This window comes from Drosophila innubila (genome assembly GCF_004354385.1).
Source record: "Drosophila innubila isolate TH190305 chromosome 3L unlocalized genomic scaffold, UK_Dinn_1.0 0_D_3L, whole genome shotgun sequence".
NCBI lineage: Eukaryota > Metazoa > Arthropoda > Insecta > Diptera > Drosophilidae > Drosophila > Drosophila innubila.
The window spans coordinates 1,433,444-1,546,414 of record NW_022995376.1 but is presented as its reverse complement, the minus strand read 5'-3'; the positions used below and the strand labels follow the sequence as shown (position 1 = coordinate 1,546,414).

The 112,971-nt window shown below is 35.2% G+C and overlaps 16 protein-coding genes and 1 long non-coding RNA gene across 28 annotated transcripts; 8 read left to right on the top strand and 9 right to left on the bottom strand.

Moving 5' to 3' along the window:
* Positions 1-15,289: 15,289 nt before the first annotated feature.
* LOC117787856 (E3 ubiquitin-protein ligase MARCHF6) lies at positions 15,290-21,016 on the bottom strand. The gene is made up of 3 exons (XM_034626474.1): positions 18,884-21,016; positions 17,541-18,048; positions 15,290-16,608 (listed from the first exon to the last, which is right to left on the bottom strand). Exons 1-3 carry the CDS (start codon positions 20,447-20,449, stop codon positions 15,659-15,661), a joined length of 3,024 nt encoding a protein of 1,007 aa, XP_034482365.1. The 5' UTR covers positions 20,450-21,016; the 3' UTR covers positions 15,290-15,658.
* A 440-nt stretch (positions 21,017-21,456) lies between these two features.
* Positions 21,457-22,190, top strand: LOC117787912 (thioredoxin, mitochondrial). Its single transcript, XM_034626542.1, has 2 exons — positions 21,457-21,718; positions 21,784-22,190. The coding sequence occupies exons 1-2, from the start codon at positions 21,543-21,545 to the stop codon at positions 22,031-22,033; spliced, it is 426 nt and encodes a 141-aa protein (XP_034482433.1). The 5' UTR covers positions 21,457-21,542; the 3' UTR covers positions 22,034-22,190.
* Positions 22,140-22,893, bottom strand: LOC117787911 (39S ribosomal protein L23, mitochondrial). Its single transcript, XM_034626541.1, has 2 exons — positions 22,530-22,893; positions 22,140-22,367 (listed from the first exon to the last, which is right to left on the bottom strand). The coding sequence occupies exons 1-2, from the start codon at positions 22,821-22,823 to the stop codon at positions 22,209-22,211; spliced, it is 453 nt and encodes a 150-aa protein (XP_034482432.1). The 5' UTR covers positions 22,824-22,893; the 3' UTR covers positions 22,140-22,208.
* A 288-nt stretch (positions 22,894-23,181) lies between these two features.
* LOC117787709 (nucleolar MIF4G domain-containing protein 1 homolog) lies at positions 23,182-25,915 on the top strand. The gene is made up of 2 exons (XM_034626303.1): positions 23,182-24,070; positions 24,180-25,915. The coding sequence occupies exons 1-2, from the start codon at positions 23,182-23,184 to the stop codon at positions 25,865-25,867; spliced, it is 2,577 nt and encodes an 858-aa protein (XP_034482194.1). The 3' UTR covers positions 25,868-25,915.
* Positions 25,916-26,161: 246 nt separating this feature from the next.
* On the bottom strand, positions 26,162-27,196 carry LOC117787670 (uncharacterized protein C7orf50 homolog). Of its 2 annotated transcripts, none has more exons than XM_034626249.1 (2): positions 26,913-27,196; positions 26,162-26,859 (listed from the first exon to the last, which is right to left on the bottom strand). In XM_034626249.1, exons 1-2 carry the CDS (start codon positions 27,082-27,084, stop codon positions 26,279-26,281), a joined length of 753 nt encoding a protein of 250 aa, XP_034482140.1. In that variant the 5' UTR covers positions 27,085-27,196; the 3' UTR covers positions 26,162-26,278. The 2 variants fall into 2 exon arrangements, with proteins under 2 accessions (XP_034482140.1, XP_034482142.1); XM_034626251.1 differs by having other exon boundaries at positions 26,162-26,856; positions 26,913-27,193.
* Positions 27,197-27,272: 76 nt separating this feature from the next.
* On the top strand, positions 27,273-29,071 carry LOC117787669 (putative neutral sphingomyelinase). Its single transcript, XM_034626248.1, has 2 exons — positions 27,273-27,475; positions 27,656-29,071. The coding sequence occupies exons 1-2, from the start codon at positions 27,435-27,437 to the stop codon at positions 28,902-28,904; spliced, it is 1,290 nt and encodes a 429-aa protein (XP_034482139.1). The 5' UTR covers positions 27,273-27,434; the 3' UTR covers positions 28,905-29,071.
* A 375-nt stretch (positions 29,072-29,446) lies between these two features.
* On the top strand, positions 29,447-34,490 carry LOC117788153 (protein ecdysoneless). Its single transcript, XM_034626822.1, has 4 exons — positions 29,447-29,994; positions 31,202-32,020; positions 32,959-33,470; positions 33,887-34,490. The coding sequence occupies exons 1-4, from the start codon at positions 29,697-29,699 to the stop codon at positions 34,364-34,366; spliced, it is 2,109 nt and encodes a 702-aa protein (XP_034482713.1). The 5' UTR covers positions 29,447-29,696; the 3' UTR covers positions 34,367-34,490.
* Positions 34,491-34,725: 235 nt separating this feature from the next.
* Positions 34,726-35,615, bottom strand: LOC117787320 (translation initiation factor IF-2). Its single transcript, XM_034625812.1, has 2 exons — positions 35,113-35,615; positions 34,726-35,043 (listed from the first exon to the last, which is right to left on the bottom strand). Exons 1-2 carry the CDS (start codon positions 35,435-35,437, stop codon positions 34,871-34,873), a joined length of 498 nt encoding a protein of 165 aa, XP_034481703.1. The 5' UTR covers positions 35,438-35,615; the 3' UTR covers positions 34,726-34,870.
* Positions 35,616-36,060: 445 nt separating this feature from the next.
* LOC117788563 (xylosyltransferase oxt) lies at positions 36,061-42,660 on the top strand. Of its 2 annotated transcripts, none has more exons than XM_034627349.1 (4): positions 36,061-36,964; positions 37,878-38,071; positions 40,054-41,263; positions 41,963-42,660. In XM_034627349.1, exons 1-4 carry the CDS (start codon positions 36,241-36,243, stop codon positions 42,535-42,537), a joined length of 2,703 nt encoding a protein of 900 aa, XP_034483240.1. In that variant the 5' UTR covers positions 36,061-36,240; the 3' UTR covers positions 42,538-42,660. The 2 variants fall into 2 exon arrangements, with proteins under 2 accessions (XP_034483240.1, XP_034483239.1); XM_034627348.1 differs by having other exon boundaries at positions 41,954-42,660.
* Positions 42,661-43,353: 693 nt separating this feature from the next.
* On the bottom strand, positions 43,354-45,736 carry LOC117787398 (elongator complex protein 5). The gene is made up of 3 exons (XM_034625910.1): positions 45,587-45,736; positions 44,879-45,524; positions 43,354-43,959 (listed from the first exon to the last, which is right to left on the bottom strand). The coding sequence occupies exons 1-3, from the start codon at positions 45,633-45,635 to the stop codon at positions 43,866-43,868; spliced, it is 789 nt and encodes a 262-aa protein (XP_034481801.1). The 5' UTR covers positions 45,636-45,736; the 3' UTR covers positions 43,354-43,865.
* Positions 45,737-46,434: 698 nt separating this feature from the next.
* On the top strand, positions 46,435-54,133 carry LOC117787397 (cytochrome b reductase 1). Of its 3 annotated transcripts, none has more exons than XM_034625909.1 (4): positions 46,435-46,577; positions 52,688-52,900; positions 52,978-53,341; positions 53,668-54,133. In XM_034625909.1, the coding sequence occupies exons 2-4, from the start codon at positions 52,708-52,710 to the stop codon at positions 53,834-53,836; spliced, it is 726 nt and encodes a 241-aa protein (XP_034481800.1). In that variant the 5' UTR covers positions 46,435-46,577; positions 52,688-52,707; the 3' UTR covers positions 53,837-54,133. The 3 variants fall into 3 exon arrangements, with proteins under 3 accessions (XP_034481800.1, XP_034481799.1, XP_034481798.1); XM_034625908.1 differs by lacking the exon at positions 46,435-46,577 and adding an exon at positions 47,006-47,036; XM_034625907.1 differs by lacking the exon at positions 46,435-46,577 and adding an exon at positions 47,527-47,981.
* Positions 54,134-54,632: 499 nt separating this feature from the next.
* On the bottom strand, positions 54,633-57,357 carry LOC117787430 (adenylyl cyclase X E-like). The gene is made up of 6 exons (XM_034625955.1): positions 57,246-57,357; positions 56,735-56,824; positions 56,411-56,676; positions 55,743-56,140; positions 55,249-55,464; positions 54,633-55,181 (listed from the first exon to the last, which is right to left on the bottom strand). The coding sequence occupies exons 1-6, from the start codon at positions 57,261-57,263 to the stop codon at positions 54,727-54,729; spliced, it is 1,443 nt and encodes a 480-aa protein (XP_034481846.1). The 5' UTR covers positions 57,264-57,357; the 3' UTR covers positions 54,633-54,726.
* LOC117787431 lies at positions 56,540-57,443 on the top strand. Its single transcript, XR_004617687.1, has 3 exons — positions 56,540-56,678; positions 56,740-56,914; positions 57,200-57,443. It is a non-coding gene; the product is annotated as an uncharacterized LOC117787431 (long non-coding RNA).
* Positions 57,444-57,750: 307 nt separating this feature from the next.
* Positions 57,751-58,738, bottom strand: LOC117786698 (adenylyl cyclase X E-like). Its single transcript, XM_034625049.1, has 2 exons — positions 58,047-58,738; positions 57,751-57,984 (listed from the first exon to the last, which is right to left on the bottom strand). Exons 1-2 carry the CDS (start codon positions 58,736-58,738, stop codon positions 57,768-57,770), a joined length of 909 nt encoding a protein of 302 aa, XP_034480940.1. The 3' UTR covers positions 57,751-57,767.
* Positions 58,739-62,494: 3,756 nt separating this feature from the next.
* LOC117788064 (adenylyl cyclase X E) lies at positions 62,495-70,541 on the bottom strand. Of its 8 annotated transcripts, none has more exons than XM_034626724.1 (14): positions 70,354-70,538; positions 69,277-69,609; positions 68,907-69,204; positions 68,109-68,328; positions 67,733-68,044; positions 66,361-66,928; positions 66,122-66,297; positions 65,078-65,293; positions 64,770-65,016; positions 64,077-64,178; positions 63,751-64,019; positions 63,585-63,679; positions 63,367-63,521; positions 62,495-63,310 (listed from the first exon to the last, which is right to left on the bottom strand). In XM_034626724.1, the coding sequence occupies exons 2-14, from the start codon at positions 69,382-69,384 to the stop codon at positions 62,576-62,578; spliced, it is 3,501 nt and encodes a 1,166-aa protein (XP_034482615.1). In that variant the 5' UTR covers positions 69,385-69,609; positions 70,354-70,538; the 3' UTR covers positions 62,495-62,575. The 8 variants fall into 8 exon arrangements, with proteins under 8 accessions (XP_034482615.1, XP_034482614.1, XP_034482618.1 ...); XM_034626723.1 differs by having other exon boundaries at positions 69,277-69,478; XM_034626727.1 differs by having other exon boundaries at positions 69,277-69,478; positions 70,451-70,469.
* A 336-nt stretch (positions 70,542-70,877) lies between these two features.
* LOC117788581 (regulation of nuclear pre-mRNA domain-containing protein 1A) lies at positions 70,878-73,537 on the top strand. Its single transcript, XM_034627369.1, has 4 exons — positions 70,878-71,438; positions 71,501-72,195; positions 72,259-72,402; positions 73,112-73,537. The coding sequence occupies exons 1-4, from the start codon at positions 71,288-71,290 to the stop codon at positions 73,262-73,264; spliced, it is 1,143 nt and encodes a 380-aa protein (XP_034483260.1). The 5' UTR covers positions 70,878-71,287; the 3' UTR covers positions 73,265-73,537.
* Positions 73,538-74,046: 509 nt separating this feature from the next.
* LOC117787964 (intraflagellar transport protein 172 homolog) lies at positions 74,047-86,248 on the bottom strand. The gene is made up of 8 exons (XM_034626608.1): positions 86,210-86,248; positions 85,003-85,348; positions 83,660-83,946; positions 81,682-82,725; positions 79,274-79,954; positions 77,724-78,590; positions 76,027-76,905; positions 74,047-75,294 (listed from the first exon to the last, which is right to left on the bottom strand). Exons 1-8 carry the CDS (start codon positions 86,246-86,248, stop codon positions 74,191-74,193), a joined length of 5,247 nt encoding a protein of 1,748 aa, XP_034482499.1. The 3' UTR covers positions 74,047-74,190.
* Positions 86,249-112,971: the final 26,723 nt, after the last annotated feature.

The window sequence follows — 112,971 nt, the reverse complement described above, 5'->3', positions numbered from 1 at the left end:
TTTTTGGTATTGAGCAAGTTTTTAATTAGCAAACTGCCAGCGTGGGCATTTCGTAGACTGTCTAAGCAGCCACGCCTTTTGCTAAACTCCTCTATTTGTCTGGCTTCAATTCCTTGAGCTTTTTTTTTTTGTTTGCCATGTGCCACGCCCCCTGTTGCCGCCACCCGCCTTCGACAGTTGTTGCTAGAGCCGCAAGCTACGGTTGCTAAGCACTTTCAAATGATTAAACACGCCCACGTGGCGCCGTCGTCTGATATCAATTGAATGCGTAAATGTATTAAATAAATACAGTCTGTCTAGTAATTGTTCTGATAAAGCACGTAAAACTACAAAAAATAATTGAATAAAAAACTATTGTGTCATTTTAGTAAATCATGTCAAAACTAAGAAATTTGACTTTAAAGTTGCCAATATACAGTTTTACTTCAAACTTCAAACTTGCATAACTTTGTCAAAACTTATCCGATTTTCATGTGGTATACCATTTTGACCAGCATTTGGCCTCTTTATTCATTCTGCATTTAAAAATTATTAGCTTTAAAAAATTTTATAATTTTGAATTTTTCCGAAAAAAAATCATGTACTCCCCCCTTTGACTTTTTGGGAAAAATATTTTTTTCAAAATTTTAAATTTCGAGCTATCACTTTTTGTCAACTCCTGGTGCCCAAATTAGTATAAAACGATACTTCAAATTTGATTCTGAGAGGTTTAATTTTTCTGTAAAAAATCAGCCCAAAACTGACAAAAAATTTGACTTGTAAAGTTTACAGTCCACAGATATCCCATACATCAAACTCGTATAAGTTCGTCAAAATTTTACCAATTTTCTTGCGGATTATCATTTTGATCATGGTTTTGTCTCTAAATTTATTCTGCATTCAAAAATAATTCACTTTGGAACATTTTGGATTTTCGATTTTTTTTCGTAAAACTCACATACTCCCTTTATTATTTTTTATGGAGAAAAAATATAATACATATATATTTTGTCAAAGCAATTACTTGATATACTGTATTTGTGCGAAAGTGTGTGTTAAAAGTCAACTTTAACTTTGAAACTTGTAAGCGCGAAATGAAGTCGAGTAAATTATTGTATTTGATTGGTTTAATGAGGCAATTGGCTCATGTGGCTGCCACACACACATACACATGGGTGTGTTAACAATAACAACAATAAATTTAAATAAGCTCAGTGTTTGCAGCTGACGTTGAAGCAAATACAAATCCTGACGACGACTTCAAAGCAGAAGAAACATTTGGCAGCAGCTGTGCTCTGGCATTTAATTATGGCCTACGAAGGAACACAACCCACACACACATACTCACACCCCCCCACACACACACACACACACACACACACACACCACATACAAAGGAAGTGGGCGTTATTGCCATAGGGCAGATCAAGCGGGTCGTCTTTCTTTGAGCAGCTGTTGACATTTGACTGGGACTCGGGAATCGGGATACAGAATACAGGACTCGACATGACAATTTGCTGCTCTGCTAATTAAGCCACAACAACAACAGCACTAACAAAAACTACAACCCCCTAAAATTCAACAAATTGCAGAACTCCTGAAAAAAAAAACAAGCAAAAAGACTACCCAAATTGACCACAAAATTAAGTTAAAGAGTTGTTGCAAATACTTTGGCAGGGAAAACCTAAAGGCACCAAAATAACCTTACCCAAAGCCCAACCAAAATTCAATTAATAATATAAAAAACTAAAACAGACATTTAAAGTTATTTTCGGCACAACGAAGTCTTAATACTCTTGTAGACCACTGTAATATTTTGGAAAAGCTCCCATCAAATTTCAATTTTTATTTAAACAATAAATGTAAACATTTTTTAAAACAAATTTTGGACTACGTAAATTTTTATTAGCTGTTACATTTCTTTTTTTGAATTGTATTATAAAGTTTAAAATACGTAAGCCAAAAAACTTTATATATTAAAATTTAAAATATAATTACCGCATGATTTTCTAAATAATTAATATGTTTAAAACAAAATTTAAAATAAGTGGAAGTCACAAAATTATAATACCCTTTAAGGGGATCTTAAAATGGCGAACCAAAGTTTGAATCTAATTTTATTTCTAATCTGACTTTTATGATTCGAATACAAACCGCAAATGTCACAACTTTTCAACTCCTAATCTTTAAAACCACAAAGGAACCTCTGCGAATGCCAAAGGAAATAAAGCGCATTTAATTGGTCAGGTAATCAGGCTGAAAGGACATTACACATACGACATGTTGTCGCATTTAACTTGCAATTAAACTTAATGCCAAAAGAACTTAACTTTTAATCTTGGTCAACAGTTCTATCCTACAAATAGTTACATTTTTCAACTTGCAACACACGACACGTGGCAGTTTTCAGTGTCCAGTGTCGAGTGATAAATCACGGTTAGATTTATGATGCTAGCAACTGGTGAAATTAAGCTCAAGAGAAGTGAAAAACATGGATGAATATTGCAGTTCAAAGTGAACAACTTCAAGTTTCCCTGTGACCAACTGGGACTAATCTATTTAAGAGCAGTTGACAAATTGTAAATAAAAAAAAACTTTAATTAATATTTTGGGAATTAATTTTGTAATAAATAATTATATAAATAATATAAAAAGTTAAAACTAAAACAGTGTAAAATTAAATAAATGCTGTTTTCTTAAATATTTGCGGAGTTCATTATCGGTTTTTAATGAATTTTTTGAGCTAAAAAATTTACTTCTAAAATTTTATGATTTATTTTTGGTCAAAAATGTTAATAAATAAAAACATGACAAAATATGAAAAAAGAATATGTTAAATATCGATCAAATCATTCTATATTTTACAGTGAATTTATATGCCTACTTCTAGCACTCATATAATTTTCCAACCAATTATAATACCCTTTCCAAGACATCTAAACGTTTACAGGGTAACAGAATGTTGGATTAAGCTGGAGAGCACATTGTTCAAGTTGATTACTAGCTCGCAGTTAGTTGTCGTTGTAGTCGCTACCAGAAATCACTACAAACTCGATTCAATTACATTCTATATAGATTGCGATATATAACCCCTAACAACTTGTTTGTTCCAATGACAAAAAAAAAGGAGATGAAACAACAACAAATTGTCGAATAACATTACAAATTCGTCATGCATTGAATTTATTTTTGTTTCGCTTTTCCTCCAATTTTTCCTTTTCTCATTTTGTATGCCACAAATTTGAAAATACATACATATTTGAATATGTATTTCGCTTTTCGTATTGCTTACGCCTTCTGTTTGTTGTCTCCGAGCTAACAATATGCATATAGAGTTGTTGTTGTTGTTGTTGTTGTTATTATTGTTGTTATTTTCCCATTATGCTGTCCACAGTGGCTTTATTAAAAAGTTTACAATGCGCAACCGTAACGAATTTGTTGGACAGCACAACAGTTTTCCCTGTGCTTTCCCCTGCTTTTCCCACTGACATATGATGTGTGCTACACTGCTCAAAAGAAACTATGGTTAAATATTTAATTAAATAAATAACTGAAACTATAAATTACAATTGAAAATTAATTTTATTTATTTCTTATTTCCTAGAAATTTATTTTATTTTGAAATTAAATTGTATTTTAATGTGAGACTCAAAATTAATTTTACTCAATTTAATACTTAATTAAATAAATAAATAAATCTATTAATTACAATTGAAAATTAATTTTATTTATTTCTTATTTCCTAGAAATTTATTTTATTTTAAAACTAAATTGTATTTTAATATGAGACTTAAAATAAATTGTTCTCAATTTTCAAAAAAAAAAAAAAAACAATAAAATTTAAGATGTATAGAATATGTATTGAAATGTTGGTATTCTTTAAAAAGTAATATAAATAAATAATAATAATTAAATAAATTAGTCAATTGAACATATATATATTCATTTCATTCATTTTAATTTATTTATTTATTTCATATTTCCTAATTATTTCTTTTTATTTTATTTTATAAATTGTACTCAATTTAATGAGCAAAAAAATAAACAAAAAAATTTAACATGTATTGAATACTTATTAAAATATTGGTATTCTTTGTATTCCACCATATATAAAGAATGTTTTTAGTTTATTTTATTATTTATATTATTTATTATGAAATTAGTTAGTCAATCTTGACTTTATTTTCAGGAATTGAACATATATATATTAATTCATTTTATTTTATTTATTTATTTCTTTTATTTTTATTTGTGCACATTTTAAATAAACAAAAGTGCAATTTACATAGATATTTTTCTCCAGTGTACATATTAGATGGTCCGACGAGGGAATGCTCTGTGCATAACTCATACGCCACGTTGGTCCTACAGAGTGTATTTTGGCCTACTTAGCATTGGTGTGTGTATGTGTGTGTGTTTGTGATCATCGTACTCAGTGCTTGCTGTTTTTTGTGAAAGTTCTATTATTCTTTTTTGTGTTTTTGGTTTTTCTTGTTTTTCATACGCTTTACGAGCAGCATATGCTGTCCAAATGCCACTCAGAGCAGCTGCAGAAAGGCGCACACATTTTATCATACACATATCATATAACCGCCGTTGAGTGGCCATTTAAGCTGTCCAACTGTCAGAGCTTTCAACTTTTACTTTAGCTTTTTAGCCATGTTAAAACCAGCTCCAAAAAACAGTGACTAAGGCAGCTCTCTCTCTAATGAAGCCCCCGGGTCTTGCAAATCTAATTATGCGCAAATTACGCAGCTAACTGTGCGGCGCCTGTAAATTAGTTTAATTTTAATTGTCGTAAAGTTCTCGTTGTAAGGGAAGCTGCTTCAGCATGAGTATGATCTACTTGCTCATCAACATCATAGAGGGATCAACTTTAAACATTCTCTGTTTCTCATTAGCGGCAAATGTTACTCTCTACTTGAACTTTTACTTAGCATAATTGTCGCGCTTCAATTTGTGGCATGTCATTTGCAGCCAACGAGAAAATAAAGTTTTCCATGCGTTGTCTCATTTAACATAGATAAAGTTCTTTCGAAAATGTCTCAATTGTCTGTCAGTCTTGCAGTTGTATAATTATATCCATGTTTGTCAATTAAATATCAAATATACCATTGTTCAACAAAAGTCTTTCTTGCAAGCAGGATTTAACAGACATTTTGATTCTTCGTCAAAAATCTATTTTGTTTTTTTTTAATTTTTAAGTATGTGTTTTTTTACATAATTCTGCTAAATATCATAACATAACTCTAACTGTCATTACTTTGTCAAAACAAAACCGATCTTCATGCGGAATGTCATTTTGATCACTTTTTGGTCTCTAAAATGTTTCTGCATTTTAAAATTATCAATATTAAAACATTTTTGTATTTTGACTTTGACTTATCGGAAAAAAAATTTTTTCAAAATTTTAAATCCTGAGTTTTCACTTTTAAACAACTCCTGAGGCCAATATTAGTATAAAACCACACTTAAATTCCATTTTGAGAGGTTTCATTTTTCTGTAAAAAATCAAGTCAAATTTTACAAAAAATTTGACTTGTAAAATTTGCTAAGTCGTAGGTTACACCAACTTCAAACTTGCATAGCTCTGCCAAAACTTAACCGATTTTAAAATGGAATGTCATTTTGATCATTATTTTGTCTCTAAATTGATTCTGCATATAAATATTCTTAACTTTTAAAAAAAATTTATTTTCGATTTTTTTTCGACAAAATCATGTACTCCCCCCTTTGACTTTTTGGAAAAAAAATTTTTTTCAAAATTTTAAATCCTGAGTTTTCACTTTTAAACAACTCCTGATGGCCAAATTAGTATAAAACGACACTTTATATTCGATTCTGTGAGGTTTCATTTTTCTGTAAAAAATCATGCCAAATCTGACAAAATATTTGACTTGTAAAGTTGCCTGACATACATTTATCCAAACTTCAAACCTGCATAACTCTGTCAAAACTTAACCGATTTTCAAATGGAATGTCATTTTGGTCATTATTTTGTCATTAAATTGATTCTGCATATAAAGATTATTAACTTTTAAAAAAAATTTATTTTCGACTTTTTCCGACAAAATCATGTACTCCCCCCTTTGACTTTTTGGAAAAAATATTTTTTTCAAAATTTTTATTCCTGAGTTTTTACTTTAAAGCAACTCCTGAGACCCAAATTAATATAAAATGACACTTTAATTTCGATTCTGAGAGGTTTCATTTTTCTGTAAAAAATCATGCTAAATCTGACAAAAAATTTGACTTGTAAAGTTGCCTGACATACATACATATATCCAAACTTCAAACCTGCATTACTTTGTCAAAACTTAACCGATTTTCAAATGGAATGTCATTTTGGTCATTATTATGTCTCTTTATTGATTCTGCATTTAAATATTATTAACTTTTAAAAAAAATGTATTTTCGACTTTTTTCCGACAAAATCATGTACTCCCCCCTTTGACTTTTTGGAAAAAATATTTTTTTCAAAATTTGAAATATCGAGTTTTCGCTTTTAGTCAACTCCTGGTGCCCAAATTAGTATATATCGCCACTTTAAATTTGATGCCGAGGACAACAAGTGTAGCTTCAGTATTTAGATTGTAAAGAAAAGTTTGCCGCTTGCAGCAAACATGTGTTGCCTACTTTCCAGCGCACTCGAAAATTCATCAGCATGTGCCAAAGTTTATTCAAGCAAATGAATGCCCTCTAAATGGCTGTCCCTCTGCTCCCTCCCTCTCTCTCTCTTTTTCTCTCCCTTTTCCATCTACCAACTTTCTTTGGTATTTTCCCTTTCCCTTTCTTCCTTTCAATGCCTTCTGCCCTCCACTTGAGCACGCGCGCCAAAATGTGTCAACTTTCAACTTTCGACTAATACAAATTATATGATTTCGACTTATTTCATTATTTACTTGTTTTATGCCAGTCTGCCAGTGTGTGTAAGTGTGTGTGTGTGTGTATGTCACTAAGTGTTTATATGCTGGCAACTTTCGCTTGCCACACATTTTAATAGTCCCGGCACATAAGCCACTTTAAATTGGCCAAGATACTTAACAACGCCGGGAGACACACACATTTTGAATCGCAGTCAGTGTCATGTTAAACCACAAAACAATTTAAGTTAGAAACACTGAAAACTTTTCTATTTGTCAAGACTGGATTGCGACAACAACAAACTGTCAAAGTTGTGGCAAAATAAATTTTTGAAAAATAAAAAAAAAAAAAAAAACAAAAGCAACATTAAAACCAAATAAGAATAAAGCAACAAATGCTTTAAATTGAGCTGTGAGCCGCAGGCTATGAAAAAAAGAAAGAAAAAGAATATCTCGGTGTCATTTTTTATACGGTATGTGAAGTAATTGTTTTGACAAAGTGTAATAAAATGAAAGTTTTTTGAAAAAATAAATATTTTCTTATTTGATTTTTATTCTTACAAAATGTTAAATGATATGAAAATATTTTTTCCTTTTTTAAATTGAATTATAATTAAATTATTTGACACTTTTAGCAGACACCATTTTAATTACTTACGAAAAATATTTAACTTCATTATTTAAGCAAAAAAAAAACACAAAAATGTTGGATTGTAAGTTAAATAATATATTTAAAAAAATTTATAAAAATTATTCAATTATTATCACTTTAATGAACCACAAAAATAATAAAACAAAATAATAAATTAAATTGTTTTCATAATTAATAATGATATTATTATGAAAAAAAAAAATAACTAGCAAGAAAATATTTTTTTTGCCTAAATTTAAATGTGATTTTTGTTTGCTGTTAAAACAATTACTTGACTTACTGTATGTGGATTGTCTGGGATCGTTACCCGGGAGAACGCCTGCTGTTAGCATGAAAAATCCTGGTCCGGAGCAAACATTGTCTTTGTTGTCACACAGTGCGTATGATTGACAGAATCACAAGATGGCTCCTGTCCACATCCAATTGTGGCTATTTCCATGCTAGCTGACTCATTCAATATTGCCTTGGACATGAACATTGATTAATTGTCAACTACAATTGTTGTCAATCACTTTGTTCAGCTAATTGCAAAAACAATCAAACAATTCTGACAATTTATTGATATGATTCGTAACGTCAGTTCTAATTCAAATGCTCAGCAAATATTGTTAGCATTTTGCAAGTAATCAATGGCAATAATTCAATTAATAACTAAATAAATTTATAGATGTTTAAGCTTTAATTGAATTCTCAATGAGAATATTTCCTTGAACTCCTCATTGCTGCATAAATAATTTTATTTAGCATATAATTCAAGAATGTATGTCACTCTCGAAATATTTGCATACACTGCACTGTGCAGCTTTAATTACGCATACGCCGCGTGGCTCGAGGCAAAAGTCTCATGCTCAGTCATAAGAATATATATCACGTAAATTTATCACTTGTGTGCAGTAAGCGGATTTAGAGCTTTAAGTTTAACAGCTTATGGCACATCTTTGGTGGTTGTATTGGCCTGGCTAAAATGCAGCCAATGAAGAAAAAAGTAAGAGCTGATCGACTTTTAAAAACCCAGTAGCCATATTATCGCAGCAGTTCAAATGAATTACAATAATTTAAATAAAAATATAATTAAAAAGCAATAGAAATACAGAAAGTAATAAAAGGTCGTTTTAAATAGAAGAAAACACAAGAAAATAAATATATAATAAATAAAATGTATAAAAAATAAAATATATAATAAATAAAATATTGATTAAATTTGACTAGAATCAAATTTGGTGGTTTTTGTCACAAACCAATAAGCCAATAAATTCTTTGAGTACTGGGCTAATAATAGTTGTTATACTCGTATTTGCATTGAAACGAAAAAAGCCACAAAGCCACTAAACTAAATATATACTGACAGTCAGCAGGAGGACAGAGATGTTTGTTTAATTTTTCAATGGCTTTGCAAATAAAATTTATGCTCACTGCTTTGACAGAACGACAGACAGAGCGACAAGTTGTCTGTATTGCCTGCACAAATTTATTTGAAATCAGTACCAAAAATACATTTGAATAATTAAACTGTCATCGGGTTGAAACTGACGACACTTTTTTGGCAGTCGGCATTTTTGCAAATGTTTCAAGCGTTGAAACATTGAAATGAGTTGGTCATTTAAATTATGCAGTGCATATTTAATTAGTAGCATTAAAAGTATCATTGAAATGTCAATGCGACAGAGGGGAGGTTGTAAAGGAGGTGAAAGTAAGTACATAAAACAGAGACAACGAATCAAATTAAATTTGCGAATTTCTCACATAAAACAGCATTTACAATTCTTATCTTATTATTTCCTTGACTCTTTCTTCTTTCTCACTCTCGCTTGCTCTCTCTCTCTTTCTTTTGCTAAAGTTAATCCAAAGTTTTGTACAACATTAAGCAAATGATATAACAAAAGTCTCACCATCATAACCCAAACACCAAGTGTCCCCCTTTTTCCTCCCTTTCCACATGTCAGCAACTCAGCGCGATGGCTTTCCCCTTCCCTTTTTAATACCCTGCCCGAGGAATGAGATGGAAAAATGTGTGAGGCATTAAAGTAGACTGAACAAATCCCATTAAGCTAATATATTTATGAATTTTTTTAATAATTTAAATAAATGACTAAATAAGAAATAAAATAAAGTAAAGTTGATTTGACTTAAAATAATACTTTCTTATTTACCAAAATATTTATTTAAGTCTTCATTAATTCATTTATTTTGTGTTTGTTTTTTTTTTTATTTCTTTATTTATTTAATTTTTAATTTTAATTTTATTTGAGGAGCATTTGTTTGAAATAATTTTTAATTGAAAATAAAGCAAAGAAAATAAAATTTAAAAATTATATTTTCTTACTTAACGAAACATTTATTTTAGTCTTTATTTAATTATTTAATCATTTTAGTCTCAGTTTTAAAGCTATCTTGATGAAACTTGGTACAGCTCTGTAATAAAACTGCAGGCATTATGTCTGTAAAAATCGACCAGTTCGTATAACTATATCATATAGCTGTCTTAGAAACCATCGATATTAATTTAAAACATCAATATTGAAACGTTTTTTTGTTTTTTTTTTTTGTTTTTTTGATATATTGCAACTTTGTCTTATTTATTAACAACAAATTTTACTTAAATCCAACTGCTAAATCATACAGCTGCCATAGGAAGTATCTATCCAAAATTGAATGCAGGGTATCAAAATATCTGCGTGTCTCTCTGTCTTGTTTTTGATACTTCTTAGTGTGCACAAATTTACAACTTTATATGTCAGAGCTGATAACTGCCACTCCCACTCCCACTCCCACGCTCTCTCTCTCTCTCCCTTTCTTTTTGTTATCATTTGCAACACATCAGCAGGGCAGACGCGGCGTATGCGTGATATGAATATGCGACAAGCAGCTTTAAAACTCGCTCATTTGCATGAATTATTTGCTTATGTTGTTGTTTGTGTTTATGTTGTTATTGTTATTGTTGTTGTTTGCTGCAAGCTCTTATCAAGCGTAGCCAACACTTCATTAATTGTCTAAAATTAGCTATAAAACAAAGCAGGCAAATTGTTGTTGCTGTTGTTGTAAAGGGAAAATTCGCACACGTTAGTGGCTTACACCCTTCAGCAAAATCCGGCATTATCCTTTTCAGCATTATTCCTCCCCCTCTCTCATAAACTCACTCGTTGCCATGACAAAGAATTGTAAGTTAATCTCTTTGGTTCCTGTTTGCGCTCGACTTTTGTTATTATTATGCTTGTTACTTTCTTATTTTTTAGTTCTTTGCACATTGAAGTGGCCTTTGATTTTTGTGTTTGCCATATTTCATTATTCTCTGCAAAAGTCATATAAAATAATTTGTATAAAAGCCGGAAGGGATGCGGCATGGAGGGAGGAAATGGAAATGCGTGCTATTTAATAACAAAATAGTTAACCACAGTCAAAACAAACAAAGAAAACGAAAAGGTTGATAACAAAGCTGAATAATATTAATGCCAAAGAGTCGACTACAGCAAATACTCTTTCGTTGGAAATTTAAAATCAATTTTTATTATTAATTATTGCGTATTTTCTTAGACATAAAAAATACAGTTAGACAAGAAAAAAATTAATGCGTTGAATAAATATTTTTTTCTTTTGATTAAAGTTGTTTAAAGTACAAGTATAACAAAAAAAAAGAGAGTAAAAATTTTTAAAAATATAAATTTGAGCAAGAGAAATTGTGTATATTTTAGATTTTTTTTCAAGACACTTTCTTGACTAACTGTATTTAAAATATAAACGACTTAAATATATATATAAATATTAAGTCCCAAAAAAAATTCAAATAATTATTCGCTTCCTTTTAATTTTTATAGTTTACATTCTACTTTTTTTCAATATTTAAAAATTTGTGTAGAAATTTTTTGGAAGAACCAACAACTTTAAACTCCTTTTTCATTTTTTTTTTAACTTCACTACTAAATACATGAGATTGATCTTCTTCAATTAGTATTTATATTAAAGTTGTGTTTATTTTAAATATTACATTTTTCTCCTTCAACAGCATTTCTATAAACAATACACCCTTCAGCTGTCTTATAAAAACAAAGAACATACGTAACAGGGAGCAACCGGAATTAGTTCCGGCCACAATGTATTTATTTGCTCCGGGTTAAAGCTAACACCGCAAATGGTTAAAATACTTTTTATTTTCTTTAGTCTTTTCATTCTTCCTTTTTTTTTAGGACAAATTTAAAGCTGGTTGCCAGGACAACTACTTTTTATGGCCTGACCAGGATCAAGGTTAAAGTTTGAAGTTCGTTATTTTATGGCTGTTTGCTCTTCTCGCTGATTGAGCGTGAAGTTATAAAACTTAAGGAGTGCCAAGTGCTGCCAGCTTTTTTTTCTTTTCAGCCACTTTGCCAGCCTGCCTGATTATGGCCAATAAAAACAGAGATTTTGGGTTGGGGAAAAACTGGACGGAAAAAAAACAAAGCCTAAAATATTAAATAATCTCGACGTGGGCATTGGTCAGCTTCAAAATAATGGTAGGTGTGTATGTGTTATCACTCCCTTTTATACTCCCTATTTCACTACGTATGTAGTTTCCATTTTCCTTCACTTTCTCACTCCCATTTTTACTCCCTTTTTACTCCCTTTTTCCCCCGAGCATTGTCACGCTTTGAAGTTTGGGGTAAATTTACGATCTGTTGACCTTTAGCGATTGTAAACCCGCCTGACTCTGTTGAGATAACTCGGAAAACTTGTCACCACTTTAATAGTAATTGCTGTACTGCAATTTAACCTCAAAAACCACATAAGAATATTATTATTAATCTAATCTTAGCGCTTAAAATCCCATCTGGAGCAAATATTCAGTTCTTATATAGCTTAAATTAAAAGACAACTAAAAAGGACATCTTCGGTGTACGAAGATAAAATACACTTTCAAATTTTATAAATGTTTTTTTCAAAATCTAATAAATATTATCTATACTCATAAAAATCTTGCCGTAAAATCACCCTAAAACAGTCGATTTTCACATTAAAATAATCGACCTAAAAAAGGCGCCAAAAAAAATATTTTCAGTTTTATTTTATGCAGATCAAAAATAAGAGTTAAAATACATTAAAAGAGCGATATCAATAAATATACAATTTCCTACATACCATCGATATCCAAAAGCGTTTTTATCGCTGTTGGCGTCGCTGCTGCAAACGCTGCAACACAAAATTCAAAACAAAAACAAAACACAAAGGCACAAGCAAAAAAAATATAAAGCAAAACAAAGACACTAGGCACATATTTGCCTCTCACTCTAATGCGATCTCACTTTTTTTCTTTGTCCTTGCACACATTTAAAATTTGGCTCCCCACACCAATATGGCGGACGCCGCGACAGAATTAGCAACTGCGTTAAGGCAACATATCATTAATTTTGCGACTACGATCAAATTAATTATATTATTAAGTAGTACTAGTTGCCAATCCTGTTTGTCAATAATTCTTGATTCGAAGTGGCTGCGTTTGTAGTTGTTTTAACAATTGAACAGAATAATGACCGATAGATGGCGTTCGCAAAATATTATTAAGTTGTACTGCTTACTTTTCGGCTGATCTTAAAAATGAAAAAATATATATATAATTATTTATTTTCACTTTTACAATTTGTTACACTATTACTTTAAAGTTCCTACAAGATTATACTAAAAATTAAATGGCTTTTGGTGTTTACATTTTCTTATGTTCATCCTGCAATGTAAATTCCGATAAGAAATGTAAGTCTCGCTCTCTCTTTCTCGCATGCATGCTGCATTCGCTTTTTGCATAGTCGACTTATTCGCACCGCAAAACGCATTATCTTTAATCTAAGAACACCACAAAGAGATGATGGTGCAGCCATATGGTACACTGAGCAAAAACAGTGAAAGTCCCACTATTTCAACTTTGATACAACTTTTTTAAATTATTATAATTTTTTCATGTATAGGTAAAATAATTTGTCATGTTAAATGTAGTACCCTTAATGTTTGTATCAAATTAAATTTAATATAGAATGTAGCTTTTGCTATGATTTTTTTCTCTGTGTGTAATCATTAACCACACAGCCATAAGGGAAAATTAACAAGGAAAACAGAGGAAAATCGCTGTGCATATTTTTATGCTCTATTTGAGCAATCAATGGGCTCCTGGCTGCTGTCTTTTGGTTGCCACTGTGCCAACTGCATCATATCGATGTTATTCCAAGCGTAATTGCAATTGTCAATGGGAAAAGGTGGTTTAGTTCTAGGAGGTGGTGCTGCTGGTTGTGGAGGTTGTGGTGGTGCTATAACTCGCACAGCTGGATGCACTTGCACATGCAAAAGGCAGGCGCCGTTCTGGCCACAGTCAAAGAATCCAAAGTAACCAAAGGATGTAAGGGATACCACAGGAGTGCGCTGCATTTGCGTAATGGGCATTTAATTAAGTGGCCACCGAATGAGATTAAGCATGAGGTGGGAGCTACGCCTTACATCATTAGCTGTCTGGCCACGTTTTAGGCCAAGTTCTCAGAAATTTAATTTGGCCGCAAGTGACAACATAAGAAAAAAAAAAGCAAAAAAATGTAAGCAACAAGGTTCAAGGTTTAGTTCAAAATAAATAAAGCACCTCAATTTTAATTTAATTTACCTCAGCAATATACACTATACAGCAGCGGACATTAAGACAATTTTGCAAAATGTTTCAAAATAAATAGAAAATAATATTTTTGAAATAAAAATAAGTTAAAGTTTTTTTATCAACATAGTGTTCTATTTATTTTAATTACTAAAAAAATCACTTTAACTTATAATTAAAAAAAATTTCAAATTTTTAAAATTTATAAATTTGGTTGAGAAAACTCAAAATAAAAAAGAGTTTTTATTACTTAGAAATTTGTCTCATCAATGTTGTGTAAAAAAGTCAGCCTCCTAGCTCTTACCATTTAGGATTCTATATTTTTTTCAAGAAAAAAAAAGTTTAAATTAATTTAAAATACAAAAAAAAAATAATATTTTCACATTTATCCGTTTCGTATTTGTATTTTTTTCAAATTCAAAATTCTTTTCACGATTCCTGCTAAAAATGTTTATCAAGTTGAAAAATTATAAATTATAGTGTAGTTATTAAGTCGCAGTAATAAAAACAAAACTGTCTTTTTCTTTTTGTTTTTCTCGCTGTTTGAAAAGGGTTTGCTTCTGTTAACAACAAATTAATTGGGTATTCGTTGGAAGTTTAAAGTTAAGTTTATTTATTAATTTATTATACCATTTATAATTAAATGTATACATACATATATAATTTTTACAAGTTCGTAAAGCTACTCAAAAGTTTTCACCACATTTACCAAGTTCTTTTTTGTTTTTTTATTTGATTTAATTATTATATTTTTTGTATTATTGGGAGTATTAGCAAACAAAGAGTTGCAAATTTCCGACTTTCAGTTACTAATACAAGGTAATCTCTTTGCCGATATATATATATAGATATATACTTGTGTATGTGTGTGTGTGTGTGTGTTTAATTAAACGCCTTCACATATATATAAATATATAGATATATCTGATGCATGCTGAATTTTTATATAGATACTTTTTTTTCAAAACTTTTTACAAAGCAACGCAAAAGTTGCAGTTGATTATTGAATATATTTAAATATATAAATCGCTATTACATATATTTAAATATATAATTAGATACATACATATAACTGTTGCATGCTGAATTTTAAGAAATTTCTTATGCATTTTTCTATATTGGATTTTTTTAGTTTCAAACTTTTTACAAAGCAACACAAAAATTGCAGTTGATTATTGAATACATATATAAATATATATATATTATAATATATAGAAAATCAGTAGATTTAATGATTAACTATTGGCTATATCCGGCTTGGCTTAAAGTATTGTACAGTTTAAAGAAAAATCAAGTCTAACAAAACAATAGAAAAGGAAAACTAAAAATATATAAAAAAAATGAAAACAATAGTTGAATTTGTTGCTCAACTTGCAAATTTTACAACTGCTGCTGATCAGCAAGATCAGCAAGATCTACAAGATCTACAAGATCGGCAACTGGCTGAGGTTGTGGCTGTGTTGGATGCTCCTCCAGGTGTACAAGTGTGTGTAGATGCAGCAGATGACTTAAACAGAGATACAGCAGCAGGGATTCCATTATGAACATGCACATAAAGTAAACGTAACCCTAGAGCAGCTCCTCATTGGCATCCACGATCAGGGGGCGTGGCATTTGGGCGCGTCGTCGTCGTGCATGTAAAGCCGCCTGTTCGGCTAGATTGATCAAAGGATCGGCTTCCAGTTGGGGTTCGGGTTCGGGTTCGGCAGCGGCAGCTCTTTCCTGATTCTCTGCCTCCTGGCGTGCCTTCAGCTCCTGTGCTGCCTGCTGCTGCTTCTTGCGATGCTCATAGTTGACCAGTCGCTGCCCCACCAGATATTTGTCCACCTTGATGGACAAATACAGCTTCTTCAGCTGCTTGATCTGGAAGAGCACAAAGCAAACGCTGCCCACAAGTATAAAACTGATGGGATAAACGATGCGCCCTATAAAACGACGATCCTCGGCACGCGCAAAGAACATCGGCATGATGGAGCCCCCAATAACATAGGGTATGGCCAATGCCAGACCAAATGTGGTCACCACCGGCACCGCCAAATCACGCATAACAAATTTCAAATCGAAATCTCTCAAGCCATCCGTATAAGCACGTTCCAAAGCCCTTTTCAAATGCCAATCCGGACCCATCAACGTCAAGGCAATCGCTATTTTGGTATAGAGCACACCCAGCGCCCAATCCTGCCACAAAAAGTGTATGGGTGTATTGCGTAAGGGTACACGCAGTGGTATCACCACCACCTGTTCCAGCAGCAGTCCAAAGAGCAACGGCACAAGCACAAAGATCCCCAATAGCGTCAATACAGGCAATGCATACTGCAGGGCAACTCGTGCCCAATGCTTCAGCTTGTTCAAAATCGCAGCACGTCCTTGTGGCAGGAGTGTCACCACCACAGCAATGCCACGGGACACAATCCAGCAGAGATAGCCGCCAATCTCAGCGGTGTACAGCTCATGGGGACGCAACAAACGCTCGTTTTTACGTGCCACCTCGGGATCAGCTGGAGCTGCTGGCAAGTCACCTGGAATATCAAAAATATATTACTTAGAATACTTGATTATTTGAAAATCAAAATAAGGCGAACAAAACTAGCAAGCATTCAGTTTTGGAAACCAATATTAGGAATATTGTTATTTGAAAATACAAAATTTAAAAACTATATATAATTAGGAAAGACCAAAACTTAAAATATTGTTATTAAAAATTTAAAAAAATAAGAGGAAAAATTAAAAAAAAGAAAAGACAAATTTGGAATAAATTTATTAGAAATTAAAAATGAATATTGAAAAAAACCTAAATTAAGAAAATTATTTTTAGAAAATAAAAATTAGGAAACAAAAAATGTCGGACAGATAAAAATTAGGAAGGACTAAAATTGGAAAAATTGTTATTTGGAAATAAAAAGAAAAAATAAAAAATAATTGGGAACTTCAGAATTAAAAAAGAACAAAATTGGAAAAACTGGTATTATGAAAGAAAAATTATAAATAAAATATGGAAAGTAAAAAAATGAAGAAAATTTGGGAAAATTTTTAAAAATAAGAAAAAATATAATTAAGACAAAATTTAGAAAGAATTAAAAAATTGGAAATATTGGGGAAAAAAAAATTAAAGGGAATATCAAGTTTAGAAAATATCAAAATTTTGAATATTGTTAAAAGGAAATAAAATATTGCAAAGGCAAAAATTAGGAAAAGACAAAAACAAAAATATTTTAAAAATTTAATTTAGTTTTAATCTTTCTAATAACATTTTTCCTAATATTTTCTTTTCTTAAATTGTATTCTTTCAAATATGGGTTTTTCCTAAGTTATACTTTGTTTTTTTGTGTTGAATTTCCAAATTTATGATTTCTATTTTTTGTTGCTTCCTTATTTGGTTTATTCATACATTTTTCTATTTTTTTTTTGTAATTCCTTGACGAAATATGCGTAATTCGTATGAGGTACCCACCTGGTATTCCCACGGCTGCCTTATCCCCCGGCTGTCCTGTCCACAACATCATCAGACGTCTGCCTATATAAACTGGCACTGTCAACATCAACATGGCAGCACAAACAATCGATAGACACATCAACGATAACAGCGCACACAATCGCAAAGCAAAGAACGAGGGACGTTCGTAGGGTTGGAATCCTACAGGTAATTCACGTTGCATGATCGCCTGATGAGCAGCTGCCAAGTTACGCGGTGGTGCCGGCTCTGGTGGTGGCGGCGGAGGAGGAGCTGGTGCTGCAGCAGCCGGAGCGGGAGCGGGAGCAGCTTCTCCTCCATCTTCGCCCGCTTCAGCTGCTTGATTGACAGCGTCTTCGGCCGTTGCCTCCTCAGCTGCTGGCTCTGGAGCGGGCAACAGGTAGCTGCGAATGCCCAGCAACCAGGCGACAGCTGTGCACCAGATCCGCAGTAATCCCTTCAGCCAGATGCGAGTCTGCGTCTGCTCGAAGAATCCCGGTAGCACAATCTATTAAAAAAAAGCAGGAAAATAAATTATTACTTCAATCAAGCAACTATTTAAAGCACAAAGTAGCATAAATATCAATTTTTTAATATTCAAAAGACAGAAATTAAAATTATATAAAAATTACTCAAATTAAATCCTAATAATAAATCTTGATAAATTGAAAATATTAAATAAACTATACTTTAATCTCAATATTTTAATTAGATCATAATATCACTTTTATAAATCTATACAACTTCATATAAGATTCAAAGCAGATATCGCAAAAATTATAATTTTTAAAATGATAACTATAAAACAAAAAATATTTCATGATTTTTATTTGAAAAAGAAATATTATAGGGGTTTAACTCAAAATTCTTATTTGTGAATCACATTAAAAAATTTTTTTTAATTTTCAATATAGTGTTTCTAATATTAAAAAACGGAAAAGTGATAAATTTAATTTTTTTTTTTAAAGACTCAATTTCTAATATAAAAAACAATTCAAATAGAAAAAAGGGTATTTTCAAAATTTATAAAGGAAAAATTTGATTAAAATTGCAAACTTTTATTAAATTGAAAATAAGTTGTTTTTGAATATTTGGGAAAAGTGTAAAATAAAAATGTAAAAGTCTTTTGAATTGAAACTAAACATTGAATTTTATATTGTATATTCAGGGGTGTTTCAGAAAATATTTTAAACTAAATCAAAAATAAGAATAAATAAAATAATTTATATAGAATTAAAAGGTTAAATAAAATTGCATCCGTTTTCTAAATAAACCTAAAAATAATATATGTAGAATATATGAATTTAACTAGATAATTTTAGGGATTTAAAGACACAACTCACCTGCAGGAGAAGCAGTTGCAGACTGAGATCATTCACCTCGGAGTCGCCGCTCAAGGCGTAGGGCAAGAAATTGGGCCAGACCACTTGTAGGATGCGTATTGGAAGCCAGAGCATCAGCAGCACCGCAAAGCCAAAGATCATGGCGGAGGCGACCAAACGACGCACATGCCGCACAATGGGAACATGAATCATTTCCTGAATGGGACTGAAATCCGGATCGTTGACATTGCGAAAGATCCAGAGGACACCAGGACGCAAAACCTCCCGAAGCAGCGATATAAAGGCGGCAAAATAGTAAACATAGACCATGCCAAACATCCAGTGGACAAAAAGCGAAGTACCCGGAGCAGCCTTAAAGCTAGCCTTGCGATCCTTCAAACTGGCATCCAACAGCGGCAACGAACAAATGTCCAACCACCAGCCGGAGATTAGCGGGAGCACGCCAATCTCCACGACGGAAAGCAGCGATACCTTCACCACAATATAACAGAGTCCAATGAACCAGCAGATTCTGCGTAATCGAAAGACCCGTGCCAGGAAATGTAGCACCACTAGCGTCAATCCAATGCAGCAATAACCAAAGAGCGTCGTTATCAATCCATGGAAATGCAGTAGAGGCTTCTCCGGCTGCAACAGATCCATGGAACTCAGTATAAAGTTGCCCACACAATACGGACAAAATGCGAACGTAAAAATAAACATGGTATTTAGTGAGATGATCCAGAAGACATGCTCCAAGAAGACCAGCGAACCATCTAGACCCAGTAAACGCTCCCAGGTGAGCTCTTCGGCGGCACGATCCCATTCCATGGGATTCCAGTTCTGTTCATCATTTTCCGGCACAGCGGGTTCGGGATTATTGGCAGGCAGCTCGGCAGGAGCTTCGCCATTGTTGTTGTCATCCTGTGGCGCCGCAGCAGCAGCGGCAGCAGCGGGTTGAGCAGCCTGAGCAGCGGGTGGAGCAGCGGCAGCAGCGGGTTGAGCAGCCGGAGCCGCAGCCGGCGCCGGATTTGGTGCAGCCTCTTCGCGTTCCAACCAATCGGGTCCGCCGCCATGTAGTATCTGCTCGCGTAGCCAGACCAGACCAATAAATGATAGCAAGGTGCAGGTGACCACAAAGCAACCACGAAATGCATCCGCCGCCAGATTCTCCATAGAAAATATATCGAATGGCAGCGACAGGATCATGTCAAATGAGCTAGCGCGAAAGAGATAGCGATAGGTGCGATAGGCCGAAAGGGGAACCACACCAAACCAGGCCATGCCCACCAGTGAATAATGTAGCCAACATCTGGCGCCTTCCAAAACAGCTGACATTAAACCCACCAAAACATCGCGCAGTGGCAACACTCGCGGCATATCGGGCGCATAAATCGGCTGAAAACTGAAGCGATGTCCACATAGTTCACAATATTCCTTGTGCGAGTAACGCATCCATTGCATTAAACAATCCTGGTGGATATATTTTATGCTGCCCGTGCAAATGCATGGATAGAAGAGCGGGCGATCTGGCAATGCCTCGCAGCGGCAAACGCGACAAATGTCGCCCTGCGACAGATCATCCATCCCTGGATCGTTGCTCGCTCGCTCTCTGTGTCACTCTCTCTTCTTCTCTCCGTCTCCCTCTCTCTCTCTCACTCTCTGTTGCTGTTTGTCGTCCTCTAATGTGCCATTTGCGCAGTTGAAGCTGCGCTCTTTTTAATTGCACTCGCTATCAAAGCAAAAACGTTCAATTCACAATTTAACAAATTGTCGCTGCGTAACTAACACTATACAACTTCAATTTAGTTTGCAAATCAAGTTAAATTGCACCTTTGTTTTTTGGATTACAATTACAATTTTTTATGCTCGACGCGAGTACGTGTTACAGCGTTTCTGTGTATGCGTGTGTGTGTGCGCTAGTATTTCCGAAAGATTTTGGGTATTTTTTGTAAAAATTGTAATTTTATTCGAGTTACACTTTTGTACCAAACACAAGCACTTTTGACGGCTTTATGCTAACTAACTTTGTCTTTTTATTTATTACAACTTGCTGTTAAAAATGTATTTGCTGCAAAGGTAAATTAACATCAGCTACTCTCCCGAAAAATTTTCTATTTTTGTTATACTCAACTACGGTCACACTCTGAGCAGGTAAAAATCAACAGCTGTTATTTTTTATATGGCAACACTGACACTGTTAGCAGCGCTGTCAGCTGTTGCTGTAAACTGTAGTCATATGTTGTTACCGAATTAAAAAACATGTAAAGACAACTTGGGAATCTGCTGCAGTCTGCAATTTAAGTTACTAAATGTTATTGTAAATTGCATTGGCAGCACCGCACCTAAATTAGGAAATCAGCTGTGCCGTCTCAACACTGACGGCCAAGCTGCCAGCACTGTTTAAAAATTTAAAATTTAAAAATGCAAAAAGCTCAATAAAAAATTAATAATTTGATGAAAATTAAAATTTATAAATTAAAATTAAATATCCGAAATTGAGTAAAAAAATGAAAAATACGGAAAAGTACTTGTTTTTTTTTAAATACAAAAAATCAAACCAGATCGGAAAATTTTGCAGGGTGGCAGCCTTTGCACCGGGTGGCAATCTTGTCAGCTGTCGTCGTTGTAAACTCTTCTCGTAACTAATTTTTGTCAGCCAATAAAACCAATTGTAAAAATGCAAAGACAACTTGCTAATCTGCTGGGAAATGTGACGCGCCAGGTGCGCAACAGTCAGCGTGCATTCTCAGTGACAGCGCAGCGGCGGGAAATCTTCAAGGTGCAGAGTTCCGAGGACTTTGACAAGAAGGTGAAAAAGAGTCAGGAACCCGTTGTGGTGGATTTCTTTGCAACGTAATTAAAACCTACATATAAAACAAAGTCAGTCAACTAACAATGCACTGATTTCCAATATTTAGTTGGTGCAATCCCTGCAAGCTGTTGACTCCACGCATTGAGAGCATTGTGGGCGAACAGCAAGGATTAATCAAGCTGGCCAAAGTGGATATTGATGAGCACAGTGAATTGGCTCTGGATTACGATGTGGGCGCTGTTCCCGTACTCATGATTATGCAGAATGGCAAGGAGGTGCAACGCATGGTGGGATTACAGGATGAGGACAAGATACGTGCCTGGGTTGCTACAGCGGTCAAAAATGCCAAGCAGTAAAAGTTCACCATCTGGTGTATTTATTTAAAAGGTCACGTTACCTTGTTTAATAAATACACCTTGGTCCCCCGTGCCTAAGGCATTAAAAATGGAGCAAAGCTTTAAGTTCAGTTTACTCAAAAATAAATGTTATTACTCGTTGCAAAAACAACTTAAACTATACAATATCTAAAGTCTAAATGGAGTACCAGCCCGGTGTGCCGGGTCGCTTCTTATTGCGTTCCAAAAACTTGCGAAAACCATTCTTAGACTCGTCCATAGACTTTTCCTCCTTCTCCTGCTTTTCCGCCTTGTTGGCAAACAGATCCGGAAACGTAAATGCTTCAGTTTTGGGCTGCAATTAAAAAAAACATTGTTATTCATAGTAAAATATAATAAAAAGGTAACGTATGGATTCACCACAGCAACTACCGTGGTGAATTAAGGATGCGTGGTAGACTGAAGACGTTACCTTGTCAATATTTACAACATGCGCTCAACAGCTGCCAATACTCACCATGGTTACATAAGCCAACTTGACATCATCCTTTTTGGTCACATATCCGTAAACCTGATCACGTTTCGTCTCTCCCAATGCAATACGTGTGCGCACATCCACCACGGGCACCTTGTAAATCTTTTCCAAATAGTTTTTTACATCATGTTTGGTCATTTCCGTGGACACCGCAAACGTAACAACATTTGCCGGCTGATCCTCTGTGGGACGCACCAGTTTCATCCAAAAGTTGGGCAAAAAGACACGCAATTGCGGATTTCCGCGTTGATAGATGGGATACCAGCGGGTGGACATGACGTTGTTTTTAATTTACAAAATAACAAATGAAAACGGCTATTGGACCTATAAAATTAAAAACAGCTGTTTTGCCCAGCGGCCACAGAAAATGTATTAAAAAATACCACACACACAGTGTTGCCAATTCAGATATTTTTCCGCCAAATCTGTTGAACGCAGGAAAAATAGATAAAAGGTGGCTGTATTGCTGTTAAGTTCAAAGCTAAATTTTGTTAGCTATTTTTAAGCACAGCTGTTGCCCCAACTGCGCAACAGAAATGTGCTAAAAAATTCCACGCACGTGTTGAACTCAGCTGATTTGGCAACACTAACAAACACGATTTAAGCATTTCATTTGTGTTTTATTATTGTTGACATGGTGAAGCTGCAGAAAAAGACGACAAAGGCAGCTAAAAAAAAGCCTTTAAGTCGCAAGGAGCAGCGCAAGCTAAAGCAGGAGACAAAGAAGAGCAACAAAAGAATTTATCATGCGGCCAAAACAGATGGAGCACAGCGCGTAGCAGAGGCGGCAGCAGCGGCTGCGGCGACGCTAGCAGCGACAAGCAAAAACAAAAAGAAAAGGAAGAAGGCAAAGAAATTGCCGGTAAATCCAGAGGAAATTCCAAGGGAAGAGCTGTTGGCGGGTGAAGTGGATTCAAATGACGACGAATCTATTGCCTCGGATTTTAGCGATGCTGAAGTCGATGCACGACTTCCAGCTGGAAGTAAAGTAAGAACATTTGAGCCACTAGCTAAGATAACTGGAAAACATGCCGGAATACAGCGAGTGGGTGAAATGGAAGCGCGAAGACGCGAGTTGCGACAGCAAAAGGAATTGCTGAATAAATCACGCAAGCAGCGCAAGAAGCAACTGAAAATCGAAAATGAAGAGGAGGATAAAGAAATTGCCAAATTGGAGAAGAAATTGAAGCTAAACAAAACAAAAGATAAAAATCGTTTGGTGCGTAAAATGTTCAATGATGGTTTGGATTATCTGCTTGACTTTGTGCTGGACGATGACGAAGAGAAGCAAAAGTGGGAGGAGAAGCAGCGTAGAAAAAAGGAACTAAAGGAGCAGCAAGAGAAGGAAGAGGCGGGCATGTGGAGTGAAGAAGAGGATGAACCAATGGACATGCCAGAGGGAGATGGAGAGAGTGAGAGCGATCAAAATGAGAATGAAGAGGCAATGGAACATAGTGAAATGGAGGAGGAGGAAGACGATGAAGACGACAGCGAAAACGAGGAGGAGGCAAAGCCATCAAAATGTAAGTATCGTTTTTCAACACTATTTAAACGAATAAGGAATATCAAGTTAGGATAATAGCGGTTTTAATCCCTGGTACTTTTAAATAATTTTCCACACATTTTTTACAGACAAGGAAGATATATACGGACGTAAACGCGATGCGGAGGGCAATATAGTGACCGAAGATGTTGGTGAGGATGAGGAGGACGAGGATAAGAAAGAGGTCAAAGTGACCGGTCAAAAGTATATACCGCCACATCAGCGTGCTCTGCTGGCAGCTGGACAAGATTCGAATGCCAAGCAATCGGAGCAATTGGCGAGATTGCAAAAACAATGCAAAGGTTTACTCAATCGCCTGTCCGAAGCGAATCTACACAAGATATCCACTAGCATTGAGACGCTCTACATGAAGAACTCCCGATACAATATGAACGAAACGCTGACAAAGCTGCTGCAGGAATCGCTCCTAGGCAGAACCCGCTCCAATGAGCGCTTGGTGCAAGAACATATGGTCTTATTGGCCTATTTACATGCACACATTGGCAGTGAAATTGGTGCACATTTTCTGCAAACATTTGTCGAGCAATTTGATGGTTATTTAAAGGAGTTGAACCAACTTGAAGTGGAGGATAAACGTCTAAATAATCTCATTTTATTACTCTGCTATATGTACATGTTTAAGATCTTTGAGCAGCGTTTATTGCTGGAATTAATTGCACGTCTGGCAAACAGTTTGTGTGAAAAAACTGTCGAATGTCTGTTGCTGATCTTTCAAACGGTTGGATTCCGCTTACGCAAAGATGATCCTTTGGCTTTTAAGCAGATGATGCAAAATGTGCAATCCCAAATTGCTGCAGCACCGCTGGAACTCAAGGAGAACCCTCGCCTGCGTTTTATGGTCGATATACTAAATGCTGTTAAAAACAATAATATTAACAAACTGCCACAATATGATCCGGAACTGGCGGAAACGTTAAGGAAACGCCTCAAAGGCATGTTAAGAAATGAACGTTATGTGGTTACACTAAATATAACATTGGAGGATTTATTGCGTGCCGATAAGCTGGGAAAATGGTGGATTGTTGGCTCTGCCTGGACGGGAAATCTAGCCGAGATGGGACAGGAACAAAAGAAGCAACAACAACAAATCGGACAACAAAAATATTCGGAAAAACTTTTGGAACTCGCCAAGAAACAACATATGAACACCGAAGAAAGGCGAAATATTTTCTGCATCATTATGAGCGCTGCAGATTATGTGGATGCCTTCGAGAAGATACTACACTTGTCCTTAAAGGATCAGCGTACCGTAGCCTATGTGATTATACACTGTGCTCTGAACGAACGTCGATTGAATCCTTACTATGCTCATTTGGCACTCAAATTCTGTCAATATAATCGCAAATTTCAGCTGGCTTTCCAATTTGCCAGCTGGGATCGCATTAATGATATTGAAACCTTGTCCAAAGCTCAGATACGCAACTTGGCTGGGTTTCTACAGCAGTTGATACTCTCGACGGGTCTGCAGTTGTCCGTACTCAAGGTGGTTGACTTTATGCAGCTGCATAAGTTGAGTTTCTATTTTATGCGTGAGATTATGCTCCGTCTACTGCTCTCCGGAGATGAGGGTCAGGTTTATCAGGCCTTTGAGCGTATTGCCAAAAATTCGAAACTTCAGCAGTTTAAACAAAGCATTCGTTTGTTTATGCAGCACTTTATGCTGGAAAAATTGGAGGATCACAAGGAGGAGGAACAACATTTGCTGAAACAGCGCATTGAGTATCTAGATAAGATGTTGGCTTATGTCGATTTGTAAATACACTATCATAAAATGTAAATACAGTTCGTTTTCTTACAAATTTACAAATTATATAGTTTTATTTAAACAAAAATTTAGACAGGCAACACACTAATGACGAATAACTTTCAAAATCATTTAAGAATGATTTTTGTTATTTGGATTAACCTACTGGTGTGGTCAAAACACATTTTTTTTTTATAAAAAGACAGTACTCAATATAAAAAAAAATTGATTAAGGTTTTATTGAAAATTAATAAAAAATGCACAACTGCTGGTCACACTTCTCAGTTTAATTCAAAAAATATTTTCTTATGTTGATTTGTAAATATATAACTCTTTTTTTTATTATTTTGTTTATTTAACACTAAACATTAACAAGAACGCATTTGTTGCTTTTCGTATTCAAAACTATAAAACTAAAAACGCTCAGTCGAAACTCTGCAGCAGATTGCGAGCTCGCTGATATCGCGTTGATTCCACAATTGTTTTGCGATCCGCATCTTCGCTGAGCTGGTCACACTGTTTGTCCAGCTCCTGGATGACATCCTCGGCCAGTTTGGTTAGAATTGCCTTTGCCGCTCCCTTGGAACTTGCCAAATATTCCAGTGCAATTTCCCAAATATCTTCGGATAATTTTTGGTCATCGAAGGCGGTTTGTTGTATTGAAATTTGTCGCAATTTCTCAAATTTCCAATCTTGTCGATTATCGCGCCACTTTTTTAGATACTCCTCATTACGTTTTGCCTCCTTGTCGGCATTTTGATCCTTTTGCGCTTCCAGTCGCTGCAAATGCTTTTGCTTCTTCTTTTGTCGCACCGTTACAACCGCATTGGAGTTCTCGGGCTTTGCTGCCTCTTCCAGTTGCTCTGCTGTGGGCATTTCCTCCCCCTCCCCCACCACTTCGTTCTCTTCTGCTGCTTCCTCTTTGCTGTCATTTGTTTGCTTGCTGCGTTTCTCTTTGATCGCACTGATTTCTTGCTGTTGCCTGCGCTTGGACGCCTTGCCTGCTATTAAAAGCTCATTTAATGCTTGTTACTTATTATTATTTATTTATTTATACCTTTGCGAGCTGTTTGTTCCGCCTTCGTCTCCGTCTGCGTTTCTGATTCTTGCACTGGCTGCTGCTGTTCCACAATTAAACTTTTGTTTGCCACTTCGTCGTCGCTGCTTGCGTGCTTACGTTTTTTGGCTTTACGCTTTTGCTTCTTCGACTCCAACTCTGTCCGTGCCATATTTATTGTTTATTTACTTAGATTTCCAATTAAATTTGAATAGTTTCACTCGTTTCATGTGCTTCTTGTTGTTTATAGGGCCAACATTGCGCGCAGCCAACTTCACATGGTTCAACATTGCGCGCAGCCAGCTTCAAGTGGCTCAACATTGCTCGCAGCCAATTTTACGTGAGTGGAAATTGCGCGCAGCCAACTTCAAGTGAGTCAGAAGCTGCGCATAACTAACACTAATAAAATGCTGAATTGTTTAGCAACAAAATTGTAATCTTATCGACGCCAACCGCGTACACCGTACGCCAGTTGTAGCAAATGAGGTGGCGTGAAACAGTGCAACCACAAAACATAACACAATGCTGCTGCTGGAGCTAAAAATTCTAACGTTAAATATATGGTGTGTGTGGTATATTTCATGGTGAAGTTATAAACAAGGTGGTGTATGCACTTGCCAGTGGTCAGTTACCACCTTGTTAGTATTTCACCTTGATACCTTTTACTCAATTTGGTCACGCGCATAGATCGAAGTTTGTTTACGTTGTCATAATTGAATTATAATGAATTGATCTAATTACAGGGGTATACCATTTGTCTCCAGCGATCGAGCGACACGCGTTGAGGCCATATGCAAGGAGCTGAGCAGCGGACAATATGATATTGTGTCATTGCAGGAAGTCTGGTCCCAGCTGGACAGCGAGCAACTGCAGCAGGGCACATCGAGTGTATTGCCCTATTCCCATTACTTTCACAGCGGTGTCATTGGCGCTGGCTTGCTGGTCTTATCCAGATATCCCATATTAGGTACGCTGTTTCATGCCTGGTCTCTTAATGGTTATTTCCATCGCATTCAGCATGCCGATTGGTTTGGCGGCAAAGGAGTTGGACTCTGTCGCATTCTCGTTGGCGAACATATACTACATCTTTATAATGCGCATCTGCATGCGGAATATGACAATGACAATGATGAGTACAAGACACATCGAGTAATTCAGGCATTTGACACCGCTCAGTTTATTGAGGCAACGCGTGGGAATTCGGTGCTGCAGATTCTCGCCGGTGATCTGAATACACAGCCACAGGATATTACCTACAAGGTGCTGTTGTATACATCCAAAATGAAAGACAGCTGCGGCTCGGATACAATTCGTACCAATGAATGTGGCAGGAATTCATATACATCGCCACGTGCGCTGGAAAAGAATCCTCTAGGCATACGCATTGATCATATATTTGTGCGGGGAGCAGATCATATCAATGCTGAGATTGTGGAGTATACGCTGCCATTTCCAGAGCGTGTGCCTGGTCAGAAATTTAGCTATTCGGATCATGAAGCAGTGCTGGCCAAATTAAGATTGACCAGTTTGTCCAGAACGGCAGAATCTCCAGTTATTGTGGAGCAAGTGGAGTGTAGAATCGCTGAGCAAGTCTCAAGAGAATTGGGAGCTGGAGATGGCAATGCAGAAGAGATTCCAGCCAACATTTGCTTGGATGTGGCCCAACAATTGCCAGCTGCCAGGACAGCAGCTTTAAATGAAGCCTTGTCCTTGTGCGATGCTTCCTTATTGCAATTAAACACGGATCGTTTATTATATTATAGTGCTGCAACAGTTCTATTTGTACTCCTAGTGCTACTTGTGGAATTTACAGCGCCAGTTGGACTTAAAACCATTTATTTGTTACTCAAGTTTATTGTATTTGGCGTCATATTGTTTTGTCTGTTTATGGCTTCCATTTGGAACTATATGGAACGTAATGGTGTGTTGCAGGGCAAAAAATCTATGGAAATAATGCTGCTGCATGCACAAAAGTATGAATATATATATTGATTTAACAATTTTTCTCATCAAACCGGACATTTAAGAAGCTCAAGAAGCATTTAAAGTGTAGCCCAAGTGCTATATTTATTTTATATATATAGTTTTAAATATAAATCGCCTAAATTCTGCCTCAGCTGTAACATTCAATGCAATAAAGTGGTCTCTTTCTCATTTAAGAACAAGATGTTTCAAATATTGATAGCTTTGTCTATCGCTATCGAGTGTATGTCGATTGGCAACAGCAAACAGTGCTGCTAGAATTTAAACAGCTAAAATAATAAATATGTACGCAAAATTCAACAAAAATATTGTGTGGTTTTATTGTTTTTCTTCAATTTTATATTTTTCTTTATATGTATTACTTTTCTTAAATCTGAATATTTTATATATATATATATATTTATAATAGCCAAATTTCCAGCTAAAAGCAATTTGGAAATTTTACTAGCAAACGAACTCTGAAAATAGCCAGATTTAGCTACAAAATAACTAAGTTGGCAACAGTGGCTCTGATGAATATTTATAGCTATTATTATCGTTATCGTACAGCAACAGCTCTCGTTGCAACATAGTGCTTTTTTTGGCAAATAATAAATGAGAATTTGTTTAAAAATAGTTGCAATAGCCATAAACGGTGCCATTTGCTGAACTATTATTGTGAAAATCATATTTGTGCTATTTTTGGCCAGAAGCAACAAACGAAAAAGGACACAACGTGTTGTGCACTTGATTCTGAGTCACGGCCAAACAAAACAAAACAAAAGCCAGACAACAAAGAGTGCGAGAGAGAGAGAGTGAAAGATGAGTAAACTTCCTGGTGCCAACTTGGAATTTGTGCGTGAAGATGATTTCGTGGAGTATTATATATTTCCCAAGCTAACGGATCAGAAAGAACGCAGCGATGAGCAACTGCGTCAAGAGCTGGAGAAAATACGCGAAGATTGCATGGCAATTGTGGAGAAGAAAGTCACAGAACGTTGTTATATTTGGCACAAGGATGAATTTCAGCTGCAGCTGCGCACGGGCAGCGCCGAGGAACGTCTGCTTAACGAAGCAGACGACAAAGAGGATGACGAGGAAGAGGAGCAGCAGGAAGAGCGTAAGTGCTTCTGTATATACAGTGAACTCAAAGTGTACTCGCACACCAATAGTTATGAATGAATGCCTAGCAGTATTTTGAGCGGTAGTTATTTTAAGTAGTTATTTTAACAAAATTTTTATTATTTTTATTATTTTATTTTTTGAACGAATCCCAATTAGAATTTACACAAATAATACAAAGTATACCAAAATCTGGAAACAAATATAAGATTTTTAAAATAAAAATTCGAAATCTGATTTTGACTTGTACTCTAACTTTAAACTGTCATAACTTTGGCAAAACTTAGCCGATTTTCAAGCGAAATGTCATTTTGATCATAGTTTGATCTCTTAATTCATTCTGCATTCAAATATTGTTAATTTAGAAACTTTCATATTTTTTCGATTTTAGCCATGGTTTGATGGCAAGGGTCCCCCCTTTGGAAATTTGAAAATTGAAAATTTTAAATCTCAAGTTTTCACTTCTAATCAACTCCTTATATCGTAATTAGTATAAAACAACACTTGAAACTTGATTCTGGGAACTTTTATTTTTCTGTAAAAAATCAAGAGAAATCGGACAAAAAATTTGACTTGTAAAGTAGCTAAGTGCAAGGTTTAATCAATTTCAAACTATCATAGCTTTGTCAAAACTCAACCGATTTTCAAGCGGGATGTCATTTTGATAATTGTTCGGTCTCTACATTGATTCTGCATATAAATATTATTAACTTACAAAAAAATTTATTTTCGATTTTTTTCCGACAAAATCATGTACTCCCCCCTTTGACTTTTTGAAAAAAATATTTTTTTCCAAATTTTAAAACCTGAGTTTTCACTTTTAAACAACTCCTGGTGGCCAAATTAGTATAAAACGACACTTTAAATTTGATTCTGAGAGGTTTCATTTTTTTTGTAAAAAATCAGGCCAAAGTTGACAAAAAATTTCACTTGTAAAGTTGTCAGACCAGAGTCTTACCAGATTTCAAACTCTCATAACTTTGTCAATTTTGAACCGATTTTCATGGGGTGTGCCATTTTGATCATTATTTGTTCTGAAAATTGATTCTGCATTCAAAAATAATTAACTTAAAAAAAATTTTATTTTCGTATTTGTACCAGATCACTGTATGATTTAAAATCTTGAGTTTAATTAGAGGTGTGCCAATACATTTTTGACGCACAGTAATTATAACATATTTTCTGTATATTTGGGCTAATTTCAGGCGTGCTTCCGCCCCATTTGCACGGAGTGACACATTACGGCGACAACATTGGCGACGAATGGTTCATTGTCTATCTGCTGAGCGAGTTGAGCAAAGCTCGAGAGGATTACATAGTTCGCGTCTGCGATGCCGATGGTGAATTTCTGTTAATTGAGGCCGCCGATGTGTTGCCCGATTGGGCGAGTCCGGAGACGTGTGAACAACGTGTCTATATAGTCAATGGAGGACTTCAATTGATACAGAACTCAATGACGACAGGGCAGAGCAAGTTGCTCCCCATGTCGATGGCTGTGCATCGCATACGTTTAAATCCCACACTCTACCGTTGCTCGCAGGATATACAAAACTGTATAGAGGCGAGATTACGGGAATTTCAGGATGCAGTGCGTCATGCTTCGATACACAGACAAATTGTGGAGTTGCCACAAAATGCGGCACAGCTGCTTAAGCAACGTCCTGGTCTGGTGGCCTCAGCGGTGCGTGCTTTCTGCGAGCGGGACACGTTGGATACGAAGGCGATTAGAAGCATGCGCTACTTTCCGCCGGAATCGCAGAGAATTCGCACAAATGTCGCATTTACACGTTGTCTGTATGCCATGTTGATGCATAGTCAATATATTCCCGAGCGTCGTCTTGGCTGGCAGCTAAAGGATGCGGTGTCGCAGCCGGAGGCCTACAAGGAGCAACTCCTAGGTGTAAAGCTGGCCAGTGGCTTGGAGATACTCGCCAGTCAGGCGAAACAAGCGGAGGAGCTACTCAATGATAAATCTCCCGCCTGGCGTGCTTATCTTCACAGTCTAAAAAGCAAGGATTACTTTGGTAATTATAAAGAACTGTACCTCATAAGAATTTCGAATAGTTTTTAAGAAATTACAAAAAAAGAAAAGAAAAAAACTAAGAAAAGAATTTAGAAAACCAAGATAAGGCAGTAAAAACAGAAATCATAAAATAGGAAATTCAACAAAAAATATTAGATTTAAAAAATTTAAAAAAAAAATTATTATGGATGACAAAAAGAGTTATTGTCAAAATTAGGAATTATGTTACTAGCAGGGAATTAATCCGAAACTTCTAGTGCGTACCGAAACAACTATTTCGGTAAAAGGTTCTGTTTCGGATCCGGTACGTACCGGTACAACAATTAAATTTAAAAAAATTAAATGTTATTAAAAAAATAAATATTAACAGATTTGTACACATGTACGTTAGGACATAGTGAATTTGGTTTTTTTTTATTTTTGAAAACGCTGTATCATCAATGGATGATACGATATATAAGCAATATCTGTAAAAAAAAAATCAGGTCATCCTGGCGCATCGACGATCTATTTTCGGAAATCGGTCAAAAACTCAAAAAATCGTACATAACTGTGAGTTAATCCCAAAGGATGGTTATTAGTTATCCCTGGTAGAAAAACATCGGACTTACAGATTTTTTTAAGATTACCAAAAATGATAAAAATTCGTTATTTTAACGATACAAACCTAATTTAAATTTTAAGGTATTTTTTTTAAAGAAAACAAAATATAAATTCAGAAAACAACATAGAATTTTTTGTTACCGATTCGGTTCTTAACAAATAATTTATTTCGTCTACGGTTCCGGTATTATACCCTGTTTTTAATTCCTTATTACAGTATTCCAGATTTTGGTTTCCCAATTTCAATTTGCGTATTAAATGCTTTTTAGTTCTGTTTTTCCAATTTTTATTACCACATTTTCGTATTGTTAATAATATTTTTCGATATTCGTATAGGAAATCATCTAGAAGGCAGCGCGGAGCAAGTGCGTCTACTGAACCAGGCCAAGGAGTACTTTAAGGCGAATCAGGAACGCTTTCGCACAGCTCCTCGGGTTGGCGCTCAAATCCTCGAGCTGCTGTTGCACACGGCCGAGGAGCAACTTCGTGATGTGGAGAACAATCTGTTGCCCAGTGATGCCGATGATTGGCTCAACATCAGTGCCGAGGATTTGGATGCCATGTTGCAGCAACGTTATGGTCCCCAGAAACTCTATAATCCCAATGGGGATGTTAATGCTGCCGAGTTTACCAAACAGCTGTCGCAATTCCTGGACAGACAGTCCAATTTTGAGGGCATTGAGACGCAGGCGGAAGCGGGCGCCCAACTCGACTCGGATGATGATGATGAACCGGAGGCGGAACCAGAAGCAACGGTGGCAAGTCCTAGTGCTGCCAGCAAGATCAAGAAGAATCCCTCCATGCGCAAAGCGTGTCAGCGAAATTCTCTTATTCAAGCCGACGAACAGGTATGTGTTATCGATAAAATGTCGATAACTGTTATCGATAACATATCGATATGTTGACAGATTCCATAATTAGACAATTGAGGTGGATGATAAAACATCGACAATTGTGATTTATGACAATTAAATTTATCGATAAAATGTAGCTATGTCGATAAATACTATTTGAGATAATTGAGGTGTTTGAACAAACATTGATATGTCGATAAATACTATTTTGAAACAAAGTGGTTGATAAAATGTCTATAAATATCGATATATTGATAATAATTTATCGAGTAAAAAATTATCGAATTTTTTCCAAATCACTTTTTATTAAGTTTAGGGCTAAATGGCGTTCTGAAAATATCGATTATACTTTTCAAAAATCGGAATATTGACATTTATTTTGTATTCCCGATATATATTCACTCCACTAGGAACAGGACAGCACACACGTGCGCAATTTTCTGGACTTTGTGATACCGGAGGACAACTGGGATTCCAACTCCGAGATGAGCGATTACGCTGACGAGGAGGATCTGGAGCGTAATTTTGATGCGCTGTCCAACACTAGTCAGGATAACTATCGTTTGGATCGCAACATCAAGGCGTACATGGAGCAAATGGACAAGGAACTGGCCCAAACAACAGTTGGCAAATCCTTCCACGGGAAGAGCGACAACCCTACACAGCGCAGTGCCACCGATGACGATTTTGATGACATCGAGGACTTTGAACCGATTAACATAAATGTAAACACACTGCGCAACATGATGGACAGCTACAAGTCCCAGATGGGCGGGGCAGGACCCGTCTCCAATCTCTTTAACGCCATGGGCGTGGGCATGTCCGCTGCTACAACAACAACAGCAACAAAAGAGGATAAAACCGATAAGTTATCGGAGTCCGCTGTCTAGAACACAAAAAAAGGAGAAACAGGAACATCATCATCATTTAGCAAATAAGTTTACAGTCATATTATGTCTTTAGCATTCAAATACCAATACCAATAAATCTATGTGTGTGTGTTAGTAATGTAAATCGGTAGTAATATTTTGATATCGAAAATATCGGACATCGATGTTAATTCATTTTATCATCTTCCAGTTTACGGATGTACAATGATTTTTTGAGTGACTGTTAGTGCTTCTGCTTTGATCTTATTTTGAAATATTTAAACTTTTTTTGCTAACAAAATAAATACTATTACGATTATGGTAAGACGATAAATCGAGATAAGCAATAACTGTTTGTCGATATGTGTGATTCAGTAATATTTAATAGGCGCACTATCGATATTTTCAGATGTATCGATTTTTATTTACATCACTAGTTGTTAACATTCAATTACCAATATATATGTATAGCTATGCGTGTGTGTGTGTTTAGGCAAATGGTACACTTGGAAACATGCAAATTCGTTAATCTCTAGAGGCGGGCACAAAGTTGCCATAATCGCGCCTCACATTCATGGGGGATCCCCGCTGCTGTTGCGGCTGCTCTTGACGTGGCCGGCGCTCATAGGGACGCTCTCCTCCAGCTGCAGCGCCATGTTCCCGGCGTGGATATTCCTCATGTCTATGACGACGATTATCTGTAAATGCGAGTTTCGATTACACATGTTAATTACATATGTTATTTACAAATGTTAATTTGATGCCACCTCTGAAGCGATCGGGTTGATAGCCTCCGCCGCCTCCACGTCTTCCCCAGCCACGATCACCGCCTCCTCTGCGCTGTCCGCCATTATAACGGTTATTATAGGGACTTGCTCCACCTCTACCACCACCGCTTCCTCCTCCACCCCCTCCACCGCCACCGCTCATCCAGTTATCCACCAGTGGTGGCTCCGGCACGGGTTTAGCACAGTGCGCCATAAATTCCGCATCGTCTGTGCTGTAGCGTAAGGCAAACTCGGACTCGCATTCGTCCAGAAAATTAACATCCTTATCTGGCATTCGATTAATTTTTCTGTTCGGATCAACCATTTTGCAATTTGTTTATTTTTGCTTATAAACTGGTATGCTGTTTGCGCTTGCCAGGCAAAATGTGCAAAGCGATAACTGGCAGTGTTGCAGGGTTTATTTTAGCGAATGCTAGTGAATGCTATTAACTTCTTATAAATTATTTTTTTAATAAATGATTGAACTCTCGAAAGAAACACATTACGATCTCACAGTCAGCTGTTGATATGTTTGCAGAGCGTAAACATTACGGGAATACCCTTAACATAATGTTATCTTACAGTCAGCTGTTGTTTATATGTTTGCAGAGCGTAAACATTTTATAACATAATGTTATCTTACAGTCAGCTGTTGTTAAAATGTTTGCACTGCAAATATATGAGTGTCGCCAATTTAGCCTTTTATTGCCTTATATTAGCAAAATATTTTATGTTGCATCTTATTTACAAAAAAAAAAAATAAATAAATAAAATTACAAAAAATGTATTTCCATTTTTATCTGATCAGTGCGTTCTGATTTGGTGGCAAGCAGCTGGCATCACTGTTGTAAATACCTATAACAGAATGTTATTTAACATATCGCTGTTGATGTTAACACTGTTAACTTAACAGTGGTATGTAATTTATCGATATTTTACAATATCAGTATTTCCAAGTGCAATGCGGTAGTGTTTTAAGTAAAATGCAATTAAATTAGGGCAATTTGTAAATATATATGCAACAATAAAACAAACGCTGGACATGCCACTGCCGCGCAGCCATAGAACGACAAAAGCCACAAGCAGCAACAACAACAAAAAACGTGTGCATTCTTGGAGACGCTGCTGATGGAGCAACAACAACCACAACAACAATCCTCATTATCCATGCGCTGGCTGCGACGCTACCGTTCCTACTTTATAATACTCTTGTTTATAATTGCCATACAGCTGTTTCTGGCCTACAAATCGCTGGACATTGATTTGGCGGGCGCACTCCGCACTCAACGTGATGTCCACGAACCGGAACCGGAGCTGGCAGCGGAGTCGGCAACGGAACTGGATGCAGTGCAGCCGACTAAAACTGCAGCAGCCTTAACGGCCAAACAACTGGGCTTCCAGCCCGAATGTGATTTCCATGCCAAGGAAGCAATATCGGCACTACAACGTGCCAAGACGAAAGACTGCCGTCAACATATCGCTAAGATTGCCTGTGCCATCCAAGCTGGACGCTTCTATGCCACCAAACTGCACAGTAGCTGCCCAGCCGGCAATCATACGGCCAATGTGGCCCTGGGTTGCTATCGGGATGAGAAGGATTCACGCCTGCTCGCCGGTTATTTCACCAGCTTCAAAACGTCCAATTCACCGGTTGGTTGCATTGAACTCTGCCTGCAATCGGGTTATCCCTATGCGGGTGTTCAGTATGCCCGTGAGTGCTTTTGCGGCTTCGATGCTCCTCCCAGCTCCGCCAAGCTGCCCGATTCCAGCTGCAACATGAAGTGTCTCGGGAATGCCAAGGAAATCTGTGGTGGATTCTATGCCATGAATGTCTATGAAACGGGCATTGCCAGTAAGTAGAATGGTGTGCATTTATGTCGATAAATCTGGTATTCAGAAGATTTTGAGTTATCGATAAATTATCGATTTATCGATATCTATTTGTAAAAAATAATCTGTCAATAATATATTCCGGAACTCAAGTTGAATATTAGTGACATTGTTATGTTGAGAACAAATGGAGTTATCGATAAATTATCGATATATACTTCTGTAGATCAATATTTTTGTCAAAAATATATATTCGCGAACTCGGTTTTTTTTATAAGTAACATGTTGTTGAGAAGAAATTAAGTTTTCGATAAATTTTAGAATTTTATTTGTCGATAAATATTTGTAGTTAACAAAATTTGGATATATGTCAAATGGTATGTTGTGCAGAAATTGAGGTATCGAAAAGCTATCGAGATAGTATCGATATATTTATAGTTTTTATACACATATATATTTGTAGATAAATATTTCTGTCAAAAAACTCTGGAAATTGAATAGTATTAACATGTTTTTTGAGAAGAAATTAAGCAATCGATAAATTATCGATATATATTTTTATAGATCACAGAAATTGAGCTATCGATAAATTATCGATATATCGATGAATATTTATATAGATATATATAGAAAGATATTTATCTTTGCCGGAAATATATTTTTTTTTATTAAAAAAATTCAATTTTGGCTAATAATAAGTCAACACTTCTGTAAATAATTTAATTTGATAAAAAATATACTTTAAAAAAATATATCTGATTAAAATACTATACTGTCAATTGCATTTCCTAATCGACTAGAAACGCATGAAATTTTAAAATTCGATACTAACGATAGTAACGAAAAGAATGGATTATAATTTAGATTTTGCAATGTAGAGAATCAGTTGATTAGCTTGATTAATTGATGCATATATAATGTGATATATTCCATAGAATTCACCGCCCAACTGGCAGCTAGTAGTCCAGCCCCTGGAGAACAACAACATCAACAACAACAGCAGCAGCAACAACAACAAGTTCGGATTGCATTTCTGCTGACGTTAAATGGACGAGCATTGAGACAAGTTCATCGACTGCTCCGAGCACTTTATGCCCCACAACATGTCTACTACATTCACGTGGATGCGGTGAGTAAACCGGGAAGGGGAGGGTATAGGAGGGAGGGAGAATAGCAGGGTGTAGAGTCTATACTATAGACACTCTGCCGGATTTGTTAATTAAAGCGCGTTTCATCATTTGTGCTAATTAAACTGTCAGACAATTTACAAAGATTGCATAACAGAACAAGAATTTTAAACTTACATTTTTAATAATAGTTATCAAATTGAAGCAAGCATTTTAGGAAAAATTATTTTTTTAATAGTAATTTATTTATAGATATAGATATTGGTTTCTTGAGGTTTGTGAAAAGATTTTACAAAATTACAAAGATACAAGTAGAATAACATAGTATTAAATCAAATCGTAAATTATTAAAATTGATCTTTTAATTTAACCAGTATATACTCCCTCCCAAATTTAAGACAAATTTGTTAACAAATTGATTTCCATATGGATTTCCGTATTCATTTTCATAATCAATATCCATAATCAAAATTCGGAGGGCTCGGATATCGTCCATCCAAATCCAAACGAACTCCCAATTCGAATCCCGGAGCCGAATTGGGATATCCCTAATAATTAAGTTAAACTTTTAATTTAATATTCAAGCGCATTAGATAGACAAACTTACTTTAATTCCCATCACTGCAAGAATTGCGATTTGAAGTCCAATTAAAATGATTTTCATTTTGTTTAACTTGGTTAACCAATTTAACGATCTGAAAAAAACCTGAAAAAACATCTGATGTCTTCCTCAGTGTAGCATCACCTTATATACCCAATCCTTAGTGGAACTTTCATAATATAATTATTAGTGGGAAATTCCCTGTAAACATATCAAAATTTGTCGTCAACTCGCATTTGACCTGTGTCGGAAATTTGCTAATTTAAAACTATTAGTTTATGTTGTGAGTTAATATTTTGTTGGTAGTCCAATTTTTTGATAGCGATTGCAAATTCTTGCTTAATTGCAGAATTCCTCGAGCTAAGTGATTGTGATTTAATAATGGATTGTGCTTTAATCGCACAGACATAAGCAAAAGTGTATACTGAAAATGATTGAGTTTGAAATTTCGGTAATTTGGAAATTCCCAACTATCAGTTTATGTTTAAAAGCTATATATTTATACCCTGAAAAAAAGGTATAATGTGTTTGGCAGAATGTATGTAACAGGCAGAAGTGAGCGTGGCAGACCCCCACAGTATATATATGCTTGATCAGGATCAACAGCCGAGTCGATTGAGCCATTTGTCTTTTTGAACGCGTCGATCTCAGAAACCATAAGAGCTAGAGACTTTAAACTTGGTATAAAGGTTCCCAGATACCATAGGCAGATCAATTTTGTTTTTATTTTTGAATCGAGCCACTATATCATATAGCTGCCATAGGAACAATACATCAAAAATGAAGTTTTAGTATGAAAATTTTTTTTTTGTTGAGATATCAGAACCAAACTGATAGAATATGCATCTGGGCTGATATTATACATCCTGACCAAGTTTGGTTAAAATCGGTTCACTATATCATATGGCTGCCATAGGAACGTTACATCGAAAATGAAGTTTTAGTATGAAAAAGTTTTTTGTTTTTTGAGATATCTTAACCAAACTGATAGAATATGCATTTAACATGGTCTTGTCCATCCTGACTAAAGCTCGTTCAAATCGGTCGACTATATCATATAGCTGTCATAGGACCGACCGGTCAAAAATCAACTTTTAGTATGAAATAGGTTATTTGTTTTTTGAGATATCTTTATCAAACTGATAGAATATGCATTTAACTTGGTTTTGTACATTCCAACCAAATTTGCTTTAATTCGGTTTTATATATCATATAGCTACCATGGGAATAATCGGTCGAAAATCAACTTTTAGTGCAGAGTCCACTTGTTTTAACCTATAGAAACAATCGATCGATTTTCTAAGAAATAAGTTAATTTTTTAGGATGAAATATACATATTTTAAAAATTAAATATCTTTATCTTTATTTTATCATTGCTACAGCGTCAGGATTATCTGTATCGCCAACTGTTGGAGCTGGAACCCAAGTTTCGTAATATTCGGCTGGCTCGGAAGCGTTTCTCAACCATTTGGGGCGGTGCCTCCCTGCTGACAATGCTCCTGCAAAGCATGCAGGATCTATTAGAGTCCAGCTGGCAATGGGATTTCGTGATCAATCTGAGTGAAAGTGATTTTCCGGTGAAAACACTTGATAAACTGGTGGATTTTCTAAGTGCAAATCGTGGACGCAACTTTGTGAAGGGACATGGCAGAGAAACACAGCGTTTTATACAGAAACAGGGATTGGACAAGACATTCGTGGAGTGTGATACGCACATGTGGCGAATTGGAGATCGCAAATTACCTGCGGGAATACAGGTGGATGGTGGCAGCGATTGGGTGGCACTTTCCCGTCCCTTTGTGGACTATGTAACGCATCCCGCTAAGGATGATAAATTGCTGCAGGAACTGTTGTTACTCTTTCGACATACGTTGCTGCCCGCCGAATCCTTTTTCCACACTGTGCTGAGGAATACGGCGCATTGTCACAGCTATGTGGACAATAATCTGCATGTGACCAACTGGAAGAGAAAACTGGGCTGCAAGTGTCAGTACAAGCATGTGGTGGACTGGTGTGGCTGCAGTCCCAATGACTTTAAGCCCGAGGATTGGGCACGTCTTCAGGCTACGGAGACGAAATCCTTATACTTTGCCCGCAAATTTGAGCCGATTATTAATCAGGCTGTGCTGTTGCAGCTGGAGGAATGGCTGTATGGTCCATATACTAGCGAATATGCCAATCTGCATGGCTACTGGCAATCGCTGTATCATCACGAGGATCTGCATGGAGCTGGCGATGATTTGGCACGCACTGTGGGCGATAGTCTCATGCGACTTGCCGCCCAGCAAAGGAAACTACAAGCGCTAGAATTGCTGGAATTAACGCATTATCTGCATCGGGATCAGTACAAGGGATTCCTGGTGCGCTTCAGTGTCCAGCGTAGCAATGACTCCAAGCAGCTGCAGCTGGAGACACGAGTGCGTCCCGTGCAGCATGGCAAGCTGGCGAGGAATGCTCGATTCAGCAAGCGACTGCGCAACTTTGAGGTCTCCACGGACTTTGATCAGAAGGAGCAAGTGGCTCGCAACTTTGCCAAGCTGCTGGGACCCAGAAGTGAGCTGCTGCTCAGCTACACATACCAGGGAGTTGCAGGTCAGTGTTGCCAGAACTTAAAGCTGTGAAATAGCCAATTAAAAAAAAAAACAAAAAAGACTAGAAATTAAAAAAAAAGGGTATTTATTTTTAAAGTTCAGTTTTGAGAATAGTTTAAAACACTAAAATAGCTTATTCGATCATAAGAGGTATGTAGAAATAGTAAGCATGTAAGTAAAAACATTTTTAAAAAGATTTTAAACTCTTTAAATTCATTAGGCAAGGAGTACCAAGAATTTTTTGAATCATTGAAATATTTACGAAAAATCATTGAAATTTTTAAAATTTAAAAAAAGAGTATTTATTTTTAAAGTTTAAAGGTCAGTTTTGAGAATAGTTTAAAACACTAAAATAGCTTATTCGATCATAGGAGGTATATAGAAATAGTTAGCATATAAGTAAAAACATTTTTAAAAAGATTTAAAACTCTTTTTGAATTCATTAGTTAAGGAGTACCAAGAATTTTTTTAAATGTTGAAGTATTTACGAAAAATCATTGAAATCTTTTCAGATATTTGTTTTTTCATTGGCTATATTTAAGATTCTATTTGAATTTACATAAATTACTTAAAGTCCGGCCTAGATAAATATAGATTTTTTCATTACAGTCAAAAATATCAAGAAAAAATAATATTATTTTTTTTATAAAAAAATTATGTATATTAATTTGTATTTTAAATATTCATTTAGGATCTGCAGATGATGTTGGTCACTCGTACAACCTGACGCTGCTGTGGCTGGATCCCCTGGGACGCCTGCAGGATTTCAATGAGCTGCATGTGGAGGAATCGCGCATCGATGTCATCAATCACTCCAAGACGCTGCTGAAGCAACCGCTCACACCGGGCATCTGGACAGCCAAGCTAATTGGACGCACCTCCATCTATGCACAGCTCAAGTTTCTGGTCACACCCCTGTCCTATGCCAATGGTACGCCACTGGCAACAGTTGCCGCGGCTCAGAGCCAGAATGGAGGACTCGGTCTGTCGCTGCCGGATGAGTTTGAGCTGCCCGTGGAATGGCAACAGCATCTGCACAATGATGACGATGTCTTTGCGTTGCGTCAAGAGGCTTTGGCCAATTCCCAGCTTGTTGGTCAACAATTAAATAGCCACATTGATCAATTGGTGGGCAAGTTCTTTCAGTTGCGTGAAACGTGCATTGTGAATGAACCCGCTGTGCTTCCCGAGCTGCCGCTCTGCCAGGATACCAATTGGAGTTCACTGGCCCTCGATCCCAAGAGCGATATTGAGGCACTGATCAAACGCCGATAATAATAATGGGGAATCCCCTCGAGTTGTTATAGCCATTTTAATGAAAACGCTACCATTGATACCCCAATTTTGTTATTAATTTTGTTGTGTAAATAACATGTCCTCCTCTCTGTCTATGTATTGTATGTGTGTCTGCGTGTTTTAACCAACTTTATATATATATATAGTACCATATGTGTCACAATTCACATAGATTTTTAGCCAAGAATATTATGCTCAACGCACTGTGAATGCCCTTGCCTATCTTTTCAAAAATTATTTTCAATTCTGTTTCCATTACAAAGTTTATGTACATTTTTTCTAGTTTTTAATAGCAGATAGTTATAAGTTAAAAAAAATAATTTCACAAAAAAAAAAATGAGCTGGTTGAATAGAAAATTCTGATTTCAATATAAAAACTAATTTCATAAATATTTAAATTTATTTATTATTTCATAACTTTTTTATTAAAATCAAAATATATGTTATTTATTAATTTGTTGTTGAAAATTAACAAATAATTTATTTTTGTATAATTTTATAATTTATATTTAAAAATGTTTGTCCTTTACGCTCTTTCAATCCTTTTTTTTTTTTTTGTTTATTTAGAAATGTACATTTAATGCCCGTACTTCTTACAATAAAAGTACAATTTCAATAACCACAAAACTAGAGAAAAATGTACATAAACTTTATAGTAGTAAAGAAAAACCATTATTTAAAGAATAAATCAAATCTGTAAATATTCAAAAATTACCTGACAATAGCTAGAAAAGTTTAAAATTTAGCACAAATAGTTCCATTAACTATCTCTACACTTTAACTTCAAGTCAATTAGCTATGACAGGGCATTCAAAACAATTTTTTCTCCATATCTACTTGTTAAACTTAAACTTGATCTAAATCTCAAAACTCAAATTTAATGCAATTTTGCAATGCAATATTATTCTCTTCTAGATTGTTGTGATATATGTAAATGTGGTAATGAGATTTGGTGTGAAAGAGTATCAGGAGTGTCTGTGTGAATTTTTACGAGTATTACAAACAAATTGTTTAGTGTTTAAGTATTGTAAAACTATGCGATGCAATTGTAACACTGGACATATACTTATCGTATGTATCTATAGCATTTTAGTAAAAACAATTTCAACAATTCAACTAATAGAACACGTTTTTTTAAGATTCATTCTCTATTTTCATTATTGGGCCGGAATTTGAAAATTCAATTGAGCTCGCTTACAGGTAACATTATTGTTATTTGTGTTATTTTTGTATTGTATGTTTAGACCTATGTAAATATTTAAAGCCAAGGCCATTTGTACTGCCGTTTACTGTGCGAGCACTTATTTTTAGATCAACAGATCCTCATCGGGATCCTCATCATCGAAATCATCATCTGCATCGGGTGTATATATAATGTTGCCCTCTGCTGTATCGCTGGTGCTGTTGGATAACAGAAAAACAATTCAAGTGAGTATAAAAAAATACAACATTTACAATAATTATGAAATTTGAACAGGCATAAAAAAAGCTGAGGGGGAAATAATTAAAAGAATTCGAAATCTGCTAGAAATGTAATAAATAATACAAAGAATTCCAAAACCAGGAGTGAAAAATAAGAAACACAGGATATGCAAAAACTAACAATATTAGGAAAACAAAATTCCAAAATTTAAGAGAATCCGAAATAAGCTTAAAAAAAAATTGAAATAAGCTTAAAAAATCTATTGAAAAGGATTCACATTATAAAATACAAATAAACATAATTATTTCAAAGGAGAATTCAACAGAATTTGGAAAAATCCAAGCTACTTTTTTCTAACATTAAAGAAGCAGCAATTTTTCTATTTTTGTGTACAGATTTGTTTTTTTTTTTGTTTGAATTTCCTAGTTTCTGCTGTCGGCAAAAATTCAAGATACTTTATCCTAAAATAAGTAGATCACATTTTTCCTAATTTTTGCTCGGTATATTTTTTTTATTTAAGTATTTTAGTTTCTGCTTTCAGAAAAATTCAAGATAGTTTGTCCTAATATAAGCAAATTGGATTTTTATAAATATTGTGTTTGGAATATTTGTCTTATTTGAATTTCCTAGTTTCTGCTGACGGCAAATTCCAAGATTCTTTGTACTAAATTTAATATAAAAGATTTTTTTCTTTGTGTTCGGAATATTTCTATAATTGTAGTTTTCTAATTTCTGCATTCGCCAAAATTCAAGATACTTTGTCCTTTATTAGATTTTTTCTAATATTGTGCTTGGAATACTTTTCTTATTTGCAATTTTAAGGTTCTACATCCCTTGTCCCAATCTTATCTGGGTTTTTTAAATATTATACTAAGTTTTAATGATTCTTTAACTTACCGCTCGTATGGCAAAGTGAGTGCATTGCGTGCCACGACTTCATCCTCGTCCAGTTCGATTTTAAAGGTGCCGCCAGCGCCAGGATCGGCAGCCTGGACGGCATCCTCTTGCTTGACAGCTGTTGGTTTCCCCTCCAGAGACTCCGAGAGAGGTGTAACCTTGAACTCCGTCTTGGAGACTTGACACGAGTAGCGTTTGTTGCTGACAGCGCCGCCGGGCTTGCGGGATAACAGGGACAATGTGGTGTCTGTCTCCAGACGGAGAACCAACTCCGCTAGATACTCGCAGCCGGCAAGTATATACTCCGCGTCCACATGGGGCAGGAGGTGAGGGGAGGCCCAGAGGAAGACGCGACTCACTTGCTCGCTGCGACGCAGCTTGTTGATAAAGTCAAAGATGTGGGCGGGGCAATGATAACACAACAAATCGGCGAGTGTTGGCAATATGACATTGCAAGCTGTATTTGTTGTGGTTTTTGTTGGTTCAGCTGGGTTGTTGTTGTTGTTGTTCAGCAGTGTCTCAATGTTGTCCACGTGCTTGAGTTGCGTGCCAATTGGCAGCACCTTCACCTTTTCAGCCCCCTTGCCCTGCTCTTGCAGCAAGCTGTCAATGAACTTTGTTGCGATTCTCTCGCGATTCAGTTGATCTGCAACATAAACATGTATATTTATCATACTTTCAATATATTTATTAACTATATACACTCACCAATTATTAGCACGACCTTCTGATTGGTCACAATCAAATTGGAAAGCATGTTGCATTTAATTTTGCACTAAATAAGAAATTCAACTGCAATTTCTTGTTGTTCTTATCCGTCTGTTTTTAGCGATGCACGTTTAGCCGCAGCTGAGCTATCGATATTTTGTAATCTACCATTTCTTTATGCGTTATATAAATATCGCACATCTGAATCAGTGGTGGCAGCTTTGTGGAAAAAAGCTACATCAAGCCAGAATATGACCGTTAAAGACAGATTTGAAAAAATTAAAATAAAGAAAATTTGAGAAGATATAAAAAACTAATTACTTTACTAAAACCCTCTTTGTGGTGTCTTAACGTAATCTGGCTCACCATGATTTACCAATTTAAAAATTTTGTTCTTACTGCAAACTTACGAGTATTCTTGCTAGAGTAAAATAAGGGAACAGCAGCAAAGCATCTAAAAAACGACAGAAAAAATTCCCGCCGGCTGCAATTGCACTTTCAATTTGACCATAAAAAAGCTGCCCTGACAACACTGTAATTATGCGTCACAGCTGAGCTATCGATATTTTGCTGCTAAGCGATACTTAAATATCGCTCAGCTGACATTTGATATAGCCGCATTTTCCAATTGAGTAAACAATAACAACAGTAAATTAAACATGGGCAGGTAGATCGATTACAAATCCGATTAAGGGAAAGTGTAACCTTGAACTAGTCCTCTTCTTCCTCTTGAAGTGTTGCTGATAACCGGTCAATGACACGCACACTGTTTACTATAGGATCTTAAATTGTTTACTTATGATGTTGACGCCGCGATAGCGTCGACGTCGACGCTGACGTCGCGATGCTGTCGTGGTTGTTGTGGTTATTATTTTTGACACTCAGTTTAGTTGTGGTTCTCTTTCAACGCGGCGTTCTTGTCTATATTTTTTTTCGGCAGTCGCGTGGCAGAGTTTAAAGTTAACTAACACCTTAACTGGCAAATAAGATTGTAAGTAATATTTTAAATTATTTATTGTGTTTGGAAAGTGCAGAAATATAACAAAAGAATGAGTGTATCATCAATATAATAGTCAACAAGTGGTTTACAGCAACTGTGTGTGCATGTTTGTATTGGTAACTGTGTTGGTATCAAGTAAATACTGTGAGCTTTTATCGAAAAGCTTTGCTTGCAGCTTTTAAGGGGAAATGCGGAGGCGTCACTGTTGACGTCGCCGTCGCTGCCTTTGCAGATATTTTCGCTGCATCCATATGGATGAGTTCAGAACAACTTAAATCCTGCATAAAATACAATTTGCTCAACAAGTTAAGACAGCTGTAAAGGCAGAAAATAAGCAAAATTAATATTTAAGAAAAATAGTTAAAATTAAAAAATTGCTATTAGCACGTTTAAAATTCATCCAATTAAAAAGGAAACGGAAACAAACATACGAGATGCTCTTCTCGCTGGGTAAGTGATAAGAAGTGCAAGTGGGAGGGAGTGTCAAGTGCAATTATTATTATTATGCATAGAACATGTTATTAAACTAAAGACAACGTGTTAATTGATATGCAGCTCAGCAAAAATTTTAATTAAGTCAAAGGAATGCGCAATTTTATTCCTCTCCCCTCTTTTAGTACGTGTCTTGCATACCAACAACAACAACAAGGCTGCATTGGGCAATTGCATGCGATTTTCTATTAGCCATTATAATTATTAAACAACACTGTTTAGAGAGCTCAAAAAATTGCATTAAAAATTAAAACAATTATTTGTTATAATTAGCAGACACTTTACAAGCATATGAACCAGCTATTAAAGCTCTAATAAAAAAGCTGCAACTCCCATGCGAGTTATTTATAGCGTCTAAGCTTTTTGCTGCCAACGTTGCGGTGCGCGTCGCTGTCGCTGTCGCTGTTGGCGGTTCGGCTTGTGTAAAGCGGCAATTTGAAATTCAGTTGCGCATTGCACTTTGAGGTGCTCGGTTGTCTTGCGGTGTATTTGTAGTTGTTGCTTGTGTGTGGGTGTGTGTCGTGTGTGTGTTTGCTTGCAATTAAATATTGTTATTCTGCATGCAAATCAAAAGTGCAACAACAACAACAACAACAATTAGACAAGAAATCGTGTATTGATTTTTAAGTGTTAACATGTCAAAGGATTTGGACATTGAGCAGGCGACGCAGGCGACAAAAACGTCAACATCGATGTCGACCTCAATCGAAGTTAAAGCCGAGCCTGTTGCTGTTGTTGAGCTGACAACAACAACAACAAATACAGCAGCAGCAACAACAAATGGTGAAAATAATGGCAAGGCTGAACAGCAACAACAACAACAACCAAAAACAACATTAACAACAATAACAGAACAAGTGCAGCCAATAACAATTGTTAACGCCGATGCGGCTGCGAATATAGGTAAAACAACAACAACAACCGCAACAACATGTACACTGCACAGTGGGTGACAGCTTATTTGATCCACTGCATTTTTAACTATGTTTTGTTTTTATCACGGAGCTTAACTATTGCAATTATTTTAAATTTCTACTGCAAAATATGAAATAATTTGCGATTTTTGAAAAAATTTTATAATTACATTTATTTGAAAATCTAAATACAAAATTAAGCTTTTGTCTTAAATTTGTATTTAATGGACACAGAATTACTCTTTTTTTAAGTTAAATAATATCTACCCCTTTATTGCGAAATAATCCGAAGGGACATTTTTTAAGAAATTGACTTTTTAATGTAAAATTGTTCTAAATTCCTTTAGGTTTCCAAAACAAAAAACGGTAACCTAAAAAATTTAATCTTTTTCGCTTACTATCATTTTGAAAAAAAACCTATTTAAATTTTTATAATAAAAATGGCAAATAAAAATTATTGTTACATTTAAATACTCCATCCTGAATTTTATACACTCGTAAAATTGATTTTGATACATAATAATAATACATAGTCTTATTAAAAGGTGAAATAAGTTCATTTAAAATTTTTTAACATGCAAGAGTTGTGGTTCAAATAAACTGCTAGTCACTGTAAATTTAAATTATGGTTTTGGCTTCAAAAAACGTTTTAGTTTCGAATTAGTAAAAGTTATAACAAAACGCACTTAAACAGAAAGACAGCTAAACGTACAGACGGACAGACGGACAGTCGTGTGGAGAGAAAGAAGAAAGCAGTGCAGTGCATACAAAGAGAGCGGGATAGAGATGCCGTTGCAATTGCATTACAAATGCTCATCGCAAAGGCGTAGTCAGCTGATCGCAAAAAGGGGATGCCATTTTATGAACATTTTCATTTGTTTATTAATAAATAAAAATTTATAAACATTTATTTTATTTATTCATATTATTTTTTTAAAAATATTTAAAAATAAATTACACAAGTCAAAGAAGGTAAATTAAATTAAAATATATTTTAATTGAAAAACTCCAGCTTAAAAATAAAATAAATCATTTAAAATATATTTTAATTTAAGAAAACTCCAATTTTAAAATTTAATTTTATGTTCGGATAATTTGAGGGCTTTTTAAATATTAAATGGTTTGATTAGCTGCGTTAGTAAAAAGGGCTTAATAGCAAGTATAAAAGAAGTAATTCAGATTGGTTAGATACGAAAATAACAACAAAATTGCAGTTCCATTTCAATATCGTCCAATTGAATATTCACATATTTTTAACTTTCACATCATCGAAACTTGCTTGAAAATAATGCTTAACTATGAATTTATAGCTCTGTCCCCCTTTGGCTACGCCCCTGTCAATCCTACGCCTACTTGTCCATCTCCGGTCTCCTCCTCCTAATATCTGTCTGTCTGTCTGTCTGTCTGTCTGTCCGTCTGTCTGCTCCTTTTTTTTTATTTTCCCTCTCCTTCTGCAGAGTCATCAACATCTTCGCACGTTCGCACCAACTTGAATTTCACTTTAGTTTTTCAGCATTTTTGTGCGCTGCTTTATTTATATTATTTTTTTTACTTTTGCTGTCTTCAACTTTTTACGCTTTTCCAAAGTCGTCGCATCTTCAAAAAGTTTTACTTTTTATGTAGATTGTTTTTTTCTCTCTTTCTTGTTTTTCTCTTTTTGAGCCATTCATTACCTTCAAATTTTGCGCACGATTTGTTGCAACGCTTTGTTGCACAACAACTACAACAAAACTATGCTTAACTAACAGTCCATTATTAATAATGTGCTCTTTAATCACTATTAATATGTATTTTAGTATCAATTTCACTGCCTAAAATATTAAATAAAAAGTCCAAATTTATTATTGTATAACGTGTGGCACGTGCCACATTGTAAAGTGTGTGCCACATTTAATTTAACTTGATTTACTTATGACTCTAGTTGTCAATTTGCATATCATTTGCTTGTTTAAACTTCAATTCAAGCGACTGATAAGAGATAAGGTGAAATCAAGGTTGCCTTGAACTGAGGTGAACTTCTTACATCTATCTTTAGTATAGATTCTATACTCAGGCAATAAATAAACTTGTTTAATTTAGCTATCTAACACGTTCACCTACTGTTTGTTTAATGATTTGTTCAGTTTCACAAATCGAAGTTTTAAATGGAATGTCGAGAATTACTTTTTTTTGACTGCAAAAATAAATAATTATTTTTCATTTCATATAAATAAATTTTAATTCTTGTTTTTCAACTGAAGAATTAAATATCTAAATGTATTTATATTTTTGCAAATTTTACTTTCAAAATAATATAATTTAACCACATATTTTCCATTAAAAAATAAAATAAGGTATTCATTTAATTAAAATTTTTTTTCAAAACCCTTCACAACTAAAATGTTCTTTACGAAAATCGAAAAGATTTTAACTTTCATTTTTAACTTTTATTTTCTACATATTTGCATTTAATTTTTCTTTCTAATGCCATTTTAATAAAATAAAATAATAATATCTTAAATACCTTTGATTTTCCATTTACTAAAATGTTTTTTAAATTTTGGTAATATACATCTTGCATTAAAAGTTATTTGCTCTCATTTTAAAATTTAAAAATTAAAGTAAAAATATAATTTTTAAAGTTTTTTCATTTAAATGCATTAGTCAAGCAGTTGCTATTATGTTTCAAAGTAACTCTGATTGACTTATCTAACTTGTTTTGCTTCTTCATTATATATCACACTTGCTGCTAAAACAACACACTTCAATTCATCAATGGAACGCAGAAAATTTTTAATTTATTTGCAATTCACGCTTTTTTTTTTGCCACTCTTTTCCATTCTAACATTATCAAACTATAGATACACGTTGAACAATGCTATTTAAAGCGATTTGGTATCATTTTGCCACTACCGAAGATTGTTTTGAGGCTACCAGACAATGTTTACACGTTCTACTGATAAGAAGAAACTCTCAACCCAACCTATAAATCATTTTTACACCATATCTTAGAATTTTGGGCAAACAATTAAAATGCTGGACGCATAGTGTTATTCCTAAAATATTGTGACTTCAAGTGTGTAATCTAATCACTACAATTCGGATTTATTAAACATAAGGTGCTGTTGTTTAAAGATCTCAGTTTGCCGTTGTTTATCGCTACTCTGTTTATCGAGACTATGTTTATCGATCGCCAGATCTCTGGAATTACAAACCAAGCTTGTTTTATTTTGCTTTGTTTTGTTATTGTCCGGCTTGTATGTCGTGTGGTTATGATATCATATGTCAGCTATGTAGAAACTGAATTGACGGGTCAATAAAGCCATCAAGATTGTGTTTTAATTAATGGATCATAAGTGATCAAAAATGCAATTGCAGTCCATCAAGAGAATTAAGATTCCGACCATTCTGCTCAGTTTTATAATTACTTTTGTAATTTAACCTATTTTCATTAAATTATGCTCTATATATTAACGTCATCTAGAAATTCTAGACTTTAAACCTGCATAACTTTGTCATTTTTGAACCGATTTTCATGCCGAATGCCATTTTGGTCATTATTTGGTCTCTAGATTAATTCTGTATATAAATATTATTAACTTTAAGAAAAAATTTATTTTCAATTTTTTTCCGACAAAATCATGTACTCCCCCCTTTGACTTTTTGCAAAAAATATTTTTTTCAAAATTTTAAATCCTGAGTTTTCACTTTTAAACAACTCCTGGGGCCCAAATTAGTATGAAACGACACTTTAAATTTGATTTTGGGAGGTTTCATTTTTCTGTAAAAAATCATGCCAAAATTGACAAAAATTTTGACTTGTAAAATTGCTAAGTCAAAGGTTTCACCAACTTCAAACTTGCATAACTTTGTCAAAACTCAACCGATTTTCGATCTGAATGTCATTTTGGTCATAATTTGGTGTCTAATTTGATTCTGCATTTAAATATTATCAACTTTAAGAAAAAAATAATTTTGGATTTTTTTCCGACAAAATCATGTACTCCCCCCTTTGACTTCTTGCAAAAAATATTTTTTTCAAAATTTTAAATCCTGAGTTTTCACTTTTAAACAACTCCTGGGGCCCAAATTAGTATAAAACGACACTTTAAATTTGATTTTGGGAGGTTTCATTTTTCTGTAAAAAATCATGCCAAAATTGACAAAAATTTTGACTTGTAAAGTTGCTAAGTCAAAGGTTTCACCAAATTCAAACTTGCATAACTTTGCCAAAACTACTTCGATTTTCAATCGGAATGGCATTTTGGTCATGATTTGGTCGCTAGATTGATTCTGTATATAAACATTATTAACTTTAAGAAAAAAATTATTGTCGATATTTTTCCGAAAAAATCATGTACTCCCCCCTTTGACTTTTTGCAAAAAATATTCTTTTCAAAATTTTATGTTTAGAGTTTTTACTTTTAAACAACTCCTGGGGCCCAAATTAGTATAAAACGACACCTCAAATTTGATTTTGAGAGGTTTAATTTTTCTGTAAAAAATCAAGAGAAATCTGACAAAAATTTGGACTTGTTAAGTTGCCAGTCTAAAGTATTACCAGACTTCAAACTTACATTAATTTGTCAAAAACTAACCGATTTTTATGCGGAATGTCATGTTGATCAATATTTTGTCTCTAAATTGATTCTGCATATAAAATTTATTAAGTTAAAAAAAATTTTTCCGTCCTTGTTATATATTTTTTGCTTTTAGGCAACGAGAACAAGTCCAACATGGATCCATCGCTGATCAACTTCAAGGTGCTGTATGTGGTGACACAGCTGTGTGGACTGACGATGATTGTGCTCGTTGGGACTTGGGTTGGTCAACATTTGGGTGGATTGGGTGGCTCAGCGAATCCCAAGTTGGAGTTTAATTGGCATCCGTTGTTTATGACCATTGGATTTATTTTTTTGTATGGCAATTGTAAGTCATTGAATGCGTTTATCTTGGCCGGAAGAAGGTGCAACAATTGGCATTTATATATTTTTATTTATTTCTAGCCATATTGGTGTATCGCGGTTTTCGCACCACGCGCAAGAAGACATTGAAACTCACCCACGCCGGCATCCATTTGGCCGCCTTCATACTGACGGTGATTGCCCTGAAGACAGTCTTCGATTCGCATAATCTGGTCGATCCCCCAATTCCAAATTTGTACTCACTGCACTCTTGGCTTGGCCTCTCGGCTGTCATCATCTTTGGCCTGCAATATGTGGCTGGTTTCATGGCATTCCTGGTGCCGGGAATGCGGGAGAATTACAAGATTGCCCTGATGCCGTTGCACATTTATTTTGGACTCTTTGGATTTGTTTTGGCCATTGCCAGCGCCGTCATGGGAATCACCGAGAAGGCCATTTTTGCATTGTAAGTTGACTAAGTATCTTCATGATTATCATTATCATTATCATTATTATTATCATTATAAATATCATTATCATTATCATTATCATTATCATTATCATTATCATTATCATTATCATTATCATTATCATTATCATTATCATTATCATTATCATTATCATTATCATTATCATTATCATTATCATTAGCATTAGCATTAGCATTAGCATTAGCATTAGCATTAGCATTAGCATTAGCATTAGCATTAGCATTAGCATTAGCATTAGCATTATCATTATCATTATTTTGAGCTCCTAATTAATATATACTATCGATAAATGTTCTTCTAGGGGTGCCAACTATTCGACGTTGCCCGCTTCTGCAGTGTTGGCCAACATCATTGGTGTTCTCTATGTGATCTTTGGTGGCCTCGTTGTCTACCTGGCCACAGAGCCGTCCTACAAGCGTAAACCCCTTGCCGAGGACACGGCTCTGCTCTCCGGCGCTACCAATGAGTAGATTCTCATCTCTCATTCATTTACTTAAGCTCAAAACTGTGCACAAAATAAATATAACACAAAATCCCTGAGAGAAAGAAAGAACGAGTTGCGATTGGTGCTGCTTCTTCTTTTAATTGCTTATTTGAGAATTGTTAAAGTTACATGATTTAATTATAATAGTAAATAATTGATAAACAAAATGATTTGTGACAAAAAGTTACCTGAGTGAGCCTCACATTCAAAATTGTGTTTATTCCGTAACGTGACTCGATCTGACATCTGTATTATACAAATATATGTAATATATACTGCTATATGTATCTATATCTTTATCATAAATAAATAACGCTGTAATCAGAAAACATATTTTATAAACATTTATTTAAATATTTTTGATTGGAAATTAAAATAGGTTAAGTTAATACTAAGATATTAAGTAGTTGGAACAATATTTTTAAGATAAATGTAGACAAAAATAACTTAAAATTTGAAATTAATTTTTGAAATAATATTTAAAAATAATAAAATTTGTTTAAGCATTTTTTACTTTAAAATAAGTTACAAATAGTTTGAGTTAACTTAGTGGTTAAAAACGCTTGATATTTCAAATTTAAAATATTTGAAAATAGGATTATAAATAGACAATTAAAATTATTCATAAATAATTTTAAAATAGATGGTTAAAGATATGAAATTTTTATTTTATTTTAAAATAATGCTAAATTAAAGATAAGTTACTAATTTTAATGTTAGCTTAGTATAAATAGTTTAAAATTTAAGTAAGTAGCATTAAGAAATATATTTTTGTGAATTTATGACTGTAAAAAAGATAGTTAAATTGATGTTAACTTTTTAGTTTAATGTTAAGATTATTTAGCAGATAAGACAGAGAAAAGTTACATTGTTAAGTTAACTATAAGATTGGGAATGATCGGTTCCTCCTCCCGGTTTGCGATCCGTTTCCGTGCCTTTCTCATTCTCCTTCTCTGTGTCATCGCTCACGGACTCGGGCACATCAATGAACACTACTCGAGATTCGACGGGAGAAGACGGCACAGTACTATCATTAATGATCAGCAACGTATCCATCTCCTCATCGTCGTAGTTCTGGAAATTCAGAGTCTCATCCATGGCGACCAAATACGTGGGAATCTCTCCGACGCCCTTGACATGCGTCATTCCCCGATAATCGCACTTGATGTCAAAGTAACGCAATATCAAAGCCGTATTCTCGGTGACCTGTATGGCGCCCAGGACTCCGGTGGAAGTCATCCGTGAGGCCATGTTGACGGGATGTCCCCAGATGTCATAATGAGGCGGTGACAGACCCACAACTCCGGCCATAACAGGACCATGAGAGACGCCTAAGAGAGGAGAGAAGAGAGAAAGAGAGAGTTCTTTTAAGATGAATAATATGGAACTGGAACTCACCGATCTTCAGCTGTCCCCGCATGGATCCTCCGTAATCCAGGTACATGTTCTGCAGGGCAATGTCCTGCATGACACGCAGCATGTCCAGAGCAAAGTTGAGCATGGTCAGTACACAATTGTCATCGGTCTTAAGCTCCGGATGAACATAACGTGGCTGAAAGGTGCTACGTCTTGGCAGTTCGTGTTCCTCCGCAGCTCGAAAACTGAGGCCATTCCCTGGAAAGCAGGTATTTATTATAATAAATAAAAAATGATTTGTTAACATCATTATTTCAGTTTTTAAAAAGTTTAAAATATTTTGAATGATAATAAATTAAAATTAAAATCAGTCCTGTTTTTTTAAGAACTCCTTAAATAAAATTTGGAAAATATATCAAAGATTTTTCGAAATATCCTCATAATATTTTTCAATTATCTTTTTTTTTCTCCTATTTGCGCTTTCTCTTGTGATTCAATCAAATAGATCAGTAATCTTGTGAACTTGAAGTACTCACTTCTGAAAATGCTGCGTTGTTTTCTATGACGTTCCGGCCGGCGTTTTGAGAAATCCGTCATGTTTTCCGGCTGCAAACCACAAGCTGCCATATAAGTCCAGCCAATAACCTTGATCTTCTCCACTTTGAAATTGCTCACGTATTCAGCCAATAGATCATCGTAGTAACAAATATATTCATTGAGCACCCTTAAACCCACTTTATCCGGTTGAAAGTTCTCGATGTAGGCAAACATGACGGCTACCTTGTTGTAGTTCTCATAGAAGAGCTCCTCACCCCGAGCACGATCCAGGAATATATCAACCACATGGGTAGGCAAGATATTGGACAGTATTATCTGTATAGATCGAGTGCGATTCTCAGTCTGCCTGAGTTTCTCTTCATAGCGCAACTTGGAGCTGAAGAGGAGTAAAGAAAATGAATGGAAAAATTCAGAAACTTTGTTTGAGTATATTCGGCTATTTTTTAAAGTTTTTCATATATGAATAATGCCCATTAAATATTTTTATAAAATTTTGAATTGAGAAAAAGTTTAATTTTAAATTAAGCTTAGTTTTTGTTAAAAATAACAGTTTTTTACTTGATAATAATTTAAAATAAAAGTTCATCACATTTCCAGGATATTGTGAAATTTGATTGTTTAGGAAAAGAGTGAGTCTTCAACTTACTGATAATTCACTTTACTTATATAGGTCACATGGAGCTCCTGAAGCATTACCACCAAGCACATGGTTACGATATTCCAGATATGAGCTAGTTCCGCTTGTAGACCAACATTGGTCGAACGAGTTCGCTTCCAGGCAAAAATGTACGCCTCTATGGTTAAAATGTGGGAGACACTAATGAAGACGAGCAATCCCACTTTAAAGACGAGGGGAAGACCATAAAAGAAGATCGTCAACATGAGAATCATAAGCACATTTTGTGTTACCACCTGTAAGTAAACCAAATGAAGTATTTTTTTATGGAAACTATTTAAATCGACCTTTTACCCAAGGCTCAAAGCAAAGCATTGCCACTCGTTTGTCTTCCACATCACCCTCAATAAGGCTAAGTTCAAATTCGGCTGAGTCGCATTGAACCTGAAGAATTCAAGGAAGAATATATAGATTAAATGGGGTATATAACAGAAAGATATATGGTATAGATAAATAGGTCAGTTTAATAATTTAGTAAAAAACTATTAATGATCAACATAAAAAAAATCTATATATATATATAAATTTCTTTGCCCAACTGACTGATTGGCATTGTACAGGCCAAACGGCTTAGGCCAGGGGTTGGCGAGCGAAGCGAGCATCGGGCGGAGCCCCCTAGTAAAATATAAATAAGTTACTTAGAGAAATTGTTATGTAGATATTAAGACAAAGAAGGATTGATTTTTTATACCTCAGTACAAATATATTGATAGGAAGATTGATAGATAAGATCGTTCAGATCAATAGATTAGATCAAAGATATTTTTTTTTGTATTTATCTAGTCTGTTTTATTGAAAGACTTACCGTACGCAAAGTGGCCATAACGTATACTAAAAATATGGAGAAGAATGATATAAATAAGCGCACGATCAGCTGCTCTTCGTAATGCTCCGAGAGTCGGAAGAGCCAGCGACTGAGAGTAAAGCTGGGCTTAGTCCAGTTCCATTTAACGCTTATATGAATCCAAATTGTTTTGTAGAATGCTCCCAGGCATATTAAGAAGATTAGGAAAAGAAATGTGATCATTTCAAAGAAATACATCTTACTGTGAATATAAAAAGAAATACAAATATGATTAGAAATAAAAAATTATAAAACTATTATAAACAGAGAAAGAATTCTGATATTAAAATTAGGACGAATAATGAAATCGGGATAAAAAATTCAAAATGAGTATAGAAAATTCTATCAGAACAATTAATGAATTACAAATTTAGATCAGAATAAATGCGGAAAGGATTAAAGAAAGAGTTATAAATTACGATTATGAATCGGTAATTAAATTAATCAGATTACGAATATGAAATATAATAGAAAAAGAGGCACTCACAATGGCTGAGAAATGTGTACTAATAATAGCATACAACCGACGAAGAAGACCATGAATAAACTGTACTTGATAAAATAATCCGGCTCATTCATATAGTTCCACTCGATCTCACTGTTGCGAAAGAGACGCCAACAGGAGCTAATGTGGGGCTTGAAAAGAATATCCTCATTGCCAGTTTCAGTTTCCTTGGAGAAGTCAAAAATACGAGCAAGTCTGTAAAAGATTAATAAATTATTCCATTTGCATTCAGAGCTCTAATCTCAGTTAGTATTTACTGTATGCGACCCACAGGCATGTGCTCGACCTTTTCGACCATACCCCGATGGGTTTTGGCTCGGATTTCCTCGTGATCGACATCGTTAGCGTCCTGAATATCCTGGGCATTCGACCCAATGGATTCGCTGGAATAATAGGACACGTTACGATACGAGTCCGTGTATCTTTTCTTATTCTGTGGACCTATGAGATAGGTTTGAATGTGAGCCCTCTGCAAGATGGGATCTTCTTTGTCCAAAGGACCTCGTTCCTCATACCGATATTCATTGTCCAGCATACTGAGAGTCGTTTGGGAAACATGAACCATTCCCGGCTTTCCGTAGGTTTCCAAACGATTGGCAATATCCACATCGCGCGACCAGATATCATACTGCCACTTGGTCAGTCCAATAATTCCGGAGAAGACCTCACCGGAGTGCACGCCAATGCGCATATCAATGTCCTGTTTAAATTCCAATCGTATGTCCTGAGTTTCCTGTATCATTTCCAGGGCGAGGGCAACACAGTTTTTGGCGTGTCTTCGATTGTAATGGGGAATCCCCGATACACAATTATACGAATCCCCCAAAAACTTGATGCGAATCACGTTATTCTGTTGGGCAGCCATATCGAATTTCAGAAAAAGTGCATGCAGAATCTTCACGAGATCCCTGACATCCAGTCGAGTGGTCAGATGAGTGTAGTTCACCATATCAGCCACCAGTATTGAGACATCCGAATGCAGTTCCACAAACAATGTTCTAAGGAATGGTAAGTTCTTAAAAAGAAGCAATAAAAAGGGCTACACTTAAAAAAATAAACAAAGAACTGCACTTCGAACTGAAAAATGTTGTAGTGAAAATAATAATTATATAAAAATATATTTTAAAATATTATGTTTCTGAAAAGCACCAAAAATTGGATTTTCTAGTTTTCTCGACAAGAGTTTTTGAAAGGAAAAATGTTATGATATCTTGAATTTAAACAATTCGATTTATGGAAAATGTTTTTTTTGTGAAAATAATAATTATATAAATATATTTTAAAATATTATGTTTCCGAAAAGCACAAAAAATTTGATTTTCTAATTTTCTCGACAAGAGTTTTTGAAAAGAAAAATGTTATGATATCTTGAATTTAAACCATTCGATTTATGGCAAATGTTTTTTTGTGAAAATAATATTATAATTATATATATTTTAAAATATTATGTTTCCGAAAAGCACAAAAAATTGGATCTTTTAGTTATCTCGACAAGAGTTTTTGAAAAGGAAAATGTTATGATATCTTGAATTTAAGCAATTCGATTTATGGCAAATGTTTTTTTTATATTTCACTACAATAATTTCTGAAAAATATTAATCTATATCTAATAATTTCTGAAATATTATGTTTCTGAAAAGCACAAAAAATTTGATTTTCTAGTTTTCTCGACAAGAGTTTTTGAAAAGAAAAATGTTATAATATCTTGAATATAAGCAATTCGATTTATGGCAAATGCTTTTTTGTGAAAATAATAATTATATAAATATATTTTAAAATATTATGTTTCCGAAAAGCACAAAAAATTGGATTTTCTAGTTTTCTTGACAAAAGTTTTTGAAAAGAAATATGTTATGATATCTTGAATTTAATCAATTCTATTTATGGCATATGTTTTTTTTTTAATATTTCACTACAATAATTTCTGAAAAAGATTAATCTTCAAAAATGATCAAGCAAAAAAATATTTTTAAAAATTAGTGTAATATTTTTATAATTTCTATAAAATATGTATAGTAAAATGGCAATTATTTAAATTTTTTTTTAACGATTTCTTAAATTATGTTTTTTTTTTCCAAGTGTATGAATGTTATAGAAACCTTGGTGTAATACAATGCTTGCCCAAACGCTGATCCTCGATGCGAGTTCGAATTTCTTGTTGCAGGGAATCCGCAATCTCTGGAGGAAGTATCGTATTAATCATATCACGTTCCTTTTGCATAACAACCTGAGGGAAGAAGAGACAAACGAAAAAAAGAGGGGAAATAATAATAAATAAGAGCAAAAAATCTGATATTATTTTATATAATATTATTTTTTTGTTGTATACCAAATATTCTAATAATACTTAATAATAGGAAACTACCTTTAGGAGCAGATTCTGATTTAGCAGCTGTCTTCGGTTGAGCACCTTCTTCCTAAGCTGACATTCCATGCCGAGGCGAAAGACCATCATCAACACATTGAGCGTAATCATATAAAGTGTAAAGCAAAAAAACATAAAGGTTTTGATGGGATCTGACGAGGGAATCGTGCATAAGTCATAGCCAACATAGAATATGGATACTGCTAGACCCAATAGATAGGGTTTGCCATAGTAAGTGATCGGCAGGAAGAAATACACCGAGATGATTATCACAAACTCGTAGCAGCTCACCACACGATAGACACCTCCACCGATCGCCAGATTGACCAATGTATCTGATCAAGCTAAGGTATCAAGAATATAATTCTTAATTATATTAGTTATTTGGTAATTTTTCTATTATACTATATCCGTGATTGCCGTGATTTTACCATTGATTTAAAAAATTAATATCTTAAACGACACTTGACTAGTGAAATTATGTAAATTAGTAAAAAGGTAAAAAAATTTTTTAAAGACAACCAGAATATTTCAATTAACAATCCTGAAAATTCGCACAAACGACATAATTTTCTTTAAAGTTAACTAGTTAAATTTGAGACTGTATATCAATGATAAATGAATATTTTTATTAGCTTTCAATAAATGTAATGATTTAAAAAATCGGTTGTGAAATTCTTGAGTAATGTTTAAAAATGCTTAAAAATGTTTTTAAATAATTATCAAATTTCAAAATTTTAAAAAATTTCGTTTTAAATTCAATTACGGATATATAATAGAGAATTACCTTATATTCAACAGTGAATACCCATTATAGTGACCGCGGCGACGGCGCCACAGCTGACCATGACATTCCAGATTTCAAAATATTGTACTTTATTCTTATCCATGAAGCAAACGCGGAGTATAAAGGGCAAAGAGATCATGACCAGCACATAGGGCAAGGATGCAAAGAAACCAGTCTGCAAAGGAGTTTTTAGGTAAAGATTATCCTAGAGCAGTGGTCTTCAAAATGCGAAATCCCTAGAGAGATAAAGTGTATTCTACGAAAGGTATTTTTCGCTAGAGAACTGGCATTTTGAAGACCACTGTACCTTAACTTACATCAGCTATAATAAATAGAATGAGTATATGAATAAGCAAAAGCAGCTCCATTATGAATAGAAATAACGCTACATTTGTCACCACAAGACGTTCTGCATAACGCTCAAAACAATTCTCCATTTCCAGCTCCTCACATTTGGTCTGTTTCCCCAGGATAAAAGTTAATTTTTGCAATAATTCTAAAGATGTTTGGCGGGATCAACTCACTCGCAGGGTCTTCCATTCCCAGCCTCTTTGAATCTCATCCTCAGCGACCGTTCGACCGTGCGATAGTAGTGTCTGCTCCAGTATGGACATCTTTTCCAGAACTTGATTATAAAATATTTTAATTAAATAAATATAATTTTCTAATGACTTTTTGTTCTCTGTCTAGAGAGATTTTTATTTTATTGGGTAAATAGTCGGTATTTTGGTATAATTTACAAGACGATGTTTCTTAGACAAACCCTTTATCATTTAATGTCGATTGATAAAAATCATCCTAACGAGCCTACGGAACATGTACTGCCGAAATCCGCAAGGATTTCGCTAAGTTTGAGCTATTTTTCTAAAAAGGACCTTTTTTTCTTAGCTATAACTCGAGAATGTCCTTATTTACATCAAAAGGACATACTTTATTATACTCACAGGAAGCAGTTCTTTCGATCTGCATTCAAGGATTTCAAGGATTCCTCAAAAAAAATATGCCACAATTTTTTACATGTATTTGCTAAGGAAAAATGACTTAAAAACAGAAAATCGGCTGTAACTCTGTTATTTCAAGGACTAGCAGGATGTCCTTTTGCACACAGAAAGTAATCGCCCTGTCCTATCTGAATATATAATAAAAAGGACGAAAGTCCATACAGGAGCCGAGATATACTGATTTTTTTTGTGTGGAGAAAATGTAGAGAAAATTAGCTATAACTCGAAAGTCCTTTGAAGGATTCTCATAAAACTGGTGTCAATCGAAGCCTTTGACGGAGTACTATCGATTGACCAAAGGACATTTAAATCGTCCTTGTAGTTTTGAAGTTATCAAGGATTTTGTGTGTTTTGCCCTGTTCTCCAGCAATTTTTGACTGAAATTTTTCAAGTTGATGATCCTTAGATGACCCCCCAAATTTGTGATGCCAATCGATAGAGTTCGTCCTTGCGAGGCTAACGAGACATGTCCTGCCAAAATCCGCAAGGACATGCCGAGGTTATGGTCGTTTTTCGTTTAAAATTCGATAATTGAAAGAATAAAGAAAAGAATTAAGATTTAGTTTGTTTTAGATTTATTTACATATTGAAAACATTCAATTGGTACATAAGGATGCTAAAATAGAGGATTAACTAAGTAGGTTCTGGTGCTTCCGGCGCCTGATGAGGCAGGAATCCTTCGTATTCGTCATCGGTACCCAGCACGTAGGTGGGAATATTGCCACGTCCCTTGACAAAGGTCTTGCCCCGGTAATTGCATTGTATATTGAAGTTGCGCAATTTGAGCGCTGTATTCTCAGTGACCTGGATCTTGCCAGGAATGCCCGTTGAGTCCATGCGGGATGCCATGTTGACAGGATTACCCCAGATATCATAATGCGGCTTCGATATGCCCACAACTCCGGCCATAGCCCGGCCATGGGAGATGCCAATACGGAGCATGCCATAATCCGTGCTGCCCTCGTACTCCGACTGCATGTTCTCCGCATTGAATCTTCTCATGGCACGCATCAGATCCAAAGCAAAGTTGGCCATCACCTTGATCACTTCATCGTTGCTCTTCTCATTGGCAATGTCCTCCTTGCTCATTCTGGGCGTGCTGTTTATCACATTGCCCTCGTACTGACCACGCTCCAGATCCAAAGCAATGGTGCTGCCATTGCCATAAGGAACTCGCTGCACTTGCTCGGATCCCGAGGTGCGATACTGACTTCTTCGGCCATTCGGCATCAGCGAGACATTGCGGAACTTGACCTGTGGCGCATTCACCTGCTCGGAACGTGTCACGTCCAGACCACAGGCTGCCATATATGTCCAGTTGGCCACCTTGATCTTCTCCACGCGCAGACTGTGCGAGTATTTGTTGAGCTGCAATGGAAATGTTTTTTGAAATCAGGAACAATCTTTAGTTTGGGATCACTTACAACATCGTCAAAGTCGCAGATAATCTCGTTGAGCACACGTAATCCTATTTTATCCGTGTCAAAGTTCTTGATTGAGGCAAACATAACCGCCACATTGTCGTACTCCTCGTAATACAGCTCATTCTGCTGCTGCTGCATTGACAGATAGAACTCCGCTGCAATGAAAAGTTAGTTAAAACATGTCTCTAAGATATAACTAAACGTGTTTGAAAACTTACCCACATGGGAGGGCAGTATATTGACCAGCAGCACCTTGATCGTGCCATTTGTGATCAGTGCATCATCCTGTTTCTGCAACAACTGACGCTTCCAACTGAAGATTTCAAATGAAAAATGCTGTTATTATTAGTCAGAACAAAATGTGAATTAAAGAACTGCACTAACTTGTAATCCACCTTGGCTATAAACTCAGTTTGTCGCTCCATCAAATGGAATATGCCCAGCGTTATAAAGATGAACAGAATATGCGAATATTCGGCATTTAAATTCACATTCGTTGAGGGACTGCTGGCGTAGATGTAATCAAACTCAACCACCACGAGAATAGCATATGTCACGGTGATTACCACAGCCACAGAGGTTTTCACAATGAAGGGTATGCGGGTGAACAGAAAGGATGTGCCGATAACCAGTGTCATACAGTTGGTGAGAATCTAAACAAAGATCAAATGATTACATTTAAAATGTGGCTGAAGTGTATTCAAATTTACCCAGGGATGAAAGCAATTCACACGCTCCTCAAACGTAAATGGCATTGGCTTCATTAATCCATTATCATCTTCCACAACATCATCTCTGACGCTACAATCTATCTGTTGGAGAAGAGAAAACGAATTCAGTTACATTTCATTTCATTTTAAAATTAAAATTTAGATATTTTGATAAGAAATATGAATTTTAAATACGATTAAAAATTAGCAATATAATGTTAAGTATTTAAAAATTGAGATAGAACTTGAAAACAAATACTTTCTCTGATAATATAATCTGTATTTCATTTTAAAAATTTAAATTTAGATTTGTTGATAAAAAATATGAATTTTAAATACGATTAAAAATTAACAATTTGATGTTAAGTATTTAAAAATTAAGATAGAAATTAAAAAAATACTTTCTCTAATAATATAATCTGTATTTCATCTTAAAATTTAAATTTAGATATTTTTTTATAAGAAATAAGAAATATAAAAAAAATACTTTCTCTGATAATATAAACTGTATTTCATTTTAAAATTAAGATTTAGACTTGTTGATAACAAATATGAATTTAAAATACGATTAAAAATTAACAATTAAATGTTAAGTATTTGAAAATTTAGATAGAACTTAAAAAAATACTTTTTCTGATAATATAATCTGTATAAACATAATTTTAAAAGAATATTCCCTAGCTTTCTACGCACCACTTGCATGGCAGCCACAGCACAATAGGAGGCAATGATCAGGAAATAGACAACAATGCGTAGAACAATATTGCCTTGCATGTAGTCGGACATCCTGTAGAGAAATATGCTTAATTTGGCCTGAGGACGCGACTGTTCCGTATCGGAGACATACATAATCCACAGCTTCTTGTACCAGGAGATGATAAGCAAGCTGGTAAGCAGACATATAGTAATGCCATCAATGATCCAATAATGATATTTGGCACTGAAAGAGTTACAAATAAAATTTATTAAATATTATATCTTTTAAGACTCTTAAAACTTACTCCTTGCTGAGCAGCTGTATGGTGAGCAGGCATATATAGACGAACCAGGCGAGTGCAATGCTATATTTGAACATCACATCCGGCTCCTTGATGTATTGCAATTCCCAGTTCCTTATGCGAAACAGCAGACAGAAGGAGCTGATGTTGCGTCGAAAGGTTTCCTCCTCGATCTCATCCTGGGTAGGATTTGTGGAGCGACGACACACTTTGGTTATCCTAAAAATAGGGCATTTAATTACTTCAATTCTTTATAGTAAAAATAAATCAGAGCTCGCAAATTATGTCCAACACTTTTACGTTTTGTTTTTTAAACGAAATTTACAATTATAAGTTATTTTTGGAAAAAGTAAATACGTTCACTGAAAACATTAAATTCCAAATTCGCTCAGCTTTTGACAAAGTCATATTTCTTGTAAGCTTATACAATTGTGTAATCCTTAGTTGTTATTGCACACTTTTGTGATTTTGCTTAATAAAAAAATATATAAAATAAAATACCAAAAAGTCCACAAAAAATCGGATATAAATATTTTGTTTTTGAAATTATCTTTTTTTGTGAGAGTATATTAAAGTATTATTCTAAATTGTTACTGCTCAGACACTTTTGAATTTTGCTTTTGTGTTGCTTTTTTTTGTGCTTCGTGACAAAAAAACCAACACAAAAGCAACTTAAAAAGCAAATTAAAATATTTTCTATTTTAGATCTTTTTTGAGAGCTTTTTTTGTGAGCTTATATAAAAGAATTATTCTAAGTTGTTACCGCTCAGACACGTTTGGGGTTTTGCTTAACACAAAGCACATAAAAACTAACAAAAAAGCAACTAAAAAAGTAAATTAAAATATTTTCTATTTTTGATCTTTTTTGAGACCTTTTTTTTGTGAGCTTGTACAAAAGTGCTATTCTAAATTGTTACTGCTCAGACACTTTTGTGTTTTTTTTTTGTATAATTTGTAGATAGAATTTAGCTGCTTTTTAAGAGTTTTTTAAACTTGTGTTGAGTGTTATTTGCGAGCTCTGGAATAAATGATTTGATTTGCAATTACTGTATACGACCGATGGGCATTTTATCCAGCTCGCGGCACATTTCCAGCTTGGCCTGGTTACGCACTTGGTTGTATTGCTGCAGGGTCGAGTTGTACATGAAGTTGGACTTGCTGGCCTCGCTCAGCTTCTTGGCCTGACGCTCCCGTTGCACCCGGCGAGGATCGTGCATGGGGGCCTATAACTTTCGTTTTTTGTGTAATTGTGCAAGTCATCCAGATGGGAGGATGGGAATACTCACGCGTAGCGATTTGATGAGAAAGGTGCGTATATTATGCTTTTGTAGCACAGGATCCTCGCGAGCCTTTTCCGTGCCATCCTCAAAGAAATACTCGCCATCTAAAAGTCCCAACGTTTGCTGACTCACATGGACACGTCCTGTGGCGCCGGTGGCCTCCAGTCGATTGGCAATGTCCACATCCTTGGACCAAATATCAAATTGCCACTTGGCGGCACCAATTACACCAGACAACACATCGCCGGAGTGCACACCGATGCGCATGTCAATGTTGAGATGTCGCTTCTCGCGCACATCGCGAATATCCTTGATCATGCGCAGTCCCAGATCCACACAGCACTTGGCATGATCCTCATTGGGACTGGCCAGTCCAGCCACACAGTAGTAGCAATCCCCCAAGAACTTGATCCTCATCACATTGTACTCCTCACTCGCAATGTCAAAACGCACGAATAAATCATGCAAAGCCTCCACCAACTTCTTCACATCCAGAGTTGTCGTCAGGTGCGTGTAGTTCACCACATCCGCATACAACACGGTCACATCCTTGTGCGGCTCGATGAAGAGTGTGCTGGCAAATATATTATATTATATTAATATATTTAGATTAATATCAGCTTGCAGGAATTGTATATTTATAAGTTTTTAAATCAATGTTACAATGTAGGAAGTATTTTTTAATTTATATAATTGTTTTCTTAAACAAAACTTTTATTAAAAATTGGCAAAATAGACCTTTTTCAACTAAAATTTTGGTACTTTTAGATACTTTTGTATTTAGATATTTTGGAAAGTTTAGAGTATATTTTTTAACAAATTAAACTTCAATATATAATTTCGGAAAAAATATAATAGAATCTGTTATATTAATATATTTAAAAATTTTAAAATCAACTTAAACTTTTTTTAATATTTATTTAAAATTTGAAAAGTAGCTATTTTATCTCAATACAAATTTTGGTATTTTAAGATACCTAAGCATTTTGATAATTTAAAAAGTTTTCAAGTTTTTTTTTTTGAAGATTGTTAAATAGCAAATTCTACAAAAGCTACTTCTACAGATTATAAACAAATAGATATATATAAAAAAAAAAAATTAGTAGATATTTTTTCAATTTAAAAAAATAAAATAAAATAAAAAAAATTAGTGTTATACTATGATTTTTAATTAAAAAGTGAAACCTAACTATCAACTTTATCTAGTTGAATCATCATAAAGAAAACAAATTCATTTTTGTGATTTAAAAGTTTCCTGTTTAAAGATAACCCATTCCAAATGGAATATCCAAGTATAGTAAGTCTAAGATTTTACCATTCATCCCAATATTTTTTTTTTGATTTAATTTTTTAAGCACCTAAATCGTATGATATTTACCCATGATCCGGTTGACGCCAACGCTTTAAAGCATGATTATTGTTGTGGATGCTCTGTTGGAATCCTGTGCGCTGTTGATGCTGCTGCTTGGAGCGCTCAATGCGATTCCTCACATCCTCCTGCAGACGATCCGCAATCTGTGCGGGAAGTATGCTCAACAACAGACTTCGCTCCTGATCTCGGGCATAGCGTAGTAAAAGATTCTCCTCCACATACTGTCTGCGATCCAGAAATGTTGTTCTCAGCGCTATATCTCGCATCAGGCGGAAAAAGATGCCCAGACAATTGACGCAGATCAAATAAATGGCTTCGCTGGAATTAAAATTGTTTTGTTTAAACATCGAATCGAATAGGAATAAGAATCCAGAGTTCTTACTTGAGTATGCTGTGCATTTGGATTTGGTTTTCCTCCTTGGAAGTGATCACAAAACTGTAGTTGATGATATAGCAGATGGTAACTGCAATGCCCAAGATGAAGGGCTGAAGAATGTACGGAATGGGCATGAACATATAGATGGCATATAGAGTGTAGGCGTCGTAGATGGGATTAAGTATATCATTGTTGCTGGTGGCGTGATAAATGTTCAGGCCGATATCTGTGGAAGCATAAAAATATTTTACAAATTTTTAAAAATCATTTCAGTACATAATGCTGACTAATTATATAGTAACATAAGCAAAATTGGAGGAAAAATAGGTACACAAAACATGAAATTATAAAATAAAAAGTAGAAAAGCAGAAATATAGAAATAATTGAATTACAAAATTTAAATTAGTTTTAAAAAAATTGGAATATCAAAAATTAGAAGCATCTGAAATCAAAGAAAAATAATCCCTATGGAAAAATTGTAACACATAATTCTAAGAATTACAAAATTAGTGGCAAAAAAATATAGTCACACAAAACTATTAAACTTTAAATTAAGAAATCAATATTAGTATTTTCTACACTTAGTTGAGAAAAATGTATTAAGGAATTTAGAGTTAGGAAAAAATTAGGAAAGCAAAAATTAGAAGAAAGTTTTTCTAGTTTTAAGAGGAATTTCCTTTTTTATCGGACTTAGATGCCGTTTAATATTATTCTTATTTTTTGTTTTGTAATTTGAATAAAAATAATAGTAATTCGCCAGAGAGGAAGAGACAAAGATAAAAGGTCAGATAAAGATAACGCACCCATTAGGACCATCACGGAGACGGCCAGCCAGGAGGAGGCATAGACAATCCAGGTGTGTTTGCTAATCAGCTCATTGCGGAAGTTGATCGAGAGTATTAGCCACATTATGAGACCGGTGACCACGTAGGCGCCCATATCGATATAGGCATAGGTCATATCCGATGAGGTGAACAGGAGTAAAGCGTGTGTTAAACTCACGAGCAGCTCGATAAAAATGAAGATCGATAAATAGCCAATGCGCAATCGACGCATATACAAGTCATAAGACTCCTCCAGCTCCAGATTACGGCATTTTCGCTAATGTCAAGTTGCAAATGTAATAAAGCTTAAGTGTAATAATTTGTAAAAAAATAAAAAAATACTCCATACCACAAGATAAGTCCATTCCCAATTCTTTTCATTGGGCGCTGTGGGAAATTCTTCGATATTTGATCGAAAGGGATGTGTGCCGGCATCGGTATCAAATTGTGAATTCATTTTCGTTTTATCGTTATCGCTATCGTTACGGTTATCGTTGCGCGGCGGCGTAATTCAAGTCTCCAACATTTTTGGTGGCAATTGAGTCGCAGCCCTGTGGAGAGGGGAAGGGGGAAGCGTGGCGGGGGAAGTTATATTAATTTATTATCAGATCAAACTCCTGAGCACATATAAATACAAAATACACAAATATTGAGTCGATTGACAGCAGTCTTTTGGGCTTATCTTACAGAGAGAGTGGCAGGGACAGAGAGAGAGAGAGAGAGAGCGAAGGTATAATATTTACAGTGGCTTACAGCTTATTAAACCTACTACAATTCAGACTGGTTTTTATTGCTAAGTTTAGATATATTAAATAAGCAATAAATTGAAAATGTTTTGTTATAACATTAATTAACAAATGTGCATTTACATTTGATTTACAAGATTAAACAATTTAAAGTGTGTAACATGTAAATGTAGTGGGTCCAATAAGCTGCGAGCCACTGTAAGAGTAATTGAAGCAAATATTTGGCTTATTGTTTCTCCTTCTCCTTCACCTTCCGACTTCGCACTTCTTTTCAACATTTTCAAGTGTATCGCAAATTGTGAGCGTTGCGGCAGCTAATTTAGCAATTTGTCTAATGTGTTGTTGATAGCGTTAATGGTTTGTAAATCACACACACTCGTATATCAATGCAGACACACACACACCCACACGCACATACAATATGCACAATTTAAACCGTTATCTATCGATTGCAACTGGACAATCGATGCAGCTGCTGCTTCTTCTTCTTTTTGTCTGTTACAAATTTATGATGACAAAAGACACTTGAAGTGGCATGTAATCGATATAATTCGCACTTCACTTTCGTTCGCCAATAAATACGATAATAATTAATGAAAATAAATAATAAAAATTAACACCACTTAAGCTCGTCAAGTCAATACATGGGACAACAGGCAAACAGGTATATCACAAATTACTCTTTGACAAAGCTGATAAGCGTCGTCGATTCGTCGATTGCCAGTTACGGTTGCGGTTACGGTTACGGCTATTGTTCGTTTGACGACGAACGCTTACGCTTTTACGGTTCAGCGCTGCTTAATTCACAATAATCACAATATCGACACGTCCAATGCGCTTGAAGTTCGGCGATCAACTGAGCGCAAAAAGAGAGTCGTATTCTTCATATCACAACTGTCTGTCTTATCAGTGTGAAGCGTGCGCCAAACAGTTGCAAGCTTGCTCGAGTTGCTGATTGATTGCATTGTTTTGTTTGATTAATTATTGATAGTCATTATATTTTTCACTTTATTCAGCATGTTTTTAAATATTAATTCGAGAAAGCGCGCCTAGCACACACTTTATATTCAGTTAGCAGCACTGAAAAAATATATTTACTTCTCTGTGATTGGCAGAGTCATGGCATGTTATCGTTGTGCCACCACACTTAGCGATTTTATGTTATGTTTCTGTTATTAGCATTGTCTATTATGCTGCTGTTAATGACCGTAAGAAACTGTTAAGTTGTCGCCGGTAAACAGCTGTTAAGCTGGATTTAAGCGCCATTTAACTATTTGCATTTTAGCTGCGTCGTGTCGAACATGATTTATTAAACCAGCACTTAATTTACGCAATATGGCGAGGGAAATAATTTTGAGAATCAAAATGCCAAGTTGAAAGAAAGTCTGAGCAAAAATAATTGCTTGCTGTTAAATAACAGTCGCAGCGAATGTTAAATGTCTGCTGCTGTTAAGCTATCACTACAAGTAAGAAGAAGAAATATTTTTGTTTTTTTCGGCCGTGTGTTTTTTTTGCTGCTCTGTCCTTATTTTTCGTGTTGCATGCTGAAAAATAAAGAAGAAAATTAGAACGTAGAACGCATATAAATAGAAAGTGTTGAGTGGAGTCGCTGCAATGTCAGCATTTACGGAATCGGCGCTACTCAAGAAATTATCTGAATTGAATACGAGTCAGCAGAGCATACAAACATTATCCTTATGGTTAATCCATCATCGCAAACATCACACGATTATTGTGCAAACCTGGCAACGGGAGCTACAGAATGGTGTGTATCGCATAGATAACATGGTAACAGTGTACAGTGACTGACAAAAGTATATTCCACAGTGGCTGAGCCCAAGAAACTGACATTCATGTACCTGGCCAACGATGTCATCCAGAACAGCAAGAAAAAGGGACCGGAATACGGCAAGGAGTTTAGCAATGTGCTGCCAAAAGTATTCGCACACATTGGCGAAAGCTGTAAGTCGGATAAGCTGCTTGGCAGTCTGGGACGCATATTAAATATCTGGCAAGAGCGTGGCGTCTATGATGCCAAGACAATTGCCGATTATCGCGGCCGTTTGCATAAGGAATCCTCATCCTCAGCAGCAGGAGCAGCTGGAGCTCATCCTGTAGCAGCTACAGGGAATGGCAATGGCAATGGCACAACCAAGACTCCCAGTGATAAGCACAGCAAAGTGACAGACAAGTCGGAGAAGCGGGAGAAACGCAAGCATGAGGAGCGTCTGTCCAAATCAAAAAGATCACGCACATCTCATCATGCCACAGCTGCAACTCCAATTGTGGAGCCAGCTGCTCCAGCTGCAGAGCCAGAAAATGGTCATACGCCACCATATTTGCCACTGGGTGAACCACCTGAGCCCGAGGAGCTCATCAAGGCATTGAACAGCATTGAGAACTCGGCCTCCAGTGATGCCTTGGTGCGGGAAAGAATTGCCAAGTTGCCGCCAGAGATATCCGAAATCAGCTGCATTAGCAAGCTAGAGGATAAGGAGAAGGCCAAGTTGTTGGCCAACCAGGTGCGTCACTTAATGCCTTAACTACTCCAGCAACTTGATAATGATCCACCTTTGATTTTACAGGTTAACGAGGCCGTTGATCTGCTGAATGATTACAATGCACGTCTCGCTGCTGAGATGGAGCAGCGCACCAAGTTGGCTGCCATGTTAAGGGACTTTCAGGCGGAGCAGAAGGAGCTACTGGCTCAGGCCGAGCAACGTTTGGATGTACGTCTGTTTGTTCTTAAAGCGAACAAATTACTTTTAAGCGTCACAAAGACTAGTTACCATTTAAATAGTTTTGTTTTTTTGTTTGTTAGAAAATCATTTGCCTTTCTTTTGTTTATTAAATCAAATAAGTTTCTTTCAATGTCTGTCTGTTCGCATAATTACCTAAATTTTCAAAACTATAGCAGTTAGAGCATCCAAATTTAATGACAGTAGTTGACAATACTAAAAAACTTGTGTAAACTTTTTCAGCTACAGTTTTGAGATTTGGCACACTTAATAATTGAGATATTATTTTAGAAAAGTGCCACAGAATCTCCAAAAATTTATGGAGTTATCTGTGGCACTTCTGATAATATTATTTTTATTATTCAATATTTTTATTAATCATTAAATGTTTATTGGTTGTTTAATTGTCTTACTTACCCGAGCTCGAAGCCAGAAAGTGTTTTTTGTTTTTAATATTTTGTGTAAGAATTATTTCTTTCTTTTATGTTTTCAAAAAGAAATCTATTCGATCAGACAACTAGTTTTTGAATCTATAAAGTGTTTATTTTTTTCTTAAATATATTAAATTTGTGCATATTTTTTTTTAATTTTAATGCATTTATTTTTCGTATACTGGGCATCTAACAGTCGAGCAGTATCGTTTTTAATTGTCTTTTCCCATGCACTTTGTTAATCTCTGCACTCTTCTCTCATTTTGCAGGAACACAAGAAGAAGCTGGCCAAGATGTTGGGCTTGCAAAAAGAGATCCACGATCATTTATCGAATCTGCCCGATCTTACCCAGCTGCCGGATGTAACTGGCGGCTTGGCGCCGCTTCCCTCAGCCGGGGATCTCTTCAATACGCTACACTGAGAGGAGAGTCGATCTAGACAAAGATCTGGACAAGATTTGCATGGATATCCAAGTTACCACAGCAGCTGCACACCAAGATATGAGAGGATTCAAAGTCCTAGTTTCTTACATGATAAATATACTTCTATTATTATTACAAAATGGAGCCTAATTTGGTCGCAATCGCTTGAGACACTTTCACCAAGTAAATTCATAGATGATAAATAAGATAAAAAAAAAACATGTTTATAATCTACATTTATTGACGGTTAAATAGAGCATATAATTACCTAATAGCTTTTCGTTTTATTTATATAAATTATAGCATGTAAAGTACAGGCAGCAGCAGAAAGCAGCAATCCAGTCGATATTACATAGTACATGAATTTGTTGAAAAAAAATCGAAAATAAATTTTTCTTTAAAGTTAATAATATTTATATGCAGAATCAATTAAGAGAGCAAATAATGACTAAAATGATATTCCGATTGAAAATCCATTGAATTTTTACAAAGTTATGCAGGTTTTTGTAGTTGGTGAAACCTATGACTTAGCAACTTTACAAGTCAAATTTTTTGTCAGATTTCTCTTGATTTTTTACAGAAAAATGAAACCTCTCAAAATCAAATTTAAAGTGTCGTTTTATACTAATTTGGGCCCCAGGAGTTGTTTAAAAGTGAAATCTCGATATTAAAAATTTTGAAAAAAATATTTCTTACGAAAAGTCAAAGGGGGAAGTACATGATGTTGTCGGAAAAAAATTAAAAATAAAAAAAATTTAAGTTAATAATTTTTAAATGCAGAATCAATTTCGAGGTTAAATAATGATCAATAAGATATTCCATATAGAAATCGGTTGAGTTTTGACAGAGTTATGACACAAGAAAGCTGGGATTTTTACCTCTTATGCTGTATTTCGTAGCCCAATCCTCTCCAGCTCGCTCCTCTTTAGTGCATCACATAGTTGGCCGTGCCCTGCCACTTCTCGACAAAGGCAATGATGTCGGTCACGTTGCTGCCTGGTGACATTTTCACAGCCACCGCAAATTTGCTCCAGACATCGCGATTGACTTGACTGGTGGAGGATTGAAAGGTGACGGGTTGACGACCACGCACTGGATAACCACTGAGCAGACAGGGTGTGTCGTTGGGACCCAGACTGGATTCATATAGTCCACGATCATCGTTGGGCAGCAGTTGATCCACCTGTTGATCCATGCTCACCGCCAAAACCCATTCCCGAACCTCCTCGTGAAGATTGGGCTCGTTCTTGAGATGAATATCCTCGGGTAGAGGGACTGAGCTCGGGAAATCTGTGGCTGCCAGATCCGAGTGATCCACCAGATTGCCGGAACCCTCCTCGATGGCCTCACAGACGTCCAGGTAATGATTCAGCATGACAAAAGCCTCCGCTTCACGTCCCGCCTGGCGCAGATCCATGCCCGCCTCATAGAAGCCCTTATCCACTGGCAGCACATCCGTGTGCCGCAACAGGGACAAGGAGAGACGCACTGCGACGGGCTGGAGGGATTGCACCGATCTGCAGGCGGATCGAGTGGCATAATAATGGGCAATCATCAGATACTGCTCCGTGGATGAAGTAAACTTGGCCTGGACATGATCCGAGGCACGTAGCGCCTGAAGCAGACGATGCAGAAAGTCCCGCAGACGTTGCCACACCTGACCCCCCTCCGACTGCTCCTCGCGCAGGGACAGGCAATCCAAGGCAATCCTGGCATAGATATTAAAGTGCTCCTCAATGGCTGGAGCTCCATAGCTCAAATACAATCCCAAAGCATTGATGCAATCTCCCTCCCGTATCAATTGAGCTGCATAGACAGCCACGTATTTCTGGAGCACCGAGGGATTCAGTTGCTTGGCCTTCTCCAGGCAACGTTGCCATTGTCCCTGCTCCGCCAGCAGATCCAAGGCACTGATGATATCAATGTCCGCCAGTTGCTCCACATTTCCCTCGTGCTTCAGCCGGGATTTCTGTTGCTGTTCCACATAGGAGAGCAGCTCTGCATCAATCTCCTTGGCTAGACGACGTGCCTGGTGTATATGGAATTTACAATTGTAGAAATAAAAATTGTTATTTTCTTAATTTATAATAATTTTTTTTTAATTTTGTAATAAATTTGTCTCAGCTATGTTGTTTAAAAATTTCAGCCTCCTAGTTCTTACCGTTCAGGCACCACAACGATCAGTTAGTTGGTCAGGACAAAGAGTTTTACATACAGTGGCTCTCAGCTTATTTGACCCACTACACTTACATAGCAATCATTTGTGATTTTATGGTAATTAAAATTTAAAATTATTTTTTAAATTTTGTAATAAATTAGTCTCAGCTATATTGTGTGAAAATTTCAGCCTCCTAGTTCTTACCGTTTAGGCACCACAACGATCAGTTAGTTAGTCAGGACAAACAGCCTTACATACAGTGGCTCTCAGCTTATTTGACCCACTACACTTGCATAGCAATCATTTGTGATTTTATAATAATTAAAATTTATAATTATATTTTAAATTTTGTTATAAATTAGTCTCAGCTATGTTGTGTGAAAATTTCAGCCTTCTAGGTCTTGCCGTTCAGGCACCACAACGATCAGTTAGTTAGTCAGGACAAACAGCCTTACATACAGTGGCTTTCAGCTTATTTGACCCACTACTCTTACATTCTAAATCATAAAAACCCTACGTAAAATCATTATAATCCGTTTTAAAATATTAATTTAAGTTTAAAATAAAAATAATCATCATTATTATTCCCTGATCTTTCCTTACCTTGGACCACTGTTCAGCCTGGATAAAGACATCGACTGCCTGCTTGTGGAGATTTGCCACCACATACAGCTGAGCAGCGCGTCCAATCTGCTTGATGGCCAGGAGACGTGGTCCCAGCAACTCTGCCAGGTCCTGTGCATCCTTGCGGTCCAGGAACTGAATGACTATGTCGGCGGCACGGAGCAGAGCACGTTCCAAGGTGGCTGAATCCTCGGCATTGTTCGCATCTATCTGCATGAGACACTCGGCCGCCTTGCGGAATTGTTCCCGCTTGGCGAATTCCGCGGCACGTTGCAAATAGGCGCGGGAATCCCCGCCAGAATCCTCACCCTGCAGCTGGCCACGTTGCTGTTGGGCTTGGAGTCGCCTCAGATCATTCAGAGCCGAGGGAAAATGCTCCTCGGCAATGCGCAGAGCATCCTCGTAGAGGGATTCCTCCTTGTAGTGCTCGATGATGAGTTCCGGACGCTGGGCACGCAGTAGCAGCATCTCATAGTCCTGGTAATTGCGTGTCTCCAGCGCGCAGGAAGCCTGTGCGATCAGCACCTCGTTTATGGCATCGGGAAGATGCTGCTCGGCCACGTTGAGAGCTGCCTGCCAATCTCTGGCATGCTGATACATCAGGATCGCCTCCTTGGGCTTGTGTGCCTTAAGGAATTCCGCCTCGGCTGCCTCATATTTGCCCTCATCCTCCAGCGACATGGCTATCTTCAGATGCACCTCATCCGTCGGTTTACCCGCAAAGCGACACAGTTCCATGGCAAACTCCAATTCTCCCGAATCGCAGGCGAATCCCACAGCCGTGTCCAGTAGTCCTAGCTTGCTCAGCAGACGCACTGCACTCTCTAGAGGCATCGATTTGGCCCACGTATAGGCCACCTGTTATAGGGTAGTGAATCATCTTAAACACGTTAGTATCGATCATATTTCGAAAACAAGTGGGAAAGTTAGTTGAGATCCCGAGCATAGGATACCCGTTGCTTATTTCAATATAAATAAAAGTACTTTAAAGAAATTAATACCTAATAAAAACTACTGCATAGTTTTAGGTGATTATATTGAAATATTAAGTTTATAAATAACTTTGGTTAGCTATTACTTCCGTTATACTTGTTTGATCTTGCAGCGGCTAAGTGAGATTATAGATAATATTAACAGATAACGTTAATTACTATAAAAACTGCATTATCTTAAAAGCTGTGGGTGTGGTGGCTTTTCACGATTTGCGGGGGACGAAGGGGGCGTGTCAAAAATTTAAAACAAACTTTACCTGCGTGGGGTCTATAGAAGTCTGTGTGCCAATTTTGGTATCTCCATCTCTTATAGTCTCTGAGATCTAGGCGCTCACACGGTCAGACAGACGGACAGACGGCCAGACGGACAGACAGACAGACACAAATGGCTATATCGGCTCGGCTTTTGAAGCTGATGAAGAATATAAACACTTTATGGGGTCGGAGATGCCTCCTTCTCCCTGTTACATACATTCCAACGAACACAATATACCCTCTTACTTATTTTTTAAGTAACGGGTGTATTTAAAATATATCAGTCAAATCAAATAAAGATCACTGCGGACGGTAGTTCACGCTAGTGACGAAAGCAGCACAAAAGGGTGCGAAAGGTGACTAGCTAATTTGGAAAATTTTCTAATAAAGAATATCTATCGATAGTTTTAATTTATGAAGGACTCTCACCTGTTGGCTAGCTCCCTCCGTGCCCTTCTGCTTGGCCACCCGATAGCCATCTTCCCAGCGGGACGAGGACAAATACATGTGCACGGCGGATTTCCAGTCACCGGAGGCAATGAAATGCAGCTCGGCATTCTTGAATTTGCCCCGTGACTCCAGCTGACGAGCGAGATGAAGATGCGTGCTGTCCAGTAGATCCTTGTGATACTTTTCGACTAATCGTATCATGGAATCGTAGAGTTCCCTTCGCTTATACATGGCTATGGCTAGATCGGGCTCATTGACAGCAATTAACACCTTCTCCGCGTCCCGGTACTTGCCCTGCTCCTCCAGGCTACTGCCCAGCTGGACAAAGAGTTCCCTTAGTTGCTCCGCCTTGAGGTACTTCTCTCCCAGGACATAGGCGCGTTCCCATTTCCCGTGACGATTGAGCAGCTCGATGGCATCTCTGTAGAGATTCGCACGCACCAGAAGATCCTCGGCTCCATCCAGATCCCCGGCAAAGGCCAAGTGCTTGGACAGATCCAGAGCATAGCGTTGTATCAGCTCCGGTTCGTCCAGCACCTTTGCAATCTGCACGGCCTTACGCCATTGCTTGGCACCGACCGCCGCCTCGAGCGCCTTTTGTGTGGCTCCCGCTTCGATGTAGTGATTGATGGAGGCATCCAGTTGCTTGCGACTGACCAGCCAATCTCCCCACTGCTCCTCCAAGGCCGTCACCTCCTGCGGCGACACCACGCGTGCCAGCTCCAAGGCCCTGGCATAGGCACCGCCCTTGCGGTAGAGCGCAAGAGCCGCTTCCGGACGAGACAGACGGTGCGCAATGTCGCCAGCCAGTTCGTAGAGTTCACAGTGCACTAATCCCTCGGTGACCTGTAGCATTCAGATGACTTGAAATACCTCTAACTTAAGCTAAAAGCTAGAAAATTGAAGATGAAAGCTTAAAAAAAAGCGGTACTTCCGTCTGTCTGTACGTCTGTCCGTCTGTCGGTCTGTCTGTCCGTCTGTCTGTCCGTCTGCCTGTCCGTCTGTCTGTCCGTCTGTCTGTCCGTCTGCCTGTCCGTCTGTCCGGTCTCAGAAACTATAAGAGCTGGAGACTTCAAACTTAGTATGTAGGTTCGAAAGTCAAGTATGAGTATGAACAACTTTTTGTTCTTTCTTTAGCAAATTGATAGAATATGCACGTATGTTGGTCCGTACGGCATCAGTACATCAGTATAACCTGAGTACAGGTTATCGTACTGCGAGCCGACGGTAGACGAGCAAAGCGAGCAGGGGGCTTAAAGTATTTTGTCATTTCGAAAAGTTTGTTACCATTGACGCCGACTTTTGGTATTTTATGTAGCCGTTGAAAGCATTAAAAAAAAACCGAAAAAGCCAAATATATTTAAAAAAAAAGCCAGAATTCCCGCTTTCCGCAATTGTCAAATTTTTCCCCGCTATTGGGCTTCAAAAAAAGCCAGATTTGACGGGAAAAAGCGGTTTTGGCAGCACTGTTTACAATAGACCTCAATAGATGGCAGTACAGTAAGGACTTTTAGGACAAACCGACCTACCTGCAGCATCAGTTGCTCATCCTGCAGCAGATGAGGCGTCTTTAAAGCGAGTCGTGCCGCTCGAGCGGGTTTTTTGGCCTTGAGGAACAGGGACATTGCCTGCTGCAGTTCCCCCTCATCCTCCAGCACCTGACCTGCCTTCTCCTGCTGCTCCGTCTCCAGCAGAAAGTCCATGTGCTGTTGCCTCAACTCCGGCAATCGGGCGTAGCCTCTTCTCTCGGCCAGGGCCACAGCCTCATCCCACATGCGCAGCTGCTGATACATACCCAGGGCTGCCTCAATGTCGCCCTGCTCCAGGTAAATTCTCTCCGCTGCACGCAGATCGGAGCCGAGCAGCGCCAACTTCGCTCTGACCTCGGGACAATGTATTCCCGGACTGCCAGTTGATTGCTCAAAGTCATCCGCCTGCTGGATCATCTCTGCCAGGTAATACGCTTTCGAGACATTCCCCAGGGCTGCATAACAACGTTGGGCCACCCGCAGGTTCCCCTCCTCCAGCGAGATAATGGCCAGATTGTGCCACATCGCCTTGGCCGCCGGCTTATCGCCCAGCGATTCCAGAAAGTGCACAGCACGTCCAAAGTCATTGTCATTGACGGCGGTGCCAAATTCCACGAGTCCCTCGTCCAGCTGGTAACTGTGCTCACTGGGTCCGTCCTGAGTGCGAACCACTGTGCGACCCTGGGGAATACAAATATTATGGCAAAAATGGATTGTGATGGTCAAAAAATTTAATTTTCCAATTTTAATGCAGAATTAATAAAGAGACCAAACCATGATCAAAATGATATTCCGCATGAAAATCGGTTGAGTTTTGGCAAAGTTATGAGGATCTGAAGTTTTTGATATAGTGTTAAGACGAAAGTAAGAAAATTACGGAAAAAATGGACAATGAGGCAAATTTTTTAAGTGAAAAATATTTTGATGTAGAATCAATTTAGAGGCCAAATAATGATCAGAATGATATTCCGCATGAAAATCGGTTGAGTTTTGGCAAAGTTATGAGGGTCTGAAGTTTTTGACATAGTGTCAAGGGGAAAGTATGAAAATTACGGAAAAAATGGACAATGAAGCAAATTTTTTAAGTGAAAAATATTTTGATGCTGTATCAAAATAGAGGTAAAATAATGATCAAAGTGATAATCCGCATGAAAATCGGTTGAGTTTTGGCAGAGTTATGACAATTAGAAGTTTATGAGTAAGTGTCAAGCGGAAAGTCAAGGGAATGTACTGATAAAATAGACAGTGATAGGGAGAAAAATTTAATTCTGTAAATAAATAATATTTTGATGCTGAATCAATTTAGAGGCCAAATAATGACCAAAATGATTTTCTACATGAAAATCGGTTGAGGTTTGGCAAAGTTATGAGAATCTGAAGTTTTTGATATAGTGTCAAGGGGTAAGTATGAAAATTTCGGAAAAAATGGGCATTAAGGCAAATTTTTTAAGTGAAAAACATTTTGATGCTGAATCAAAATAGAGGTAAAATAATGATCAAAATGATATTCCGCATGAAAATCGGTTGAGTTTTGGCAAAGTTATGAGGATCTGAAGTTTTTGATATAGTGTCAAGGGGTAAGTATGAAAATTACGGGAAAAATGGACAGTAAGGCAAATTTTTTAAGTGAAAAATATTTTGATGCTGAATCAAAATAGAGGTAAAATAATGATCAAAATGATATTCCGCATGAAAATCGGTTGAGTTTTGGCAAAGTTATGAAGTTCTGAAGTTTTTGATATAGTGTCAAGGGGAAAGTATGAAAATTACGGAAAAAATTGACAGTAAGGCAAATTTTTTAAGTGAAAAATATTTTGATGCAGAATCAAAATAGAGGTAAATTAATGATCAAAACGATATTCCGCATGAAAATCGGTTGAGTTTTAGAAAAGTTATGGTGGTCTGAAGTTTTTGATATAGTGTCAAGGGGTAGGTATGAAAATTACGGAAAAAATGGACAGTGAGGCAAATTTTTTTTGTGAAAAATATTTTGATGCAGAATCAATTTAGAGGCCAAATAATGATCAAAATGGTATTCCGCATGAAAATCGGTTGAGTTTTGGCAAAGTTATGAGGATCTGAAGTTTTTGATATAGTGTCAAGGGGAAAGTATGAAAATTACGGAAAAAATTGACAGTAAGGCAAATTTTTTAAGTGAAAAATATTTTGATGCTGAATCAAAATAGAGGCCAAATAATGATCAAAATGATATTCCGCATGAAAATCGGTTGAGTTTTGGCAAAGTTATGACCGTTCGAAGTTTTTGAAAAAGTGCCAAAGGGAAACTATGGAAAAAGAGGACAGTTTGAATACTTAGTTACGGGAAAAAGAGAATTAAAACCAAATAAATCAAAACTATCTAAAAAATACGAAGTACCCCCTAAAAAGGTAGTCCCATGGATACTTACATTCTCCCGCAGTACCTCGATGGCTTCTCCCCGGATGGTCTGCAAGGTCACGTGCTCGGGCAGATCGATGTTGTACCAGATGGCCAGGTTGCTGTTGCTCTGGGCCACAACGACATCGCTCTGGGGCACCCACTGGACAAAGGAGATGTTGCTGAGCAGTGTCTGCTTCTTGCCACTGTAGTTGTCCACGAGAATGAGGCGGAGTTTCTTGTCCCGGAAGAGCAGCTTGTGCGCCGTCTCGCTGAGTTCCAGCCAATCGATCTTTGTCTCGTGATTGATCTGTCCAGTGATCATCTGACTGACTAAGTCCACCACACAGATTGTCTTGGCATCCAGAAGAAAGGCCAATTTCTTGTTCTCCCGTCCATTGCCACGTTCATTTAAGCGCACAGAGATCACGTGAGGATTGACGAATTCCGTGCGCACAGAGCCGAGAATGCGATTGTCTCCGTACTCGACCAGACTCAATTCTCCCACATTGAAGATGAGACAGACATGCAGATTCTCAAAGTAGAAGCGCTCGTGTCTTCCCGATGCGGTCCAAGGCACCTCGCTGGCCAGATTCCTCGTCAGATCGCACAGGATCAAGGACTCTTCGGTGCGTCCTACCAGAAAATTATCCTTACCCATTATTCGCACATCATCTATCTCCAGTCCCAGCTGAGACTCGATTGTCAGCTGTTGTGTAGGTTCCGCTAGAGAACGCACTAACAATTGACTTGGCGCCACAAAGATCAGCTCGAATTTGTCCTGCCAAATGGTTCGTTTCAACACGGACTCAAAAAGAAGCACGGCTCCGCTCACGGATCCCAAGGCGAGTCGGGCGCCATCTCGTCGCCAGATCAGGGCACTCAGAGTGTAGAGACAACTGATCTCCTTGCTGGCACTCTCACTCCACGCACTCTGACGTGGACTCCAGGCAAAGATCCGGATGCGATCGTAACTCCCAAAGGCCACGGCCTGTCCATTCGGACTACAGGCGGCCACTGTGAACTCGCGCTCTCCCTCCGTGCGGGAGTAGTCGAAGCAACGCTGCTGACGGCCCTGAGAGCGAGAAGACAGAGAGAGATGAGAGAAAGAGAATGAGAATGCGATAGAGAAGAATGAAGAGACTGAAAAGGGCAGAAAGGGAGCATTATTCGATGATTTTAACTGGGAAAGCCTTTGGCACCTCACAGGCGCCAGAGAGACGCACAAGAAGAGAGAAAGAGAGAGATGAAAGAGATGAGAGAGAGAGAATGAAAATGCGGTAGAGAAGAATAGAGAGTCAGAAAACGCAGAATGGAAGCAATATTCGATGATGTTAGCTGGCATAGCCTTAGGCACCTAACAGGCGCCAGAGAGACGCACAGGAAGAGAGAGAGAGAGAGAATGGGAAGAATGGAGAGACAGAAAAGGGGCAGAAAGGGATCAAAATTCTATGATGTTAACTGGTAAAGCCTTAGGCACCTAACAGGCGCCACAGAGACGCACAAGCACTCGAACGCATAGCAGCCGAGAGAGAGGGAGAGTGAGATGAAAGAGGGAAAGAGATGATATTTTCTGATATATACTGCCAGACCCTTGGGTAAAGGCTTTTTACCTCATTGTAGATGATAGGCAGAGGAGAATGAGACAGCGAAGAATGAAGAATAAACTTCCAGACTCTTTGACAGCGAATTCCTATCTTATTGTCTTGGCTCTTTCTGCTCCTAGTGCTCTTCCCGTTTTTTTTAGTAAGTGCCGCCAGAGAGTCGCACAAGCACTCGAGCATAGGTGCCGTTGTCTGGTGAGCTTACAATAACAATATACATGGAGAAATATCCAACGCCTTAGGCCAAGTCTAGTTCCAAATTTAAAGACTCCTTACTTATATTTTGCTAACAACATTTCTAGAAAACTTATTCCCCTTGACTTTGGTCCACAGTAAAGCCTTAAATACATTACTAATATTTTTTTCCAGTGCATAGAATATTCTCCATTTCTTCCTTCTACTCACCACACTATCGTAGAAAATAATCCTTTGATCGCATCCTGCGGCACAGAAGCCTCCTTGGGGCCAGGCCAGAGCGAAGGGCGGCACCGGATGTTGGACTACACGACCCAGAGGTTCACTGGCCTCCTCCGAGAGGTAATAGCGTATGATGGTGCCATCATTGTGGCCACTGAGAAACCCACTTCCCTTGGTATTCGCAGCAAGGGAAATGCAGATGCTGTCACCGCCATAAAGACTCTGCGACTTGTTGCTCTTGCAGTGCAGAGCACGCACTTTGCCATCTTCTAGACCTGAGAGAGACAGGAATAAGAGCATTAGTACACTGAAAAAAAAGACCAACTTATAAAATCCAAAACATTCGTCTTAAATATTTTGTTCTTAAAATCAGAACATTTTAAGACCATATTACTAATACTAAGAATATTAATCGAAAAAAAACAAAAGTTTTTAATACAAGAATACAAGTCTTAAATTGTCAGGAAAGTAAAATTGTATGTACTATTTCATATTAAACATATGGTGGACCTGTGGCGCTCTGCTTAAAGAAGCCGCTTCAATTGCGAAGCAGTAGACGCCGGTTCGAATCCCACTCGTAACAAATTAAAATAACATTTATAAAATTAATAAAATTAATAAAATTACTAAGACAGAATAAAAAAAATTATAAATTTAAGAAATCATTTTTAATTAATTTATTATTTGTTGATTTTAATTTTGAGAACATTTGTTCTTTAAATAAGAACCTGGTCTTATTTGAAATGTTCTTAAATCAAAAATAAGTTTTCTTAATTTAAGAATTTAATGTTCTCAATGCATTTTTTAGAATATTAATTTATTATTTGTTGATTTCAATTTTGAGAACAGTTGTTCTTTAAATAAGAACCTGGTCTTATTTGAAATGTTCTTAAATTTAGGATGTGTTTTCTTAATTTATGAATATTATGCTCTAAATGCATTTTTTCGAAAATTAATTTATTATTTGTTGATTTTAATTTTGAGAACATTTATTCTTAAAATAAGAACTTGGTCTTATTTGAAATGTTTTTAAATCCTAAATGACTGTTCTTAATTTAAGAATATTATGTTCTCAATGCATTTTTTAGAATATTAATTTATTATTTGTTGATTTTAATATTGAGAACATTTGTTCTTTAAATAAGAACCTGGTCTTATTTGAAATGTTCTTAAATCAAGGATCTGTTTTCTTAATTTAAGAATTTAATGTTCTCAACGCATTTTTTAGAAAAAATTTTTTAATTTTGAGACCAAAACCGTGATTTTAGAACATTTCTTTTTAACAGTGTAGTTCCTAAAAGAGGTGTACTTCCTCTTTTTCTTGCACTTACCCGCTATAATGGCGCCTGAAGTCAGCCAGATGAGCGCAGTGACAGCTCCAGCTTGCGGGAACTTGTTGCAAATGACTTTCTTATCGTTCCAGGATTCTCCCAGCTTGTAGACATACACAATGCAGTCGCTTTGTCCCACCGCCAATTTGGTGGAGTCTGGACTAAATGCCAATCCTCTGATGACATAGGAGTTTTTGCCATTCGCCGCATTCGCTGGCTTCGTGCTGAACTTGTCCCTTCTCTCTCCCGCATCATCGTAGAGCAGAATGTGACGATCTGACGTCGCAATCGCCAGTTTCTGCTGATTTGGCGACCAGGCGAGTCCTGCAATCCTTTGAATGTGCTCCTGCAAAGGAAATAAATGAAATTGCGAAAAAATTCCATTTTAAAAGGTGTTAAAAATCGGCTGATCTAGGATTTCTTTTCTAAAAAGAGCTCCTGATATTTGATTTTATTTCGTTTCTTATTAGAATTAATATTTTAATCCTAAAAACTTAAATAAAAATATGCCGAATTTAAAAGTTACAACTGTTTTTTCGCAATGATTTTTAATTCTTTGAATTTTAAACAAAATTTGAAAAATTGTATACTGTAAAATAATATACGTTTGTATATAATAATACGTTTCTTTGTGTGTACTTTAAAAATACAAAAATTTTAAGCTAGAATTTTAAAATGACTTATATTCCTTATTTCTATTTTAAAAAGAGCTGCTGATATTTGATATTATTTCGGTGTTTATAGGAACTTTTTACTTGAGCTTAATATTTTAGACAATCTTAAATTTTAAGCCCAAGAACTGAAATAAAAATATGCCGAATTTAAAAATTATAATTTTATTCCACAATATTTTTTTTTTTATTGTGGGAATTATAAAAAAAAATTGGAAATTGTAAAAGTCATTTTAAAATTCTTGATTAAAATTTCTGTATTTTTAAAGTACACTGGAATATAAGAATGTTATTATTTTGTGTGTACTTTAAAAACACAGAAATTTTAGGCTAGAATTTTAAAATGACTTATATTTCTTAAAAAATTTAAACTTGTTAAAAATGATTATTTATTTGAATTATAAGTATACAACAAATGTAGATTATTTATGTGAAAAAAACTTTGCAGAGGAAAAAAATGATTTGTGTTTTTTTTGGTGAACATTAAAATTAGTGAAATGCGTAAAGGAATTTTGCCACGCCTTCTTGTGCCTCACCTGCCCCTCGAGTAATGTGCGTAAATATTTCAATTGCATTGTTTATTGTTAATTGTTTATTAGCGAACTTTAAGTTTAATCTGCAGTCGACAGCAAAATCCGTAATTCAATAATAAATTATCAGCTCAGAGTTTAGTGCTTTAATGTTTGTTGTGGGCAACAGTTGTTGTGGCAACCAATGTGGCAAGCAGAGAGTGGAGAGGGGAAGCGAAGGGAGGGGGGGAGGGGGTGATTGCAACCCCCTTTGATGTGTTGTCTCTGTTTTGTTGGTGTTTCCGCTTTGCGCTTGGCATTCTAAATAAATGGCTTTTGTGTTGTCTGTGCAACATTTTGAGGCAGCAGCGACAAAAACAACAGCAACAAAAACAGCAACAACAACCGGGCATGCCACATGCCACAGGATGTGGCAGCGTCGATTGGCGCTTTCTTTGCCTTTCTCTTTGTCTCTCTTTGTTGTTGCTGCTGCTGCCGCTGTCAAAGCTTCGACGCTGGCGTAGCAGTCGCCGTCGCCGTCGCAGTCAGCCTGTTGGCCTAGTCCTGGCAGCAGCAGCAACAACAACAACAACAACTGCTTCTTTTGGCGCATGTGTCTGTGTTGAGAGAGCGAGAGAGAGAGAGAGAGACCCAAAGAGAGCAGACAAATTCATACAGGTGTGTTAGCGCGCACTAAACGAGCGTGTGAGAGGGAGAAGACACAAACCAACTGAAAGAGAGAGAGTCAAACTCAGAGAGAGATTTAATTTGTACAAATTGAGGGAGGTTTTTGCTCACCAAAAACATATACTTATAAAGACGCCTCTAGCGTCAATTTTTTAGGGTGTGTGTATGTGCTAAGCAAAGATTATAAGCAGTCAACTCTTATAATATAACAAAAAAAAATTACTAAATAATGATTATAATATTTAAATAAGCACAAATAACGTTCTCACTTCTCCTGTTTAAAATTTCAAACAAACTGCTTTGCCAGTTCAACAGCAGCATACCAAGCAGTATAACAAGCAGTTAACTTAGGACAACAACGTTATACGAGTGTTATACAAGCTATTCAGCGTGTCTTATATGCAAGTGCATTTAGCACAAATAAAATGATAACACTTTTACATAATACAAAAAAAAAAGTAAATTTAATTTTGAAGAGCAAAGATCACAATATAAATCAGAGCTGCAAAAATAACAAATTGCCGTGATTCATTAATACATTAAATTTAGATCACGCTCTCAGCCAAATATTTTTTTAAGCCTAGCTAATAATAATAATATTTATAACCATCGAATTAATGTCAAATTCTTAAATATATCTCAGATAAAATTTAATTGGTTAAAAAATAAATGTGTCTCAAGAAATAATTGTTTATTTAATTTAGTTGAAGCAAGACAAATATGAAAATTATGTATATGTGAGTGTTGCACAAACTGCTCAAGTCTTATATTGCAGATCCCTTGTATAACAAATCGTATAACAAGTCTTGTGTTGCATTAGAGTTGGACGGTTTTTTATTATAAGACTTTTATAAGTTAATTTCTTGTCTTACTTCTAGCCATACAACTTACTTTTCTTCTTAGCGCTTGAGTAACTTACACGTATAGTCTTGAGTCAGTATAAGACTTTAGCATTTTAACGTGTTGTACTGTTTTGAGCAGTTTTGTATAACACTCACATTAGACACACGTTTTGAGTCAACTGCTTGCGGTGTTTGCTTGGTTTGCTACTTGTGCAACTGCTTGCTAAGCAGTTGTTTTACTTGGCTTCCTGCTTACTTTAATGTTTTCCCCTTTAGCAGCAAGCAAGCTTTAATTCGGAGTTGTGCAGCTTTTTATCCGAATTTCCCCAGTTTTCAATGCTCTCTCGTGTTTTTCAGTCGTCGGACAACATCGGCTGATTTTTCCGAGTCCGAGTCGAAGTCGGAGAGCAGTGCAAAGCAGTCGGCAGTCGTCAGTTGCCAGTCGTCAGTTATAATGGAGTGTTAGAGTCTCCGTCTCGTTGGCCTGGCCAAAATCGTGGTCTATAGGCTAATGTATGGCAACACGCATTGTGGCAGGTCAAAGCGCGCGCTTCCTTCATTCTGTCAGTCGGTCTGTCTGTCAGTCTCTCCCTCTCTCTCTCCCTCTCTCTCTTACTCTCCCGCTGTCTCTGTCTAGGCCTGCTACTCAGTCTTGGCCAGAAGTTTGCTTTTGTGGGCTGGCATGGCTTTAATGAGTTTCATTAATTAAAGCTACTTTGTTGCTTGTTCTTCTTCTGCTTCTTGTTGTTGTTATTGTTGCCACAGCTGCTGCTAGTATAACAGTCTATCTATCTAGCTTCCTCCCGCTCTCCCTCTCCCTCTCTTTCTATCTCTGTAAACATGCAACATGAATTTCGCCCTTGACTTTTAATGGGTTTATGACAAAAAGCGTTGCCCAGTTTCGCTGCCACGCCCACTTTGTTAATGTGCAGGGGGCGCAGTTTGTCATCGTCGCTGATTTTCCACTAACACATGTGTATTTCTATCTCTATTTCTCTCTACGTGTGTGTGTATGTGTGTGTGTGTGTGTGTGTGTGTGTGTGTGTGTGTGTGTGTGTGTGTGTGTGGATAACAGCGTTGTTAAAACGGATGTCTGACGGAAGTCCTTGTGGGTGCCATTTTGGTTCATGTTCAACGCACGCCAACATTTTAATACCCTGTACTAAACAACTACAAAGGGTCTTTTAAGTTTGCCAACAACAAATATTACAGCACCCAGAACAGTTAGTCAACAAAGTATTTTGACAAAATCAAATACATATTTAAATTAGGTTCAATTTAAAATGTAAAAAGCTAAAAAAGTGTTTTTTTACAAAATCCAAAATTTTTACATTAACATTTTTACAAAATTAAAAAATCTTAGAATTGACCGTAGATTACAAATATGGGGTACCATTTTATTTTATTTTTTTTCTCGAAAAAATCGATGCACCCTTATGTATTTTTTAATAGATACTTCTTAATGTAAATTTTTATCTTATATAAATAGAAAACAAATTTTCAAAAAAATCTTAGAGTAAAAAGAGTTAAAAATCTATTGAATCAATACAAGAATAAACTAGCTTTGATTTTCCGCTATTGGTCAGAATATGATTGTAGAAAATTATGAAAAATTAAAATAAATATAGATCTAAAAAAGATATTATTTTTTTCCACTTCATTTTACTAAATTCTTCTACTACTTCTAAAAAATAAGCAAAATAGAGCTTTTCAGAAAATTGTTTTTTTGAGGCTTCTTTTAAAACAGGGTAAGCCAGAGTCGTGCGCACCCCACTGCAGCCTTTGTTAACTGGTTATCTATGGTCGCGTCGTGGCTTAAAACCTTAAATCGCTGCCAGACTTTTGTCTTTCTCGCTAAAAAGTTGGCGATTTCATTTTCCGCGTTTGTCTATCATTGTTTTCTGCGGGTTTCCTTTTTCCCTTGGCTTTTCCCGATTGCAGCAATGCATTTTCCGCTTCCCTGCATTTTTTTCGCTATCCTCAGTTTTCACTCTTGACATTCTCTTTCTCTTTCTCTGACTTGCTCGCTTTCTCAGTTGTATTGTTTTAGTTTCGGCGACAGGCAACTTAATTTGTCGACTTATTATTTATGTGCTTTTTGCTCTAGAGACTCTCTGCTCTCTCTCTGGAGAGCTACTCCATTAGAATTAGTTCAAGTTGAAGTTGGACGAGATGCTATCCGACTTTTACCAAGCAGTGGCTTTTCTTATCTAATGGATTTTCCACATGAAAATGGCGACCGCTAATTCAGCTTTAAAAATAAAACAACAAACTGGTTAAAAGTGCCGACCAAACACAGACTCCAGTTAAAATCTGAGAAGCGTCAAAGTTTTTCCTTCAACTTTTCCACACACACACGCACACACACACTTGTAAAGAGAAACTGCAACAAAATGTGCATAGTTTAAAAAGTGCATATACATTAGGGTGCATCAATTTTTATGGTCCGAAAAAAAATGAAAAAATTGTTAAACCAAAATTGTTATCTACGGTTAATGAAAGATGTTTTTACCAAAAAACCAAAATTCTAAAATCATTTTCTGATCCCCGCTTTTTGAAAATTGCGTAATATATATATTTTTTTTTTAATTTTTAGCAGTGTGTTTTTAACGTATCTTTAGTATAAATAAAAATAAAATAGTTTAGTTCTTTCAACGGTCTGCGGTCAATTCTTAGATGCTTTTACAACAAAACCAGAGTTGTAAAATCAATACCTGGTCCCCGCTTTTTGAAACTTGAGAAATATATATTTCTTTTTAAATATTTAGCATATTGTTTTTAGCATATCTTTAGTATTTTAAGTCCAGTTTGACAAGATTGCTATCAAAAATCTTGTTAGGAACTGTACTTAAAAAATTGTAAAGAATCAATGAACCAATTGTCCTGAAAAATATAATTTTCACCCATGCAAGGACTAAAAACATCAAATTTTTCAACTCAAAAAGCGGGGACTAGAAATTAATCTTAGAATTATGCTTACTTATTGATATTATTGATATTACAATTGAACATAGATAACGAATTTGCGTTAGCATTATTTGTAAAAAGTATAGAAGCACCCTAATATACATATAAAAAAAATATAAAAATAATACCAGCGTTAAGAGGAATAGAGATGGAAAATGTTGTGAAAATTGAGGCAGGAAGTGCGCGAAAAATAACACAGCCATTTTTCCCCGAGTACTATGCATAATGAATAACATTTTCAAATTAGTTTCCGGTCAGTGGAGATTTTAACGCGGCCTGTCGAGCGCAGTGTGGAGACTTTCCGCAGAGAGAGAGAGCGGGAGACAGAGATGAAGAGCGAGCAAGCAGTAGTCAAAGTGCAAAGCAGTGTAACAATTGTGCAATTCAATGCCAAATGGCAAATGGCAAAAACAAAGCGGACGACAAAGGGTTAACAAAGGTTCTTGTGGCGCGACTCGGAAACAAACAAAATAAACAAATGCATACGTTAGCTATAGTCGACTGCCAGATACCCTGTGTCTATTACGACGTATTTAAAACGACACTTTAACTGCGCTTTATACGTTTGCACTGCTTGCACTGTGAACTGTGTGATGTGAGCTGCTTGCACTGCTTGCTAACTGATCTCTTTACAACTTGTGCTTGAAACAATTATCTCAAATTTAGCTTAGACTTGACTTTAAAAATTATTAGAAAATAATAAGCAATACTAGCATGAATAGAAATTATTTAAAAAGTTAAAAAATAATTTCTTATATTTAAGATTTCTTTCTTATTCTGAGGAAAAAATTGTTATCAACGATTTTATTTTTATTGAGAAATTTAATTATAAATATAGATTTTCAATGTCTCTCAATACAGATAGATAGGCAATTTTGTTCTGCTGTGCTAAATTGGTATAAAATTAAACAATCCAAAAGTAACTCAATAAACAGATAGACAGACAGACAGATAGACAGACAGACAGATAGACAGAGAGAGAAAGAGCAGTAATCAAACTGATTGCCAACAAGTAAAATAATTTGAGCAAACGTATAAAAATAGATCTTAAACGGTGGCAAAAAATATAAATAATGAGGGTACAATCTATATACATATGTATGTGTATATATCTGGTAGTCCCTGACAGCCAGGCAACTATAAAATATATATTATATTACAAGTATATACAATGCTAAATAATGAAATCAAAATATGATTCAGCCAAGCTTAAGTTTTATTTGCTCCCATCGAGAGCAGGAACAGAAAGAATGAGAAATTGGCACAACAAATGTAAAGTAATCACCTTGGAGAGTTAAGAAATAGCTGGCTTACACTTACAGAAAAAACGCGTATTCAAATTAAATATAGTCACTTTAAATTACAAATTTAAGTAATTTAAAATTTTCAATTAAACTGCGAAAATTTATGAATATTATTTAAATATTAAAATTTAAATATTAAAATTTGAAAATAAAATAAATACTTTTATAATGTACATTATTGTATATAAACTATAATGTATTTAAAAAGTAAGGAGTTATTATTAAATAGTTGAAGTTATTTGGAATTTTATATTTCAATTGAAATTTATTTAAATCAACGATATGCATATTTATTTTATATTAAAAGGATTTATATTCTTCTATTTTTATAATAAAAGTTTAAAGTAATTATTATATTTAATTTTTTTGTTAATGTAAATTAAAAATAATTTTTATTATTCAAAATTTTTTATAAAAGTTGTTTTGTATTAAATTTCTTTAAATTCATAACTTTTTTTTTTGCAGTCCCTGCTTATATATTTAAATGTTAAAGCATTTTTCTCAGTGTGTTTTAAAGCAAACCTCAGGTTGTGGGTCCATTAAAAGTAACAGCGTATTCCCAATTGGTCTGGCAAGTTGGCTAACAGCATTATCCCTGGCTGCTGCCATTATCCTCGACTGCAGTCCATGTCCTTGTCCATATCCTTGTCCATGTCCGTATCCTTGTCCAAGAAATGATGCAATTGCTCTACTCAGAGAGCCCAGTCAGTTGTTAGCTCGAGGCCATCATTTATGGCTAACACGAGCACACTTTTAGCCAAATGATATGAAATGTGGCACAATGAACCTCTTCTCTTTTTTTCTCTTTTTCTCTCAATGCCTTTCGGCTTTAAATTTCCACTAAACCAAGCAAGTTCTTTAAAAAGTTAGACACGAGCTCGGCTAATTAACTACTTGCTTAAGGGCCAACTTAAGCCTCATATCGCCATCTCTATCTCTCCCTATCTCACTTATGCACACTCATTTCTTTTTTCTCAAGTGCAAAACAAACGTGATTCTTTTCTATCTCTCTATCTATCCATCTTTATGGTAATTTGCCAATGATAATAGCTTAAAGTGCCACTTGTCTTCCAGCTGAAAAGAGAACGAGAGCGAAATCGCTTACAGTTTGATAAGCTTTTAGCTTTAAGCCACTTTTCAATGTGCTTTAAGTTCGCTGAGGTAAAAACTTTTCATTAAAATGTGTGAGCAGTTAAATTATTATGCAGAAAGTGTGTCCAGTTAATAGATAATGATAGCTTTCTCTATGAGATTAATCCGAATTAATAACTTCTTGATTGAAACTTAGATTCAAATTAAGAAATTAGATATTTAACAATTTTTTTTAGGAACTGCAAATTATAGTTATGAATTTAAAAAAATTGACAACTTAACATATTTAAAAAAAAAATTAATAAAAGAAATTATTTTAGATTTTTATAATGGAAATTGAAGTTAATTGTTATTTTTGATTTTTTATAAATTAACTTAAAATGAATTCTTATTTTTGAATTTTACATTAAAAATTGAAATTAATTTTATTTTTGAATTTTATAATAAAAAATGAAATTTAAAGATATTTTTAAATTTTTGTATAAAAATCAGCAAATAATTTTTATTTATTAATTTATATTTTAAAAATTATAACTGTTACGGTCCCTGACTTTTTTAATACTAATAAGTTTACAGAAATGTTAGATTAAATTAGATTATTATATTTTTAGTGCTGTGCAATTCTTTATTAATTAACTTAAATAATATATCAGCAGATCTACTCTTTATAAAAACGTTAGCAAATATATATATTTTGAAGTAAAAAATGTTTCAAAACTACAGTGATTTTCTATGTAATTCTCATGTTAAAAATTCGGCTAACTCTACAAAATTCTACTCTTCTCAATTGATTTAAAAGACAAGACAAATATATGAAAAATTAATAAAATATTTAACTAGAACATCTGATAATATTGTAGTGTCTGGCAGATTTACCTATTTATCGACTCGAAGGGTTTACATTAAAATTAATGTCATTTCCAATTGGACAAGCCCGAAGGACGAAGGATCAAGGAAATGTAAGTTACACACACACAATGGCAACATATGCAATACATAAAACTGAACCCCAAAGCCGATAACTGTTTGACTTGACCACAATGCCAATGGTCAAATGACAAATTCTTCTTCACACACACAAACACACACACATATGTAAACACACACACACACACTCTTACACACACAGTTATAGCTGCATGGATCATTGTGCGCTTTATTGCTCGGGTTTTTGTGGCATTTATGCGTTTCCTGCTCAGCTTTCTCTGACTCTCGAACAATGGGCATAAAAGGTAAATTTGTTTAAATTTATTATTATAATTAATATTAACAAAGATATTGTCCGTCTGTCTTTCCAACTGTGAGCATTCGACCTATTTAAAGTTGTATACAGACGGACAGACGGTCAGAAAGACGGACAGACAGACAGACGGACAGACAGACGGACAGACAGACGGGCAGACAGACGGACAGACAGACAGACGGACAGACAGACGGACAGACACTAATGGCTATATAGACTGGGCTGTTGATGCTGATCAAGAATATATACACTTTATGGGGTCGGAGATGCCTCCTGCTCCCTGTTACATACATTCCAACGAACACAATATACCCTTTTACTTATTTTTTAAGTAACGGGTATAATTAAAAAAAGCTTATAGATAAAATATCAAAGTATGGCTAAGCGAATGGTTAAAAAGTATTAGTAACATTTGAGATTTTAATATTTAAATTACTAGAAGCAAATCTAGTCGTCTATTCCACTGTGCACCATGGGCAAACAGTGTGTGCTTTTAGCCACAAAGGCCTGCCAAATAATGGGAAACAGTTGTTAAATAAACACACACAAACACACACACATATGCACCCATACATACATATGTCGTTATGGATATGTATGGGTGTGTATAAATATATATTTGTATATATATATATATATATATTTTTATGTCGCGATGTCAGCATGAACACTTTGAGTTTCATATTTGCCGCGCCACTGAACAAGGAGCATTCAAAGAAGGACAGACAAAAAGGAGAAGGCAGAGAGAGAGAGTGAGAGAGGGAACAAGTGAGACAAAGAGAGAGAGAGAGGAAATCATATTTCGGCATTTTCGTTTGCCGCCAGCCGATTTCTTTATGCAAATTAGCCTTCAGTTTTGCTTTTTTCTCTCTGTTTTTGTTCATTTCTCTTCATTTCTCTGCTCTGCTCTTCATTTCTTTTTTATTTTATGTATATTTTTTCTGGTTGCTGCTTTGCTGCCTTTTTGCATAAATTTACGAAAAATTCATCTTTGTATTTATTTGAAGTTCTGCGCTTTGCCTGCCATGTAGCATACTTTTATGGGCAACTGTCAGTGACATATCATCTGTCTTTTCCTCTCTCCTTCTCTCTCTGTCTCCCATACTCTTTTTTTATGTATCAGTCCCTCTGTCTGTTTGTCGTTCTGTCTGTCCTCATTGCCCCTGTCTTATTTATGCACTTACATTAAGAATTATTAACTTTGATAACTTGACTTATTGCACTAAGTTCTCTGAGTAACGTCTTCCCAACAGCTCAATCTCTCTCTCTCTCTCTCTCTCTCTCTCTCTCTCTCTCTTTAACTCTCTCCTCGTCTCGTTCTTTCTTTTTGCCCCTTTTTGTTGCTTCTACTTAGTAGATATACACTTTAAAAATAATACTTCTTGCACAAACCTTTCTCATTTGTCTGAGAATAATATTTTCCACTCTATTTAATTTATTAATATATTTACAGTATGTCAAGTAATTGTTTTGACACAGAAAAAAATTAACCTAATTTAATTTGCAAAAAAAAAAAGTTCTTATTTTATAAAAAATATTTATTTTCTTTTTATTAGTTGCTTTTGGTTATTTAAAAAGTAAGGAAAAAATAATGAGATGCATAAGTGGAACTAGTTATTTTAATATTTAAAAAAAGTGTACATTTTGTTTTTGGCCAAAATAATTAATTGACATATTGAGTAAATATACACTTGCAAAAAAATATGAGAATTTTACATTCTACTGCAATTAATGTTAATTTATTTATTTTGCAAAAGATGTCTTGCCTTTTTAAATATTTATTTTTTAAAGTTATTTAAATACAAAATTTGAAATTACTTTTAATGTGATTTTCTTTTAAGCAATAACTTGAGCTATTGTATATGTATCAAGCCAAAACGGTAAGAGCTAGAGTGCTAAAATATTTCAAATAGTTTTGCTTTATTATCTTAAATAAACAGAAAAGAGTTGACAATTTTTAAAACTTAAATGCATAAAAAAAGCTGAATATTTGAAATTTCTCACTATTGAATTTAAGCTAACAGGTACAACATTAAAGTGTATATTTTAATTCGTTGTCATGAACAAAGAAATGCCATTTTTTATGCTTTCTTTGTTGTTGCTTTTCATTTTGATTCCGTACATGTGCGGAAATTTTATGTGACACTTGAAAGATTTATGAGTAAATGGAGAGAGAGAGAGAAAGAGAGAGAGGGAAAGGGAAAGGTGGGAAAATGTGCGTAGGCTGTAGGTGGGCGTGGCATTGTTGAATTTGAAAAAACTACAGAGAAATGCCAAACACGTGCGACGCAGTCACTTAAACGCCTGACCATATTAATCATACGCACCGTCGGCCTCGCCTCTGTATAGATAAAAGCTGTGCAATTGCAGCTAAGCCACGTCTAGCGAATATATTGTTAATTAATTTTTGTGCTTCAACGCGATTTAGCCATATTTGACATTTAATTTAAGCTGTCTTCCCTTCATCCAATCCCCTGAGTCAGTTCTCCAAGGGATGAAAGCAAATGCGCAATGAAATGTAATTAATTTCAGAGCATTGTTTGACATTTTGTGCGACACCTTGAAAGCGACAGACTAATGAATGCCAAACAACAATGCTAACTAGAAATTACAAGGCCAGAGCATGGAGTTGGGGGGCGTGTTTTGGCCAATTTGCAGCAGAAAAACAATTATAAATTAGCTTTTTTTTTCTCCTGCTTTTGCATTTATTAATTAATCTCTCTCTCTCTCTAGCTCAATCAATCTAAATCGCCTGTCAGCACAGTGCCTCAAAAACAGACAGCGTCCGCAATAAATTAAAATGTGTATTGTGTGCAGTTGAGCGTTAAACTGACAACAATAAAAGCTACGACAATTTGCAAAATTATCAAAAGTTCAAAGCGTCAATTTTGTCAACCAAATTGTCAAATGCTGTGCTGCGTGGCCTGTTAATTAAAAATATATTAAAATAATTAAAATGCTACGCAGATAATTATGAACGTTGTCTATCTATCTCTTATTTTCTCTCTCTCTTTCTTTTTGTCTCTCACAGCACGCATCACGCATACGCCGCGTGGTGCACAATATTTTTTGATGCTTGACATTTTACAAGCGACTTTCAACCCACTCTTGATTGATGGCTAACCTCAATCCATGTGTGCGTGTGTGTGTGACTGGCGGCTGCATTTTTGGGCAAAGAGTCATGAATTTGTGATGCGGTTGCAAGGCCAACCAACCAAATTGAAGTGGATTTGCATTCAAAATTCGCGCATAGAGAAAATGCTCTCACATCACAGCAATTGTGGTTGTGGTTGCTGTTGTGGCATTGCATTTACCGTCTGTCCCACTGAGCTTAAATCATTACAATTTTTGTAAATTATATTTATTTTGCAGAAAAAATTGCTGGCTAAATATAACACAAATATCACACATAAAATTAAAACAATTTTGATTCTTTATAAACTTGCATTTATAAAACCAAAACTATTTGTAATTATTCTTTCTACTATATTGAAAAAGTTGACAATCTCTTTTTTTGTTAGTAGAAAAAGTTTTGAATTATTTGTGTTGGTTTGTATTTGATTATGCAGAAACAGCTGCTACAGATTCTCTCTACGAATAAATAATAGTGCCTTAAAGTATACAATTAAATTCGAAGAAAATCTATATAAAAAATCAAACATTTAAATATTTTTCCTTTTTCTTTTTTTAAATTTGTTTGTAAGAAATTTAAATTTGTAAAATTTTGCTATGATTCTAATACTTTTTTTGGGACCATTTGGTTAAGTTTACAAAATTACATTAAATTTTTATTTTACCCAGGGAAACTATTAAACTTGTATTGAAAAAATTAAGCAATAATTTTAATTTGTGTAAAAAAAATTTAAAAGTAATTTTTGTATATATAACGAATTAAAATTGAAAAATAATTTTTTTTAATTATAATATAATAATAAAAATTTAAATATAAATCATTTTTTTTTAAATTTTGTAATACAAATTTTTTATTTTTAAAAATGGCTTTTTACTTTTTTTCAATTTCAATTTAAATAAATTATTTATTTTAAATTTTTATATTTTATATTTTACAAAATTTGGAAAAATAAGATTAATTTATATTTGACTTCGATCCACGATAATACTTAAAAAAATGTATACATACATATGTTGGTAATAAATAATAATTTAATTGAATAATAAAAAAATGCGTGATGAGTTTCTCTTCTCTAACATATCGAGATATTATCGAACTCGATTATATTTTCAGTACTAAGTATACAAATTTCTTATGAGGGTGTTAGTCAGCTTTTTAATTCGACAAAAGTAGATTACGAGCACTGAGCAACATTTTAGTTTAATAAATTCATTTGAGTCGATCAAACATGGATAATATGGAGGTGCCCTACGTGAACATTAAAGAAATTATACTTAAAAAGCTTGTAAGAATTGTGAGATCTAATTGTGTTTAGCAGATGACTCGAATATTTAAATATATATATATATTTGGGCTGGTGTATACGTTTTTCATCTTTATATTCAGATTGGAAGTGGCTCATATGGCGATGTCTACACTGCGGAGTGTCCAACTCTTTATGGAGATAAAACAATTGCACTCAAAAACTTAAGGTATTCAGATAATACCAGCAAAGAAATTCGGCGAGAGATCGAAATCTTACGGCGTTTGAATCATTCAAATATTGTTAAGCTTTACGGTTATTCTAAAGATGACGAAAATAAATTTTGCTTACTATTAGAGTATTCAGAGTGCGGATCTCTCAAGAAATTATTGTGCAAGAAAGAAATTATTATTCCAGAAATTTATAAGCAGTTTTGGATACTTCAATGTGCCAAGGTATGTTTTTTTATTATATTTTATTTAGTTAATTACGATAAAAATCAGAGGTGCCTCGAAATAGGTCCAGGTTTTCAACTGTTTTTTCTAAAAATATAATTGTATAAAATTATGACGTCAATAAATACTTAGTAAATACTTTTCAAATAATAACCGCAATTAAAAAATGCAATATCATCCGACACATTTTTATTAACTAATTAAAAATAGAAAAATTTTAAGAAAAAATAATGAAAGCCATCGTAAAATAAGAATTTAATAATAGCCACACCGACACAATAGGGGTGCTGATTTGTCAGTCCCCTATTCACAGCTTAAGAATGTCAGTGACATTATAAGAGACTTACCCAAAATTGATAAGAGAATAAGAGAAGAAAAAAAAAAAAAAGTAGCGTCTATATATATATAAAACAGAATTAAATATAAATAAATTAAAATTTATAAATAAATTAAAATTTAAAAATAGAAAAAATTATTTTATTGATTTTATTTTTTGATTCTAATTTTAAGAATATTTATTCTTACTTAAAATGTTCTTGAAATCAACATGTGTTCTTTTAATTTAAGAATTTTATGTTCTCCACGCCTTTTTTTACACCAAAAATCTTAGTTCTGAGACTAAAATCTTGATTTTAGAGCATTTTTTTTATCAGTGTACTGCTCTAAAAATGGCATTCTTTTCTCCTTTACAGGGTATTGCGTACTTGCATAAGAAAAATATAATCCATCGGGATCTTAAAACAGACAATTTATTGCTTTTCAACAAGTTTAAAGAACTCAAATTATGTGACTTTGGCACAGTGAGAGAAATCGCAACTAATAATACAGAAAACACTGGAACCGCCGGTTATATGGCACCAGAGGTTTGTATTATTACTCAACTCCCATACGTAACGAACATTGAATTCTAAATAAGGAAATTTTTCATATGTAGGTCTCACTTGGCTGTAAATATGATGCAAAGTGCGATGTTTATAGTTTTGGTATTATTATCTGGGAGATAATGGCACGAAAGAAGCCTTTTTACCACAAGGAAAGAATTGTTGATTTGATTCTTCAACGATGTGTCGCTGAGGGTAAAAATCTTTCATAAAGAAATCTAACAAATATCATAAAATATACTTTAATTTATTCCATTTTAGGTGCACGTCCACCAATGAGTGACATCCAAGGCTCAGAAAATTTGGATGGAATAAAAGAGCTGATTGAACGCTGTTGGCATCCGGAATCAAAGGATCGACCGACAATGCAACAAGTACTCCAACAACTTGAATCTTTTTATGAAAATATTCAATTCGAAGAGAATCTTCCCAATCTGGAGATACCGGAATCAAATAGCAGCTTGAAAGGGAAAGACTTATTATTGCGAGTTCCGAGCACGGTTTATATAATTCCTTGGGAAGACATAACTGCAATAGAGGAAAACGTACAACGTGTAAGTAAATTATTAAAACTATGTCAAAAGTTCTTGAATTCAGATTTTGTATATTATAGTCTTTTGTATGTGACATTTACAAAGCCAAATGGAGAGCTTCAGCCGAGAAGACTATTGCGGTCAATAGATTTTGGATCCTGGTGGCAGATAAATATAAGAGACAGCTTAACGACATACGAAGTCTTGACCATGAGAATAATATAAAATTATATGGCAGCAGTGTAGATAATGATCATAAACAAGGCTGCAAACCACCAAAAATTTAGTAAAGGTTCGGTTCGATGGTTCGAACCATAAAACAAGGTTTATATACCTTCTAAACCCAAGGTTTGGGTTTGTACCTTTTTTCAATTATGTGCAAAAAGAAAATTAATTTGTTTTATATAATTTTTTCTTGATTTTTATATTGAAATACATAAAAAAAAAAAAAATATAATAGTCTAAATTAGTCTTCAGATGAGCTATTATTTTATGATTCTATCTATTAATATTCTATCCTCCATAAATCTCGATACAAAATGTCTATATCCAAAAAATGAAAATACGAATATTAATAATATCGTATCAATGACAATAGTAGTTAAATAAAAATATCTTTTAATCGGAAAATATACTTTGCACACTTTATAAAATAAACCTGCCAGTTCAAAAGATATTTGCAATTTATTATTATGATATAAATCTAAATACCAAGTATAATATGATTTTTATATAATTATTAAAATAAAATTAATCTCTAAGATTTAAATTGAATTTATTCTAAGCATAATTATACAAAATGAATTTGTTTTTTTCTTTCAAATTTAAGTTTTTTCTTTCAATTACATAATTTTTATGGGGTTTGATTTTTAAATACATACAAATTAAAATAACCATCCAATCTAAGTTTAATTTTTTTCTTTACAGTTCATAATTTATATTTAAATTTATTTATATTTGTAATCTTTAACTTAATTTTTATACTTCGTAATTTTTTCTCTAATTCCCTGTATCTAGTCAAGTGAGATGGGATATATTGAAATGTTTGATTATGGATTTGGACAGTTAACAATATTGTTTAGGGCGTTTTGAGGGGATCTACCAGCAAAATCATGTCTGTTATTTGTGCTGGCTCAAAAGGCTATTAGCTGCTCCATCGCAACATCAACAGAAACATGATCTCATTAATCATATGAATGCATAATGGCTCGTGTCGTACCAGCAACAACAACAGTAACCACAGCAATAACAACAATAACAACAACAAGGCTAACAGGACACACCCATTGACTACAGGCAAACAGGACAAGAACTGTCCTGTTTCGTCCTCTCCTGTTTGTTCCTCTACAAGTTTCTACCTAATGCTCAGCTATATGTTATAATATGTTTTTGTACGCCAGCTGCCAGCTAACAACATGGCCAAAAGAGAGAGAGAGAAAGAGAGAGAGATAGAGACAGAGTGGCCTTACCTGGTCCTCGAACCGGTCCTGGGACTGGTCCTGGTCCTGGTCCTGGGACTTGGCCAATGCAGGTCAGCCAACTACAATAACAGCCATGTTGCCTGATAATCATGTGTCATTGTCGCAGCTGTCGCTACACGCTTTCCACCTACACTCGAAAAAATTACTCACTATTTTTAAGAAAGTCGCCATAAAATTCGAGTTGCTCCTAAAAATGCCAAAAATTTTCCAATATTGTAAAAAATATTTCTTCTTTAATATAGAAATTTTTAGCCAAAAACATTTTAGAATAAGATTTTCTCATGTTATTTCTTATACTCAAAAAAAATTATAACAGAATTTCACGTTAATATTATACAAAATATTTTTTACAAAATAGCAAATACTTTCTCGACATTTTAGGCTTAGGTTTTCTTATATTGCGATATACTTGGATGAAATATTTTTTTTAATTGAAAATAATCAGAGACAGTAAAAAAAGATTATTTTTTTTTTCTAATCAAAAAATCATTTACTTCTAGTAACTGTAAAAAAACGTGAAATATACTAACAATTTTCTTTAAGGGCAATCTATGCAATTTCACCATGATCTTAAGATTTATAATATTTATTATTTTACTCATCAAACAATCATTATTTTTAATCAAAAAAAAAATAAAACTCAAGAAATAATCATAATTTTTGAGGAAAAAAAATAAAACTTATAGAATAATGATTATTTCTTGAGTTTTATGTTTTTGAATCAAAAATAAAAACTCAAGTTGGTTTGTCAAAATAGCACAATTTTTTGAATCAAAAAGAATAAAGAATAAAAATAATCTTTAACTTAATTTTTATACTTGGTAATTTTTTCTTGCCGACTGCTTTTAGTCGTGCATAAATAATTAACACAAATAAATAAATAAAAAAAAATAATCAAACATAATTATAAGTTAAATAATAGAACTCATAGAATAATGATTATATCTTCATTATCACCTTTTTTAATGAGATTTTTCTAAATATTATGTACTCTTTTACTGATATTTAAATTTAAGATAAGTATGATTTTTGAGTGTACATTTCGACTTCTATTCTCTCTCTCATCTTCTATGTTCGCCTCTGGTTTCTTTTAGGTGGTTTTTCCTGGCGCTGTCGAAATGGATTTTCCTCCATTTTCCCGTATGGAACGCATTTTCTTCCGTGTTCTCGTGTTCGTCGTATTTTCGTGTGTTCTTTGCGCATAATTTAAGAGCCGTCAACTTTGACTGTGTCTCCTCCATCTTCATCTTCATCATCATCTTCATCTCCATCATCAGCTGGCAGTTGTAGCCCAATTAGTTCTACAATTTAATTATGCGCCTACAACCTCAACCAGGTGTAACCTTTAAAAAGGTTAGGTTAAAACACCTTTTTAGAGGGTAGCAAAATTATTCTAACACAAAATTTGGTAGTTGTATTTGATGCATGAATTATGTGTTTTTAATTGCTGACCCAGCAGAATCGATGCAACTCTTTATCCTTTCTCCTGAAGCATCCTTTCTGCCTTGATTCATGGTAAATCAGATGACCTCTGGTCTAACCCAGCGATTTATCTTCCAAGTGTCCTTCGTTGCACTCATCCTCACACAAGCAGCTTCATTAAAAAATGCTCCCACTTTAAGCTCAAGTGCAGCACAAGTAGGTGAACATTTATAAGAATTGATAGAACTATAAGATACCCTAGTAAAAGAGTGAAATTAAAGGAAAATTATCTATGAAATTAAAAAAGTATTAGAAACATTTTCTATTCAAAGTATCGACTATTATGTGATCTTTTAGAAAATAAAACTTAATAAAAAAAAACATATTATATTCAAATTATATTTAAAATAACTAAAATTAAATGCTTTACTCGAAATACATATACATATATCCCGCTTAAAACTTGCAGAATTTAGCGTATTTTGTAAATAAAATTCTCAATTAAATATATAGTGGTTGTAAACATTTTCAAGTACATATTTTCTGATGCTAAAAATCCTATCTTAAAATTTTTACAGTAGTTAAAGAGTTAAAGTAAATATTTAGTGGTGATAAAAATCATCACTAAAAATATAGTGAAAATAAAAATCGCAACTTGACATTTAGTAAAGATAAAAATCCAAACTAAAAATTTATTGGTAGTAAAAATCGCAACTCAAATTTTAAAGATAGAACAAATTTAAAAATAAATTTTTATTGTTACTAAAAATCACAACAGCAACAGCAAAAACTTTCAAGGTCTGGACTTATAACTATTACTAAGCTGTAGCTAATAAATTTACAAAAATGCAATAATTATAAAAGAATATTGCGTAAAATATTTTAAAGGAATTTAATGATTGTGAAAATATTTAAATTTGTAAATTGCTAGAAAATCTCCAGTAAATTTTAAAATTTATTTCTAGCAAGAAAGACTGCTTACAAAGTTTAATATTTTAAAACTCAGACTCTACACTAGTCTAATATACCCCACAGATCTCCACAGACTCTGCAACTTGTTTCTGCTTTTGGGAGAGTGACAAATTCAAATGGCAACACGTATATTTTTTACAGTTTGCTTTAACCCCTTTAACATGTAAATGGTAAAGAGCTCAGCTCTGCTGTAAATTTAAGAGGATTTCTCTGCACTTTTCGCGTAAATATCAAGTATTTCATTTCGTTCATTTTGTTCAATTCGTGTAGCATTTTGTTAGCACTCTATTTACCTCCGCAAAGGTTCGCTGCAAAATCAGCATTCATGAATGAGGCAACTGAATTCGAGTCCAACCAACAGTGTCCAACTTTGGTGTCGATGTTGCTGTTAGCCCAGTAGCCAAATCATTAAAAGGCTGATAAGTTTTTGATAATGTGTGTCTATTCGTATATTTAAATAGCTAGATCTCTGAGACAGCCATAGTTAGAGCAACCAAATTTGGTGATAATATTCCTGTATTCTGCATGCAGTGAAAGTTTATTTTAGAATTTTGCCACGCCTACGTACGCCTTCGCAAATGATAAGAAATCGCATAGCAAGAGCAATTTAAAAGCTACATTCTTAAAATTTGGGACACGGAATTTATGCTATTTTTTGGACGGTTGTTCAAAATTTCATCACGATCGGTTAATAAATAGAGAAGATAATTGAAATTTAATTTTTAATCCTCTTAAACCCAGCTCAGCCTTTAGGCGGGGTAAGCAAAAAGCTACATTACAACTTCAAAAATTAATATTTCAACGAAGGCGAATTATTAAAATGAAATCTTTAACGTTATAGTAACTTAATTTGCAGAAATATGTATCACTTAAAGTCACATTTAAAATGGTTTAACGTTAATAAATTAATACATGTAATCACTGATTTTTAGACAAAAAAATATATATAGTTAATTTTATCGTACTGAGTTAAACGAAATACTAGCTGATAGAAAATTTAGCTATTAATTAAATCATGTAACAATTAACTGGAGTAATAAACTATAAGTTGTAATAAATTATTTTAGTTGTAGTAGTTTCAAAATAATTTTTTTTTAATTTGTATTTTATTGATTCTTGTTTTAAGAACTGGGCATCTAACAGTCGAGCAACTTGTTTGTACCTAGTGTTCTGACTTGTTCGTTGTTTGAGTTGTGTTTGCTGTTTGTTTAGCTCCTCTGTCGATTTCTGTTTGCCGCCTTTTGATGCTGTCAATTTTGTTTGGATTGCAAACTGCAAAACGCCAATAGAAATTTAAATGCCAGTTTTTCAATTCTTTTTTTTTTTATTCTAACATTTTTTTCTCCGCTTCTTATTGCATGCTCACATGTTGTTTGTATTTGTATTTGCATTTGTATCGGTATTTGTGGTCTGTGGAGATTTGCAGAAATTGTGTTGAATCTATTTTTGGAAGTGTCTCAACATTGACAGAGTCGAGTTAATCGTGAATGATGTGACAGTTGAGGAATTGAGCTATATATGCACATGGATTGGACATTCCCGGAAGGCAACTTAAATTGGTATGTCTATAAAAAAGTGATGGGAATAACATGCATGCAAAGTGACAATGGAGGATAGAGGAGATAGGCTGAATAAATTGCAACTAGATGGATTTGATAAAGGTGATATGTCTGTAATAATCATCTAGAAATTGGACTATAAGTATTTTTAACGAAATTAAACGTGACTTGGATTGTGACATTAAAAAGTGAACATGGAGGTTTATATTAGATTTAGCTTGATAAAACCGATTTAAATTCGATAAAATGGATTTAAATTCTTAACAAATGACTTTAACTAAAATATTTCTAGTAACAGAAGATTTACAAAGTGACCATGGAGAACAACGTCTATCAATTTTCAATGTAACTAAACGCATATTATGATTTTAAATGGCCCTCTAGAATCCATATTTTTTAAGTAGCAATGCGAATGCAACAAAAAGTGACCATGGAGGATAAAGGCAGTTAATAAATCAATATTTTTCACTTTGCAGCCATTTTCTGCTTGTGGTCTCTTTCCATCGAATAAAGGCAGCACATCTAAATTGAATCTGCTACACATAACTCATACGCTCCGTGTTACCGCTTTTAGTCAAGAAAAAAAATAGAAGCAGTAAAAGAAGTGCGATTACTCTCATATTAATGCCACAACAGACTGCATATGCAACCATTAAAGAAAGCAGAGAAAATGCTTTTCCAGAGCATAGATAAACCAACCTCTCCCTGCCTTCCCTTTTCCTCCTTTTTGCCAGCCCTTTTCATGTGGTATTTCTCTCATTCGTTTTCGTCTTTAGCTCTTGAGTTGCATTTTAATAACTGTGCTCCAAACTGTAAGTAGGTGTTTAGTAGCTATTATCACTGTGTGTGTGTGTGTGTGTGTGTGTGTGTGTGTATAGCGGGTGGGGGTGAGTGTGTGTACTGAGTGTTTGTTTGCACATTTTGTGAACTCTTTAGCGTCAATAATTTATGTACTGTGCCAACAGATTATGATTTATGTTTATGTGTACAGCAGCTGGCGCTGAAATGGCTTAAAAGCCGAGCACTCTTGGCCAGTCTCAGAGCCACTGTCTTGCCTTAAATATGGTGTGCAAAAATGTGCCAAATATTGCTCAAAGTTACGCTAAGTAACAAGTTGAAAAATTGCTAAAAAGCGGCCTCATAAATTGAGCCGGAATATTGTGAAAGCAATAAACAGGCAACATTATTATGAATGTGGCTACACTTTAAGGGTCAGGTGAGTGGCAAGTGTTGTGCACCACATGGCAAATACATTGACTGCCAACACTCATAATTACACATGTGTGCGTGTGTGTCTGTGTGTGTGTGAGCGTATTTCAAAAGTAATTCAAGCAAGAAAAAAGTTCGGTAATTGAAAGTTTACTCATAAAAATTTTGTCTCCGGTTGCCATTTTGCCCATTTTGTGTCACAGTGGGCAAAAACATATATTTATATAAACTTTTACATATTGATTTGGAGATTTTGAATATTTTTTTCCTATGATCTTTTTGATTAACAGTACTTTCAGCATCTTTTTAATATAATATACAATATTTTAAATTTTAATATCGACATTTGGAACATTTTTTTTCTATAATCTTTTTGATTACTTCCAGCATCTTTTCAATATAATATATAATATTTTAAATTTTAATATCGACATTTATACAGCAAACTTTGTCACTTATTTAATAACAGTACCAATTATATTGCTAAAGTTTCATAAAATAATTTATATTTTTTTTTATGTTTTTTAATTTAAGTTTAATTAAAATTTTTTTTTTTTTTAATACAAGTAAATTTTGTATAAATTGAAATGGAATATTGAAAAAATATTTATAGTTACAGAATCAAATAAGAGTTAAAATAAAGATAAAATTGACATTTCGCAAGGAAATCGATTAAGATTTGACAAAGTTATAAATATTTAAAGTTTTTGAAATAGTGTCAAGGAAAAGTGGAGAGTGATTGAAAGTACAGGAAAAATAAGCAAGGGTCAAGGTACTAAAAAAAATGGACAGTGATTAAAAAAAATAAATGTTCTAATTTTGATGCAGAGTCAAATTAGAGGTCGATTAAACATAAAATTGGCTTTCCTCAAGAAAATTGGTTAAGTTTTGACCAAGTTATGGCAGTTTGAAATTTTGTACAAGATAAAATAAAATGTATATTTATATTTTTTATCATAAATATTAAAAATTCAGTTTTCTACAATTATATTTAGTTATATAAATTAAATAATAAAATATATACAAATTCTTGGACTTACAGAACACATATATATTTTTTGTTGGGTTTAAAGCTTTTAATTATTTGCAGCTAATTTAGTTTTTTATACCACAGTGCGGCTGAAACTTTTCATTATGCAATTTACCAAGCCACAAGTATCTCGCACTCTCTCTTCTCCCCTCTGTCTCCCTCTCTGTTCCTCTCTCCATCTCTTGCTGAACATGGCGTTATCTGGAGCACTATCGAGACGCCTGAAACTAGTTGAAGTACTCGAATTGTTTACGTTGATAAGTTTGGGATTTTCTTTTTTCGTTTTTTTTATACCATTTTCTATTTTATTTGGCAACTTTAGTGGGTTTTACGGCTGGCCGTAATGAAATGCCAACTCAATTGCAGTTCAACTGCAGTTTAAATGGCCCAGATATAGCTGGAAAACAAGAAGCAGTGTATAAAGAGGCAGATAAAGAGGGATAAGAAGCAAACTGAGACTGTGCTCCATCACATTTTTTGGTGGGCGACACTTGAAACTGTTCAAATTTCCAGCTGAAAATGATAAATGACGCATGTCTCATTTTACAGCAAATGATATGAAGACATAACAGCAAATTGGGGCTATGATAGAGAGGGGTAGGTGTAGCGGAAGGGGAGGGGGGGGAGGGTGGTTAGCTTGTCTAAAAGTCACATGAGCTTTCCACGCGCAAATCTGTGGCCAAAAACAAAAGCGGAATGTGGCATGTGGCATGTGGCATGCACAAGGTCTTAACACCAATGCCAATAAACCCCCGCAAAATACACACACACACACACACACACATAGAGAGAAACTCAATATGCTTGTTGTTTGTGTGTGTGTGTGTGTGTATTGTTGGTGTCATTGCCAGTTAGGCTTTAAACTGCTTTTGGCCAATGTAATAAATTAGATTTACGAAAACTTGCGCGACGCCACCAAATATTTAACAGCAATCAACGTACAACGCCCCCTTGCCACGCCCCCTCCTCCCCCTTTTCCTCCTCCTTTAACGTGACCATGCCCACTCGCGATTTACGCCCACATGCCACTCAGGACAGCGAACAGCTTAACTAAGCACAGCAGAAATAACAACAGCTAAAAGTCAAGTCAAGTAGGGTATGCACGACTAACAGTTGTCCTGTAACTTAGCTCCAACTTAATCCATTAATTATAATTGAATACTTTTAATAATTATATAACATTTATCTGCATTAAATTTTAATTTTAATCATTTTTTCAAAAACTTTGATCTTTCATAACTTCATCAAAAATTTACCGATTTGCAAACGGAATGTCATTTTGTTCATGATTTGGCCTCTAGATTGATTCTGCATTTAAATTTTGGTCATCTAAAAAATTTGATATTTTTTCGACCCCAAGCCATCTTTCATCCAATTTTCCATACATACCTCTTGACTTTTTATCAAAAACTTTGATCTCTCATAACTTCATTAAGAATGAACCGATTTTCAAACGGAATGCCATTTTGTTCATGATTTGGCCTCTAGATTGATTCTGCATTTAAATTTTGGTCATCTAAAAAATTTGATTTTTTTCGATCCTAAGCCATCTATCATCCAATTTTCCATACATACCCCTTGACATTTTTTCAAAAACTTTGATCTCTCATAACTTCATCAAAAATTAACCGATTTTCAAACGGAATGTCATTTTGTTCATGATTTGGCCTCTAGATTGATTCTGCATTTAAATTTTGGTCATCTAAAAAATTTGATATTTTTTCGATCCTAAGCCATCTATCATCCAATTTTCCATACATACCCCTTGACATTTTTTCAAAAACTTTGATCTCTCATAACTTCATCAAAAATTAACCGATTTTCAAACGGAATGTCACGTTGTTCATGATTTGGACTCTTTATTGATTCTGCATTTAAATTTTGGTCATCTAAAAAATTTGATATTTTTTCGATCCTAAGTCATTTATCATCCAATTTTCCATACATACCCCTTGACATTTTTTCAAAAACTTTGATATCTCATAGCTTCATCAAAAATTAACCGATTTTCAAACGGAATGTCACGTTTTTCATGATTTGGACTCTTTATTGATTCTGCATTTAAATTTTGGTCATCTAAAAAATTTGATATTTTTTCGATCCTAAGTCATTTATCATCCAATTTTCCATACATACCCCTTGACATTTTTTCAAAAACTTTGATATCTCATAACTTCATCAAAAATTAACCGATTTTCAAACGGAATGTCATTTTGTTCATGATTTGGCCTCGAGATTGATTCTGCATTTAAATTTTGGTCATCTAAAAAATTTGATATTTTTTCGATCCTAAGCCACCTAACATCCAATTTTCCATACATACCCCTTGACATTTTTTCAAAAACTTTGATCTCTCATAACTTCATCAAAAATCAACCGATTTTCAAACGGAATGTCATTTTGTTCATGATTTGGCCCCTGAATTTATTCTGCATTTAAATTTTGGTCATCTAGAAAATTTGATATTTTTTCGACCCTAAGTCATCTATCATCCAATTTTCCATACATACCCCTTGACATTTTTTCAAAAACTTTGATCTCTCATAACTTCATCAAAAATTAACCGATTTTCAAACGGAATGTCATTTTGTTCATTATTTGCCCTTTTAATTCATTCTGCATTTAAATTTTGGTCATCTAGAAAATTTGATATTTTTTTGATCTTAACCGAAAGCGTTACCCATATTGGCTTCGGTTTGATTTCTTGCTTAATTTTAATAAAAATAAAAAATAAATAAAATGTTTAAATTGTTGCCAGCTTGAGCATACTCCCTTGGGGCATTTTTTGAGTACAGGGTATTGTTGGGAGAGTGTAAAGAAAATGGCAGGGCAAAAGAAAACTTTTCCCTTTTGCGCTGTTTGCTGTCATTGTCGCCGTTTGAGTCGGAAAAGGAGACGGAGATGAAGATGGAGATGGAAACGAAGATGAAGTCACAGTTGCTGTCTCAAGTTGCTCGACAAGACGAAAGGTGTCAACAATGACAAACACTTTTAACTAACCAAGTTTTGCTGTTGGCTTGTTGACCCTGCTGCTTTATAGCCAACTGCCTGATTGTGTTTGGGTCCGCCGATATAGAGCTTAAACTTCTGACGGCATTTGACACTCGCCCTAAGGCAACTAACGGCGAAAAAATAGCAACAGGAAAAGCAACAACTCGAGTAGAGGGCAAAGGAAAATGTGTAGAATAAGAAAGGCCAAAAGAAAGCAAAGACAATGCAAATTGTTGACCAGGCACACATTCTTTTTGCCTTCTTCTTGCCTTTAATTCAGCTGGGACACATCAATTTTACACTCCCACACACTCTCACACACACACACACACTGTCGAACAGGTAAATCAATCACTGGCATTACCTTTTCAGCCTCTTCTTTCTTTTTTTAATGCGACCCCAAAGTCGGCGACGAATGTGCTTAGATTTTGTTTCAGTGCATGACTTTATTTCCGGGATACTCTAAAGCCTTTTTATGGCACACACACGCATTGTCATCGCAGATTTTTATGCCGCTGTCGGCCATGTTATTACTTGTAAGTGGCAGCCCACCGTCACGTTGCTCATACGCCACGTTGCTCATACGCCATGTTTGCAGCAGGCAATCAGACGACAGACGACGGACGACAGACAACCGACTGAAAGAAGAAGGCAAGGCGTAAGGCTTTTGCTCATTTAATGGGCTCGACAGACCCTGAGTATGTCTCTTGTTACGGCCGAGGGTTGTTCAAGCAGAACTCTCTACATTTCTTTATTAATCTATTTTGTTAATTTATTTATTTATACGACTAAAAGCAAAGAAAGAATCACTAAGTATAAAAATTAAGTTAAGAATTCAAAATAAAATTCATATCAGTCGGCAAAGAAAAAGTCACTAATTATAAAAATTAAGTTAAGAATTCAAAATAAAATTCATATTAAATATAAATTATGAACTGAAAAAATATTTATTAATAATAAATCCAACATTTGTTGCAAGGATTGGGGAAAGCCCAGAAAAACCCAATCTGAACAATGAAAATTAGTGTTGGTATTTGTAATATTATTACTATTAGAATAGTACAATGTAAAATACAAGTTATTAGTATTAGTAAGGTCAGGGATTTAAAGAAAGGTATCGGAAAAGTGAGGACAAGAAATTAAATGAAAAACTAAAAAATCTAAATTATTTGATTAAAAATCGAACGATGTAACAATTACTTTAAAATATTATTAAGGTTAGCTTGCTTAAATAGTTAAAAATTATAAATTTTAATAGAACCATTAATTTAGAAACATCTTAAATTTTCGCATATATTGCATTTTTAGAAATATTAAATTTATGACTCTTACAATTTATAAGCATTCGCTACATGAAATAAAAATTTGGATTGCCATTTAGTAAGAAAATTCTAATGGAGGCAGAAAAAATCAAAGCTACTTTATACATATATTAAAGAAAAGGCTTTTTTTTTCAAATTTATTGACGCAAAATTTTTTTCCTTTTGCAATTTTCAACTTTTGTATTTTTGTATTTTTTTGTATTGGTTTCTTCCTTATTCTAAAGAAGTTTTTTGAAATTCGCATAAATAAGTTGTCTTTAGAGTATTATCTTATACTCTTCAAACTGATCGATCAGCTCTCGTTGATTTCAAGTAATTTGCTTGGTGTTGTCATTTCGAATGAAAGGACAGTGCTTAGGCGTATTTATTAGGCTCTTGGCCAAGAACAAGAACGAGAACGATAAAGAAAGAGAGAGAGAGAGA

Excerpts from the sequence above, each read along its gene's own strand:
- LOC117787856 (XM_034626474.1), bottom strand. The coding sequence starts at position 20,449 with ATGGATGATCTGTCGCAGGGCGACATTTGTCGCGTTTGCCGCTGCGAG. Across the intron at positions 18,049-18,883 it reads TGCAACTGCTTCTCCTGCAG|ATTGTGCTACCGGGATTCTT; the intron begins GTGAGTTGTGTC and ends TTTTTTTAATAG. Across the intron at positions 16,609-17,540 it reads GGCAGCCGTGGGAATACCAG|GTGACTTGCCAGCAGCTCCA; the intron begins GTGGGTACCTCA and ends TTGATATTCCAG.
- LOC117787912 (XM_034626542.1), top strand. The coding sequence starts at position 21,543 with ATGCAAAGACAACTTGCTAATCTGCTGGGAAATGTGACGCGCCAGGTG. Across the intron at positions 21,719-21,783 it reads GTGGTGGATTTCTTTGCAAC|TTGGTGCAATCCCTGCAAGC; the intron begins GTAATTAAAACC and ends TCCAATATTTAG.
- LOC117787911 (XM_034626541.1), bottom strand. The coding sequence starts at position 22,823 with ATGTCCACCCGCTGGTATCCCATCTATCAACGCGGAAATCCGCAATTG. Across the intron at positions 22,368-22,529 it reads AGTTGGCTTATGTAACCATG|CCCAAAACTGAAGCATTTAC; the intron begins GTGAGTATTGGC and ends TTTTAATTGCAG.
- LOC117787709 (XM_034626303.1), top strand. The coding sequence starts at position 23,182 with ATGGTGAAGCTGCAGAAAAAGACGACAAAGGCAGCTAAAAAAAAGCCT. Across the intron at positions 24,071-24,179 it reads GGAGGCAAAGCCATCAAAAT|ACAAGGAAGATATATACGGA; the intron begins GTAAGTATCGTT and ends CATTTTTTACAG.
- LOC117787670 (XM_034626249.1), bottom strand. The coding sequence starts at position 27,084 with ATGGCACGGACAGAGTTGGAGTCGAAGAAGCAAAAGCGTAAAGCCAAA. Across the intron at positions 26,860-26,912 it reads GGAACAAACAGCTCGCAAAG|CAGGCAAGGCGTCCAAGCGC; the intron begins GTATAAATAAAT and ends AGCTTTTAATAG.
- LOC117787669 (XM_034626248.1), top strand. The coding sequence starts at position 27,435 with ATGCTGCTGCTGGAGCTAAAAATTCTAACGTTAAATATATG. Across the intron at positions 27,476-27,655 it reads ATTCTAACGTTAAATATATG|GGGTATACCATTTGTCTCCA; the intron begins GTGTGTGTGGTA and ends ATCTAATTACAG.
- LOC117788153 (XM_034626822.1), top strand. The coding sequence starts at position 29,697 with ATGAGTAAACTTCCTGGTGCCAACTTGGAATTTGTGCGTGAAGATGAT. Across the intron at positions 29,995-31,201 it reads AGAGGAGCAGCAGGAAGAGC|GCGTGCTTCCGCCCCATTTG; the intron begins GTAAGTGCTTCT and ends GGCTAATTTCAG. Across the intron at positions 33,471-33,886 it reads TTATTCAAGCCGACGAACAG|GAACAGGACAGCACACACGT; the intron begins GTATGTGTTATC and ends TCACTCCACTAG.
- LOC117787320 (XM_034625812.1), bottom strand. The coding sequence starts at position 35,437 with ATGGTTGATCCGAACAGAAAAATTAATCGAATGCCAGATAAGGATGTT. Across the intron at positions 35,044-35,112 it reads TCAACCCGATCGCTTCAGAG|ATAATCGTCGTCATAGACAT; the intron begins GTGGCATCAAAT and ends TCGCATTTACAG.
- LOC117788563 (XM_034627348.1), top strand. The coding sequence starts at position 36,241 with ATGGAGCAACAACAACCACAACAACAATCCTCATTATCCATGCGCTGG. Across the intron at positions 36,965-37,877 it reads CTATGAAACGGGCATTGCCA|AATTCACCGCCCAACTGGCA; the intron begins GTAAGTAGAATG and ends TATATTCCATAG. Across the intron at positions 38,072-40,053 it reads ACTACATTCACGTGGATGCG|CGTCAGGATTATCTGTATCG; the intron begins GTGAGTAAACCG and ends TCATTGCTACAG.
- LOC117787398 (XM_034625910.1), bottom strand. The coding sequence starts at position 45,635 with ATGCTTTCCAATTTGATTGTGACCAATCAGAAGGTCGTGCTAATAATT. Across the intron at positions 45,525-45,586 it reads GAAGGTCGTGCTAATAATTG|ATCAACTGAATCGCGAGAGA; the intron begins GTGAGTGTATAT and ends TTTATGTTGCAG. Across the intron at positions 43,960-44,878 it reads CTCACTTTGCCATACGAGCG|CACCAGCGATACAGCAGAGG; the intron begins GTAAGTTAAAGA and ends GTTATCCAACAG.
- LOC117787397 (XM_034625907.1), top strand. The coding sequence starts at position 47,714 with ATGTCAAAGGATTTGGACATTGAGCAGGCGACGCAGGCGACAAAAACG. Across the intron at positions 47,982-52,687 it reads CGATGCGGCTGCGAATATAG|GCAACGAGAACAAGTCCAAC; the intron begins GTAAAACAACAA and ends TTTTGCTTTTAG. Across the intron at positions 52,901-52,977 it reads TATTTTTTTGTATGGCAATT|CCATATTGGTGTATCGCGGT; the intron begins GTAAGTCATTGA and ends ATTTATTTCTAG.
- LOC117787430 (XM_034625955.1), bottom strand. Across the intron at positions 56,677-56,734 it reads TGCTTTGCTTTGAGCCTTGG|GTGGTAACACAAAATGTGCT; the intron begins GTAAAAGGTCGA and ends GTTTACTTACAG. Across the intron at positions 55,182-55,248 it reads GCGGGGACAGCTGAAGATCG|GCGTCTCTCATGGTCCTGTT; the intron begins GTGAGTTCCAGT and ends CTCCTCTCTTAG.
- LOC117786698 (XM_034625049.1), bottom strand. The coding sequence starts at position 58,738 with ATGGTGAACTACACTCATCTGACCACTCGACTGGATGTCAGGGATCTC. Across the intron at positions 57,985-58,046 it reads ATGCCTGTGGGTCGCATACA|ACTTGCTCGTATTTTTGACT; the intron begins GTAAATACTAAC and ends AATCTTTTACAG.
- LOC117788064 (XM_034626724.1), bottom strand. The coding sequence starts at position 69,384 with ATGAATTCACAATTTGATACCGATGCCGGCACACATCCCTTTCGATCA. Across the intron at positions 66,298-66,360 it reads TTCTCATCAAATCGCTACGC|GCCCCCATGCACGATCCTCG; the intron begins GTGAGTATTCCC and ends CGAAAGTTATAG. Across the intron at positions 63,311-63,366 it reads TCTGCGACTTTGACGATGTT|CTCAACAAATACTCGCACAG; the intron begins GTAAGTGATCCC and ends TTTCCATTGCAG.
- LOC117788581 (XM_034627369.1), top strand. The coding sequence starts at position 71,288 with ATGTCAGCATTTACGGAATCGGCGCTACTCAAGAAATTATCTGAATTG. Across the intron at positions 72,196-72,258 it reads CCAAGTTGTTGGCCAACCAG|GTTAACGAGGCCGTTGATCT; the intron begins GTGCGTCACTTA and ends TTGATTTTACAG. Across the intron at positions 72,403-73,111 it reads AGGCCGAGCAACGTTTGGAT|GAACACAAGAAGAAGCTGGC; the intron begins GTACGTCTGTTT and ends CTCATTTTGCAG.
- LOC117787964 (XM_034626608.1), bottom strand. The coding sequence starts at position 86,248 with ATGCAATTGAAATATTTACGCACATTACTCGAGGGGCAG. Across the intron at positions 83,947-85,002 it reads TTCAGGCGCCATTATAGCGG|GTCTAGAAGATGGCAAAGTG; the intron begins GTAAGTGCAAGA and ends TGTCTCTCTCAG. Across the intron at positions 75,295-76,026 it reads AGGCTGAACAGTGGTCCAAG|GCACGTCGTCTAGCCAAGGA; the intron begins GTAAGGAAAGAT and ends CATATACACCAG.